Below are 144,179 nucleotides of genomic sequence, written 5' to 3' on the forward strand. Positions count from 1 at the left end.
TCCTAGGGGTGGTTGTCTATATACCATGGCCCCCACATACTCACACCAGCAGGGGGCAGTGTGTCCTCCTTTCACTACTAGGGGTGACTGTCCTCTACCATGGCCCCCACATCCTCACACCAGCAGGGGGCAGTGTCCTCCTATCACCACTAGGGGTGACTGTCCTGTACCATGGCCCCCACATCCTCACACCAGTAGGGGGCAGTGTGTCCTCCTATCACTACTAGGGGTGACTGTCCTATACCATGGCCCCCACATCCTCACACCAGCAGGGGGCAGTGTGTCCTCCTATCACTTCTAGGGGTGACTGTCCTCTACCATGGCCCCCACATCATCACACCAGCAGGGGGCAGTGTGTCCTCCTATCACTACTAGGGGTGACTGTCCTCTACCATGGCCCCCACATCCTCACACCAACAGGGGGCAGTGTCCTCCTATCACTCCTAGGGGTGACTGTCCTAAATCATGGCCCCCATATCCTCATACCAGCAGGGGGCAGTGTCCTCCTATCACTACTAGGGGTGACTGTCCTAAATCATGGCCCTCATATCCTAACACCAGCAGGGGACAGTGTCCTCCTATCACTCCTAGGGGTGGTTGTCTATATACCATGGCCCCCACATACTCACACCAGCAGGGGGCAGTGTGTCCTCCTTTCACTACTAGGGGTGACTGTCCTCTACCATGGCCCCCACATCCTCACACCAGCAGGGGGCAGTGTCCTCCTATCACCACTAGGGGTGACTGTCCTGTACCATGGCCCCCACATCCTCACACCAGTAGGGGGCAGTGTGTCCTCCTATCACTACTAGGGGTGACTGTCCTCTACCATGGCCCCCACATCCTCACACCAGCAGGGGGCAGTGTGTCCTCCTATCACTTCTAGGGGTGACTGTCCTCTACCATGGCCCCCACATCATCACACCAGTAGGGGGCAGTGTGTCCTCCAATCACTCCTAGAGGTGACTGTCCTATACTATGTCCCCCACATCCTCACACCAGCAGGGGGCAGTGTGTCCTCCTATCACTACTATAGGTGACTGTCCTATACCATGGCCCCCACATCATCACACCAGCAGGGGGCAGTGTGTCCTCCTATCACTACTAGGGGTGACTGTCCTATATCATGGCCCCCACATCATCACACCAGCAGGGGGCAGTGTGTCCTCCTATCACTGATAGGGGTAACTGTCCTATATCATGGCCCCCACATCCTCACACCAGCAGGGGACAGTGTGTCCTCCTATAACTGCAAGGGAAGACTGTCCTGTATCAAGGCCCCCACATCCTCACACCAGCAGGGGGCAGTGTGTCCTCCTATCACTGATAGGGGTAACTGTCCTATATCATGGCCCCCACATCATCACACCAGCAGGGGACAGTGTGTCCTCCTATAACTGCAAGGGAAGACTGTCCTGTATCAAGGCCCCCACATCCTCACACCAGCAGGGGGCAGTGTGTCCTCCTATCACTACTATAGGTGACTGTCCTATACCATGGCCCCCACATCATCACACCAGCAGGGGGCAGTGTGTCCTCCTATCACTACTAGGGGTGACTGTCCTATATCATGGCCCCCACATCATCACACCAGCAGGGGGCAGTGTGTCCTCCTATCACTGATAGGGGTGACTGTCCTGTATCAAGGCCCCCACATCCCCACACCAGCAGGGGGCAGTGTGTCCTCCTATCACTGCTAGAGCTGACTGTCCTATACCATGGCCCCCATATCATCACACCAGCAGGGGACAAAGTGTCCTCCTTTGACTTCTAGGGGTGACTGTCCTGTACCATGGCCCCCCACTTCATCACACCAGTAGGGGGCAGTGTGTCCTCCTATTACTACAAGGGGTGACTGTTCTATACCATGGTCCCCATATCATCACACCAGCAGGGGGCAGAGTGTCCTCCTATTACTACCAGGGGTGACTGTTCTATACCATGGTCCCCATATCATCACACCAGCAGGGGGCAGCATGTCCTCCTATCACTGCTAGTGGTCACTGTCATATACCATGGCCTCCACATCATCACACCAGCAGGGGGCAGTGTGTCCTCCTATCACTACCAGGAGTGCCTGTTCTATACCATGGCTGCCCATTTCCTTACACCAGCAGGGGGCAGTGTGTCCTCCTGTCACTCACAGGGGTGCCTGTTCTATACCATGGCCCCCACATCATCACACCAGCAGGGGGCAGTGTGTCCTCCTATCACTACCAGGGGTGCCTGTTCTATACCATGGCTGCCCATTTCCTTACACCAGCAGGGGGCAGTGTGTCCTCCTATCACTACCAGGGGTGCCTGTTCTATACCATGGCCCCCACATCATCACACCAGTAGGGGGCAGTGTGTCCTCCAATCACTCCTAGAGGTGACTGTCCTATACTATGTCCCCCACATCCTCACACCAGCAGGGGGCAGTGTGTCCTCCTATCACTACCAGGGGTGCCTGTTCTATACCATGGCTGCCCATTTCCTTACACCAGCAGGGGGCAGCATGTCCTCCTATCACTGCTAGGGGTCACTGTCATATACCATGGCCTCCACATCATCACACCAGCAGGGGGCAGTGTGTCCTCCTATCACTACCAGGAGTGCCTGTTCTATACCATGGCTGCCCATTTCCTTACACCAGCAGGGGGCAGTGTGTCCTCCTGTCACTCACAGGGGTGCCTGTTCTATACCATGGCCCCCACATCATCACACCAGCAGGGGGCAGTGTGTCCTCCTATCACTACCAGGGGTGCCTGTTCTATACCATGGCTGCCCATTTCCTTACACCAGCAGGGGGCAGTGTGTCCTCCTATCACTACCAGGGGTGCCTGTTCTATACCATGGCCCCCACATCATCACACCAGTAGGGGGCAGTGTGTCCTCCAATCACTCCTAGAGGTGACTGTCCTATACTATGTCCCCCACATCCTCACACCAGCAGGGGGCAGTGTGTCCTCCTATCACTACCAGGGGTGCCTGTTCTATACCATGGCTGCCCATTTCCTTACACCAGCAGGGGGCAGCATGTCCTCCTATCACTGCTAGGGGTCACTGTCATATACCATGGCCTCCACATCATCACACCAGCAGGGGGCAGTGTGTCCTCCTATCACTACCAGGGGTGCCTGTTCTATACCATGGCTGCCCATTTCCTTACACCAGCAGGGGGCAGTGTGTCCTCCTGTCACTCACAGGGGTGCCTGTTCTATACCATGGCCCCCACATCATCACACCAGCAGGGGGCAGTGTGTCCTCCTATCACTACCAGGGGTGCCTGTTCTATACCATGGCTGCCCATTTCCTTACACCAGCAGGGGGCAGTGTGTTAATCCGAAGTCACTTGCTGCCAATGTATCCATAGGCTGGAGGTTACATCATTGAGTCTCTCCTGCAGGTAAGTTGGGGGTCTTTTCAGGATGGTCCCTTCTTTCGGCTTCTGTCCTATTTCTGTGCTATTGAAGGCGAATGTTTATTTCACGTACGAGGACACTACGTAACTTTTCACGGAAGACCGGAGTAAACAAACGTAAGATAATGAGGGAAGTTTGGGTTGGGTCCAACATAAATATCTCCCAAGATGTTTCCTCCACCGCAGTAATGAGGATGTGGGGAGCCGTGGTATCGGCACGTGGTGGAACATCCCTCAACATGTGTCCTGTCTGCTCAATGCCAGAAAGGTGCTGCAGAAAGCCACACGGTGCCTCAATAATGTCCTTATTGGATCCATTAACCCCCCCCCCCCCCCAATTTTATGGAACAGACCACAGTCATGTTAGAACAGCGCTCCCCAAACTGTTCCGACAAACATGGAAGGGGAAACTCTCCACAGAAACATTCAACTAAAGCCAATACACAGGGCGGCCATCAGGAATTTTGGGGGCCCCATTTTGGAAAATTTTGTGGCTGACAATCCCAGGCCCCAGTGCAATTAACCAACCTGCACCATATGACTAGAAGGTTTGGCGGTGACTTTAGTGCTGAGAGATGATGTTTGTCAGGTCCAAAATGTCTCCGCGGAGGACCCTGAGCCGAAACCTGCTCCTCGCAGACGCTTCATCCGACCTCCCGGAGCTCCGGCTCTTCCCCAAGGAAGAACGGGAAGAATCCCAGCCCCTCCATGTAGAGAACTGATAGACACCTGATACCCCGAGCGCCTGCAGCTGTAACCCCCGCCACAGGGGGCGCTGCACACTAATAATCTGAGGGGCCGAATAACATTACACCCTGCACTTCTCAGTTTATTATTTTTTACACAAGATTAAAATATCCAATAAATTTCCTTCCACTTCACAAACGTTTCCACTTGTTGTTGATTCTTCACCCAATTTTAGATCTTTATTTTTGAACCCAGAAATGTGGCAAAAGATAGAAATGATCAGGAAGCCGAATACTTTCCCAAAGCAGCGTCATAGGAATCAAAATGGAATTTTATTAAATTTCATGGGGATTTTTTTTTAGCAATTTGGGGCTTGTTATCTGTGGGAAGAGTGGCAGCACTTCAAGGGGTTATCAGAGATAAATAAATTGCCCCGGGATTTTGGCGCACGCGATCGGATTGTGGCGCATCGGCGCCAGCATGCATGGGGGGGGGGGGTGATGCGGCGGACAACCCGACGGATTCGGACAGCGCAGGATTTAACATGTAAAATTGTGTTGCAAGACAAGCACTTACAAGCACCGGGAAGAAGCAGGTGAACTCCGGCGGACCTCGAGGCAGAAGCGACGGATGCAGGGAATTCGGGTGCACGAGGTTAGCGAATCCTCGTCAAACAACGCACCACGGGATCGAGACAGAACCGGGTAAGTAAATCTGCCCCATGGTGTCAAATGGGAGTTATGGCCACATCAACTGTCCGGAAACTCCGGGAGCAGATCAGGGGAACAGATCAGACGCACCGCAGCGAGGGACATCAGCAGCAACGGAGGAGGGGTACACACGTTTATTTTGTTTAAAAAGCCCCTCAGCCCAGCCTTAAGTTATTAATCTCGGATGGGAGAGGATGGGAAAATTAGGCAGGAAAATGGCCAAATAAGACAGTGGCACAAATATAACATATACACTATGGGGGATATTTATCAGGGCCCCTGCGCCAGGTCAGTGCCATAGAGGCCCTAAAATAATCTCAAATGCTTGTAGCTTATTGCTAGAACCTGCAATTATTTGCTCCAATCCGCCCCCTTCAACTCCGTTCGGGAGTGGCGTGGCACGTTACTGGCGGGGCCTGGCGTCAAATAAACACTGTGCAGCACCCATACATCAAGAGGCTGTGAAAATGCAGCGGCGGAGCTATAATACACCGGCGCACGAGCACCTTGCGGTCACAGAGAGGTCAGAGCACCCATGCTGACCCCTGACCACTACTGGCTATGATAGAAAGGTGTCAGGACACACAGGACATGGCGGCTCGCTGTGTATGGGGGGTGTAGTCACAGAGGGGTCAGAGCGCCCATGCTGACCCCTGACCACTGCTGGCTATGAAAGAAAGGTGTCAGGACACACAGGACATGGCAGCTCGCTGTGTATGGGGGGTGTAGTCACAGAGGGGTCAGAGCGCCCATGCTGACCCCTGACCACTACTGGCTATGATAGAAAGGTGTCAGGACACAGGACATGGCAGCTCGCTGTGTATGGGGGGTGTAGTCACAGAGGGGTCAGAGCGCCCATGCTGACCCCTGACCACTGCTGGCTATGATAGAAAGGTGTCAGGACACACAGGACATGGCAGCTCGCTGTGTATGGGGGGTGTAGTCACAGAGAGGTCAGAGCGCCCATGCTGACCCCTGACCACTGCTGGCTATGATAGAAAGGTGTCAGGACACACAGGACATGGCAGCTCGCTGTGTATGGGGGGTGTAGTCACAGAGAGGTCAGAGTACCCATGCTGACCCCTGACAACTACTGGCTATGATAGAAAGGTGTCAGGACACAGGACATGGCAGCTCGCTGTGTATGGGGGGGTGTAGTCACAGAGGGGTCAGAGCACCCATGCTGACCCCTGACCACTGCTGGCTATGATAGAAAGGTGTCAGGACACAGGACATGGCAGCTCGCTGTGTATGGGGGGGTGTAGTAACAGAGGGGTCAGAGCACCCATGCTGACCCCTGACCACTGCTGGCTATGATAGAAAGGTGTCAGGACACAGGACATGGCAGCTCGCTGTGTATGGGGGTGTAGTCACAGAGGGGTCAGAGCACCCATGCTGACCCCTGACCACTGCTGGCTATGATAGAAAGGTGTCAGGACACACGGGACATGGCAGCTCGCTGTGTATGGGGGGGTGTAGTCACAGAGGGGTCAGAGCACCCATGCTGACCCCTGACCACTGCTGGCTATGATAGAAAGGTGTCAGGACACAGGACATGGCAGCTCGCTGTGTATGGGGGTGTAGTCACAGAGGGGTCAGAGCACCCATGCTGACCCCTGACCACTGCTGGCTATGATAGAAAGGTGTCAGGACACACGGGACATGGCAGCTCGCTGTGTATGGGGGTGTAGTCACAGAGGGGTCAGAGCACCCATGCTGACCCCTGACCACTGCTGGCTATGATAGAAAGGTGTCAGGACACACAGGACATGGCAGCTCGCTGTGTATGGGGGTGTAGTCACAGAGGGGTCAGAGCACCCATGCTGACCCCTGGCCACTGCTGGCTATGATAGAAAGGTGTCAGGACACAGGACATGGCAGCTCTCTGTGTATGGGGGGTGTAGTCACAGAGGGGTCAGAGCGCCCATGCTGACCCCTGACCACTGCTGGCTATGATAGAAAGGTGTCAGGACACACAGGACATGGCAGCTCGCTGTGTATGGGGGTGTAGTCACAGAGGGGTCAGAGCACCCATGCTGACCCCTGGCCACTGCTGGCTATGATAGAAAGGTGTCAGGACACAGGACATGGCAGCTCGCTGTGTATGGGGGGTGTAGTCACAGAGGGGTCAGAGCGCCCATGCTCACCCCTGACCACTGCTGGCTATGATAGAAAGGTGTCAGGACACACAGGACATGGCAGCTCGCTGTGTATGGGGGGTGTAGTCACAGAGGGGTCAGAGCACCCATGCTGACCCCTGACCACTGCTGGCTATGATAGAAAGGTATCAGGACACACTGGACATGGCAGCTCGCTGTGTATGGGGGGTGTAGTCACAGAGGGGTCAGAGCGCCCATGCTGAGCCCTGACCACTGCTGGCTATGATAGAAAGGTGTCAGGACACACAGGACATGGCAGCTCGCTGTGTATGGGGGTGTAGTCACAGAGGGGTCAGAGCGCCCATGCTGACCCATGACCACTGCTGGCTATGATAGAAAGGTATCAGGACACAATGGACATAGCAGCTCGCTGTGTATGGTGGGTGTAGTCACAGAGGGGTAAGAGCGCCCATGCTGACCCCTGACCACTGCTGGCTCTGATAGAAAGGTATCAGGACACACTGGACATGGCAGCTCGCTGTGTATGGTGGGTGTAGTCACAGAGGGGTAAGAGCTCCCATGCTGACCCCTGACCACTGCTGGCTCTGATAGAAAGGTGTCAGGACACACAGGACATGGCAGCTCGCTGTGTATGGGGGGTGTAGTCACAGAGGGGTCAGAGCACCCATGCTGACCCCTGACCACTGCTGGCTATGATAGAAAGGTATCAGGACACACTGGACATGGCAGCTCGCTGTGTATGGTGGGTGTAGTCACAGAGGGGTAAGAGCGCCCATGCTGACCCCTGACCACTGCTGGCTCTGATAGAAAGGTGTCAGGACACACAGGACATGGCAGCTCGCTGTGTATGGGAGGTGTAGTCACAGAGAGGTCAGAGCTCCCATGCTGACCCCTGACCACTGCTGGCTATGATAGAAAGGTGTCAGGACACACAAGACATGGCAGCTCGCTGTATATAAGGGATGTAGTCACAGAGGGGTCAGAGCGCCCATGCTGACCCCTGACCACTGCTGGCTATGATAGATAGGTGTCAGGACACACAGGACATGGCAGCTCGCTGTGTATGGGAGGTGTAGTCACAGAGAGGTCAGAGCTCCCATGCTGACCCCTGACCACTGCTGGCTATGATAGAAAGGTGTCAGGACACACAGGACATGGCAGCTCGCTGTATATAAGGGATGTAGTCACAGAGGGGTCAGAGCGCCCATGCTGACCCCTGACCACTGCTGGCTATGATAGATAGGTGTCAGGACACACAGGACATGGCAGCTCGCTGTGTATGGGGGTGTAGTCACAGAGGGGTCAGAGCGCCCATGCTGACCCCTGACCACTGCTGGCTATGATAAAAAAGGTGTCAGGACACACAGGACATGGCAGCTCGCTGTGTATGGGGGTGTAGTCACAGAGGGGTCAGAGCGCCCATGCTGACCCCTGACCACTGCTGGCTATAATAGAAAGGTGTCAGGACACACAGGACATGGCAGCTCGCTGTGTATGGGGGGTGTAGTCACAGAGGGGTCAGAGCGCCCATGCTGACCCCTGACCACTGCTGGCTATGATAGAAAGGTGTCAGGACACAGGGCATGGCAGCTCGCTGTGTATGGGGGTGTAGTCACAGAGGGGTCAGAGCACCCATGCTGACCCCTGACCACTGCTGGCTATGATAGAAAGGTGTCAGGACACACAGGACATGGCAGCTCTCTGTGTATGGGGGGTGTAGTCACAGAGGGGTCAGAGCGCCCATGCTGACCCCTGACCACTGCTGGCTATGATAGAAAGGTGTCAGGACACACTGGACATGGCACCTCGCTGTGTATGGGGGGTGTAGTCACAGAGGGGTCAGAGCTCCCATGCTGACCCCTGACCACTGCTGGCTATGATTGAAAGGTGTCAGGACACACAGGACATCGCAGCTCGCTGTGTATGGGGGGGTGTAGTCACAGAGGGGTCAGAGCATCCATGCTGACCCCTGACCACTGCTGGCTATGATAGAAAGGTGTCAGGACACACAGGACATGGCAGCTCGCTATGAATGGGGGGTGTAGTCACAGAGGGGTCAGAGCGCCCATGCTGACCCCTGACCACTGCTGGCTATGATAGAAAGGTGTCAGGACACACAGGACATGCAGCTCGCTGTGTATAGGGGTGTAGTCACAGAGAGGTCAGAGCGCCCATGCTGACCCCTGACCACTGCTGGCTATGATAGAAAGGTGTCAGGACACACAGGACATGGCAGCTTGCTGTGTATGGGGGTGTAGTCACAGAGGGGTCAGAGCACCCATGCTGACCCCTGACCACTGCAGGCTATGATAGAAAGGTGTCAGGACACACAGGACATGGCAGCTTGCTGTGTATAAGGGATGTAGTCACAGAGGGGTCAGAGCGCCCATGCTGACCCCTGACCACTACTGGCTATGATAGAAAGGTGTCAGGACACACAGGACATGGCAGCTCGCTGTGTATGGGGGTGTAGTCACAGAGGGGTCAGAGCGCCCATGCTGACTCCTGACCACCGCTGGCTATGATAGAAAGGTGTCAGGACACACAGGACATGGCAGCTCGCTGTGTATGGGGGGTGTAGTCACAGAGGGGTCAGAGCGCCCTTGCTGAGCCCTGACCACTGCTGGCTATGATAGAAAGGTGTCAGGACACAGGACATGGCAGCTCGCTGTGTATGGGGGTGTAGTCACAGAGGGGTCAGAGCTCCCATGCCGACCCCTGACCACTGCTGGCTATGATAGAAAGGTGTCAGGACACACAGGACATGGCAGCTCGCTGTGTATGGGGGGTGTAGTCACAGAGGGGTCAGAGCACCCATGCTGACCCCTGACCACTGCTGGCTATGATAGAAAGGTGTCAGGACACACAGGACATGGCAGCTCGCTGTGTATGGGGGGTGTAGTCACAGAGGGGTCAGAGCGCCCATGCTGACCCCTGACCACTGCTGGCTATGATAGAAAGGTGTCAGGACACACAGGACATGCAGCTCGCTGTGTATGGGGGTGTAGTCACAGAGAGGTCAGAGCGCCCATGCTGACCCCTGACCACTGCTGGCTATGATAGAAAGGTGTCAGGACACACAGGACATGGCAGCTCGCTGTGTATGGGGGTGTAGTCACAGAGGGGTCAGAGCACCCATGCTGACCCCTGACCACTGCTGGCTATGATAGAAAGGTGTCAGGACACACAGGACATGGCAGCTCGCTGTGTATGGGGGTGTAGTCACAGAGGGGTCAGAGCGCCCATGCTGACCCCTGACCACTGCTGGCTATGATAGAAAGGTGTCAGGACACACAGGACATGGCAGCTCGCTGTGTATGGGGGGTGTAGTCACAGAGGGGTCAGAGCGCCCATGCTGAGCCCTGACCACTGCTGGCTATGATAGAAAGGTGTCAGGACACAGGACATGGCAGCTCGCTGTGTATGGGGGTGTAGTCACAGAGGGGTCAGAGCTCCCATGCCGACCCCTGACCACTGCTGGCTATGATAGAAAGGTGTCAGGACACACAGGACATGGCAGCTCGCTGTGTATGGGGGGTTTAGTCACAGAGGGGTCAGAGCGCCCATGCTGACCCCTGACCACTGCTGGCTATGATAGAAAGGTGTCAGGACCCACAGGACATGGCAGCTCGCTGTGTATGGGGGTGTAGTCACAGAGGGGTCAGAGCGCCCATGCTGACCCCTGACCACTGCTGGCTATGATAGAAAGGTGTCAGGACACACAGGACATGGCAGCTCGCTGTGTATGGGGGTGTAGTCACAGAGGGGTCAGAGCGCCCATGCTGACCCCTGACCACTGCTGGCTATGATAGAAAGGTGTCAGGACACACAGGACATGGCAGCTCGCTGTGTATGGGGGTGTAGTCACAGAGGGGTCAGAGCGCCCATGCTGACCCCTGACCACTGCTGGCTATGATAGAAAGGTGTCAGGACACACAGGACATGGCAGCTCGCTGTGTATGGGGGGTGTAGTCACAGAGGGGTCAGAGCACCCATGCTGACCCCTGACCACTGCTGGCTATGATAGAAAGGTGTCAGGACACACAGGACATGGCAGCTCGCTGTGTATGGGGGGTGTAGTCACAGAGGGGTCAGAGCGCCCATGCTGACCCCTGACCACTGCTGCAGAAGATGGCACAACCCTCTTGCTGTAAACGGTAACTGGGAATTTAACTTCATACCATGGCTGAGATTGGTTGCTCTAACCCCATTCTTATTGCGCCCTTGGAGCTCATAGATAATAATAAATAATAATAATTCTTTATTTATATAGCGCACCCAGATTACGCAGCGCTGCACAAGCATGTCAAATTGGTCCCTGTCCCCAAGGGGCTCACAATCTAAACAACCTACCAGTATGTTTTGAAGTGTGGGAGGAAACCGGAGTACCCGGAGGAAACCCACGCAAACACGGAGAGAACATACAAACTCTTTGCAGATGTTGACCTGGGTGGGATTCGAACCCAGGACCCCAGTGCTGCAAGGCAGATGTGCTACTCACTCAGCCACCGTGCCGCCCCATAAATTGTTTTTGGCCATTGGACACTGGTCATGAGTCTCCCTTTTACAGTATTAATTGGATGTTTTAAACTACAATAAAGCAGGACATTGGTCGCAGTATTTCTTTTGGTTGCTTTGTGTCCCCTGGTCCTTGTGAAATTTCCCAATGTTTATTTTCTTCAGAAGACAAAACAGAGATTGTTCTGTAGAACCACAAGGAATTGGGTGGAGACCATTACTGGCCCCTCTCACCATTATACATGTGGCTCAGGGCGCGGTGTAGGTGACTTATAAAAGAGCAGAACCTCATCCCACATCACAGTAAGGAGTCACCATGATCCTGATCCTCGGGGTAATTCTGCTCGGAGCAGCAGCTGCTCAAGGTAACCTCCACCCATACATGGAGACACTATAACCACCACCCATACATGGAGACACTATAACCACCACCCATACATGGAGACACTATAACATCCACCATACATGGAGACACTATAACCACCACCATACATGGAGACACTATAACCACCACCCATACATGGAGACACTATAACCTCCACCATACATGGAGACACTATAACCACCACCCATACATGGAGACACTATAACCTCCACCATACATGGAGACACTATAACCTCCACCCATACATGGAGACACTATAACCTCCACCATACATGGAGACACTATAACCACCACCCATACATGGAGACACTATAACCTCCACCATACATGGAGACACTATAACCTCCACCATACATGGAGACACTATAACCACCACCATACATGGAGACACTATAACCACCACCCATACATGGAGACACTATAACCTCCACCCATACATGGAGACACTATAACCACCACCCATACATGGAGACACTATAACCACCACCATACATGGAGACACTATAACCTCCACCCATACATGGAGACACTATAACCACCACCCATACATGGAGACACTATAACCTCCACCCATACATGGAGACACTATAACCTCCACCCATACATGGAGACACTATAACCTCCACCATACATGGAGACACTATAACCACCACCCATACATGGAGACACTATAACCTCCACCCATACATGGAGACACTATAACCTCCACCATACATGGAGACACTATAACCTCCACCCATACATGGAGACACTATAACCTCCACCATACATGGAGACACTATAACCACCACCCATACATGGAGACACTATAACCTCCACCATACATGGAGACACTATAACCTCCACCATACATGGAGACACTATAACCACCACCTATACATGGAGACACTATAACCTCCACCATACATGGAGACACTATAACCACCACCATACATGGAGACACTATAACCTCCACCCATACATGGAGACACTATAACCTCCACCATACATGGAGACACTATAACCACCACCCATACATGGAGACACTATAACCTCCACCCATACATGGAGACACTATAACCTCCACCATACATGGAGACACTATAACCTCCACCCATACATGGAGACACTATAACCACCACCATACATGGAGACACTATAACCACCACCCATACATGGAGATACTATAACCTCCACCCATACATGGAGACACTATAACCTCCACCATACATGGAGACACTATAACCTCCACCCATACATGGAGACACTATAACCACCACCCATACATGGAGACACTATAACCTCCACCCATACATGGAGACACTATAACCTCCACCATACATGGAGACACTATAACCTTCACCCATACATGGAGACACTATAACCTCCACCATACATGGAGACACTATAACCTCCACCATACATGGAGACACTATAACCTCCACCATACATGGAGACACTATAACCTCCCCCCATACATGGAGACACTATAACCTCCACCATACATGGAGACACTATAACCTCCACCCATACATGGAGACACTATAACCTCCACCCATACATGGAGACACTATAACCTCCCACCATACATGGAGACACTATAACCTCCACCATACATGGAGACACTATAACCTCCACCATACATGGAGACACTATAACCTCCACCATACATGGAGACACTATAACCTCCACCCATACATGGAGACACTATAACCTCCCCCCATACATGGAGACACTATAACCACCACCATACATGGAGACACTATAACCTCCACCATACATGGAGACACTATAACCTCCACCATACATGGAGACACTATAACCTCCACCCATACATGGAGACACTATAACCTCCACCATACATGGAGACACTATAACCTCCACCCATACATGGAGACACTATAACCTCCACCATACATGGAGACACTATAACCTCCACCATACATGGAGACACTATAACCTCCACCATACATGGAGACACTATAACCTCCACCATACATGGAGACACTATAACCTCCACCCATACATGGAGACACTATAACCTCCACCATACATGGAGACACTATAACCTCCACCATACATGGAGACACTATAACCTCCACCCATACATGGAGACACTATAACCTCCACCATACATGGAGACACTATAACCTCCACCCATACATGGAGATACTATAACCACCACCATACATGGAGACACTATAACCTCCACCCATACATGGAGACACTATAACCTCCACCCATACATGGAGACACTATAACCACCACCATACATGGAGACACTATAACCTCCACCATACATGGAGACACTATAACCACCACCATACATGGAGACACTATAACCTCCACCATACATGGAGACACTATAACCACCACCATACATGGAGACACTATAACCTCAACCCATACATGGAGACACTATAACCTCCACCATACATGGAGACACTATAACCTCCACCATACATGGAGACACTATAACCTCCACCATACATGGAGACACTATAACCACCACCATACATGGAGACACTATAACCTCAACCCATACATGGAGACACTATAACCTCCACCATACATGGAGACACTATAACCTCCACCCATACATGGAGACACTATAACCTCCACCCATACATGGAGACACTATAACCTCCACCATACATGGAGACACTATACCCTGCACCCATACATGGAGACACTATAACCTCCACCATACATGGAGACACTATAACCTCCACCATACATGGAGACACTATAACCTCCACCATACATGGAGACACTATAACCACCACCATACATGGAGACACTATAACCACCACCATACATGGAGACACTATAACCTCCACCATACATGGAGACACTATAACCTCCACCATACATGGATACACTATAACCACCACCATACATGGAGACACTATAACCTCCACCATACATGGAGACACTATAACCTCCACCATACATGGAGACACTATAACCACCACCATACATGGAGACACTATAACCTCCACCATACATGGAGACACTATAACCTCCACCCATACATGGAGACACTATAACCACCACCATACATGGAGACACTATAACCTCCACCATACATGGAGACACTATAACCTCCACCATACATGGAGACACTATAACCTCCCCCCATACATGGAGACACTATAACCTCCACCCATACATGGAGACACTATAACCTCCACCCATACATGGAGACACTATAACCTCCACCCATACATGGAGACACTATAACCTCCACCATACATGGAGACACTATAACCACCACCATACATGGAGACACTATAACCTCCACCATACATGGAGACACTATAACCACCACCATACATGGAGACACTATAACCTCCACCATACATGGAGACACTATAACCACCACCATACATGGAGACACTATAACCTCCACCATACATGGAGACACTATAACCTCCACCCATACATGGAGACACTATAACCACCACCATACATGGAGACACTATACCCTCCCCCATACATGGAGACACTATAACCACCACCCATACATGGAGACTCTATAACCTCCACCATACATGGAGACACTATAACCACCACCATACATGGAGACACTATAACCACCACCATACATGGAGACACTATAACCACCACCCATACATGGAGACACTATAACCTCCACCATACATGGAGACACTATAACCACCACCATACATGGAGACACTATAACCACCACCCATACATGGAGAGACTATAACCTCCCCCCATACATGGAGACACTATAACCACCACCATACATGGAGACACTATAACCACCACCCATACATGGAGACACTATAACCACCACCCATACATGGAGACACTATAACCACCACCATACATGGAGACACTATAACCTCCACCCATACATGGAGACACTATAACCTCCACCATACATGGAGACACTATAACCTCCCCCCATACATGGAGACACTATAACCTCCACCATACATGGAGACACTATAACCTCCACCATACATGGAGACACTATAACCACCACCATACATGGAGACACTATAACCTCCACCATACATGGAGACACTATAACCTCCACCATACATGGAGACACTATAACCTCCACCATACATGGAGAGACTATAACCACCACCATACATGGAGACACTATAACCACCACCCATACATGGAGACACTATAACCACCACCCATACATGGAGACACTATAACCACCACCCATACATGGAGACACTATAACCACCACCCATACATGGAGACACTATAACCACCACCCATACATGGAGACACTATAACCTCCACCATACATGGAGACACTATAACCTCCACCCATACATGGAGACACTATAACCACCACCCATACATGGAGACACTATAACCTCCACCCATACATGGAGACACTATAACCACCACCATACATGGAGACACTATAACCTCCACCCATACATGGAGACACTATAACCTCCACCCATACATGGAGACACTATAACCACCACCCATACATGGAGACACTATAACCTCCACCATACATGGAGACACTATAACCTCCACCATACATGGAGACACTATAACCACCACCCATACATGGAGACACTATAACCTCCACCATACATGGAGACACTATAACCTCCACCCATACATGGAGACACTATAACCACCACCCATACATGGAGACACTATAACCACCACCATACATGGAGACACTATAACCTCCACCCATACATGGAGACACTATAACCTCCACCCATACATGGAGACACTATAACCTCCACCATACATGGAGACACTATAACCTCCACCATACATGGAGACACTATAACCTCCACCATACATGGAGACACTATAACCACCACCATACATGGAGACACTATAACCACCACCATACATGGAGACACTATAACCACCACCATACATGGAGACACTATAACCTCCACCCATACATGGAGACACTATAACCTCCACCATACATGGAGACACTATAACCTCCACCACTACATGGAGACACTATAACCTCCACCCATACATGGAGACACTATAACCTCCCCCCATACATGGAGACACTATAACCTCCACCATACATGGAGACACTATAACCTCCACCCATACATGGAGACACTATAACCACCACCATACATGGAGACACTATAACCTCCACCCATACATGGAGACACTATAACCTCCACCATACATGGAGACACTATAACCTCCACCCATACATGGAGACACTATAACCTCCACCCATACATGGAGACACTATAACCTCCACCATACATGGAGACACTATAACCTCCACCATACATGGAGAAACTATAACCACCACCATACATGGAGACACAATAACCTCCACCATACATGGAGACACTATAACCTCCACCATACATGGAGACACTATAACCTCCACCATACATGGAGACACTATAACCTCCACCATACATGGAGACACTATAACCTCCACCATACATGGAGACACTATAACCACCACCCATACATGGAGACACTATAACCACCACCATACATGGAGACACTATAACCACCACCATACATGGAGACACTATAACCACCACCCATACATGGAGACACTATAACCTCCACCCATACATGGAGACACTATAACCACCACCATACATGGAGACACTATAACCACCACCATACATGGAGACACTATAACCACCACCCATACATGGAGACACTATAACCTCCACCCATACATGGAGACACTATAACCTCCACCCATACATGGAGACACTATAACCTCCCCCCATACATGGAGACACTATAACCTCCACCATACATGGAGACACTATAACCTCCACCATACATGGAGACACTATAACCTCCACCATACATGGAGACACTATAACCTCCACCATACATGGAGACACTATAACCTCCACCATACATGGAGACACTATAACCTCCACCATACATGGAGACACTATAACCTCCACCATACATGGAGACACTATAACCTCCACCCATACATGAAGACACTATAACCACCACCCATACATGGAGACACTATAACCACCACCATACATGGAGACACTATAACCACCACCATACATGGAGACACTATAACCACCACCATACATGGAGACACTATAACCTCCACCATACATGGAGACACTATAACCTCCACCATACATGGAGACACTATAACCTCCACCCATACATGGAGACACTATAACCTCCACCATACATGGAGACACTATAACCTCCCCCATACATGGAGACACTATAACCACCCCCCATACATGGAGACACTATAACCTCCACCATACATGGAGACACTATAACCACCACCATACATGGAGACACTATAACCACCACCATACATGGAGACACTATAACCACCACCCATACATGGAGACACTATAACCTCCACCATACATGGAGACACTATAACCACCACCATACATGGAGACACTATAACCACCACCCATACATGGAGAGACTATAACCTCCACCCATACATGGAGACACTATAACCACCACCATACATGGAGAGACTATAACCTCCACCCATACATGGAGACACTATAACCACCACCATACATGGAGACACTATAACCACCACCATACATGGAGACACTATAACCTCCACCCATACATGGAGACACTATAACCTCCACCATACATGGAGACACTATAACCTCCACCACTACATGGAGACACTATAACCTCCACCCATACATGGAGACACTATAACCTCCCCCCATACATGGAGACACTATAACCTCCACCATACATGGAGACACTATAACCTCCACCCATACATGGAGACACTATAACCACCACCATACATGGAGACACTATAACCTTAACCCATACATGGAGACACTATAACCTCCACCATACATGGAGACACTATAACCTCCACCCATACATGGAGACACTATAACCTCCACCCATACATGGAGACACTATAACCTCCACCATACATGGAGACACTATAACCTCCACCATACATGGAGAAACTATAACCACCACCATACATGGAGACACAATAACCTCCACCATACATGGAGACACTATAACCTCCACCCATACATGGAGACACTATAACCACCACCCATACATGGAGACACTATAACCACCACCATACATGGAGACACTATAACCACCACCATACATGGAGACACTATAACCACCACCCATACATGGAGACACTATAACCTCCACCCATACATGGAGACACTATAACCACCACCATACATGGAGACACTATAACCACCACCATACATGGAGACACTATAACCACCACCCATACATGGAGACACTATAACCACCACCCATACATGGAGACACTATAACCTCCACCCATACATGGAGACACTATAACCTCCACCCATACATGGAGACACTATAACCTCCCCCCATACATGGAGACACTATAACCTCCACCATACATGGAGACACTATAACCTCCACCCATACATGGAGACACTATAACCTCCACCATACATGGAGACACTATAACCTCCACCATACATGGAGACACTATAACCACCACCATACATGGAGACACTATAACCACCACCTTACATGGAGACACTATAACCTCCACCCATACATGGAGACACTATAACCTCCACCCATACATGGAGACACTATAACCTCCACCATACATGGAGACACTATAACCTCCACCATACATGGAGACACTATAACCTCCACCATACATGGAGACACTATAACCACCACTATACATGGAGACACTATAACCTCCACCATACATGGAGACACTATAACCTCCTTCATACATGGAGACACTATAACCTCCACCATACATGGAGACACTATAACCTCCACCCATACATGGAGACAATATAACCTCCACCCATACATGGAGACACTATAACCTCCACCATACATGGAGACACTATAACCTCCACCATACATGGAGACACTATAACCACCACCATACATGGAGACACTATAACCTCCACCATACATGGAGACACTATAACCTCCACCCATACATGAAGACACTATAACCACCACCCATACATGGAGACACTATAACCACCACCATACATGGAGACACTATAACCACCACCATACATGGAGACACTATAACCACCACCATACATGGAGACACTATAACCTCCACCATACATGGAGACACTATAACCTCCACCATACATGGAGACACTATAACCTCCACCCATACATGGAGACACTATAACCTCCACCATACATGGAGACACTATAACCTCCCCCATACATGGAGACACTATAACCACCACCCATACATGGAGACACTATAACCTCCACCATACATGGAGACACTATAACCTCCACCATACATGGAGACACTATAACCACCACCATACATGGAGACACTATAACCTCCACCATACATGGAGACACTATAACCTCCACCATACATGGAGACACTATAACCTCCACCCATACATGGAGACACTATAACCACCACTATACATGGAGACACTATAACCACCACTATACATGGAGACACTATAACCTCCACCCATACATGGAGACACTATAACCTCCACCATACATGGAGACACTATAACCACCACCATACATGGAGACACTATAACCACCACCCATACATGGAGACACTATAACCTCCACCATACATGGAGACACTATAACCACCACCATACATGGAGACACTATAACCTCCCACCATACATGGAGACACTATAACCTCCACCATACATGGAGACACTATAACCTCCACCATACATGGAGACACTATAACCTCCACCATACATGGAGACACTATAACCTCCACTATACATGGAGACACTATAACCTCCACCATACATGGAGACACTATAACCACCACCATACATGGAGACACTATAACCTCCACCCATACATGGAGACACTATAACCTCCACCATACATGGAGACACTATAACCTCCACCATACATGGAGACACTATAACCTCCACCCATACATGGAGACACTATAACCTCCACCCATACATGGAGACACTATAACCACCACCCATACATGGAGACACTATAACCTCCACCATACATGGAGACACTATAACCTCCACCATACATGGAGACATTATAACCTCCACCCATACATGGAGACACTATAACCACCACCCATACATGGAGACACTATAACCTCCCCCCATACATGGAGACACTATAACCACCACCCATACATGGAGACACTATAACCTCCACCATACATGGAGACACTATAACCACCACCATACATGGAGACACTATAACCTCCACCCATACATGGAGACACTATAACCACCACCCATACATGGAGACACTATAACCACCACCCATACATGGAGACACTATAACCTCCACCATACATGGAGACACTATAACCTCCACCATACATGGAGACACTATAACCTCCACCATACATGGAGACACTATAACCTCCACCCATACATGGAGACACTATAACCACCACCATACATGGAGACACTATAACCACCACCCATACATGGAGACACTATAACCTCCACCCATACATGGAGACACTATAACCTCCACCCATACATGGAGACACTATAACCTCCACCCATACATGGAGACACTATAACCACCACCCATACATGGAGACACTATAACCTCCACCATACATGGAGACACTATAACCACCACCCATACATGGAGACACTATAACCTCCACCATACATGGAGACACTATAACCACCACCCATACATGGAGACACTATAACCACCACCATACATGGAGACACTATAACCACCACCCATACATGGAGACACTATAACCACCACCCATACATGGAGACACTATAACCTCCACCATACATGGAGACACTATAACCTCCACCCATACATGGAGACACTATAACCACCACCATACATGGAGACACTATAACCTCCACCATACATGGAGACACTATAACCTCCACCATACATGGAGACACTATAACCTATGGTGGTGGACACTATAACCTCCCCCCATACATGGAGACACTATAACCTCCCCCCATACATGGAGACAATATAACCACCACCATACATGGAGACACTATAACCTCCCCCCATACATGGAGACACTATAACCTCCACCATACATGGAGACACTATAACCTCCACCATACATGGAGACACTATAACCACCACCCATACATGGAGACAATATAACCACCACCATACATGGAGACACTATAACCACCACCATACATGGAGACACTATAACCACCACCATACATGGAGACACTATAACCTCCACCATACATGGAGACACTATAACCTCCACCATACATGGAGACACTATAACCTCCACCATACATGGAGACACTATAACCTCCACCATACATGGAGACACTATAACCTCCACCATACATGGAGACACTATAACCTCCACCATACATGGAGACACTATAACCTCCACCATACATGGAGACACTATAACCACCACCATACATGGAGACACTATAACCTCCACCATACATGGAGACACTATAACCTCCACCATACATGGAGACACTATAACCTCCACCATACATGGAGACACTATAACCTCCACCATACATGGAGACACTATAACCTATGGTGGTGGACACTATAACCTCCCCCCATACATGGAGACACTATAACCTCCCCCCATACATGGAGACAATATAACCACCACCATACATGGAGACACTATAACCTCCCCCCATACATGGAGACACTATAACCTCCACCATACATGGAGACACTATAACCTCCACCATACATGGAGACACTATAACCACCACCCATACATGGAGACACTATAACCTCCCCCCATACATGGAGACACTATAACCTCCACCATACATGGAGACACTATAACCTCCACCATACATGGAGACACTATAACCTCCCCCCATACATGGAGACACTATAACCACCACCATACATGGAGACACTATAACCACCACCATACATGGAGACACTATAACCACCACCATACATGGAGACACTATAACCTCCACCATACATGGAGACACTATAACCTCCACCATACATGGAGACACTATAACCTCCACCATACATGGAGACACTATAACCACCACCATACATGGAGACACTATAACCTCCACCCATACATGGAGACACTATAACCTCCACCCATACATGGAGACAGTATAACCACCACCATACATGGAGACACTATAACCTCCACCATACATGGAGACACTATAACCTCCCCCCATACATGGAGACACTATAACCTCCACCATACATGGAGACACTATAACCTCCACCATACATGGAGACACTATAACCTCCACCATACATGGAGACACTATAACCTCCACCATACATGGAGACACTATAACCACCACCCATACATGGAGACACTATAACCACCACCATACATGGAGACACTATAACCACCACCATACATGGAGACACTATAACCACCACCCATACATGGAGACACTATAACCTCCACCATACATGGAGACACTATAACCTCCACCATACATGGAGACACTATAACCTCCACCATACATGGAGACACTATAACCTCCACCATACATGGAGACACTATAACCTCCACCATACATGGAGACACTATAACCTCCACCATACATGGAGACACTATAACCTCCACCATACATGGAGACACTATAACCTCCACCTATACATGGAGACACTATAACCACCACCATACATGGAGACACTATAACCTCCACCCATACATGGAGACACTATAACCTCCACCCATACATGGAGACACTATAACCACCACCATACATGGAGACACTATAACCTCCACCATACATGGAGACACTATAACCTCCACCATACATGGAGACACTATAACCACCACCATACATGGAGACACTATAACCACCACCATACATGGAGACACTATAACCACCACCCATACATGGAGACACTATAACCTCCACCATACATGGAGACACTATAACCTCCCCCCATACATGGAGACACTATAACCTCCACCATACATGGAGACACTATAACCTCCACCATACATGGAGACACTATAACCTCCACCATACATGGAGACACTATAACCTCCACCATACATGGAGACACTATAACCTCCCCCCATACATGGAGACACTATAACCACCACCATACATGGAGACACTATAACCTCCACCATACATGGAGACACTATAACCTCCCCCCATACATGGAGACACTATAACCACCACCATACATGGAGACACTATAACCTCCACCATACATGGAGACACTATAACCTCCCCCCATACATGGAGACACTATAACCACCACCATACATGGAGACACTATAACCTCCACCATACATGGAGACACTATAACCTCCACCCATACATGGAGACACTATAACCTCCACCATACATGGAGACACTATAACCTCCACCATACATGGAGACACTATAACCACCACCATACATGGAGACACTATAACCACCACCATACATGGAGACACTATAACCACCACCCATACATGGAGACACTATAACCTCCACCATACATGGAGACACTATAACCTCCACCCATACATGGAGATACTATAACCTCCACCATACATGGAGACACTATAACCTCCACCATACATGGAGACACTATAACCTCCACCATACATGGAGACACTATAACCACCACCATACATGGAGACACTATAACCTCCACCATACATGGAGACACTATAACCTCCACCATACATGGAGACACTATAACCTCCACCATACATGGAGACACTATAACCTCCACCATACATGGAGACACTATAACCTCCACCCATACATGGAGACACTATAACCACCACCCATACATGGAGACACTATAACCTCCACCATACATGGAGACACTATAACCTCCACCATACATGGAGACACTATAACCTCCACCATACATGGAGACACTATAACCTCCCCCCATACATGGAGACACTATAACCACCACCATACATGGAGACACTATAACCTCCACCCATACATGGAGACACTATAACCTCCACCCATACATGGAGACACTATAACCTCCACCCATACATGGAGACACTATAACCACCACCATACATGGAGACACTATAACCACCACCATACATGGAGACACTATAACCACCACCCATACATGGAGACACTATAACCACCACCATACATGGATACACTATAACCTCCACCATACATGGAGACACTATAACCTCCACCATACATGGAGACACTATAACCTCCACCCATACATGGAGACACTATAACCTCCACCATACATGGAGACACTATAACCACCACCATACATGGAGACACTATAACCTCCACCCATACATGGAGACACTATAACCACCACCATACATGGAGACACTATAACCACCACCCATACATGGAGACACTATAACCTCCACCATACATGGAGACACTATAACCTCCACCATACATGGAGACAATATAACCTCCCCCCATACATGGAGACACTATAACCACCACTATACATGGAGACACTATAACCACCACCCATACATGGAGACACTATAACCACCACCATACATGGAGACACTATAACCTCCACCATACATGGAGACACTATAACCTCCCCCCATACATGGAGACACTATAACCACCACTATACATGGAGACACTATAACCTCCACCATACATGAAGACACTTTAACCTCCACCCATACATGGAGACACTATAACCTCCACCCATACATGGAGACACTATAACCTCCACCATACATGGAGACACTTTAACCTCCACCCATACATGGAGACACTATAACCTCCACCATACATGGAGACACTATAACCACCACCCATACATGGAGACACTATAACCACCACCCATACATGGAGACACTATAACCTCCACCATACATGGAGACACTATAACCTCCACCATACATGGAGACACTATAACCACCACCCATACATGGAGACACTATAACCTCCACCATACATGGAGACACTATAACCACCACCCATACATGGAGACACTATAACCTCCACCCATACATGGAGACACTATAACCTCCACCCATACATGGAGACACTATAACCTCCCCCCATACATGGAGACACTATAACCACCACCCATACATGGAGACACTATAACCACCACCATACATGGAGACACTATAACCTCCACCATACATGGAGACACTATAACCACCACCCATACATGGAGACACTATAACCACCACCATACATGGAGACACTATAACCTCCACCATACATGGAGACACTATAACCACCACCCATACATGGAGACACTATAACCTCCACCATACATGGAGACACTATAACCACCACCATGCATGGAGACACTATAACCTCCACCATACATGGAGACACTATAACCACCACCATACATGGAGACACTATAACCTCCACCATACATGGAGACACTATAACCACCACCCATACATGGAGACACTATAACCTCCACCATACATGGAGACACTATAACCTCCACCATACATGGAGACACTATAACCTCCACCATACATGGAGACACTATAACCACCACCATACATGGAGACACTATAACCTCCACCATACATGGAGACACTATAACCTCCACCATACATGGAGACACTATAACCTCCACCCATACATGGAGACACTATAACCTCCACCATACATGGAGACACTTTAACCTCCACCCATACATGGAGACACTATAACCACCACCCATACATGGAGACACTATAACCACCACCCATACATGGAGACACTATAACCTCCACCCATACATGGAGACACTATAACCTCCACCATACATGGAGACACTATAACCTCCACCATACATGGAGACACTATAACCTCCACCATACATGGAGACACTTTAACCTCCACCCATACATGGAGACACTATAACCTCCACCATACATGGAGACACTATAACCTCCACCATACATGGAGACACTATAACCACCACCCATACATGGAGACACTATAACCTCCACCCATACATGGAGACACTATAACCTCCACCATACATGGAGACACTTTAACCTCCACCCATACATGGAGACACTTTAACCTCCACCCATACATGGAGACACTATAACCACCCCCCATACATGGAGACACTATAACCTCCACCATACATGGAGACACTATAACCTCCACCATACATGGAGACACTATAACCACCACCATACATGGAGACACTATACACTCCACCCATACATGGAGACACTATAACCACCACCATACATGGAGACACTATAACCACCACCATACATGGAGACACTATAACCACCACCCATACATGGAGACACTATAACCACAACCCATACATGGAGACACTATAACCTCCACCATACATGGAGACACTATAACCACCACCCATACATGGAGACACTATAACCACCACCATACATGGAGACACTATAACCTCCACCCATACATGGAGACACTATAACCACAACCCATACATGGAGACACTATAACCACCACCATACATGGAGACACTATAACCTCCACCATACATGGAGAAACTATAACCTCCACAATACATGGAGACACTATAACCACCACCATACATGGAGACACTATAACCTCCACCATACATGGAGACACTATAACCTCCACCATACATGGAGACACTATAACCTCCACCATACATGGAGACACTATAACCTCCACCCATACATGGAGACACTATAACCACCACCCATACATGGAGACACTATAACCTCCACCATACATGGAGACACTATAACCTCCACCATACATGGAGACACTATAACCTCCACCCATACATGGAGACACTATAACCACCACCATATATGGAGACACTATAACCACCACCATACATGGAGACACTATAACCTCCACCATACATGGAGACACTATAACCTCCACCCATACATGGAGACACTATAACCACCACCATATATGGAGACACTATAACCACCACCATACATGGAGACACTATAACCACCACCATACATGGAGACACTATAACCTCCACCATACATGGAGACACTATAACCTCCACCCATACATGGAGACACTATAACCTCCACCCATACATGGAGACACTATAACCTCCACCCATACATGGAGACACTATAACCACCACCATACATGGAGACACTATAACCTCCACCATACATGGAGACACTATAACCACCACCCATACATGGAGACACTATAACCTCCACCATACATGGAGACACTATAACCTCCACCATACATGGAGACACTATAACCTCCACCCATACATGGAGACACTATAACCTCCACCATACATGGAGACACTATAACCTCCACCCATACATGGAGACACTATAACCACCACCATACATGGAGACACTATAACCACCACCCATACATGGAGACACTATAACCTCCACCATACATGGAGACACTATAACTACCACCATACATGGAGACACTATAACCACCACCATACATGGAGACACTATAACCTCCCCCCATACATGGAGACACTATAACCACCACCCATACATGGAGACACTATAACCACCACCATACATGGAGACACTATAACCTCCACCCATACATGGAGACACTATAACCACCACCCATACATGGAGACACTATAACCTCCACCATACATGGAGACACTATAACCTCCACCATACATGGAGACACTATAACCTCCACCATACATGGAGACACTATAACCTCCACCATACATGGAGACACTATAACCACCACCCATACATGGAGACACTATAACCTCCACCATACATGGAGACACTATAACCTCCACCATACATGGAGACAATATAACCTCCCCCCATACATGGAGACACTATAACCACCACTATACATGGAGACACTATAACCACCACCCATACATGGAGACACTATAACCACCACCATACATGGAGACACTATAACCTCCACCATACATGGAGACACTATAACCTCCCCCCATACATGGAGACACTATAACCACCACTATACATGGAGACACTATAACCTCCACCATACATGAAGACACTTTAACCTCCACCCATACATGGAGACACTATAACCTCCACCCATACATGGAGACACTATAACCTCCACCATACATGGAGACACTTTAACCTCCACCCATACATGGAGACACTATAACCTCCACCATACATGGAGACACTATAACCACCACCCATACATGGAGACACTATAACCTCCACCCATACATGGAGACACTATAACCTCCACCATACATGGAGGCACTATAACCTCCACCATACATGGAGACACTATAACCACCACCATACATGGAGACACTATAACCTCCACCATACATGGAGGCACTATAACCTCCACCATACATGGAGACACTATAACCACCACCATACATGGAGACACTATAACCACCACCATACATGGAGACACTATAACCTCCACCATACATGGAGACACTATAACCACCACCATACATGGAGACACTATAACCACCACCATACATGGAGACACTATAACCTCCACCATACATGGAGACACTATAACCACCACCATACATGGAGACACTATAACCTCCACCATACATGGAGACACTATAACCACCACCATACATGGAGACACTATAACCTCCACCATACATGGAGACACTATAACCACCACCATACATGGAGACACTATAACCTCCACCATACATGGAGACACTATAACCTCCACCCATACATGGAGACTCTATACACTCCACCATACATGGAGCCTCTATACACTCCACCATACATGGAGACACTATAACCTCCACCCATTCATGGAGACACTATAACCTCCACCATACATGGAGACACTATAACCACCACCATACATGGAGACACTATAACCTTCACCATACATGGAGACACTATAACCACCACCATACATGGAGACACTATAACCACCACCATACATGGAGACACTATAACCTTCACCATACATGGAGACACTATAACCACCACCATACATGGAGACACTATAACCTCCACCCATACATGGAGACACTATAACCACCACCCATACATGGAGACACTATAACCACCACCCATACATGGAGACACTATAACCTCCACCATACATGGAGACACTATAACCACCACCATACATGGAGACACTATAACCTCCACCATACATGGAGACACTATAACCTCCACCATACATGGAGACACTATAACCTCCACCATACATGGAGACACTATAACCTCCACCATACATGGAGACACTATAACCACCACCATACATGGAGACACTATAACCTCCACCCATACATGGAGACACTATAACCACCACCATACATGGAGACACTATAACCACCACCATACATGGAGACACTATAACCTCCACCATACATGGAGACACTATAACCTCCACCATACATGGAGACACTATAACCTCCACCCATACATGGAGACACTATAACCTCCACCATACATGGAGACACTATAACCTCCACCATACATGGAGACACTATAACCTCCACCATACATGGAGACACTATAACCACCACCATACATGGAGACACTATAACCTCCACCCATACATGGAGACACTATAACCTCCACCATACATGGAGACACTATAACCACCACCCATACATGGAGACACTATAACCTCCACCATACATGGAGACACTATAACCTCCACCATACATGGAGACACTATAACCTCCACCATACATGGAGACACTATAACCTCCACCATACATGGAGACACTATAACCTCCACCCATACATGGAGACACTATAACCTCCACCATACATGGAGACACTATAACCACCACCCATACATGGAGACACTATAACCTCCACCATACATGGAGACACTATAACCACCACCCATACATGGAGACACTATAACCACCACCATACATGGAGACACTATAACCTCCACCATACATGGAGACACTATAACCTCCACCCATACATGGAGACACTATAACCTCCACCATACATGGAGACACTACTTGATCTTTTTGCTCTTTCTACATTTTTTGCTAAATTTTGTGTTTATTTTTCCTGATTTTTGTTTTCTATCTCTAGAATTCCAGTGCACAGTGATTCCCGGGAAGCTGAAGCAGATTTCTGCCGGCTTAGGGATGGTCTATGGGGTAAATGAAAATAACGACGTCTTCTACAGATCGAACAATAAGTGGCTGCAGGTTCCCGGGAAGCTCGTCCTGGTGGCGGCCGGTCCAGCCGGAGTCTGGGGAATTAACCCACAGAACAACATCTACCGGTTACAAGGTAGCAATTGGGTGCAGGTAAAAGGTAAGCGAACGCATCACCATCTAAGGTTAGAGGGCTCCTGCCCAGTTGTATCTAGGAGACGTCTGCATGGACCTCCTTGGACAGTTTTTGGAGAGAATTGTGAGCACATTTCTACACTTTACAGACATGTATACAGCACATGCACATAACATGACGGCTCATACTGCATACACACATCAAATACATATCGAGGGGCATTTATCAGGACTTCTATGCCACAAAAGTGGTGTAGAATCCATAAAATAGGGAAGGGGGCGTGGCCGGTTGGGAAGTGGGCGGGCCCAGGGCGTTCCCCTGACGTTTCTGAAGCTGCGCATCCGGCCACTGGATACATCAAGGGACACAGTTAAACATTTAGGACTTATGTGATTATTTCTCACTTGCATTTCTGTCGGACTGTGCACCATTTTAAGGGATAAAACGACTTGCACAGGAATTTAAGAAGTTTGTGCACCGGGATTGTGTCGCACGCTATCAGTTTTTGGCAATAGAAGTAGTAAAGAGGGGTTAGAAGACAGATGTCTGATGCCAAGGATACAAACCCTTGTAAAATATGTCCCTGTATATGGTGATGGTAGAACATCCTCTCCTCTAGGTGTATAGGATGCCCCCTGTCTATGGTGATGGTAGAACCTCCTCTCCTCTAGGTGTAGAGGATGTCCCCTGTCTATGGTGATGGTAGAACCTCCTATCATCTAGGTGTAGAGGATGTCCCCTGTCTATGGTGATGGTAGAACCTCCTATCATCTAGGTGTAGAGGATGCCCCCTGTCTATGGTGATGGTAGAACCTCCTATCATCTAGGTGTAGAGGATGCCCCCTGTCTATGGTGATGGTAGAACCTCCTCTCCTCTAGGTGTAGAGGATGCCCCCTGTCTATGGTAATGGTAGAACCTCCTCTCCTCTAGGTGTAGAGGATGTCCCCTGTCTATGGTGATGGTAGAACCTCCTCTCCTCTAGGTGTAGAGGATGCCCAGTGTCTATGGTGATGGTAGAACCTCCTCTCCTCTAGGTGTAGAGGATGTCCCCTGTCTATGGTGATGGTAGAACCTCCTCTCCTCTAGGTGTAGAGGATGCCCCTGTCTATGGTGATGGTAGAACCACCTCTCCTCTAGGTGTAGAGGATGCCCAGTGTCTATGGTGATGGTAGAACCTCCTCTCCTCTAGGTGTAGAGGATGCCCCCCTGTCTATGGTGATGGCAGAACCTCTTCTCCTCTAGGTGTAGAAGATGCCCCCTGTCTATGGTGATGGTAGAACCTCCTCTTCTCTAGGTGTAGATGATGCCCCCTGTCTATGGTGATGGTAGAACCTCCTCTCCTCTAGGTGTAGAGGATGTTCCCTGTCTATGGTGATGGTAGAACCTCCTCTCCTCTAGGTGTAGAGGATGCCCCCTGTCTATGGTGATGGTAGAACCTCCTCTCCTCTAGGTGTAGAGGATTCCCCCTGTCTATGGTGATGGTAGAACCTCCTCTTCTCTAGGTGTAGATGATGCCCCCTGTCTATGGTAATGGTAGAACCTCCTCTCCTCTAGGTGTAGAGGATGTTCCCTGTCTATGGTGATGGTAGAACCTCCTCTCCTCTAGGTGTAGAGGATGCCCCCTGTCTATGGTGATGGTAGAACCTCCTCTCCTCTAGGTGTAGAGGATTCCCCCCTGTCTATGGTGATGGTAGAACCTCCTCTCCTCTAGGTGTAGAGGATGCCTCCTGTCTATGGTGATGCTAGAACCTCCTCTCCTCTAGGCGTAGAGGATGCCCCCTGTCTATGGTGATGGTAGAACCTCCTCTCCTCTAGGTGTAGAGGATCCCCCTGTCTATGGTGATGGTAGAACCTCCTCTCCTCCAGGTGTAGTGGACGCCCCCTGTCTATGGTGATGGTGGAACCTCCTCTCCTCTAGGTGTAGAGGATGTCCCCTGTCTATGGTGATGGTAGAACCTCCTCTCCTCTAGGTGTAGAGAATGCCCCCTGTCTATGGTGATGGTAGAACCTCCTCTCCTCTAGGTGTAGAGAATGCCCCCTGTCTATGGTGATGGTAGGACCTCCTCTCCTCTAGGTGTAGAGGATCTCCCTGTCTATGGTGATGGTAGAACCTCCTCTCCTCTAGGTGTAGAGGATGCCCCCTGTCTATGGTGATGGTAGAACCTCCTCTCCTCTAGGTGTAGAGGATGCCCCCTGACTATGGTGATGGTAGAACCTCTTCTCCTCTAGGTGTAGAGGATGTCCCCTGTCTATGGTGATGGTAGAACCACCTCTCCTCTAGGTGTAGAGCAGGGGTAGGGAACCTATGGCTCGGGAGCCATATGTGGCTCTTCTGATGGCTACATCTGGCTCTCAGACAAATCACTGATTAATAGCAATCGCCAGTGTGTACATGTAAGACAAACACAGCGATGATCACTGGATGCAGGCCGGGATGTTACCACTGCCTGCATCCTTAGTGTGACCCAGGCACCATCGCCGCACCGTTGCTTAGGTGACCGCGCCTGTGTCATAGAGTAGAGCAGCATCCACTCCACTGTATGACCCAGGCCCCATTGCCGAAGCAATGATGGCAGCGGCGCCTGGGACATAGAGATGAGCGTTGGAGTGATAAGAAGCCACTGAAAGGAGACAGGTAGGTGAGTATTCCCTTTTTATTTGTTGCGACTACCTATCTACTGGGGGCGGTTATGTGCTGCCACTACCTATCTACTGGGTCCTGGGGGCATGTGATGGGGCTACCTGTCTATTGGGGGATATTTGCTATGACTACCTATCTAACTTGGGCATGTGCTGTGGCTACCTATCTACTGGGAGACATGTGCTCTGGCTACCTATCTAATGGGGTCATGTGTTGTGGCTACCTATCTACTGGGAGGCATGTGCTGTGTCTACCTATACACTGGGGAGCATGTGCTGTGTCTACCTATACACTGGGGAGCATGTGCTGTGTCTACCTTTCTGCTGGGGGGTCATGTGCTGTGACTACCTTTCTACTAAGGGCATTTGCTGGGGCTAACTATCTACTGGGGTCAATGTGCTGTGGCTACCTATCTACTGGGGTCAATGTGCTGTGGCTACCTATCTACTGGGGTCAATGTGCTGTGGCTACCTATCTACTGGGGTCAATGTGCTGTGGCTACCTATCTACTGGGGTCAATGTGCTGTGGCTACCTATCTACTGGGGTCAATGTGCTGTGGCTACCTATCTACTGGGGTCAATGTGCTGTGGCTACCTATCTACTGGGGTCATGTGCTGTGGCTACCTATCTACTGGGATGCATGGGCTGTGGCTACCTATTTACTAGCAGGCATGCAATTCTGCTACCTATCTACTATGGGGCATGTGACATGATTATTAATATACTGGGGGGGCATGTGCTGTGGCTACCTATCTACTGGGAGGCATGTGCTGTGGCTACCTATTTACTAGCAGGCATGCAATGGTGCTACCTATCTACTATGAGGCATGTGCCGTGATTACTAATATACTGGGGGGGCATATGGTGTTGCTACCTATCTATTATGGGTCATGTGCTGGGGCTAGCTGTCTATTTGGGTGCATGTGCTGGGGCTACATATCTACTGGGAACATGTACTGAGGCTACCTATCTACTGGGGTGCATGTGCCGTGGCTACCTATTTACTGGGGGTTATGTGATGTGGCTAGCTATCTACTGGGGGCATGTACTGGGGCTAGCTATCTACTGGGGACATGTACTGGGGCTAGCTATCTACTGGGCGGCATGTGCTGGGCCTACCTAGTTACTGGACCCCATGTGATGTGGCTACCTATCTAGTGAGGGGCAGGTGCTTTGGCTGCCCATTTACTGGAGGCCATGTTCTGCTGTTACCTATCTACTGGGGGGCATGTGCTGTGGCTACCTATCTAATGGTGGGCCATGTACTTGGGCTACCTATCTACTAGAGGGGGAAGTGCTGTGGCTACCTATCTACTGGGGGACATGTGCCGTGGCTACCTATCTACTGGGGAGAATTTGCATATTGTATGGCTCTCACAGAATTACAGTTTAAAATATGTGGTGTTCACGGCTCTCTCAGCCAAAAAGGTTCCTGACCCCTGGTGTAGAGGATGCCCCCTGTCTATGGTGATGGTAGAACCTCCTCTCCTCTAGGTGTAGAGGATGCCCCCTGTCTATGGTGATGGTAGAACCTCCTCTCCTCTAGGTGTAGAGGATGCCCCCTGTCTATGGTGATGGTAGAACGACCTCTCCTCTAGGTGTAGAGGATGCCCCCTGTCTATGGTGATGGTAGAACCTCCTCTCCTCTAGTTGTAGAGGATGCCCCCTGTCTTTGGTGATGGTAGAACCTCCTCTCCTCTAGGTGTATAGGATGCCCCCTGTCTATGGTGATGGTAGAACCTCCTCTCCTCTAGGTGTAGAGGATGACCCCCGTCTATGGTGATGGTAGAACCTCCTCTCCTTTAGGTGTAGAGGATGTCCCCTGTCTATGGTGATGGTAGAACCTCCTCTCCTCTAGGTGTAGAGGATGTCCCCTGTCTATGGTGATGGTAGAACCTCCTCTCCTTTAGGTGTAGAGGATGCCCCTGTCTATGGTGATGGTAGAACCTCCTTTCCTTTAGGTGTAGAGGATGCCTCCTGTCTATGGTGATGGTAGAACCTCCTCTCCCCTAGGTGTAGAGGATGCTTCCTGTCTATGGTGATGGTAGAACCTCCTCTCCTCTAGGTTTAGAGGATGCCCCCTGTCTATGGTGATGGTAGAACCTCCTCTCCTCTAGGTGTAGAGGATGCCCCTGTCTATGGTGATGGTAGAACCTCCTCTCCTCTAGGTGTAGAGGATGCCCCCTGTCTATGGTGATGGTAGAACCTCCTCTCCTCTAGGTGTAGAGGATGCCCCCTGTCTATGGTGATGGTAGAACGACCTCTCCTCTAGGTGTAGAGGATGCCCCCTGTCTATGGTGATGGTAGAACCTCCTCTCCTCTAGTTGTAGAGGATGCCCCCTGTCTTTGGTGATGGTAGAACCTCCTCTCCTCTAGGTGTATAGGATGCCCCCTGTCTATGGTGATGGTAGAACCTCCTCTCCTCTAGGTGTAGAGGATGACCCCCGTCTATGGTGATGGTAGAACCTCCTCTCCTTTAGGTGTAGAGGATGTCCCCTGTCTATGGTGATGGTAGAACCTCCTCTCCTCTAGGTGTAGAGGATGTCCCCTGTCTATGGTGATGGTAGAACCTCCTCTCCTTTAGGTGTAGAGGATGCCCCTGTCTATGGTGATGGTAGAACCTCCTTTCCTTTAGGTGTAGAGGATGCCTCCTGTCTATGGTGATGGTAGAACCTCCTCTCCCCTAGGTGTAGAGGATGCCCCCTGTCTATGGTGATGGTAGAACCTCCTCTCCTCTAGGTTTAGAGGATGCCCCCTGTCTATGGTGATGGTAGAACCTCCTCTCCTCTAGGTGTAGAGGATGCCCCTGTCTATGGTGATGGTAGAACCTCCTCTCCTCTAGGTGTAGAGGATGTCCCCTGTCTATGGTGATGGTAGATCCTCCTCTCCTCTAGGTGTAGAGGATGCCCCCTGTCTATGGTGATGGTAGAACCTCCTCTCCTCTAGGTGTAGAGGATGTCCCTTGTCTATGGTGATGGTAGAACCTCCTCTCCTCTAGGTGTAGAGGATGCCCCCTGTCTATGGTGATGGTAGTACCCCCTCTCCTCTAGGTGAAGAGGATGCCCCCTGTCTATGGTGATGGTAGAACCTCCTCTCCTCTAGGTGTAGAGGATGCCCCCTGTCTATGGTGATGGTAGAACATCCTCTTCTCTATGAGTAGAGGATGCCCCCGTCTATGGTGATGGTAGAACCTCCTCTCCTCTAGGTGTAGAGGATGCCCCCTGTCTATGGTGATGGTAGAGCCTCCTCTCCTCTAGGTGTACAGGATGCCCCCTGTCTATGTTGATGGTAGAGCCTCCTCTCCTCTAGGTGTAGAGGATGCCCCCTGTCTATGGTGATGGTAGAACCTCCTCTCCTCTAGGTGTAGAGGACATCCCCTATCTATGGTGATGGTAGAACCTCCTCTCCTCTAGGTGTAGCGGATGTCCCCTGTCTATGGTGATGGTAGAACCTCCTCTCCTCTAGGTGTAGAGGACATCCCCTATCTATGGTGATGGTAGAACCTCCTCTCCTCTAGGTGTAGAGGACGCCCCCTGTCTATGGTGATGGTAGAACCTCCTCTCCTCTAGGTGTATAGGACATCCCCTATCTATGGTGATGGTAGAACCTCCTCTCCTCTAGGTGTATAGGACATCCCCTAACTATGGTGATGGTAGAACCTCCTCTCCTCTAGGTGTAGAGGATGCCCCCTGTCTATGGTGATGGTAGAACCTCCTCTCCTCTAGGTGTAGAGGATGCCCCCTGTCTATGGTGATGGTAGAACCTCCACTCCTCTAGGTGTAGAGGATGACCCTGTCTATGGTGATGGTAGAACCTCCTCTCCTCTAGGTGTAGAGGATGTCCCCTGTCTATGGTGATGGTAGAACCTCCTCTCCTCTATGTGTAGGGGATGCCCCCTGTCTATGGTGATGGTAGAGCCTCCTCTCCTCTAGGTGTAGAGGATGCCCCCTGTCTATGGTGATGGTAGAAGCTCCTCTCCTCTAGGTGTAGCGGATGTCCCCTGTCTATGGTGATGGTAGAACCTCCTCTCCTCTAGGTGTAGAGGACATCCCCTATCTATGGTGATGGTAGAACCTCCTCTCCTCTAGGTGTAGAGGACGCCCCCTGTCTATGGTGATGGTAGAACCTCCTCTCCTCTAGGTGTATAGGACATCCCCTGTCTATGGTGATGGTAGAAGCTCCTCTCCTTTAGGTGTAGAGGATGCCCCTGTCTATGGTGATGGTAGAACCGCCTCTCCTCTAGGTGTAGAGGATGCCTCCTGTCTATGGTGATGGTAGAACCTCCTCTCCCCTAGGTGTAGAGGATGCCCCCTGTCTATGGTGATGGTAGAACCTCCTCTCCTCTAGGTTTAGAGGATGCCCCCTGTCTATGGTGATGGTAGAACCTCCTCTCCTCTAGGTGTAGAGGATGCCCCTGTCTATGGTGATGGTAGAACCTCCTCTCCTCTAGGTGTAGAGGATGTCCCCTGTCTATGGTGATGGTAGATCCTCCTCTCCTCTAGGTGTAGAGGATGCCCCCTGTCTATGGTGATGGTAGAACCTCCTCTCCTCTAGGTGTAGAGGATGTCCCTTGTCTATGGTGATGGTAGAACCTCCTCTCCTCTAGGTGTAGAGGATGCCCCCTGTCTATGGTGATGGTAGTACCCCCTCTCCTCTAGGTGAAGAGGATGCCCCCTGTCTATGGTGATGGTAGAACCTCCTCTCCTCTAGGTGTAGAGGATGCCCCCTGTCTATGGTGATGGTAGAACATCCTCTTCTCTATGAGTAGAGGATGCCCCCGTCTATGGTGATGGTAGAACCTCCTCTCCTCTAGGTGTAGAGGATGCCCCCTGTCTATGGTGATGGTAGAGCCTCCTCTCCTCTAGGTGTAGAGGATGTCCCCTGTCTATGGTGATGGTAGAACCTCCTCTCCTCTAGGTGTACAGGATGCCCCCTGTCTATGTTGATGGTAGAGCCTCCTCTCCTCTAGGTGTAGAGGATGCCCCCTGTCTATGGTGATGGTAGAACCTCCTCTCCTCTAGGTGTAGAGGACATCCCCTATCTATGGTGATGGTAGAACCTCCTCTCCTCTAGGTGTAGCGGATGTCCCCTGTCTATGGTGATGGTAGAACCTCCTCTCCTCTAGGTGTAGAGGACATCCCCTATCTATGGTGATGGTAGAACCTCCTCTCCTCTAGGTGTAGAGGACGCCCCCTGTCTATGGTGATGGTAGAACCTCCTCTCCTCTAGGTGTATAGGACATCCCCTATCTATGGTGATGGTAGAACCTCCTCTCCTCTAGGTGTATAGGACATCCCCTATCTATGGTGATGGTAGAACCTCCTCTCCTCTAGGTGTAGAGGATGCCCCCTGTCTATGGTGATGGTAGAACCTCCTCTCCTCTAGGTGTAGAGGATGCCCCCTGTCTATGGTGATGGTAGAACCTCCACTCCTCTAGGTGTAGAGGATGACCCTGTCTATGGTGATGGTAGAACCTCCTCTCCTCTAGGTGTAGAGGATGTCCCCTGTCTATGGTGATGGTAGAACCTCCTCTCCTCTATGTGTAGGGGATGCCCCCTGTCTATGGTGATGGTAGAGCCTCCTCTCCTCTAGGTGTAGAGGATGCCCCCTGTCTATGGTGATGGTAGAAGCTCCTCTCCTCTAGGTGTAGCGGATGTCCCCTGTCTATGGTGATGGTAGAACCTCCTCTCCTCTAGGTGTAGAGGACATCCCCTATCTATGGTGATGGTAGAACCTCCTCTCCTCTAGGTGTAGAGGACGCCCCCTGTCTATGGTGATGGTAGAACCTCCTCTCCTCTAGGTGTATAGGACATCCCCTATCTATGGTGATGGTAGAACCTCCTCTCCTCTAGGTGTATAGGACATCCCCTATCTATGGTGATGGTAGAACCTCCTCTCCTCTAGGTGTAGAGGATGCCCCCTGTCTATGGTGATGGTAGAACCTCCTCTCCTCTAGGTGTAGAGGATGCCCCCTGTCTATGGTGATGGTAGAACCTCCACTCCTCTAGGTGTAGAGGATGACCCTGTCTATGGTGATGGTAGAACCTCCTCTCCTCTAGGTGTAGAGGATGTCCCCTGTCTATGGTGATGGTAGAACCTCCTCTCCTCTATGTGTAGGGGATGCCCCCTGTCTATGGTGATGGTAGAACCTCCTCTCCTCTAGGTGTATAGGATGCCCCCTGTCTATGGTGATGGTAGAAGCTCCTCTCCTCTAGGTGTAGAGGATGTCCCCTGTCTATGGTGATGGTAGAAGCTCCTCTCCCCTAGGTGTAGAGGATGCCCCTGTCTATGGTGATGGTAGAACCTCCTCTACTCTAGGTGTAGAGGATGCCCCCTGTCTATGGTGATGGTAGAACCTCCTCTCCTCTAGGTGTAGAGGATGCCCCCTGTCTATGGTGATGGTAGAACCTCCTCTCCTCTAGGTGTAGAGGATGCCCCCTGTCTATGGTGATGGTAGAACCTCCTCTCCTATAGATGTAGAGGATGCCCCCTGTCTATGGTGATGGTAGAACCTCCTCTCCTCTAGGTGTAGAGGATGTCCCTGTCTATGGTGATGGTAGAACCTCCTCTCCTCTAGGTGTAGAGGATGCCCCTGTCTATGGTGATGGTAGAACCTCCTCTCCTCTAGGTGTAGAGGATGTCCCCTGTCTATGGTGATGGTAGAACCTCCTCTCCTCTAGGTGTAGAGGATGCCCCCTGTCTATGGTGATGGTAGAACCTCCTCTCCTATAGATGTAGAGGATGCCCCCTGTCTATGGTGATGGTAGAACCTCCTCTCCTCTAGGTGTAGAGGATGTCCCTGTCTATGGTGATGGTAGAACCTCCTCTCCTCTAGGTGTAGAGGATGCCCCTGTCTATGGTGATGGTAGAACCTCCTCTCCTCTAGGTGTAGAGGATGTCCCCTGTCTATGGTGATGGTAGAACCTCCTCTCCTCTAGGTGTAGAGGATGCCCCCTGTCTATGGTGATGGTAGAACCTCCTCTCCTCTAGGTGTAGAGGATGCCCCTGTCTATGGTGATGGTAGAACCTCCTCTCCTCTAGGTGTAGAGGATGTCCCCTGTCTATGGTAATGGTAGAACCTCCTCTCCTCTAGGTGTAGAGGATGCCCCCTGTCTATGGTGATGGTAGAACCTCCTCTCCTCTAGGTGTAGAGGATGCCCCCTGTCTATGGTGATGGTAGAACCTCCTCTCCTCTAGGTGTAGAGGATGCTCCCTGTCTATGGTGATGGTGGAACCACCTCTCCTCTAGGTGTAGAGGATGCCCCCTGTCTATGGTGATGGTAGAACCTCCTCTCCTCTAGGTGTAGAGGATGCCCCCTGTCTATGGTGATGGTAGAACCTCCTCTCCTCTAGGTGTAGAGGATGCCCCCTGTCTATGGTGATGGTAGAACCTCCTCTCCTCTAGGTGTAGAGGATGCCCCTGTCTATGGTGATGGTAGAACCTCCTCTCCTCTAGGTGTAGAGGATGTCCCCTGTCTATGGTGATGGTAGAACCTCCTCTCCTCACCATGCCTCTCTAAAATCTTATTTTATTAATCCATTCACAGCTGATACCAATTAATCCATTATCCCCCCCTCATCTCCAGAGGTGTCAGCAACTCACTCAATTTCCAGTGAGTCAATATTACCCACCAAACCAACATCAAACCCCCATATAAGCCTAAATTTCCTCCACCTACAATGACAGTTTTTAAACCAAATATACAATTTTTAGGGTCAAATGGAATTGAGATATTGAAGATATTCTGCAATCTCATTAAAATATCCATCCAGTAGCGGTATGTGGACAACGCTACAGCATGTGCAGCAGATCTGCTCCTATCAAAACTCATCTTGGGCATCTCTCAATCCCTCCTTCCCCAAAGTGGAGTTTTACTGCAATACCCTCTATTCCCTATCCAAATTTTAACATTTCGCAGACCCACTGAAATTCCCTATTGAATCGTGAATCAAATCCGAATCTGAACCGATAATTTTGAACAGTTGTGCCGAAACAAAATATTTTTCTTAAAGTTTGGAAGGGCCGGACCCCCTTCATCTAGTGGTGGACATAGTGCCCCCACTTTAATACGTGGTTTCTTCCCCGTCCACAAAAATTCCCTTATTATTATATCAATATTCCTAAAAAAATTTAATGGAAGCAAAACCGGACAATTCTGCAACACAAACAAGACGTGAGGGAGCGTTACCATTTTATCATCACATCCATCGGCAGGTTCATCTTTGCCCACACCCTGAGATTTAACCTTTTCTTATAGATGAAAGGATTTATATTTAAGTCCACGTACTCTCTCGGGTCTCCACTTATTACTCTGCCTAGAGATATGGAGGTAACTGACCCAAAATATATCCAGTACCATCAACTACAGCCACCATCATACAGGACAATTAGACCAGTTAATTTTTAGGCCTAAAAATATGATCATGTTCTTAAATCAGACGAAAGACCATCTCAACCATATATTGGTGCTCATTTACTAAGGGTCTGCGGACCGCACTATCGTCGGAATATGTAACAATTTCCGATGTGCGCCGCATTTAGAAGGGCTTTTTGTCGCATGTAATCGGATTTTGGTGCATCGGCTCCTGCTTTCACGTGACACAAATCGGACAACGCGCAGTATTTAACATTCAGCAAGATCAGCACTTACATGTACCAGGAAGAAGAAGGTGAACTCCAGGGACCTGAGCGGGGAAGCGACACATGCAGGATATCGGGCGCAGGATCTTAGTGACTCCCCGCACAGCGCATTATACACGGACAATGCACTTACATGCACCAGGAAGAAGGAGGTGAACTCCGGGGACCTGAGCGGGGAAGCGACACATGCAGGATATCGGGCACAGGATCTTAGTGACTCCCCGCACAGCGCATTATACACGGACAATGCACTTACATGCACCAGGAAGAAGAAGGTGAACTCCGGGGACCTGAGCGGGGAAGTGACACATGCAGGATATCGGGCGCAGGATCTTAGTGACTCCCCGCACAGCGCATTATACACGGACAATGCACTTACATGCACCAGGAAGAAGAAGGTGAACTCCAGGGACCTGAGCGGGGAAGCGACACATGCAGGATATCGGGCGCAGGATCTTAGTGACTCCCCGCACAGCGCATTATACACGGACAATGCACTTACATGCACCAGGAAGAAGGAGGTGAACTCCGGGGACCTGAGCGGGGAAGCGACACATGCAGGATATCGGGCACAGGATCTTAGTGACTCCCCGCACAGCGCATTATACACGGACAATGCACTTACATGCACCAGGAAGAAGAAGGTGAACTCCGGGGACCTGAGCGGGGAAGTGACACATGCAGGATATCGGGCGCAGGATCTTAGTGACTCCCCGCACAGCGCATTATACACGGACAATGCACTTACATGCACCAGGAAGAAGGAAGTGAACTCCAGGGACCTGAGCGGGGAAGTGACACATGCAGGATATCAGCTGCAGGATCCTAGTGACTCCCCGCACAGTGCATTATACACGGACAATGCACTTACATGCACCAGGAAGAAGAAGGTGAACTCCTAGGACCTGAGCGGGGAAGCGACAGGATATCGGGCGCAGGATCTTAGTGACTCCCCGCACAGTGTATTATACACGGACAATGCTCTTACATGCACCAGGAAGAAGAAGGTGAACTCCTAGGACCTGAGCAGGGAAGCGACAGGATATCGGACGCAGGATCTTAGTGACTCCCCGCACAGCGCATTATACACAGACAATGCACTTACATGCACCAGAAAGAAGAAGGTGAACTCCGTGGACCTGAGCGGGGAAGCGACACATGCAGGATATCAGGCACAGGATCTTAGTGACTCCCCGCACAGCGCATTATACATGGACAATGCACTTACATGCACCAGGAAGAAGAAGGTGAACTCCTGGGACCTGAGCGGGGAAGTGACACATGCAGGATATCGGGTGCAGGATCTTAGTGACTCCCCGCACAGCACATTATACATGGACAATGCACTTACATGCACCAGGAAGAAGAAGGTGAACTCCGGGGACCTGAGCGGGGAAGCGACACATGCAGGATATCGGGCGCAGGATCTTAGTGACTCCCCGCACAGCGCATTATACACGGACAATGCACTTACATGCACCAGGAAGAGGAAGATGAACTCCGGGGACCTGAGCGGGGAAGTGACACATGCAGGATATGGGGCGCAGGATCTTAGTGACTCCCCGCATAGCGCATTATACACGGACAATGCACTTACATGTACCAGGAAGAGGAAGATGAACTCCGGGGACCTGAGCGGGGAAGTGACACATGCAGGATATCGGGAGCACGATCTTAGTGACTCCCCGCACAGCGCAGTATACACGGACAATGCACTTACATGCACCAGGGAGAAGAAGGTGAACTCCGGGGACCTGAGTGGGGAAGTGACACATGCAGGATATCGGGCACAGGATCTTAGTGACTCCCCGCACAGCGCATTATACACGGACAATGCACTTACATGCACCGGGAAGAAGGTGAACTCCGGGGACCTGAGCGGGGAAGCGACACATGCAGGATATCAGGCGCAGGCTCTTAGTGACTCCCCGCACAGCGCATTATACACGGACAATGCACTTACATGCACCAGGAAGAAGAAGGTGAACTCCGGGGACCTGAGCGGGGAAGCGACACATGCAGGATATCGGGCGCAGGATCTTAGTGACTCCCCGCATAGCGCATTATACACGGACAATGCACTTACATGCACCAGGAAGAAGAAGGTGAACTCCAGGGACCTGAGCGGGGAAGCGACACATGCAGGATATCGGGCGCAGGATCTTAGTGACTCCCCACACAGTGCATTATACACGGACAATGCACTTACATGTACCAGGAAGAGGAAGATGAACTCCGGGGACCTGAGCGGGGAAGTGACACATGCAGGATATCGGGAGCACGATCTTAGTGACTCCCCGCACAGCGCATTATACACGGACAATGCACTTACATGCACCAGGAAGAAGAAGGTGAACTCCGGGGACCTGAGCGGGGAAGTGACACATGCAGGATATCGGGTGCAGGATCTTAGTGACTCCCCGCACAGCGCATTATACACGAACAATGCACTTACATGCACCGGGAAGAAGGTGAACTCCGGGGACCTGAGCGGGGAAGCGACACATGCAGGATATCGGGCACAGGATCTTAGTGACTCCCCGCACAGCGCATTATACACAGACAATGCACTTACATGCACCAGGAAGAAGAAGGTGAACTCCGGGGACCTGAGCGGGGAAGCGACACATGCAGGATATCGGGCGCAGGATCTTAGTGACTCCCCGCACAGCGCATTATACACGGACAATGCACTTACATGCACCAGGAAGAAGAAGGTGAACTCCAGGGACCTTAGCGGGGAAGTGACACATGCAGGATATCGGGCACAGGATCTTAGTGACTCCCCGCACAGCGCATTATACACGGACAATGCACTTACATGTACCAGGAAGAAGAAGGTTAACTCCTGGGACCTGAGCAGGGAAGCGGCACATGCAGAAAATTGGACGCACGATCTTAGTGAATCGCGGCAGCTCCGAATCCTCGTCGGACAACGCACCTCGGGGATCGCGACGGGACAGATAAGTAAATGTGCCCCAATGTGTCAAATCAAGAGAGAGAAGCCAATCATCCGCATATTACATTACTTTATCAACTCTGGGCCCCCGGAGCCGACCACATGATCCGAGAGCCCAAGCCAATGGTTCCAGGACCAGAGCACATAATAAAGGGGAGATGGGGTGTCCCCCCATTAACGCTTACTCTAGCAGGACATCAGCTAGAGTAACTTGAAATTTTGAGTTTCTGCATCCCCGGAACTAGAAATTTTGCCTCATTTCCCAAGAACTTGATCTGAAATATCTGGATCTGCAATTCAGAATGAAATGTGGGACATAGGCAAGGTCCGATTGGGGTACCTGCGGCCCACCAAGAACTACATAGAAATATTCAGAGACTAACTGTAGCTCCCAGCGCTGCCCGGGATTGGAAATAACTGCTCTTAGCTATAAGAAAATAGAATGGGTTAACAAAAGATATTGCATATGTATCTATCTCTCTGACTGTCTCTCTTTCTTTGACTCTCTATGGGGCAGATTTATCAAGCTGTCTGAAAGTCACAATATTTCTATTTCCCCACAGCAACCAATCACAGTTCGGCTTTCATTTTACCAGTGCTCATAAATATTTTGATGGGGAGCTGTGATTGGTTGCCATAGGAAACTAGAAATATTCTGACTTTCAGACAGCTTGATAAATCTGTGGCTATGAGTCTCTCTGGTTCTGACTGTCTCTGTCTCTGACCATCTCTTTTAGTGACTGTGGTGTCTGTAGTGTGTGTAGTGTCTGTAGTGTGTGTAGTGTCTGTAGTGTGTGTAGTGTCTGTAGTGTGTGTAGTGTGTGTAGTGTCTGTAGTGTGTGTAGTGTGTGTAGTGTGTGTAGTGTGTGTAGTGTGTGTAGTGTGTGTAGTGTGTGTAGTGTCTGTAGTGTGTGTAGTGTGTGTAGTGTCTGTAGTGTCTGTAGTGTCTGTAGTGTCTGTAGTGTCTGTAGTGTGTGTAGTGTCTGTAGTGTGTGTAGTGTCTGTAGTGTGTGTAGTGTCTGTAGTGTGTGTAGTGTCTGTAGTGTGTGTAGTGTGTGTAGTGTCTGTGGTGTCTGTGGTGTCCGTGGTGTCCGTAGTGTGTGTAGTGTGTGTAGTGTCTGTAGTGTCTGTAGTGTGTGTAGTGTGTGTAGTGTGTGTGGTGTCTGTAGTGTGTGTAGTGTGTGTAGTGTGTGTAGTGTGTGTAGTGTGTGTAGTGTGTGCAGTGTCTGCAGTGTCTGTAGTGTCTGTAGTGTCTGCAGTGTCTGTAGTGTGTGCAGTGTCTGCAGTGTGTGTAGTGTCTGTAGTGTCTGCAGTGTGTGTAGTGTGTGTAGTATCTGTATAGTCTGTAGTGTCTGTAGTGTCTGTAGTGTGTGTTGTGTCTGTAGTGTCTGCAGTGTCTGTAGTGTGTGTAGTGTCTGTAGTGTGTGTAGTGTCTGCAGTGTCTGTAGTGTCTGCAGTGTCTGCAGTCAGTAGTGTCTGCAGTCAGTAGTGTCTGCAGTCAGTAGTGTCTGCAGTGTCTGTAGTGTCTGTAGTATCTGTAATGTCTGTAGTGTCTTTAGTGTCTGCAGTGTGTGTAGTGTCTGTAGTGTCTGCAGTCTGTAGGTTGTGTAGTGTCTGTAGTGTCTGCAGTGTCTGTAGTGTGTGTAGTGTCTGTAGTGTGTGTAGTGTCTGCAGTATCTGTAGTGTCTGCAGTGTCAGCAGTCAGTAGTGTGTGCAGTGTCTGTAGTGTCTGTAGTATCTGTAATGTCTGTAGTGTCTGCAGTGTCTGCAGTGTGTGTAGTGTCTGTAGTGTCTGCAGTGTGTAGTGTGTGCAGTGTCCGCAGTATGTGTAGTGTCTGTAGTGTCTGCAGTCTGTAGTGTGTGTAGTGTCTGTAGTGTCTGCAGTCTGTAGTGTCTGTAGTGTCTGTATTGTGTGTAGTGTCTGTAGTGTGTGTAGTGTGTGTAGTGTGTCTAGTGTCTGCAGTCTGTAGTGTGTGCAGTGTGTGTAGTGTGTGTAGTATCTGTGGTGTGTGTAGTGTCTGTAGTGTGTATAGTGTCTGTAGTGTGTCTAGTGTCTGTAGTGTCTACAGTGTCCACAGTGTGTGTAGTGTCTGTAGTGTCTGTGGTGTCTGTAGTGTCTGTAGTGTCTGTAGTGTCTGTAGTGTCTGCAGTGTCTGCAGTGTGTGTAGTGTCTGTAGTGTCTGTAGTGTCTGCAGTGTGTAGTGTGTGCAGTGTCCGCAGTATGTGTAGTGTCTGTAGTGTCTGCAGTCTGTAGTGTCTGTAGTGTCTGTATTGTGTGTAGTGTCTGTAGTGTGTGTAGTGTGTGTAGTGTGTCTAGTGTCTGCAGTCTGTAGTGTGTGCAGTGTGTGTAGTGTGTGTAGTGTCTGTGGTGTGTATAGTGTCTGTGGTGTGTATAGTGTCTGTAGTGTGTATAGTGTCTGTAGTGTGTATAGTGTCTGTAGTGTGTATAGTGTCTGTAGTGTGTATAGTGTCTGTAGTGTGTATAGTGTCTGTAGTGTGTATAGTGTCTGTAGTGTGTATAGTGTCTGTAGTGTGTATAGTGTCTGTAGTGTCTACAGTGTCCACAGTGTGTGTAGTGTCTGTAGTGTCTGTAGTGTCTGTAGTGTCTGTAGTGTCTGTAGTGTCTGTAGTGTCTGTAGTGTCTGTAGTGTCTGCAGTGTCTGCAGTGTGTGTAGTGTGTGTAGAGTGTGTAGTGTCTGTAGTGCGTGTAGTGTCTGTAGTGTCTGTAGTATGTGTAATCTCTGTAGTGTCTGTAGTGTCTGTAGTGTGTGTAGTGTCTGCAGTCTGTAGTGTGTGTAGTGTGTGTAGTGTCTGCAGTGTCCGCAGTGTCTGTAGTGTGTGTAGTGTCTGCAGTGTCTGTAGTGTGTGTAGTGTCTGTAGTGTCTGCAGTGTCTGTAGTGTGTATAGTGTCTGTGGTGTCTGCAGTGTCTGTAGTGTCTGTAGTGTCTGCAGTCTGTAGTGTGTGTAGTGTCTGCAGTCTGTAGTGTGTGTAGTGTGTGTAGTGTGTGTAGTGTCTGCAGTGTCCGCAGTGTCTGTAGTGTGTGTAGTGTCTGCAGTGTCTGTAGTGTGTGTAGTGTCTGTAGTGTCTGCAGTGTCTGTAGTGTGTATAGTGTCTGTGGTGTCTGCAGTGTCTGTAGTGTCTGTAGTGTCTGCAGTCTGTAGTGTGTGTAGTGTCTGCAGTCTGTAGTGTGTGTAGTGTGTGTAGTGTGTGTAGTGTTTGCAGTGTCCGCAGTGTCTGTAGTGTCTGTAGTGTGTGTAGTGTGTGTAGTGTGTGTAGTGTCTGTAGTGTCTGCAGTGTCTGTAGTGTCTGCAGTGTCTGTGGTGTCTGCAGTGTCTGTAGTGTCTGTATGGTCTGTTGTGTGTGTAGTGTGTGTAGATCTTCTGTGTCTTTGACCGTCTCTGAGTGACAGTCTCTGACTGTCTCTTTAAGTGGCTGTGACTGATCGTCTCAGTGAACATCTCTTTTAGTGTCTGTGGTGTCTGCAGTGTCTGTAGTGTGTGTAGTACGTACACACACACATACACACACACATGCATACATACACATACACACTTACATATACACATGCATACATACACATACACACACACATGCATACATACACACATACATACACACAGATACATAAACATACATACACACATAAATAAATACAAAAAATCCAAGGCAAGGAAGCAGCACTACGTGAAAAAAACAGTGGGGCAGAGTTACTTTCCCGCTGATTCGGGTTCTGCCGGGATTCACTAAGGTTATGCGCCCGATGTGCACTAGGTGTCGCTGCTGCGGTGAAGTCCGACGTAATTTTTTTTAAAAATTCCGTGCTTTTTCCGAATCTGTCGGGCTTTCCGACGACCACGCCCCCAATTTCTGTTGCGTGAAAGCCGGCGCCGATGCGCCACAATCCGATCACCTGCACCAAAATCCCAGGCCAATTCGGTGCAAATTGGAAAAAGTCGGGAAACCCGGCGGAAAGAACGCGATTTGGACCCTTAGTAAATGAGCCCCAGTGTTTTTTTTTTTTATGCTTGAAAATGGCTGCATTGAGACTGCTGAAACATTGCATCTGCCACTGGTGACATATAAGACACTGGTTTTGTCACGGAGTGCTGCTTCCTTGGATATTTTGCTGTCAGAGGGATCTTGAGTCGGACCGCTTGAAGCCTGCATCCACCACTGATCTTAATCCGTTTTTTGCATTATGCCACTCTACCTTCCTTCTTTGCATTGCATAAATAAATACACACATACATACACACACACATACATACACACACATATACATACACACATATACATACATACACACACATATACATACATACACACATACATAAATACATACATACACACACATGCACACATACACAAATACATACATACATACACACACATACATACACAAATACATACATACACACACACACATACATACACACACATATACATACATACACACATACACAAATACATACATACATACACACATACATACATACACACACATATACATACATACACACATACATAAATACATACACACACAAATACATACATACACACACATATACATACATACATACACACACATACATACATACATACACATACACTCAGCTTTTTATTATTATATTATATGTACATTATTAGATACATATGTACCGTACATGTTAAAGCGCATCCTGGGAATTTCATGGACCTTACAGGCTTCCATAGATAGGACATGTACAGATACAAAGAACACCGGAAATAATGTACATAGCACATGTTATAGCATCACATACACATACATACATACACTCACATACATATACATGTACACATACATATACATACATAAATATACATATACACATACATACACACATACATACATATACATATAAACATACATATACACATACATACACACATACATACATACATTAAAACATATATACACACACATACATGCACACATACATACATATACACACACCAACATACATACATATACATATACATACATATACACATACATACATATACATACACACATACATACATATACACACATACACACACACACATACATACATACACACACATACACACGCACACATACACACACACATACACACACATGCACACATACATACACACACATATACATACTGTGGGGTATTGCTCAGGTATAAGCTAGGTAGCGGTCGCAGACAGAGGGAAAGAGACAGTTCTCAGTTCAGTTCAGTGTTTATTCACACCACAAAACAAATGGAACAAAAATCCAGCATTGTCTTCATGCTTGTTTAAAACATAAACATACAGACCAGGCTTGGCCTTCTCACCCAGTAGCAGGGTCTTCACAAATAGTCCAAATTATTGGTGTATGTTCACACCTTGCAGAAACTGCTGCATAGCACTTAGTCCATTTAAAGTCCAAAACAGCCAACCTGTCCTCCATAGACAGGACACGTGTTTGCTCTTGGAACAAGCTTCTCCCTCTGAGACTAGGGCTCACTCCACTCTCTTGTGCACACTTCCAGCTCAGCTTTGTTAGCTGGAACACCCTGAAAACCCGGTTTGGACCGGTGCTTGAAGTTTGGTCCGGTGCTTGATTTCAGCTTGCTGCATTACTCTGAGCAACACAAGCTGAGAGGATAATACCTCCCATCCAGCAACAAACCCCTGACTGTGTCACATACCCCCTCCCTTTGTTCAACCTTGAGGGGATGAACACTCGCCAGACAGTGCACCCGGGACAGGGCATCTGCATTCCCCTGTAGTCGGCCTGCTCTGTGTTCCACTGTGAATTTGAAGTTCTGTAGAGACAAGAACCATCTGGTGACCCGAGCATTCCTCTCCTTGGCCTGGCTCATCCACTTGAGAGGTGAATGGTCAGTCACCAGTCGGAACTTCCTCCCCAACAGATAATAGCGGAGAGACTCGAGTGCCCACTTGATGGCTAGGCACTCCCTCTCCACTATACTGTACCTGGTTTCGGCTGGGGTGAGCTTGCGACTCAGGAACCCAACAGGATGCTCTTCCCCATTAATTTCCTGAGATAGTACAGCACCGAGGCCCACTTCAGAGGCATCGGTCTGTACTACAAACTCCCTCTTGAAGTCGGGTGTCACCAGGACTGGTGACCCGCACAAGGCCGACTTCAAAGCGGAAAAAGCCTTCTCCGCTTGGTCATTCCAGCGAACCATCACTGTCTTACGTCCCTTCAGGAGCCCTGTCAATGGAGCCGCTACAGTAGCAAAATGGGGAATAAATCTCATATAATACCCCACCATCCCCAGGAATGACTTTATTTGCCTGGTGGTGACAGGTCGTGGCCAACTCCGTATTGCCTCTACCTTATTCATCTGGGGTTTGATGACTCCACGCCCAATGATATAGCCTAAGTACCGTGCCTCCTCTAGCCCTATGGCACATTTCTTTGGGTTAGCAGTTAGCCCGGCCCTACGGAGGGAGTCTACTACAGCCTGCACTTTTGCCAGATGACTCTCCCAGTCAGCACTGAAAATGACAATATCATCGAGGTACGCTGACGCGTAACGCCGATGTGGACGAAGCACAATGTCCATTAAACGCTGGAACGTGGCCGGGGCGCCATGCAGGCCAAAGGGTAACACTTTATACTGAAATAGTCCCTCAGGTGTGATAAAGGCAGTTTTCTCCTTGGCAGCCTCCGTCAAGGGCACTTGCCAGTACCCTTTAGTGAGGTCCAAGGTAGAAAAATACCTGGCCTGTCCTAAGCGCTCAATTAGCTCGTCCACCCGGGGCATGGGATAAGCATCAAATTTGGACACTTCGTTCAGTTTACGAAAATCGTTACAGAAACGTAGCGTCCCATCTGGTTTGGGTATCAAAACTATTGGGCTTGCCCACTCACTTCTTGACTTCAATTACGTCCAGCCGCAGCATCAACTGTACTTCCTCCGTGATGGCTTGTCGCCGAGCTTCGGGCACCCGGTACGGCTTTAGCCGGACTTTTGCCTGGGGCTCCGTGACAATGTCATGTTGGATTACGGAAGTACGTCCAGGGAGGTCAGAGAACACGTCCGTGTTCCGACTAATGAACTCCTTGGCCTCTTGAGCCTGTTTAGGGGAAAGGGTGTCAGCAATGCGCACTGTGGCAGCCGCTTCCCCGGGAACAGTTGGAGGTACTGGTTTCCCTTCCCCTAAACATACCGGCTGCGGGGTGCTCCCAACGCAGGTCTCCCTATCTCTCCAAGGCTTTAGCAAATTGACATGGTAGACCTGCTCTGGCTTCCGCCGCCCTGGCTGATGTACCTTGTAATTTACATTGCTTACTTTTTCCAGAATTTCGTAAGGGCCTTGCCACCTTGCGAGGAACTTACTGTCTACCGTTGGAACTAAAACCAAGACTCTGTCTCCTGGGTTAAAGCTCCGTACCTTAGCTACTCTATTGTAGACCTGACTCTGGGCTCGCTGAGCCGCCTCCATATGTTCCCTGACAAGGGGCAACACTGTCTCCATCCGCTCCTGCATCTTAGTGACATATTCAATGACACTCTTATGCGGAGTGGGCTGTTGCTCCCATGCTTCTTTGGCCACGTCCAGCAAACCTCGGGGATGTCTGCCATATAGTAATTCAAAGGGCGAGAACCCAGTAGAGGCCTGGGGCACCTCTCGCACTGCGAACATAAGATAGGGCAGAAGCAGATCCCAGTCCCTTCCATCCTTGGACACTGCTCTTTTCAGCATATTTTTCAAAGTTTGATTAAATCTCTCCACCAGGCCGTCTGTTTGGGGGTGGTAAACTGAAGTCCTTAACTGTTTAATCCCCAGCAACTTGCAGAGTTCCTTCATGACCTTCGACATGAAGGGAGTCCCCTGGTCTGTCAGAATCTCCTTAGGTATCCCAACCCTTGAAAACATCTCCATTAACTCCTTAGCTATAAGTTTGGCAGAGGTATGACGCAGTGGCACTGCTTCTGGATACCGGGTTGCGTAGTCAAGGACAACTAAAATATGTTGGTGACCCCTAGCAGATTTAGGTACTGGACCCACAAGGTCCATGGCAATTCTCTCAAAAGGTACCTCGATAATTGGGAGGGGTACTAGGGGACTGCGGAAGTGCTGCTGGGGGCTAGTTATTTGACAGGTCGGACAGGACTTACAAAACTCTTCCACCTCTTTGAACACACTGGGCCAGTAAAATCGCTGCAGTATACGGTCCTGGGTTTTCTGCGGCCCAAGGTGTCCACCTAAAACATGTTGGTGAGCAAGATCCAGTACCATCCTACGATATGCCTGAGGCACTATTAATTGTTCAACATTCTCACCCCGTAGTTGGGTGACCCGATACAGTAAATTATGGTGAACCACAAAACGAGGAAAAACTGCCTCAGCTCCTGGTTGTTGTGGCTCACCTTCAACCATTAACACATTCCCCCAGGCTCGGGACAGAGTCTGGTCCCGGAGTTGCGCCGTACCAAAATTGTCACCAGAGACGTTTAAGTCTGACAATTCAGGGCCTGGCGGCAAGTCCTCTACTTCCCCAACCATTACATTCATTGGTAGTGTCTCCCCATCATCCACCGAAGTGGTGGTCACCCCTACCGCTGGCCCTTCCGCCTCGGGTTCCCAAGGTTCTGGTTCTAGGTCTGGAACATGACCTTCAGCTATTGCTCTCCCTGACCCCTGGGGACTGACATGCAGTAACGATGGCCATAGTGCAGAGAATAATGGAAAGTCTCTTCCTATAATTAGGTCATAGGGCAGATTTGATGCTACTGCCACCTCGTGGACTTTCCTCCCAGCAGGTGTTTTTATGACCACCAGTGCGGTTGGATAATCTTTTAAGTCTCCATGAATACACAATACTCGAACCTTGCGACTAGTGAACTGAGAGGGTAGCGCCAGGGTATCCCGTACTATGGTCACTAGGCTCCCTGAGTCAAGTAGTGCATTAGCCCTGCACCCATCAACGGACACTGGGCACATGGGAGGTGCCCTATCTGCATCCAGGACGTCAGCGGTACATACAGGCCGTGCATAGAAGGAAGTACGGCGAGCGTACCCACAGTCCATAGGTTCGGAGGCCAAGGGGCAATTTGCAGCCACATGTCCCAGGACATGACAGCGCCAACAGCGGAGTGTGGGGACCTCACGAATCTTTGTGGAACGTTGTTTGGACATCGTTGGGGAGCTACTCCCAGCAGAAGGTCGGGGCTTTTCCTCAGTCACTGCAAGTGGGGGTGAGGGACGGGGTGGCTTACGTGTAGGGGTACAGTCCCGCACAAAGTCCTGGGTGGCTATGTAACGTTCCACCAGACCAACCAGCTGGTCTAAATTACCTGGGTCACCTTGACCTACCCAGCGCTGAATGGCAACCGGCAGAGTGCGCACAAAACGGTCTACCACCACCCTCTCCACTATTTGGGCTGGGGTTAAAGTCTCAGGCTGAAGCCACCTTTTTACCAGGTGCAGTAGGTCATAAGCTTGAGACCTGGCAGCTCGGGATTCCACAAACCCCCACTGATATACACGTTGGGCCCGCACATAAACATTGACCCCCATGCGTGCCAGGATCTCACCTTTCAACTTCTTGTAGTCCAGGGCATCCTCCTGAGTGAGGTCAAAATATGCCTTTAACGCATCGCCAGTCAGGAACGGGGCCACCACTTCAGCCCACTGGTCAGGCTGCAGCCCCTCACGCTCTGCCGTTCTCTCGAACACCGCCAGGAAGGCCTCTACGTCATCCTCCGCTGTCAGCTTTCTCAGCGCAGTTCGGACTCTCTCTCTGGCCGCAGGCTGTAGCTGGGTCACCACTGTTGGAGTCTCACGCAGCGCCTTTATTTGTTGTAGCAGTAAGTCGTTAGTCTGTTGCTGGGCCTGCATAGCCTCAGAGTGTGCCATCTGCTGTTGAACATTAGCTTGCACAAGTTGTTTAATCAGCTCCTCCATCTTGTCCGGTGATGCTAGCTGAAACTTTGCAGGTTTAATCCACGACATGCAATGGTGCCCAGAAAAAAAAAAGAACTCCGGTTTTGCACCACCCTCACTGCGTTTTGCCCGCTCCAAGCCACCAATTGTGGGGTATTGCTCAGGTATAAGCTAGGTAGCGGTCGCAGACAGAGGGAAAGAGACAGTTCTCAGTTCAGTTCAGTGTTTATTCACACCACAAAACAAATGGAACAAAAATCCAGCATTGTCTTCATGCTTGTTTAAAACATAAACATACAGACCAGGCTTGGCCTTCTCACCCAGTAGCAGGGTCTTCACAAATAGTCCAAATTGTTGGTGTATGTTCACACCTTGCAGAAACTGCTGCATAGCACTTAGTCCATTTAAAGTCCAAAACAGCCAACCTGTCCTCCATAGACAGGACACGTGTTTGCTCTTGGAACAAGCTTCTCCCTCTGAGACTAGGGCTCACTCCACTCTCTTGTGCACACTTCCAGCTCAGCTTTGTTAGCTGGAACACCCTGAAAACCCGGTTTGGACCGGTGCTTGAAGTTTGGTCCGGTGCTTGATTTCAGCTTGCTGCATTACTCTGAGCAACACAAGCTGAGAGGATAATACCTCCCATCCAGCAACAAACCCCTGACTGTGTCACATACCCCCTCCCTTTGTTCAACCTTGAGGGGATGAACACTCGCCAGACAGTGCACCCGGGACAGGGCATCTGCATTCCCCTGTAGCCGGCCTGCTCTGTGTTCCACTGTGAATTTGAAGTTCTGTAGAGACAAGAACCATCTGGTGACCCGAGCATTCCTCTCCTTGGCCTGGCTCATCCACTTGAGAGGTGAATGGTCAGTCACCAGTCGGAACTTCCTCCCCAACAGATAATAGCGGAGAGACTCGAGTGCCCACTTGATGGCTAGGCACTCCCTCTCCACTATACTGTACCTGGTTTCGGCTGGGGTGAGCTTGCGACTCAGGAACCCAACAGGATGCTCTTCCCCATTAATTTCCTGAGATAGTACAGCACCGAGGCCCACTTCAGAGGCATCGGTCTGTACTACAAACTCCCTCTTGAAGTCGGGTGTCACCAGGACTGGTGACCCGCACAAGGCCGACTTCAAAGCGGAAAAAGCCTTCTCCGCTTGGTCATTCCAGCGAACCATCACTGTCTTACGTCCCTTCAGGAGCCCTGTCAATGGAGCCGCTACAGTAGCAAAATGGGGAATAAATCTCATATAATACCCCACCATCCCCAGGAATGACTTTATTTGCCTGGTGGTGACAGGTCGTGGCCAACTCCGTATTGCCTCTACCTTATTCATCTGGGGTTTGATGACTCCACGCCCAATGATATAGCCTAAGTACCGTGCCTCCTCTAGCCCTATGGCACATTTCTTTGGGTTAGCAGTTAGCCCGGCCCTACGGAGGGAGTCTACTACAGCCTGCACTTTTGCCAGATGACTCTCCCAGTCAGCACTGAAAATGACAATATCATCGAGGTACGCTGACGCGTAACGCCGATGTGGACGAAGCACAATGTCCATTAAACGCTGGAACGTGGCCGGGGCGCCATGCAGGCCAAAGGGTAACACTTTATACTGAAATAGTCCCTCAGGTGTGATAAAGGCAGTTTTCTCCTTGGCAGCCTCCGTCAAGGGCACTTGCCAGTACCCTTTAGTGAGGTCCAAGGTAGAAAAATACCTGGCCCGTCCTAAGCGCTCAATTAGCTCGTCCACCCGGGGCATGGGATAAGCATCAAATTTGGACACTTCGTTCAGTTTACGAAAATCGTTACAGAAACGTAGCGTCCCATCTGGTTTGGGTATCAAAACTATTGGGCTTGCCCACTCACTTCTTGACTTCAATTACGTCCAGCCGCAGCATCAACTGTACTTCCTCCGTGATGGCTTGTCGCCGAGCTTCGGGCACCCGGTACGGCTTTAGCCGGACTTTTGCCTGGGGCTCCGTGACAATGTCATGTTGGATTACGGAAGTACGTCCAGGGAGGTCAGAGAACACGTCCGTGTTCCGACTAATGAACTCCTTGGCCTCTTGAGCCTGTTTAGGGGAAAGGGTGTCAGCAATGCGCACTGTGGCAGCCGCTTCCCCGGGAACAGTTGGAGGTACTGGTTTCCCTTCCCCTAAACATACCGGCTGCGGGGTGCTCCCAACGCAGGTCTCCCTATCTCTCCAAGGCTTTAGCAAATTGACATGGTAGACCTGCTCTGGCTTCCGCCGCCCTGGCTGATGTACCTTGTAATTTACATTGCTTACTTTTTCCAGAATTTCGTAAGGGCCTTGCCACCTTGCGAGGAACTTACTGTCTACCGTTGGAACTAAAACCAAGACTCTGTCTCCTGGGTTAAAGCTCCGTACCTTAGCTACTCTATTGTAGACCTGACTCTGGGCTCGCTGAGCCGCCTCCATATGTTCCCTGACAAGGGGCAACACTGTCTCCATCCGCTCCTGCATCTTAGTGACATATTCAATGACACTCTTATGCGGAGTGGGCTGTTGCTCCCATGCTTCTTTGGCCACGTCCAGCAAACCTCGGGGATGTCTGCCATATAGTAATTCAAAGGGCGAGAACCCAGTAGAGGCCTGGGGCACCTCTCGCACTGCGAACATAAGATAGGGCAGAAGCAGATCCCAGTCCCTTCCATCCTTGGACACTGCTCTTTTCAGCATATTTTTCAAAGTTTGATTAAATCTCTCCACCAGGCCGTCTGTTTGGGGGTGGTAAACTGAAGTCCTTAACTGTTTAATCCCCAGCAACTTGCAGAGTTCCTTCATGACCTTCGACATGAAGGGAGTCCCCTGGTCTGTCAGAATCTCCTTAGGTATCCCAACCCTTGAAAACATCTCCATTAACTCCTTAGCTATAAGTTTGGCAGAGGTATGACGCAGTGGCACTGCTTCTGGATACCGGGTTGCGTAGTCAAGGACAACTAAAATATGTTGGTGACCCCTAGCAGATTTAGGTACTGGACCCACAAGGTCCATGGCAATTCTCTCAAAAGGTACCTCGATAATTGGGAGGGGTACTAGGGGACTGCGGAAGTGCTGCTGGGGGCTAGTTATTTGACAGGTCGGACAGGACTTACAAAACTCTTCCACCTCTTTGAACACACTGGGCCAGTAAAATCGCTGCAGTATACGGTCCTGGGTTTTCTGCGGCCCAAGGTGTCCACCTAAAACATGTTGGTGAGCAAGATCCAGTACCATCCTACGATATGCCTGAGGCACTATTAATTGTTCAACATTCTCACCCCGTAGTTGGGTGACCCGATACAGTAAATTATGGTGAACCACAAAACGAGGAAAAACTGCCTCAGCTCCTGGTTGTTGTGGCTCACCTTCAACCATTAACACATTCCCCCAGGCTCGGGACAGAGTCTGGTCCCGGAGTTGCGCCGTACCAAAATTGTCACCAGAGACGTTTAAGTCTGACAATTCAGGGCCTGGCGGCAAGTCGTCTACTTCCCCAACCATTACATTCATTGGTAGTGTCTCCCCATCATCCACCGAAGTGGTGGTCACCCCTACCGCTGGCCCTTCCGCCTCGGGTTCCCAAGGTTCTGGTTCTAGGTCTGGAACATGACCTTCAGCTATTGCTCTCCCTGACCCCTGGGGACTGACATGCAGTAACGATGGCCATAGTGCAGAGAATAATGGAAAGTCTCTTCCTATAATTAGGTCATAGGGCAGATTTGATGCTACTGCCACCTCGTGGACTTTCCTCCCAGCAGGTGTTTTTATGACCACCAGTGCGGTTGGATAATCTTTTAAGTCTCCATGAATACACAATACTCGAACCTTGCGACTAGTGAACTGAGAGGGTAGCGCCAGGGTATCCCGTACTATGGTCACTAGGCTCCCTGAGTCAAGTAGTGCATTAGCCCTGCACCCATCAACGGACACTGGGCACATGGGAGGTGCCCTATCTGCATCCAGGACGTCAGCGGTACATACAGGCCGTGCATAGAAGGAAGTACGGCGAGCGTACCCACAGTCCATAGGTTCGGAGGCCAAGGGGCAATTTGCAGCCACATGTCCCAGGACATGACAGCGCCAACAGCGGAGTGTGGGGACCTCACGAATCTTTGTGGAACGTTGTTTGGACATCGTTGGGGAGCTACTCCCAGCAGAAGGTCGGGGCTTTTCCTCAGTCACTGCAAGTGGGGGTGAGGGACGGGGTGGCTTACGTGTAGGGGTACAGTCCCGCACAAAGTCCTGGGTGGCTATGTAACGTTCCACCAGACCAACCAGCTGGTCTAAATTACCTGGGTCACCTTGACCTACCCAGCGCTGAATGGCAACCGGCAGAGTGCGCACAAAACGGTCTACCACCACCCTCTCCACTATTTGGGCTGGGGTTAAAGTCTCAGGCTGAAGCCACCTTTTTACCAGGTGCAGTAGGTCATAAGCTTGAGACCTGGCAGCTCGGGATTCCACAAACCCCCACTGATATACACGTTGGGCCCGCACATAAACATTGACCCCCATGCGTGCCAGGATCTCACCTTTCAACTTCTTGTAGTCCAGGGCATCCTCCTGAGTGAGGTCAAAATATGCCTTTAACGCATCGCCAGTCAGGAACGGGGCCACCACTTCAGCCCACTGGTCAGGCTGCAGCCCCTCACGCTCTGCCGTTCTCTCGAACACCGCCAGGAAGGCCTCTACGTCATCCTCCGCTGTCAGCTTTCTCAGCGCAGTTCGGACTCTCTCTCTGGCCGCAGGCTGTAGCTGGGTCACCACTGTTGGAGTCTCACGCAGCGCCTTTATTTGTTGTAGCAGTAAGTCGTTAGTCTGTTGCTGGGCCTGCATAGCCTCAGAGTGTGCCATCTGCTGCTGAACATTAGCTTGCACAAGTTGTTTAATCAGCTCCTCCATCTTGTCCGGTGATGCTAGCTGAAACTTTGCAGGTTTAATCCACGACATGCAATGGTGCCCAGGAAAAAAAAAAAAAAAAAAAAAAAAGAACTCCGGTTTTGCACCACCCTCACTGCGTTTTGCCCGCTCCAAGCCACCACCAATTGTGGGGTATTGCTCAGGTATAAGCTAGGTAGCGGTCGCAGACAGAGGGAAAGAGACAGTTCTCAGTTCAGTTCAGTGTTTATTCACACCACAAAACAAATGGAACAAAAATCCAGCATTGTCTTCATGCTTGTTTAAAACATAAACATACAGACCAGGCTTGGCCTTCTCACCCAGTAGCAGGGTCTTCACAAATAGTCCAAATTGTTGGTGTATGTTCACACCTTGCAGAAACTGCTGCATAGCACTTAGTCCATTTAAAGTCCAAAACAGCCAACCTGTCCTCCTAGACAGGACACGTGTTTGCTCTTGGAACAAGCTTCTCCCTCTGAGACTAGAGCTCACTCCACTCTCTTGTGCACACTTCCAGCTCAGCTTTGTTAGCTGGAACACCCTGAAAACCCGGTTTGGACCGGTGCTTGAAGTTTGGTCCGGTGCTTGATTTCAGCTTGCTGCATTACTCTGAGCAACACAAGCTGAGAGGATAATACCTCCCATCCAGCAACAAACCCCTGACTGTGTCACAATACATACATACATACATACACACACATACATGCACACACACATACATACACACACATACATACACACATACATACATATACACACATACATACACACATACATACATGCACACACACATACATACACACACACATACACACACACATACATACACACATACACACATACATACACACATACATACACACATACACACATACACACATACATACATATACACACGTTACAGCATCCACCAGACTAGAATATTTGCATCATCTCATGTAGATCTCTGATTCTGCTCCCGTAGGTTCCCTGGTGCAGATAGATGCTGGAGGGAAGGAATATGTGGCCGGAGTCACCAAGGAGAATAAGACGTATTGCCTCAACCAGGCGGACGCCCTCTCCGGATCCTCAGACGTCACCCTCATACCTGTAGGCACAACCTTCACGTATGTCGCCTGCGGACGCTACGGCTGCTGGGGGATAGACCAGAACAAGGTCACACACTTCATCACCGGAGTCCAACCCAATCGGTGCCAAGGAACCGGGTCCCAGCAAGTGGGAGGACAGAACCTCTACATGCTGAAGGTGGGGGAGGATGGAGCAGTGTACGGCCTGTCCCCCGATGGAGGAGTATATCACAGGTACAGGATAAGGGGACACAGGGTATCACCCCAAACACAGGAGGTAACCAGCGGAATCCAAAATATATCAATATATAGCAACATAATATCATCAAGATTACAAATAGGAAACTAATGCAATACATGATCAAAGCCTCACAATTATACACCACCACTAGGGGGAGCTCACTACATACAGATTATACATCACCACTAGGGATAGCTCACTACATACAGATTATACACCACCACTAGGGGGAGCTCACTACATACAGATTATACATCACCACTAGGGGGAGCTCACTACATACAGATTATACACCACCACTAGGGGGAGGTCACTACATACACATTATACACCACAACTAGGGAGAGATCACTACATACACATTATACACCACCACTAGGGGGAGATCACTACATACACATTATACACCACCACTAGGGGGAGCTCACTACATACACATTATACACCACCACGAGGAGCAGATCACTACATACACATTATACACCACCACTAGGGGGAGATCACTACATACACATTATACACCACCACTAGGGGGAGCTCACTACATACACATTATACACCACCACTAGGGGGAGATCACTACATACAGATTATACACCACCACTAGGAGATCACTACATACAGATTATACACCACCACTAGGAGGCGCTCACTACATACAGATTATACATCACCACTAGGAGGAGATCACTACATACACATTATACACCACCACTAGGGGGAGATCACTACATACACATTATACACCACCACTAGGGGGAGATCACTACATACACATTATACACCACCACTAGGGGGAGATCACTACATACAGATTATACACCACCATTAGGAGATCACTACATACAGATTATACACCACCACTAGGAGGAGATCACTACATACACATTATACACCACCACTAGGGGGAGATCACTACATACAGATTATACACCACCACTAGGGGGAGATCACTACATACACATTATACACCACCACTAGGGGGAGCTCACTACATACAGATTATACACCACCACTAGGGGGAGATCACTACATGCAGATTATACACCACCACTAGGAGGAGATCACTACATACAGATTATACACCACCACTAGGGGGAGATCACTACATACACATTATACACCACCACTAGGGGGGAGATCACTACATACACATTATACACCAACACTAGGAGGAGATCACTACATACAGATTATACACCACCACTAGGGGGAGCTCACTACATACAGATTATACACCACCACTAGGGGGAGATCACTACATACAGATTATACACCACCACTAGGGGGAGCTCACTACATACAGATTATACACCACCACTAGGGGGAGCTCACTACATACAGATTATACACCACCACTAGGGGGAGATCACTACATACAGATTATACACCACCACTAGGGGGAGCTCACTACATACAGATTATACACCACCACTAGGGGGAGCTCACTACATACAGATTATACACCACCACTAGGGGGAGATCACTACATACAGATTATACACCACCACTAGGGGGAGATCACTACATACAGATTATACACCACCACTAGGGGGAGCTCACTACATACAGATTATACACCACCACTAGGGGGAGATCACTACATACAGATTATACACCACCACTAGGGGGAGCTCACTACATACAGATTATACACCACCACTAGGGGGAGCTCACTACATACAGATTATACACCACCACTAGGGGGAGCTCACTACATACAGATTATACACCACCACTAGGGGGAGATCACTACATACAGATTATACACCACCACTAGGGGGAGCTCACTACATACAGATTATACACCACCACTAGGGGGAGCTCACTACATACAGATTATACACCACCACTAGGGGGAGATCACTACATACAGATTATACACCACCACTAGGGGGAGATCACTACATACAGATTATACACCACCACTAGGGGGAGATCACTACATACACATTATACACCACCACTAGGGGGAGATCACTACATACACATTATACACCACCACTAGGGGGAGATCACTACATACACATTATACACCACCACTAGGGGGAGATCACTACATACAGATTATACACCACCACTAGGGGGAGATCACTACATACAGATTATACACCACCACTAGGGGGAGATCTCTACATACAGATTATACACCACCACTAGGGGGAGATCGCTACATACAGATTATACACCACCACTAGGGGGAGATCACTACATACAGATTATACACCACCACTAGGAGGAGATCACTACATACAGATTATACACCACCACTAGGAGGAGCTCACTACATACAGATTATACACCACCACTAGGAGGAGATCACTACATACAGATTATACACCACCTCTAGAGGGAGATCACTACATACACATTATACACCACCACTAGGGGGAGATCACTACATACACATTATACACCACCACTAGGGGGAGATCACTACATACAGATTATACACCACCACTAGGGGGAGCTCACTATATACACATTATACACCACCACTAGGGGGAGATCACTACATACACATTATACACCACCACTAGGGGGGGATCACTACATACACAGTATACACCACCACTAGGGGGGGATCACTACATACACATTATACACCACCACTAGGAGGAGATCACTACATACACATTATACACCACCACTAGGAGGAGATCACTACATACAGATTATACACCACCACTAGGGGGAGATCACTACATACAGATTATACATCACCACTAGGAGGAGATCACTACATACAGATTATACACCACCACTAGGGGGAGATCACTACATACACATTATACACCACCACTAGGGGGAGATCACTACATACAGATTATACACCACCACTAGGGGGAGATCACTACATACAGATTATACACCACCACTAGGGGGAGATCACTACATACACATTATACACCACCACTAGGGGGAGATCACTACATACAGATTATACACCACCACTAGGGGGAGATCACTACATACAGATTATACACCACCACTAGGGGAAGCTCACTACATACAGATTATACACCACCACTAGGAGGAGATCACTACATACAGATTATACACCACCACTAGGGGGAGCTCACTACATACAGATTATACACCACCACTAGGGGGAGATCACTATATACAGATTATACACCATCACTAGGAGGAGATCACTACATACACAATATACACCACCACTTGGGGGAGATCACTACATACACATTATACACCACCACTAGGGGGAGATCACTACATACACATTATACACCACCACTAGGAGGAGATCACTACATACAGATTATACACCACCACTAGGGGGAGATCACTACATACACATTATACACCACCACTAGGGGGAGATCACTGCATACAGATTATACACCATTACTACATACAGATTATACACCACCACTAGGGGGAGATCACTACATACACATTATACACCACCACTAGGGGGAGCTCACTACATACACATTATACACGACCCCTAGAGGGAGATCACTACATACAGATTATACACCACCACTAGGGGGAGCTCATTACATACAGATTATACACCATCACTAGGGGGAGATCACTACATACACATTATACAACACCACTAGGAGGAAATCACTACATACAGATTATACACCACCGCTAGGGGAAGCTCACTACATACAGATTATAGACCATCACTAGGGGAAGATCACTACATACAGATTATACACCACTACTAGGAGGAGATCACTACATACACATTATACACCACCACTAGGGGGAGCTCACTACATACAGATTATACACCATCACTAGGGGGAGATCACTACATACAGATTATACATCACCACTAGGAGGAGATCACTACATACAGATTATACACCACCACTAGGAGGAGATCACTACATACAGATTATACACCACCACTAGGAGGAGATCACTACATACAGATTATACACCACCACTAGGGGGAGCTCACTACATACAGATTATACACCACCACTAGGAGGAGATCACTACATACAGATTATACACCACCACTAGGGGGAGATCACTACATACAGATTATACACCACCACTAGGGGGAGATCACTACATACAGATTATACACCACCACTAGGGGGAGATCACTACATACAGATTATACACCACCACTAGGGGGAGATCACTACATACAGATTATACACCACCACTAGGGGGAGATCACTACATACAGATTTTACATCACCACTAGGGGGAGATCACTACATACAGATTATACACCACCACTAGGGGGAGATCACTACATACAGATTATACCCCACCACTAGGGGGAGATCACTACATACAGATTATACACCACCACAAGGAGGAGATCACTACATACAGATTATACACCACCACTAGGAGGAGATCACTACATACAGATTATACACCACCACTAGGGGGAGATCACTACATACAGATTATACACCACCATTAGGGGGAGATCACTACATACAGATTATACACCACCACTAGGGGAAGCTCACTACATACACATTATACACCAGCACTAGGGGGAGATCACTACATACAGATTATACATCACCACTAGGAGGAGATCACTACATACATATTATACACCACCACTAGGAGGAGATCACTACATACAGATTATACATCACCACTAGGAGGAGATCACTACATACAGATTATACACCACCACTAGGGGGAGATCACTACATACAGATTATACACCACCACTAGGGGGAGATCACTACATACACATTATACACCAGCACTAGGAGGAGATCACTACATACAGATTATACATCACCACTAGGAGGAGATCACTACATACAAATTATACACCACCACTAGGGGGAGATCACTACATACAGATTATACACCACCACTAGGAGGAGATCACTACATACAGATTATACACCACCACTAGGGGGAGATCACTACATACACATTATACACCACCACTAGGAGGAGATCACTACATACAGATTATACATCACCACTAGGAGGAGATCACTACATACAGATTATACACCACCACTAGGGGGAGATCACTACATACAGATTATACACCACCACTAGGGGGAGATCACTACATACAGATTATACACCACCACTAGGAGGAGATCACTACATACAGATTATACACCACCACTAGGGGGAGATCACTACATACAGATTATACACCACCACTAGGGGGAGATCACTACATACAGATTATACATCACCACTAGGAGGAGATCACTACATACATATTATACACCACCACTAGGAGGAGATCACTACATACAGATTATATACCACCACTAGGAGGAGATCACTACATACAGATTATACATCACCACTAGGAGGAGATCACTACATACTTATTATACACCACCACTAGGGGGAGATCACTACATACAGGTTATACACCACTACTAGGGGGAGATCACTACATACACATTATACACCACCACATACAGATTATACACCACCACTAGGAGGAGATCACTACATACAGATTATACACCACCACTAGGGGGAGATCACTACATACAGATTATACACCACCACTAGGAGGAGATCACTACATACAGATTATACACCACCACTAGGGGGAGATCACTACATACAGATTATACACCACCACTAGGGGGAGATCACTACATACAGATTGTACACCACCACTAGGGGGAGATCACTACATACAGATTATACACCACCACTAGGGGGAGCTCACTACATACAGATTATACACCACCACTAGGGGGAGATCACTACATACAGATTGTACACCACCACTAGGGGGAGATCACTACATACAGATTATACACCACCACTAGGGGGAGCTCACTACATACAGATTATACATCACCACTAGGGGGAGATCACTATATACAGATTATACACCATCACTAGGAGGAGATCACTACATACACATTATACACCACCACTAGGAGGAGATCACTACATACAGATTATACACCACCACTAGGGGGAGATCACTACATACACATTATACACCACCACTAGGGGGAGCTCACTACATACACATTATACACCACCACTAGGGGGAGATCACTGCATACAGATTATACACCATCACTACATACAGATTATACACCACCACTAGGGGGAGATCACTACATACACATTATACACCACCACTAGTGGGAGCTCACTACATACACATTATACACGACCCCTAGAGGGAGATCACTACATATAGATTATACACCACCACTAGGGGGAGCTCACTACATACAGATTATACACCATCACTAGGGGGAGATCACTACATACACATTATACACCACCACTAGGAGGAAATCACTACATACAGATTATACACCACCGCTAGGGGAAGCTCACTACATACAGATTATACACCATCACTAGGGGAAGATCACTACATACAGATTATACACCATCACTAGGGGGAGATCACTACATACAGATTATACATCACCACTAGGAGGAGATCACTACATACACATTATACACCACCACTAGGAGGAGATCACTACATACAGATTATACACCACCACTAGGAGGAGATCACTACATACAGATTATACACCACCACTAGGGGGAGCTCACTACATACAGATTATACACCACCACTAGGAGGAGATCACTACATACAGATTATACACCACCACTAGGGGGAGATCACTACATACAGATTATACACCACCACTAGGGGGAGATCACTACATACAGATTATACAACTCCACTAGGGGGAGATCACTACATACAGATTATACACCACCACTAGGGGGAGATCACTACATACAGATTATACACCACCACTAGGGGGAGATCACTACATACAAATTATACACCACCACAAGGAGGAGATCACTACATACAGATTATACACCACCACTAGGAGGAGATCACTACATACAGATTATACACCACCACTAGGGGGAGATCACTACATACAGATTATACACCACCACTAGGGGGAGACCACTACATACAGATTATACACCACCACTAGGGGGAGATCACTACATACATATTATACACCACCACTAGGGGGAGATCACTACATACAGGTTATACACCACTACTAGGGGGAGATCACTACATAAACATTATACACCACCACATACAGATTATACACCACCACTAGGAGGAGATCACTACATACAGATTATACATCACCACTAGGAGGAGATCACTACATACAGATTATACACCACCACTAGGGGGAGATCACTACATACAGATTATACACCACCACTAGGAGGAGATCACTACATACAGATTATACACCACCACTAGGAGGAGATCACTACATACAGATTATACACCACCACTAGGGGGAGATCACTACATACACATTATACACCACCACTAGGGGGGAGATCACTACATACACATTATACACCAACACTAGGAGGAGATCACTACATACAGATTATACACCACCACTAGGGGGAGCTCACTACATACAGATTATACACCACCACTAGGGGGAGATCACTACATACAGATTATACACCACCACTAGGGGGAGATCACTACATACAGATTATACACCACCACTAGGGGGAGCTCACTACATACAGATTATACACCACCACTAGGGGGAGCTCACTACATACAGATTATACACCACCACTAGGGGGAGATCACTACATACAGATTATACACCACCACTAGGGGGAGATCACTACATACAGATTATACACCACCACTAGGGGGAGCTCACTACATACAGATTATACACCACCACTAGGGGGAGATCACTACATACAGATTATACACCACCACTAGGGGGAGCTCACTACATACAGATTATACACCACCACTAGGGGGAGCTCACTACATACAGATTATACACCACCACTAGGGGGAGCTCACTACATACAGATTATACACCACCACTAGGGGGAGATCACTACATACAGATTATACACCACCACTAGGGGGAGCTCACTACATACAGATTATACACCACCACTAGGGGGAGCTCACTACATACAGATTATACACCACCACTAGGGGGAGATCACTACATACAGATTATACACCACCACTAGGGGGAGATCACTGCATACAGATTATACACCACCACTAGGGGGAGATCACTACATACACATTATACACCACCACTAGGGGGAGATCACTACATACACATTATACACCACCACTAGGGGGAGATCACTACATACACATTATACACCACCACTAGGGGGAGATCACTACATACAGATTATACACCACCACTAGGGGGAGATCACTACATACAGATTATACACCACCACTAGGGGGAGATCGCTACATACAGATTATACACCACCACTAGGGGGAGATCGCTACATACAGATTATACACCACCACTAGGGGGAGATCACTACATACAGATTATACACCACCACTAGGAGGAGATCACTACATACAGATTATACACCACCACTAGGGGGAGATCACTACATACAGATTATACACCACCACTAGGGGGAGCTCACTACATACACATTATACACCACCACTAGGGGGAGATCACTGCATACAGATTATACACCATTACTACATACAGATTATACACCACCACTAGGGGGAGATCACTACATACACATTATACACCACCACTAGGGGGAGCTCACTACATACACATTATACACGACCCCTAGAGGGAGATCACTACATACAGATTATACACCACCACTAGGGGGAGCTCACTACATACAGATTATACACCATCACTAGGGGGAGATCACTACATACACATTATACACCACCACTAGGAGGAAATCACTACATACAGATAATACACCACCGCTAGGGGAAGCTCACTACATACAGATTATACACCATCACTAGGGGAAGATCACTACATACAGATTATACACCACTACTAGGAGGAGATCACTACATACACATTATACACCACCACTAGGGGGAGCTCACTACATACAGATTATACACCATCACTAGGGGGAGATCACTACATACAGATTATACATCACCACTAGGAGGAGATCACTACATACAGATTATACACCACCACTAGGAGGAGATCACTACATACAGATTATACACCACCACTAGGAGGAGATCACTACATACAGATTATACACCACCACTAGGGGGAGCTCACTACATACAGATTATACACCACCACTAGGAGGAGATCACTACATACAGATTATACACCACCACTAGGGGGAGATCACTACATACAGATTATACACCACCACTAGGGGGAGATCACTACATACAGATTATACACCACCACTAGGGGGAGATCACTACATACAGATTATACACCACCACTAGGGGGAGATCACTACATACAGATTATACACCACCACTAGGGGGAGATCACTACATACAGATTTTACATCACCACTAGGGGGAGATCACTACATACAGATTATACACCACCACTAGGGGGAGATCACTACATACAGATTATACCCCACCACTAGGGGGAGATCACTACATACAGATTATACACCACCACAAGGAGGAGATCACTACATACAGATTATACACCACCACTAGGAGGAGATCACTACATACAGATTATACACCACCACTAGGGGGAGATCACTACATACAGATTATACACCACCATTAGGGGGAGATCACTACATACAGATTATACACCACCACTAGGGGAAGCTCACTACATACACATTATACACCAGCACTAGGGGGAGATCACTACATACAGATTATACATCACCACTAGGAGGAGATCACTACATACATATTATACACCACCACTAGGAGGAGATCACTACATACAGATTATACATCACCACTAGGAGGAGATCACTACATACAGATTATACACCACCACTAGGGGGAGATCACTACATACAGATTATACACCACCACTAGGGGGAGATCACTACATACACATTATACACCAGCACTAGGAGGAGATCACTACATACAGATTATACATCACCACTAGGAGGAGATCACTACATACAGATTATACACCACCACTAGGGGGAGATCACTACATACAGATTATACACCACCACTAGGAGGAGATCACTACATACAGATTATACACCACCACTAGGGGGAGATCACTACATACACATTATACACCACCACTAGGAGGAGATCACTACATACAGATTATACATCACCACTAGGAGGAGATCACTACATACAGATTATACACCACCACTAGGGGGAGATCACTACATACAGATTATACACCACCACTAGGGGGAGATCACTACATACAGATTATACACCACCACTAGGAGGAGATCACTACATACAGATTATACACCACCACTAGGGGGAGATCACTACATACAGATTATACACCACCACTAGGGGGAGATCACTACATACAGATTATACATCACCACTAGGAGGAGATCACTACATACATATTATACACCACCACTAGGAGGAGATCACTACATACAGATTATATACCACCACTAGGAGGAGATCACTACATACAGATTATACATCACCACTAGGAGGAGATCACTACATACTTATTATACACCACCACTAGGGGGAGATCACTACATACAGGTTATACACCACTACTAGGGGGAGATCACTACATACACATTATACACCACCACATACAGATTATACACCACCACTAGGAGGAGATCACTACATACAGATTATACACCACCACTAGGGGGAGATCACTACATACAGATTATACACCACCACTAGGAGGAGATCACTACATACAGATTATACACCACCACTAGGGGGAGATCACTACATACAGATTATACACCACCACTAGGGGGAGATCACTACATACAGATTGTACACCACCACTAGGGGGAGATCACTACATACAGATTATACACCACCACTAGGGGGAGCTCACTACATACAGATTATACACCACCACTAGGGGGAGATCACTACATACAGATTGTACACCACCACTAGGGGGAGATCACTACATACAGATTATACACCACCACTAGGGGGAGCTCACTACATACAGATTATACACCACCACTAGGGGGAGATCACTATATACAGATTATACACCATCACTAGGAGGAGATCACTACATACACATTATACACCACCACTAGGAGGAGATCACTACATACAGATTATACACCACCACTAGGGGGAGATCACTACATACACATTATACACCACCACTAGGGGGAGCTCACTACATACACATTATACACCACCACTAGGGGGAGATCACTGCATACAGATTATACACCATCACTACATACAGATTATACACCACCACTAGGGGGAGATCACTACATACACATTATACACCACCACTAGTGGGAGCTCACTACATACACATTATACACGACCCCTAGAGGGAGATCACTACATATAGATTATACACCACCACTAGGGGGAGCTCACTACATACAGATTATACACCATCACTAGGGGGAGATCACTACATACACATTATACACCACCACTAGGAGGAAATCACTACATACAGATTATACACCACCGCTAGGGGAAGCTCACTACATACAGATTATACACCATCACTAGGGGAAGATCACTACATACAGATTATACACCATCACTAGGGGGAGATCACTACATACAGATTATACATCACCACTAGGAGGAGATCACTACATACACATTATACACCACCACTAGGAGGAGATCACTACATACAGATTATACACCACCACTAGGAGGAGATCACTACATACAGATTATACACCACCACTAGGGGGAGCTCACTACATACAGATTATACACCACCACTAGGAGGAGATCACTACATACAGATTATACACCACCACTAGGGGGAGATCACTACATACAGATTATACACCACCACTAGGGGGAGATCACTACATACAGATTATACAACTCCACTAGGGGGAGATCACTACATACAGATTATACACCACCACTAGGGGGAGATCACTACATACAGATTATACACCACCACTAGGGGGAGATCACTACATACAAATTATACACCACCACAAGGAGGAGATCACTACATACAGATTATACACCACCACTAGGAGGAGATCACTACATACAGATTATACACCACCACTAGGGGGAGATCACTACATACAGATTATACACCACCACTAGGGGGAGACCACTACATACAGATTATACACCACCACTAGGGGGAGATCACTACATACATATTATACACCACCACTAGGGGGAGATCACTACATACAGGTTATACACCACTACTAGGGGGAGATCACTACATAAACATTATACACCACCACATACAGATTATACACCACCACTAGGAGGAGATCACTACATACAGATTATACATCACCACTAGGAGGAGATCACTACATACAGATTATACACCACCACTAGGGGGAGATCACTACATACAGATTATACACCACCACTAGGAGGAGATCACTACATACAGATTATACACCACCACTAGGGGGAGATCACTACATACAGATTATACACCACCACTAGGGGGAGATCACTACATACAGATTATACACCACCACTAGGGGGAGATCACTACATACAGATTATACACCACCACTAGGGGGAGCTCACTACATACAGATTATACACCACCACTAGGGGGAGATCACTATATACAGATTATACACCATCACTAGGAGGAGATCACTACATACACAATATACACCACCACTTGGGGGAGATCACTACATACACATTATACACCACCACTAGGGGGAGATCACTGCATACAGATTATACACCATCACTACATACAGATTATGCACCACCACTAGGGGGAGATCACTACATACACATTATACACCACCACTAGGGGGAGCTCACTACATACACATTATACACGACCCCTAGTGGGAGATCACTACATACAGATTATACACCATCACTAGGGGGAGATCACTACATACAGATTATACACCACCACTAGGAGGAAATCACTACATACAGATTATACACCACCGCTAGGGGAAGCTCACTACATACAGATTATACACCATCACTAGGGGGAGATCACTACATACAGATTATACATCACCACTAGGAGGAGATCACTACATACAGATTACACACCACCACTAGGAGGAGATCACTACATACAGATTATACACCACCACTAGGAGGAGATCACTACATACAGATTATACACCACCACTAGGGGGAGCTCACTACATACAGATTATACACCACCACTAGGGGGAGATCACTACATACACATTATACACCACCACTAGGGGGAGATCACTACATACAAATTATACACCACCACAAGGAGGAGATCACTACATACAGATTATACACCACCACTAGGAGGAGATCACTACATACAGATTATACACCACCACTAGGGGGAGATCACTACATACAGATTATACACCACCACTAGGGGGAGATCACTACATACAGATTATACACCACCACTAGGGGGAGATCACTACATACAGATTATACACCACCACTAGGGGGAGATCACTACATACAGATTATACATCACCACTAGGGGGAGATCACTACATACAGATTATACACCACCACTAGGGGGAGATCACTACATACAGATTATACCCCACCACTAGGGGGAGATCACTACATACACATTATACACCACCACTAGGGGGAGCTCACTACATACAGATTATACACCACCACAAGGAGGAGATCACTACATACAGATTATACACCACCACTAGGAGGAGATCACTACATACAGATTATACACCACCACTAGGGGGAGATCACTACATACAGATTATACACCACCATAAGGGGGAGATCACTACATACAGATTTTACACCACCACTAGGGGAAGCTCACTACATACACATTATACACCACCACTAGGGGGAGATCACTACATACACATTATACACCACCACTAGGGGGAGATCACTACATACAGATTATACATCACCACTAGGAGGAGATCACTACATACATATTATACACCACCACTAGGAGGAGATCACTACATACAGATTATATACCACCACTAGGAGGAGATCACTACATACAGATTATACATCACCACTAGGAGGAGATCACTACATACATATTATACTCCACCACTAGGGGGAGATCACTACATGCACATTATACACCACCACTAGGAGGAGATCCCTACATACAGATTATACACCACCACTAGGAGGAGATCACTACATACAGATTATACACCACTACTAGGGGGAGATCACTACATACAGATTATACACCACCACTAGGGGGAGATCACTACATACAGATTATACATCACCACTAGGAGGAGATCACTACATACATATTATACACCACCACAAGGAGGAGATCACTACATACAGATTATATACCACCACTAGGAGGAGATCACTACATACAGATTATACATCACCACTAGGAGGAGATCACTACATACATATTATACACCACCACTAGGGGGAGATCACTACATACAGATTATACACCACTACTAGGGGGAGATCACTACATACACATTATACACCACCACATACAGATTATACACCACCACTAGGAGGAGATCACTACATACAGATTATACATCACCACTAGGAGGAGATCACTACATACATATTATACACCACCACTAGGGGGAGATCACTACATACAGATTATACACCACCACTAGGAGGAGATCACTACATACAGATTATACACCACCACTAGGAGGAGATCACTACATACAGATTATACACCACCACTAGGAGGAGATCACTACATACAGATTATACACCACCACTAGGGGGAGATCACTACATACAGATTATACACCACCACTAGGGGGAGATCACTACATACAGATTATACACCACCACTAGGGGGGGATCACTACATACAGATTATACACCACCACTAGGAGGAGATCACTACATACAGATTATACACCACCACTAGGGGGAGATCACTACATACAGATTATACACCACCACTAGGGGGAGATCACTACATACAGATTATACACCACCACTAGGGGGAGATCACTACATACAGATTATACACCACCACTAGGGGGGGATCACTACATACAGATTATACACCACCACTAGGAGGAGATCACTACATACAGATTATAGACCACCACTAGGGGGAGATCACTACATACAGATTATACACCACCACTAGGGGAGATCACTACATACAGATTATACACCACCACTAGGGGGAGATCACTACATACAGATTATACACCACCACTAGGGGGGGATCACTACATACAGATTATACACCACCACTAGGAGGAGATCACTACATACAGATTATACACCACCACTAGGGGGAGATCACTACATACAGATTATACACCACCACTAGGGGGAGATCACTACATACAGATTATACACCACCACTAGGAGGAGATCACTACATACAGATTATACACCACCACTAGGGGGAGATCACTACATACAGATTATACACCACCACTAGGGGGAGATCACTACATACAGATTATACACCACCACTAGGGGGGGATCACTACATACAGATTATACACCACCACTAGGGGGAGATCACTACATACACATTATACACCACCACTAGGAGGAGATCACTACATACAGATTATACACCACCACTAGGAGGAGATCACTACATACAGATTATACACCACCACTAGGAGGAGATCACTACATACAGATTATACACCACCACTAGGGGGAGATCACTACATACAGATTATACACCACCACTAGGAGGAGATCACTACATACAGATTATACACCACCACTAGGAGGAGATCACTACATACACATTATACACCACCACTAGGAGGAGATCACTACATACAGATTATACACCACCACTAGGGGGAGATCACTACATACACATTATACACCACCACTAGGGGGAGATCACTACATACAGATTATACACCACCACTAGGAGGAGATCACTATATACAGATTATACACCACCACTAGGAGGAGATCACTACATACAGATTATACACCACCACTAGGGGGAGATCACTACATACAGATTATACACCACCACTAGGGGGAGATCACTATATACAGATTATACACCACCACTAGGGGGAGATCACTAGATACAGATTATACAACACCACTAGGAGGAGCTCACTACATACAGATTATACACCACCACTAGGGGGAGATCACTACATACAGATTATACACCACCACTAGGAGGAGATCACTACATACACATTATACACCACCACTAGGAGGAGATCACTACATACAGATTATACACCACCACTAGGGGGAGATCACTACATACACATTATACACCACCACTAGGGGGAGATCACTACATACACATTATACACCACCACTAGGAGGAGATCACTACATACAGATTATACATCACCACTAGGGGGAGATCACTACATACAGATTATACACCACCACTAGGGGGAGATCACTACATACAGATTATACACCACCACTAGGAGGAGATCACTACATACAGATTATACACCACCACTAGGAGGAGATCACTACATACACATTATACACCACCACTAGGAGGAGATCACTACATACAGATTATACACCACCACTAGGGGGAGATCACTACATACACATTATACACCACCACTAGGAGGAGATCACTACATACAGATTATACACCACCACTAGGGGGAGATCACTACATACAGATTATACACCACCACTAGGGGGAGATCACTACATACACATTATACACCACCACTAGGGGGAGATCACTACATACACATTATACACCACCACTAGGGGGAGATCACTACATACAGATTATACACCACCACTAGGAGGAGATCACTACATACACATTATACACCACCACTAGGGGAGCTGACTTGATCTTCTTAAAATTATATATGTACTACATTTATTATCCAGTTAACCTATATTCTAGTTCTCAGTATCTTGTTCTCTGTATTTTAGGGAAGGTGTCACGGCATCAGCTCCAATTGGAACCTCTTGGAGACGGCTGAATGTTGGCTGCAGCACTTTCAAGCATCTCTCTTACGATCAGGGATACCTATGGCTCATATATACGAATGGCGACATCTACAGGTGCAGAGTCCCAGGTCTCTTTCCCTGTGCATAAGTCCTTGTCATATAAAGGACGCATCTTACATTTTATATATTACTACAAACTTGCTTGGATGTTCTTGGTTTAAAGGATTATAGATTAAAAATATATGTACAAACCTTCAATAAAGGAATAATAAATTTACTGCACTTTAATTTTTGTTGAATTTTTTCTTTTTCAAATAGAAGGTGACTGTATAATCTGTATGTAGTGATCTCCCCCTAGTGGTGGTGTATAATCTGTATGTAGTGATCTCCCCCTAGTGGTGGTGTATAATCTGTATGTAGTGATCTCCCCCTAGTGGTGGTGTATAATGTGTATGTAGTGATCTCCTCCTAGTGGTGGTGTATAATGTGCATGTAGTGATCTCCCCCTAGTGGTGGTGTATAATGTGCATGTAGTGATCTCCCCCTAGTGGTGGTGTATAATCTGTATGTAGTGATCTCCTCCTAGTGGTGGTGTATAATCTGTATGTAGTGATCTCCCCCTAGTGGTGGTGTATAATCTGTATGTAGTGATCTCCCCCTAGTGGTGGTGTATAATGTGTATGTAGTGATCTCCTCCTAGTGGTGGTGTATAATGTGTATGTAGTGATCTCCTCCTAGTGGTGGTGTATAATGTGTATGTAGTGATCTCCTCCTAGTGGTGGTGTATAATGTGTATGTAGTGATCTCCTCCTAGTGGTGGTGTATAATGTGCATGTAGTGATCTCCTCCTAGTGGTGGTGTATAATGTGTATGTAGTGATCTCCCCCTAGTGGTGGTGTATAATGTGTATGTAGTGATCTCCTCCTAGTGGTGGTGTATAATCTGTATGTAGTGATCTCCTCCTAGTGGTGGTGTATAATGTGTATGTAGTGATCTCCTCCTAGTGGTGGTGTATAATGTGTATGTAGTGATCTCCTCCTAGTGGTGGTGTATAATCTGTATGTAGTGATCTCCCCCTAGTGGTGGTGTATAATCTGTATGTAGTGATCTCCTCCTAGTGGTGGTGTATAATGTGTATGTAGTGATCTCCCCCTAGTGGTGATGTATAATCTGTATGTAGTGATCTCCTCCTAGTGGTGGTGTATAATCTGTATGTAGTGATCTCCCCCTAGTGGTGGTGTATAATCTGTATGTAGTGATCTCCCCCTAGTGGTGGTGTATAATGTGTATGTAGTGATCTCCTCCTAGTGGTGGTGTATAATCTGTATGTAGTGATCTCCTCCTAGTGGTGTTGTATAATCTGTATGTAGTGATCTCCCCCTAGTGGTGGTGTATAATCTGTATGTAGTGATCTCCCCCTAGTGGTGGTGTATAATGTGTATGTAGTGATCTCCCCCTAGTGGTGGTGTATAATCTGTATGTAGTGATCTCCCCCTAGTGGTGGTGTATAATCTGTATGTAGTGATCTCCCCCTACTGGTGGTGTATAATCTGTATGTAGTGATCTCCTCCTAGTGGTGGTGTATAATGTGTATGTAGTGATCTCCTCCTAGTGGTGGTGTATAATGTGTATGTAGTGATCTCCTCCTAGTGGTAGTGTATAATCTGTATGTAGTGATCTCCTCCTAGTGGTGGTGTATAATGTGTATGTAGTGATCTCCTCCTAGTGGTGGTGTATAATGTGTATGTAGTGATCTCCCCCTAGTGGTGGTGTATAATGTGTATGTAGTGATCTCCCCCTAGTGGTGGTGTATAATGTGTATGTAGTGATCTCCCCCTAGTGGTGGTGTATAATCTGTATGTAGTAAACTCTCCCTAGTGGTGGTGTATAATTTGTATGTAGTGATCTCCTCCTAGTGGTGATGTATAATGTGTATGTAGTGATCTCCTCCTAGTGGTGGTGTATAATGTGTATGTAATGATCTCCCCCTAGTGGTGGTGTATAATGTGTATGTAGTGATCTCCTCCTAGTGGTGGTGTATAATCTGTATGTAGTGATCTCCCCCTAGTGGTGGTGTATAATGTGTATGTAGTGATCTCCTCCTAGTGGTGGTGTATAATGTGTATGTAGTGATCTCCCCCTAGTGGTGGTGTATAATGTGTATGTAGTGATCTCCTCCTAGTGGTGGTGTATAATGTGTATGTAGTGATCTCCCCCTAGTGGTGGTGTATAATGTATATGTAGTGATCTCCCCCTAGTGGTGGTGTATAATGTGTATGTAGTGATCTCCACCTAGTGCTGGTGTATAATGTGTATGTAGTGATCTCCTCCTAGTGGTGGTGTATAATCTGTATGTAGTGATCTCCCCCTAGTGGTGGTGTATAATGTGTATGTAGTGATCTCCCCCTAGTGGTGGTGTATAATGTGTATGTAGTGATCTCCCCCTAGTGGTGGTGTATAATGTGTATGTAGTGATCTCCCCCTAGTGGTGGTGTATAATGTAAAGATACAAATTATCCTGCTCACAATCCACTATGCTTGCAGCAATACATCCACATACAGCCGCCTCAACCCCCAGTAATACACCCACATACAGCCGCCTAGTAATAAAGCTCCCTCACCCCCCAGTAACACAGCCACATACAGCCGCCTCACCCCCCAGTAACACAGCCACATACAGCCGACTCACCCCCCAGTAACACAGCCGACTCACCCCCCAGTAACACAGCCGACTCACCCCCCAGTAACACAGCCGACTCACCCCCCAGTAACACAGCCGACTCACCCCCCAGTAACACAGCCGACTCACCCCCCAGTAACACAGCCGACTCACCCCACAGAAACACAGCCGACTTACCCCCCAGTAACACAGCCGACTCACCCCCCAGTAACACAGCCGACTCACCCCCCAGTAACACAGCCGACTCACCCCCCAGTAACACAGCCGACTCACCCCCCAGTAACACAGCCGACTCACCCCCCAGTAACACAGCCGACTCACCCCCAGTAACACAGCCGACTCACCCCCCAGTAACACAGCCACATACAGCCGACTCACCCCCCAGTAACACAGCCACATACAGCCGCCTCACCCCCCAGTAACTCAGCCACATACAGCCGCCTCACCCCCCAGTAACACAGCCACATACAGCCGCCTCACCCCCCAGTAACACAGCCACATACAGCCGCCTCACCCTCCAGTAACACAGCCACATACAGCCGCCTCACCCCCCAGTAACACAGCCACATACAGCCGCCTCACCCTCCAGTAACACAGCCACATACAGCCACCTCGCCCCCTGCAGTACATCTATATACAGTCTCCTCGCCCCCTGCAGTACATCTATATACAGTCTCCTCGCCCCCTGCAGAGTATCTATATACAGTCTCCTCGCCCCCTGCAGTACATCTATATACAGTCTCCTCGCCCCCTGCAGTACATCTATATACAGTCTCCTCACCCCCTGCAGTACATCTATATACAGTCTCCTCGCCCTCTGCAGTACATCTATATACAGTCTCCTCGCCCCCTGCAGTACATCTATATACAGTTTCCTCGCCCCCTGCAGTACATCTATATACAGTCTCCTCACCCCCTGCAGTACATCTATATACAGTCACCCCCCCATAGCTAGAGACCCCCAGCCCAGGTTAGATGACCCCCCCTTTTCTTTCACAGACAAAGAACACCCCCCCCCCCCGCTAGCCCCGGGAGCCCCGCCTATAATCCGGCTCTGATAATGTGTATGTAGTGACCTCCCCCTAGTGGTTGTGTATAATCTGTATGTAGTGACCTCCCCCTAGTGGTGGTGTATAATCTGTATGTAGTGACCTCCCCCTAGTGGTGGTGTATAATGTGTATGTAGTGATCTCCTCCTAGTGGTGGTGTATAATCTGTATGTAGTGATCTCCCCCTAGTGGTAGTGTATAATCTGTATGTAGTGATCTCCTCTTAGTGGTGGTGTATAATGTGTATGTAGTGAGCTCCCCCTAGTGGTGGTGTATAATCTGTATGTAGTGATCTCCTCCTAGTGGTGGTGTATAATGTGTATGTAGTGATCTCCTCCTAGTGGTGGTGTATAATCTGTATGTAGTGAGCTCCCCCTAGTGGTGGTGTATAATGTGTATGTAGTGATCTCCTCCTAGTGGTGGTGTATAATCTGTATGTAGTGATCTCCTCCTAGTGGTGGTGTATAATCTGTATGTAGTGATCTCCCCCTAGTGGTGGTGTATAATCTGTATGTAGTGATCTCCCCCTAGTGGTGGTGTATAATGTGTATGTAGTGACCTCCCCCTAGTGGTGGTATATAATCTGTATGTAGTGATTTCCCCCTAGTGGTGGTGTATAATCTGTATGTAGTGAGCTCCTCCTAGTGGTGGTGTATAATGTGTATGTAGTGAGCTCCCCCTAGTGGTGGTGTATAATCTGTATGTAGTGATCTCCCCCTAGTGGTGGTGTATAATATGTATGTAGGGATCTCCCCCTAGTGGTGGTGTATAATCTGTATGTAGTGATCTCCTCCTAGTGGTGGTGTATAATGTGTATGTAGTGATCTCCTCCTAGTGGTGGTGTATAATGTGTATGTAGTGAGCTCCCCCTAGTGGTGGTGTATAATCTGTATGCAGTGATCTCCCCCTAGTGGTGATGTATAATCTGTATGTATTGATCTCCCCCTAGTGGTGGTGTATAATCTGTATGTAGTGAGCTCCTCCTAGTGGTGGTGTATAATCTGTATGTAGTGAGCGCCTCTTAGTAGTGGTGTATAATCTGTATGTAGTGATCTCCCCCTAGTGGTGGTGTATAATCTGTATGTAGTGATCCCCTCCTAGTGGTGATGTATAATCTGTATGTAGTGAGCTCCCCCTAGTGGTGGTGTATAATCTGTATGTAGTGAGCTCCCTCTAGTGGTGGTGTATAATCTGTATGTAGTGATCTCCCCCTAGTGGTGGTGTATAATATGTATGTAGTGATCTCCCCCTAGTGGTGGTGTAAAATCTGTATGTAGTGATCCCCTCCTTGTGGTGGTGTATTATCTGTATGTAGTGATCTCCCCCTTGTGATGGTGTATAATCTGTAAGTAGTGATCCCCTCCTAGTGGTGGTGTATTATCTGTATGTAGTGATCTCCTTATAGTGGTGGTATATAATCTTTATGTAGTGATCTCCTCCTAGTTGTGGTGCATAATCTGCAAGTAGTGATCTCCCCCTAGTGGTGGTGTATAATCTGTATGTAGTGATCTCCCCCTAGTGGTGGTGTATAATCTGTATGTAGTGATCCCCTCCTAGTGGTGGTGTATTATCTGTATGTAGTGATCTCCCCCTAGTGGTGGTGTATAATCTGTATGTAGTGATCTCCTCATAGTGGTGGTGTATAATCTGTATGTAGTGACCTCCCCCTAGTGGTGGTGTATAATCTGTATGTAGTGATCTCCCCCTAGTGGTGGTGTATAATCTGTATGTAGTGACCTCCCCCTAGTGGTGGTGTATAATCAGTATGTAGTGATCTCCCCCTAGTGGTGGTGTATAATCTGTATGTAGTGACCTCCCCCTAGTGGTGGTGTATAATCTGTATGTAGTGACCTCCCCCTTGTGGTGGTGTATAATCTGTATGTAGTGACCTCCCCCTAGTGGTGGTGTATAATGTGTATGTAGTGATCTCCTCCTAGAGGTGGTGTATAATCTGTATGTAGTGATCTCCTCCTAGTGGTGATGTATAATCTGTATGTAGTGATCTCCCCCTAGTGGTGGTGTATAATCTGTATGTAGTGATCTCCTCTTAGTGGTGGTGTATAATCTGTATGTAGTGATCTCCCCCTAGTGGTAGTGTATAATCTGTATGTAGTGATCTCCCCCTAGTGGTGGTGTATAATCTGTATGTAGTGATCTCCCCCTAGTGGTAGTGTATAATCTGTATGTAGTGATCTCCTCCTAGTGGTTGTGTATAATCTGTATGTAGTGACCTCCCCCTAGTGGTGGTGTATAATCTGTATGTAGTGACCTCCCCCTTGTGGTGGTGTATAATCTGTATGTAGTGATCTCCCCCTAGTGGTGGTGTATAATCTGTATGTAGTGATCTCCCCCTAGTGGTGGTGTATAATCTGTATGTAGTGAACTCCTCCTAGTGGTGATGTATAATCTGTATGTAGTGATCTCCCCCTAGTGGTGGTGTATAATCTGTATGTAGTGATCTCCCCCTAGTGGTGGTGTATAATCTGTATGTAGTGATCTCCTCCTAGTGGTGGTGTATAATCTGTATGTAGTGATCTCCTCCTAGTGGTGGTGTATAATGTGTATGTAGTGATCTCCCCCTAGTGGTGGTGTATAATCTGTATGTAGTGATCTCCTCCTAGTGGTGGTGTACAATGTGTATGTAGTGATCTCCTCCTAGTGGTGGTGTATAATCTGTATGTAGTGATCTCCTCCTAGTGGTGGTGTATAATCTAGATGTAGTGATCTCCTCCTAGTTGTGGTGTATAATCTGTATGTAGTGATCTCCCCCTAGTGGTGGTGTATAATCTGTATGTGGTGATCTCCCCCTATTGGTGGTGTATAATCTGTATGTAGTGATCTCCTCCTAGTGGTGATGTTTAATCTGTATGTAGTGATCTCCCCCTAGTGGTGGTGTATAATCTGTATGTAGTGATCTCCCCCTAGTGGTGGTGTATAATTTGTATGTAGTGATCCCCTCCTAGTGGTGGTGTATAATCTGTATGTAGTGATCCCCCCTAGTGGTGGTGTATAATCTGTATGTATTGATCTCCCCATAGTGGTGGTGTATAATCTGTATGTAGTGATCTCCTCCTAGTGGTGGTGTATAATCTGTATGTAGTGATCTCCTCCTAGTGGTGGTGTATAATCTGTATGTAGTGATCTCCTCCTAGTGGTGGTGTATAATGTGTATGTAGTGATCTCCTCCTAGTGGTAGTGTATAATCTGTATGTTGTGAGATCCCCCTAGTGGTGGTGTATAATGTGTATGTAGTGATCTCCTCCTAGTGGTGGTGTATAATGTGTATGTTGTGAGCTCCCCCTAGTGGTGGTGTATAATGTGTATGTAGTGATCTCCTCCTAGTGGTGGTGTATAATGTGTATGTAGTGATCTCCTCCTAGTGGTGGTGTATAATCTGTATGTAGTGATCTCCCCCTATTGGTGGTGTATAATCTGTATGTAGTGATCTCCCCCTAGTGGTGGTGTATAATCAGTATGTAGTGATCTCCTCCTAGTGGTGGTGTATAATCTGTATGTAGTGATCTCCCCCTAGTGGTAATGTATAATCTGTATGTAGTGATCTCTCCCTAGTGGAGGTGTATAATCTGTATGTAGTGATCTCCCCCTAGTGGTGGTGTATAATCTGTATGTAGTGATCTCCCCCTAGTGGTGATGTATAATCTGTATGTAGTGATCTCCTCCTAGTGGTGAAGTATAATCTGTATGTAGTGATCTCCCCCTAGTGGTGCTGTATAATGTGTATGTAGTGATCTCCTCCTAGTGGTGGTGTATAATGTGTATGTAGTGATCTCCCCCTAGTAGTGGTGTATAATCTGTATGTAGTGATCTCCTCCTAGTGGTGGTGTGTAATCTGTATGTAGTGATCTCCTCCTAGTGGTGATGTATAATGTGTATGTAGTGAGCTCCCCCTAGTGGTGGTGTATAATCTGTATGTAGTGATCTTCTCCTAGTGGTGATGTATAATCTGTATGTAGTGATCTCCCCCTAGTGGTGGTGTATAATCTGTATGTAGTGATCTCCCCCTAGTGGTGGTGTATAATCTGTATGTAGTGATCTCCTCCTAGTGGTGGTGTATAATCTGTATGTAGTGATCTCCTCCTAGTGGTGGTGTATAATCTGTATGTAGTGATCTCCTCCTAGTGGTGGTGTATAATGTTTATGTAGTGATCTCCTCCTAGTGGTGGTGTATAATCTGTATGTAGTGATCTCCTCCTAGTGGTGGTGTATAATCTGTATGTAGTGATCTCCTCCTAGTGGTGGTGTATAATGTGTATGTAGTGATCTCCTCCTAGTGGTGGTGTATAATCTGTATGTTGTGAGCTCCCCCTAGTGGTGGTGTATAATGTGTATGTAGTGATCTCCTCCTAGTGGTGGTGTATAATGTGTATGTTGTGAGCTCCCCCTAGTGGTGGTGTATAATGTGTATGTAGTGATCTCCTCCTAGTGGTGGTGTATAATGTATATGTAGTGATCTCCTCCTAGTGGTGGTGTATAATCTGTATGTAGTGATCTCCCCCTAGTGGTGGTGTATAATCAGTATGTAGTGATCTCCTCCTAGTGGTGGTGTATAATCTGTATGTAGTGATCTCCCCCTAGTGGTAATGTATAATCTGTATGTAGTGATCTCTCCCTAGTGGTGGTGTATAATCTGTATGTAGTGATCTCCCCCTAGTGGTGGTGTATAATCTGTATGTAGTGATCTCCTCCTAGTGGTGGTGTATAATCTGTATGTAGTGATCTCCCCCTAGTGGTGGTGTATAATGTGTATGTAGTGATCTCCTCCTAGTGGTGGTGTATAATCTGTATGTAGTGAGCTCCCCCTAGTGGTGGTGTATAATGTGTATGTAGTGATCTCCCCCTAGTGGTGGTGTATAATGTGTATGTAGTGATCTCCTCCTAGTGGTGGTGTATAATCTGTTTGTAGTGATCTCCTCCTACTGGTGGTGTATAATCTGTATGTAGTGATCTCCTCCTAGTTGTGGTGTATAATCTGTATGTAGTGATCTCCCCTAGTGGTGGTGTATAATCTGTATGTGGTGATCTCCCCCTAGTGGTGGTGTATAATCTGTATATAGTGATCTCCTCCTAGTGGTGATGTTTAATCTGTATGTAGTGATCTCCCCCTAGTGGTGGTGTATAATCTGTATGTGGTGATCTCCCCCTAGTGGTGGTGTATAATCTGTATGTAGTGATCTCCTCCTAGTGGTGATGTTTAATCTGTATGTAGTGATCTCCCCCTAGTGGTGGTGTATAATCTGTATGTAGTGATCCCCCCTAGTGGTGGTGTATAATCTGTATGTAGTGATCTCCGCATAGTGGTGGTGTATAATCTGTATGTAGTGATCTCCTCCTAGTGGTGGTGTATAATCTGTATGTAGTGATCTCCTCCTAGTGGTGGTGTATAATCTGTATGTAGTGATCTCCTCCTAGTGGTGGTGTATAATGTGTATGTAGTGATCTCCTCCTAATGGTGGTGAATAATCTGTATGTTGTGAGCTCCCCCTAGTGGTGGTGTATAATGTGTATGTAGTGATCTCCTCCTAGTGGTGGTGTATAATGTGAATGTTGTGAGCTCCCCCTAGTGGTGGTGTATAATGTGTTTGTAGTGATCTCCTCCTAGTGGTGGTGTATAATGTGTATGTAGTGATCTCCTCCTAGTGGTGGTGTATAATCTGTATGTAGTGATCTCCTCCTAGTGGTGGTGTATAATCTGTATGTAGTGATCTCCCCCTAGTGGTGGTGTATAATCAGTATGTAGTGATCTCCTCCTAGTTGTGGTGTATAATCTGTATGTAGTGATCTCCCCCTAGTGGTGGTGTATAATCTGTATGTAGTGATCTCCTCCTAGTGGTGGTGTATAATCTGTATGTAGTGATCTCCCCCTAGTGGTGGTGTATAATCTGTATGTAGTGATCTCCCCCTAGTGGTGATGTATAATCTGTATGTAGTGATCTCCTCCTAGTGGTGAAGTATAATCTGTATGTAGTGATCTCCCCCTTTTGGTGGTGTATAATGTGTATGTAGTGATCTCCTCCTAGTGGTGGTGTATAATGTGTATGTAGTGATCTCCCCCTAGTAGTGGTGTATAATCTGTATGTAGTGATCTCCCCCTAGTGGTGGTGTATAATCTGTATGTAGTGATCTCCCCCTAGTGGTGGTGTATAATCAGTATGTAGTGATCTCCTCCTAGTTGTGGTGTATAATGTGTATGTAGTGAACTCCCCCTAGTGGTGGTGTATAATGTGTATGTAGTGAACTCCCCCTAGTGGTGGTGTATAATGTGTATGTAGTGATCTCCTCCTAGTGGTGGTGTATAATCTGTATGTAGTGATCTCCCCCTAGTGGTGGTGTATAATCTGTATGTAGTGATCTCCTCCTAGTGGTGATGTATAATCTGTATGTAGTGATCTCCCCCTAGTGGTGGTGTATAATCTGTATGTAGTGATCTCCCCCTAGTGGTGATGTATAATCTGTATGTAGTGATCTCCTCCTAGTGGTGAAGTATAATCTGTATGTAGTGATCTCCCCCTAGTGGTGGTGTATAATGTGTATGTAGTGATCTCCTCCTAGTGGTGGTGTATAATGTGTATGTAGTGATCTCCCCCTAGTAGTGGTGTATAATCTGTATGTAGTGATCTCCCCCTAGTGGTGGTGTATAATCTGTATGTAGTGATCTCCCCCTAGTGGTGGTGTATAATCTGTATGTAGTGATCTCCTTATAGTGGTGGTGTATAATCTGTATGTAGTGATATCCTCCTAGTGGTGGTGTATAATCTGTATGTAGTGATCTCCCCCTAGTGGTGGTGTATAATCTGTATGTAGTGATCTCCCCCTAGTGGTGGTGTATAATCTGTATGTAGTGATCTCCCCCTAGTGGTGGTGTATAATGTGTATGTAGTGATCTCCTCCTAGTGGTGGTGTATAATGTGTATGTAGTGATCTCCCCCTAGTGGTGGTGTATAATCTGTATGTAGTGATCTCCTTCTAGTGGTGGTGTATAATCTGTATGTAGTGATATCCTCCTAGTGGTGGTGTATAATCTGTATGTAGTGATCTCCCCCTAGTGGTGGTGTATAATCTGTATGTAGTGATCTCCCCCTAGTGGTGGTGTATAATCTGTATGTAGTGATCTCCCCCTAGTGGTGGTGTATAATGTGTATGTAGTGATCTCCCCCTAGTGGTGGTGTATAATGTGTATGTAGTGATCTCCCCCTAGTGGTGGTGTATAACATGTATGTAGTGATCTCCCCCTAGTGGTGGTGTATAATGTGTATGTAGTGATCTCCCCCTAGTGGTGGTGTATAACCTGTATGTAGTGATCTCCTCCTAGTGGTGGTGTATAATGTGTATGTAGTGATCTCCCCCTAGTGATGGTGTATAATGTGTATGTAGTGATCTCCTCCTAGTGGTGGTGTATAATCTGTATGTAGTGAGCTCCCCCTAGTGGTGGTGTATAATCTGTATGTAGTGAGCTCCCCCTAGTGGTGGTGTATAATGTGTATGTAGTGATCTCCCCCTAGTGGTGGTGTATAATGTGTATGTAGTGATCTCCCCCTAGTGGTGGTGTATAACCTGTATGTAGTGATCTCCCCCTAGTGGTGATGTATAATCTGTATGTAGTGATCCCCCCCTAGTGTTGGTGTATAATGTGTATGTAGTGATCTCCCCCTAGTGGTGGTGTATAACCTGTATGTAGTGATCTCCTCCTAGTGGTGGTGTATAATATGTATGTAGTGAGCTCCCCCTAGTGGTGGTGTATAATGTGTATGTAGTGATCTCCTCCTAGTGGTGGTGTATAATCTGTATGTAGTGAGCTCCCCCTAGCGGTGATGTATAATCTGTATGTAGTGAGCTCCCCCTAGTGGTGGTGTATAATCTGTATGTAGTGAGTTCTCCCTAGTGGTGGTGTATAATCTGTATATAGTGAGCTCCCCCTAGTGGTGGTGTATAATCTGTATGTAGTGATCTCCCCCTAGTGGTGGTGTATAATGTGTATGTAGTGAATTCTCCCTAGTGGTGGTGTATAATCTGTATGTAGTGAGCTCCCCCTAGTGGTGGTGTATAATCTGTATATACTAATATCCTCCTAGTGGTGGTGTATAATGTGTATGTAGTGATCTCCCCCTAGTGGTGGTGTATAATGTGTATGTAGTGATCTCCTCCTAGTGGTGATTTATAGTCTGTATGTAGTGATCTCCCCCTAGTGGTGGTGTATAATGTGTATGTAGTGATCTCCCCCTAGTGGTGGTGTATAATGTGTATGTAGTGATCTCCTCCTAGTGGTGATGTATAATCTGTATGTAGTGAGCTCCCCCTAGTAGTGGTGTATAATGTGTATGTAGTGATCTCCTCCTAGTGGTGATGTATAATCTGTATGTAGTGATCTCCCCCTAGTGGTGGTGTATAATGTGTATGTAGTGAGCTCCCCCTAGTGGTGGTGTATAATCTGTATGTAGTGATCTCCCCCTAGTGGTGGTGTATAATCTGTATGTAGTGATCTCCCCCTAGTGGTGGTGTATAATGTGTATGTAGTGATCTCCCCCTAGTGGTGGTGTATAATGTGTATGTAGTGAACTCCCCCTAGTGGTGGTGTATAATGTGTATGTAGTGATCTCCCCCTAGTGGTGGTGTATAATGTGTATGTAGTGATCTCCCCCTAGTGGTGGTGTATAATGTGTATGTAGTGATCTCCCCCTAGTGGTGGTGTATAATGTGTATGTAGTGATCTCCCCCTAGTGGTGGTGTATAATCTGTATGTAGTGATCTCCTCCTAGTGGTGGTGTATAATATGTATGTAGTGATCTCCCCCTAGTGGTGGTGTATAATCTGTATGTAGTGATCTCCTCCTAGTGGTGGTGTATAATCTGTATGTAGTGATCTCCCCCTAGTGGTGGTGTATAATCTGTATGAAGTGATCTCCTCCTAGTGGTGGTGTATAATATGTATGTAGTGATCTCCTCCTAGTAGTGGTGTATAATCTGTATGTAGTGATCTCCCCCTAGTGGTGGTGTATAATGTGTATGTAGTGATCTCCCCCTAGTGGTGGTGTATAATGTGTATGTAGTGATCTCCTGCTAGTGGTGGTGTATAATGTGTATGTAGTGATCTCCTCCTAGTGGTGGTGTATAATCTGTATGTAGTGAGCTCCCCCTAGTGGTGGTGTATAATCTGTATGTAGTGACCTCCCCCTAGTGGTGGTGTTTAATGTGTATGTAGTGATCTCCTCCTAGTGGTGCTGTATAATGTGTATGTAGTGATCTCCCCCTAGTGGTGGTGTATAATGTGTATGTAGTGATCTCCTCCTAGTGGTTGTGTATAATCTGTATGTAGTGATCTCCCCCTAGTGGTGGTGTATAATGTGTATGTAGTGATCTCTCCCTAGTGGTGGTGTATAATCTGTATGTAGTGAGCTCCCCCTAGTGGTGGTGTATAATCTGTATGTAGTGATCTCCTCCTAGTGGTGGTGTATAATGTGTATGTAGTGATCTCCCCTTAGTGGTGGTGTATAATCTGTATGTAGTGATCTCCCCCTAGTGGTGGTGTATAATCTGTATGTAGTGATCTCCCCCTAGTGGTGGTGTATAATCTGTATGTAGTGATCTCCCCCTAGTGGTGGTGTATAATCTGTATATAGTGATCTCCCCCTAGTGGTGGTGTTTAATGTGTATGTAGTGATCTCCTCCTAGTGGTGCTGTATAATGTGTATGTAGTGATCTCCCCCTAGTGGTGGTGTATAATGTGTATGTAGTGATCTCCCCCTAGTGGTGGTGTATAATGTGTATGTAGTGATCTCCTCCTAGTGGTGGTGTATAATCTGTATTCAGTGATCTCCCCCTAGTGGTGGTGTATAATGTGTATGTAGTGATCTCCCCTTAGTGATGGTGTATAATCTGTATGTAGTGAGCTCCCCCTAGTGGTGGTGTATAATCTGTATGTAGTGAGCTCCCCCTAGTGGTGGTGTATAATCTGTATGTAGTGATCTCCCCCTAGTGGTGGTGTATAATCTGTATGTAGTGATCTCCCCCTAGTGGTGGTGTATAATGTGTATGTAGTGATCTCCCCCTAGTGGTGGTGTATAACCTGTATGTAGTGATCTCCCCCTAGTGGTGGTGTATAATGTGTATGTAGTGATCTCCCCCTAGTGGTGGTGTATAATCTGTATGTAGTGAGCTCCCCCTAGTGGTGGTGTATAATCTGTATGTAGTGATCTCCCCCTAGTGGTGGTGTATAATCTGTATGTAGTGATCTCCCCCTAGTGGTGGTGTATAATGTGTATGTAGTGATCTCCCCCTAGTGGTGGTGTATAATGTGTATGTAGTGAGCTCCCCATAGTGGTGGTGTATAATGTGTATGTAGTGATCTCCCCCTAGTGGTGGTGTATAATGTGTATGTAGTGATCTCCCCCTAGTGGTGGTGTATAATCTGTATGTAGTGATCTCCTCCTAGTGGTGGTGTATAATGTGTATGTAGTGATCTCCCCCTAGTGGTGGTGTATAATCTGTATGTAGTGATCTCCCCCTAGTGGTGGTGTATAATCTGTATGTAGTGAGCTCCCCCTAGTGGTGGTGTATAATCTGTATGTAGTGATCTCCCCCTAGTGGTGGTGTATAATCTGTATGTAGTGAGCTCCCCCTAGTGGTGGTGTATAATCTGTGTGTTGTGAGCTCTCCCTGTAGTGATGGGTCTGCAATCTCCTTCTATGATAGTAGTATTATTGCTTCTTGAGGCATAGAACATATACATTTTGCAATAACTTTCCCCTTCCTGCGACTGAGCTTCTATGGGGGTCACTGTGACTTAATTACTATGTGGGCAACAATTTGGTTATTGGGAGCCCTATGACTATATTCACTACTGTGGAGGCGCTGTTATTTGAGTGTCTGCTATGGGGGCACTATGTTGGTCACTTCGGGAGCTCTGTTACTATATTGACTATTCTGGTGAAACTCCTACTACTTTGGCTTCTTTGGGGGTATTGATTTATGATTTAGTGTGGGGGCTCCATTACTATGTTGGCTACTGCGGGGGCACCATTACTATATTTCATTATGTGGGAGCTCTATGACTATGTTGGCTGCTGAGGGGAAACTATGACTATATTTCATTATAGGGAGGCATCCTTACTTTATTACATTCTGTGGGGGCACCATTACTATATTACATTCTGTTGGGGCACCATTACTATGTTGGCTACTGCGGGGGCACCATTGCTATATTACATTCTGTTGGGGCACCATTACTATGTTGGCTACTGCGGGGGCACCATTGCTATATTACATTCTGTTGGGGCACCATTACTATGTTGGCTACTGCGGGGGCACCATTGCTATATTACATTCTGTTGGGGCACCATTACTATGTTGGCTACTGCGGGGTCACCATTGCTATATTACATTCTGTGGGGGCACCATTACTATGTTGGCTGCTACGGGGGCATAATAAGTATCTCTATGGGAACAGTAGAACAGTATTAAGTTTGCATTGAAAACCTGCAAAAAGTTTTGTGTTGCAAAATCTGCAGAAAAGAGTCATAGCTGGGAGAAGCTGACATTGCCTCCATGTAGAAGAGGAGAAGAAGTCCTCCGATCAAAGACTTCCTCTGTCAGTCAAATATTTCTGTCTTTACCCATGGGCCACAATTATCCAGCATCAGACACTGGCGGAGATTTATTACAAGTGTCTGAGTGCAGAACTTTTTTGTTTGCTTCTGGAAACCAATCGGAGCTCAGCTTTAATTTTATAAACAGCTGTGGGAAAATGAAAGCTGAGATTTAATTGGTTGCCTCGGGCTCTTCATGTAGTATGCTTTCTACTAGTGCTGGTTTTATGATCCTGCATCTGTGTAGTAAGCTTGGTTCCAGTGTTTCTATGTAGTAATCCTAATAATGATATAGGGGAACATTTACTTACCCGTCCTGAGGCATTCCCCGAAAGTGCATTGTCCGTGTATAATGAGCTGTGCGGGGAATGACTAAGATCCTGCGCCTGATATCCTGCATGTGTGGCTTCCCTGCTCAGGTCCCAGGAGTTCACCTTCTTCTTCCTGGTGCATGTAAGTGAATTGTCCGTGTATAATGCGCTGTGCGGGGAGTCACTAAGATCCTGCGCCCGATATCCTGCATGTGTCACTTCCCCGCTCAGGTCCCCGGAGTTCTCCTTCTTCTTCCTGGTGCATGTAAGTGCATTGTCCGTGTATAACGCGCTGTGCAGTGAGTCACTAAGATCCTGCGCCCGATATCCTGCATGTGTAGCTTCCCCGCTCAGGTCCCCGGAGTTCACCTTCTTCTTCCTGGTGCATGTAAGTGCATTGTCCGTGTATAATGCGCTGTGCAGGGAGTCACTAAGATCCTGCGCCTGATATCCTGCAAGTGTCACTTCCCCGCTCAGGTCCCCGGAGTTCATCTTCTTCTTCACGGTGCATGTAAGTGCATTGTCCGTGTATAATGCGCTGTGCGGGGAGTCACTAAGATCCTGCACCCGATATCCTGCATGTGTCGCTTTCCCGCTCAGGTCCCTGGAGTTCACCTTCTTCTTCCTGGTGCATGTAAGTGCATTGTCCGTGTATAATGCGCTGTGCAGGGAGTCACTAAGATCCTGCACCCGATATCCGGCATGTGTCGCTTCCCCGCTCAGGTCCCCGGAGTTCACCTTCTTCTTCCTGGTGCATGTAAGTGCATTGTCCGTGTATAATGCGCTGTGCGGGGAGTCACTAAGATCCTGCGCCTGATATCCTGCATGTGTCACTTCTCCGCTCAGGTCCCTGGTGTTCTCCTTCTTCTTCCTGGTGCATGTAAGTGCATTGTCCGTGTATAATGCGCTGTGCGAGGAGTCACTAAGATCCTGCGCCCGATATCCTGTATGTGTCGCTTCCCCGCTCAGGTCCCCGGAGTTCACCTTCTTCTTCCTGGTGCATGTAAGTGCATTGTCCGTGTATAATGTGCTGTGCGGGGAGTCACTAAGATCCTGCACCCGATATCCTGCATGTGTCGTTTCCCCGCTCAGGTCCCCGGAGTTCACCTCCTTCTTCCTGGTGCATGTAAGTGCATTGTCCGTGTATAATGCGCTGTGCGGGGAGTCACTAAGATCGTGCCCCAATATCCTGCATGTGTCACTTCCCCGCTCAGGTCCCCGGAGTTCACCTTCTTCTTCCTGGTGCATGTAAGTGCATTGTCTGTGTATAATGTGCTGTGCGGGGAGTCACTAAGATCCTGCGCCCGATATCCTGCATGTGTCGCTTCCCCGCTCAGGTCCCTGGAGTTCACCTTCTTCTTCCTGGTGCATGTAAGTGCATTGTCTGTGTATAATGCGCTGTGCGGGGAGTCACTAAGATCCTGCGCCCGATATCCTGCATGTATCGCTTCCCCGCTCAGGTCCCCGGAGTTCACCTTCTTCTTCCTGGTGCATGTAAGTGCATTGTCCGTGTATAATGCGCTGTGCGGGGAGTCACTAAGATCCTGCACCCTATATCCTGCATGTGTGGCTTCCCCGCTCAGGTCCCCGGAGTTCACCTTCTTCTTCCTGGTGCATGTAAGTGCATTGTCCGTGTATAATGCGCTGTGCGGGGAGTCACTACGATTGTGCGCCCGATATCCTGCATGTGTCGCTTCCCCGCTCAGGTCCCCGGAGTTCACCTTCTTCTTCCTGGTGCATGTAAGTGCATTGTCCGGGTATAATGCGCCATGTAGGGAGTCACTAAGATCGTGCGCCCGATATCCTGCATGTGTCGCTTTCCCGCTCAGGTCCCTGGAGTTCACCTTCTTCTTCCTGGTGCATGTAAGTGCATTGTCCGTGTATAATGCGCTGTGCGGGGAGTCACTAAGAGCCTGCGCCTGATATCCTGCATGTGTCGCTTCCCTGCTCAGGTCCCCGGAGTTCACCTTCTTCTTCCTGGTGCATGTAAGTGCATTGTCCGTGTATAATGTGCTGTGCGGGGAGTCACTAAGATCCTGCGCCCGATATCCTGCATGTGTCACTTCCCCGCTCAGGTCCCCGGAGTTCACCTTCTTCTTCCTGGTGCATGTAAGTGCATTGTCCGTGTATAATGCGCTGTGCGGGGAGTCACTAAGTTTCTGCGCCCGATATCCTGCATGTGTCACTTCCCCGTTCAGGTCCCTGGAGTTCACCTTCTTCTTCCTGATGCATGTAAGTGCATTGTTCGTGTATAATGCCCTGTGCGGGGAGTCACTAAGATCCTGCGCCCGATATCCTGCATGTGTCGCTTCCCCGCTCAGGTCCCCGGAGTTCACCTTCTTCTTCCTGGTGCATGTAAGTGCATTGTCCGTGTATAATGTGCTGTGCGGGGAGTCACTAAGATCGTGCGCCCGATATCCTGCATGTGTCGCTTCCCCGCTCAGGTCCCCGGAGTTCACCTTCTTCTTCCTGGTGCATGTAAGTGCATTGTCCGTGTATAATGTGCGGGGAGTCACTAAGATCCTGCACCTGATATCCTGCATGTGTCACTTCCCCGCTCAGGTCCCCGGAGTTCACCTTCTTCTTCCTGGTGCATGTAAGTGCATTGTCTGTGTATAATGTGCTGTGCGGGGAGTCACTAAGATCCTGCGCCCGATATCCTGCATGTGTCGCTTCCCCGCTCAGGTCCCCGGAGTTCACCTTCTTCTTCCTGGTGCATGTAAGTTCATTGTCCGTGTATAATGTGCTGTGCGGGGAGTCACTAAGATCCTGCCCCCGATATCCTGCATGTGTCGCTTCCCCGCTCAGGTCCCCGGAGTTCACCTTCTTCTTCCTGGTGCATGTAAGTGCATTGTCCGTGTATAACGCGCTGTGCGGGGAGTCACTAAGATCGTGCCCCAAAATCCTGCATGTGTCGCTTCCCCGCTCAGGTCCCCGGAGTTCACCTTCTTCTTCCTGGTGCATGTAAGTGCATTGTCTGTGTATAATGCGCTGTGCGGGGAGTCACTAAGATCCTGCGCCCGATATCCTGCATGTGTCACTTCCCCGCTCAGGTCCCTGGAGTTCATCTTCTTCTTTCTGGTGCATGTAAGTGCATTGTCTGTGTATAATGTGCTGTGCGGGGAGTCACTAAGATCCTGTGCCCGATATCCTGCATGTGTCGCTTCCCCGCTCAGGTCCCCGGAGTTCACCTCCTTCTTCCTGGTACATGTAAGTGCATTGTCTGTGTATAATGCGCTGTGCGGGGAGTCACTAAGTTCCTGCGCCCGATATCCTGCATGTGTCGCTTCCCCGCTCAGGTCCCTGGAGTTCATCTTCTTCTTTCTGGTGCATGTAAGTGCATTGTCCGTGTATAATGCGCTGTGCGGGGAGTCACTAAGATCCTGCGCCCAATATCCTGCATGTGTCGCTTCCCCGCTCAGGTCCCCGGAGTTCACCTTCTTCTTCCTGGTGCATGTAAGTGCATTGTCCGTGTATAATGTGCTGTGCGGGGAGTCACTAAGATCCTGCGCCTGATATCCTGCATGTGTTGCTTCCCCGCTCAGGTCCCTGGAGTTTACCTTCTTCTTCCTGGTGCATGTAAGTGCATTGTCCGTGTATAATGTGCTGTGCGGGGAGTCACTAAGATCCTGCGCCCGATATCCTGCATGTGTCACTTCCCCGCTCAGGTCCCCGGAGTTTACCTTCTTCTTCCTGGTGCATGTAAGTGCATTGTCCGTGTATAATGCGCTGTGCGGGGAGTCACTAAGATCCTGCGCCCGATATCCTGCATGTGTCGCTTCCCCGCTCAGGTCCCCGGAGTTCACCTTCTTCTTCCTGGTGCATGTAAGTTCATTGTCCGTGTATAATGTGCTGTGCGGGGAGTCACTAAGATCCTGCGCCCGATATCCTGCATGTGTCACTTCCCCGCTCAGGTCCCCGGAGTTTACCTTCTTCTTCCTGGTGCATGTAAGTGCATTGTCCGTGTATAATGCGCTGTGCGGGGAGTCACTAAGATCCTGCACCCGATATCCTGCATGTGTCGCTTCCCCGCTCAGGTCCCCGGAGTTCACCTTCTTCTTCCTGGTGCATGTAAGTGCATTGTCCGTGTATAATGCGCTGTGCGGGGAGTCACTAAGATCCTGCGCCCGATATCCTGCATGTGTCACTTCCCCGCTCAGGTCCCTGGAGTTCACCTTCTTCTTCCTGGTGCATGTAAGTGCATTGTCTGTGTATAATGCGCTGTGCGGGGAGTCACTAAGATCCTGCGCCCGATATCCTGCATGTGTCACTTCCCCGCTCAGGTCCCTGGAGTTCATCTTCTTCTTTCTGGTGCATGTAAGTGCATTGTCCGTGTATAATGCGCTGTGCGGGGAGTCACTAAGATTGTGCGCCCGATATCCTGCATGTGTCGCTTCCCCGCTCAGGTCCCCGGAGTTCACCTTCTTCTTCCTGGTGCATGTAAGTGCATTGTCCGTGTATAATGCGCCATGTAGGGAGTCACTAAGATCGTGCGCCCGATATCCTGCATGTGTCGCTTCCCCGCTCAGGTCCCTGGAGTTCACCTTCTTCTTCCTGGTGCATGTAAGTGCATTGTCCGTGTATAATGCGCTGTGCGGGGAGTCACTAAGTTTCTGCGCCCGATATCCTGCATGTGTCGCTTCCCCGCTCAGGTCCCCGGAGTTCACCTTCTTCTTCCTGGTGCATGTAAGTGCATTGTCCGTGTATAATGCGCTGTGCGGGGAGTCACTAAGTTCCTGCGCCCGATATCCTGCATGTGTCACTTCCCCGCTCAGGTCCCTGGAGTTCACCTTCTTCTTCCTGGTGCATGTAAGTGCATTGTCCGTGTATAATGCGCTGTGCGGGGAGTCACTAAGATCCTGCACCCGATATCCTGCATGTGTCGCTTCCCCGTTCAGGTCCCTGGAGTTCACCTTCTTCTTCCTGGTGCATGTAAGTGCATTGTTCGTGTATAATGCACTGTGCGGGGAGTCACTAAGATCCTGCGCCCGATATCCTGCATGTGTCGCTTCCCCGCACAGGTCCCTGGAGTTCACCTTCTTCTTCCTGGTGCATGCAAGTGCATTGTCCGTGTATAATGCGCTGTGCAGGGAGTCCCTAAGATCCTGCGCCCGATATCCTGCATGTGTCGCTTCCCCGCTCAGGTCCCCGGAGTTCACCTTCTTCTTCCTGGTGCATGTAAGTGCATTGTCCGTGTATAATGCGCTGTGCGGGGAGTCACTAAGATCCTGCGCCTGATATCCTGCATGTGTCACTTCCCCTCTCAGGTCCCTGGAGTTCACCTTCTTCTTCCTGGTGCATGTAAGTGCATTGTCCGTGTATAATGTGCTGTGCGGGGAGTCACTAAGATCCTGCGCCCGATATCCTGCATGTGTCGCTTCCCCGCTCAGGTCCCTGGAGTTCACCTTCTTCTTCCTGGTGCATGTAAGTGCATTGTCCGTGTATAATGCGCTGTGCGGGGAATCACTAAGATCGTGCGCCCGATATCCTGCATGTGTCGCTTCCCCGCTCAGGTCCCAGGAGTTCACCTTCTTCTTCCTGGTGCATGTAAGTGCATTGTCTGTGTATAATGCGCTGTGCGGGGAGTCACTAAGATCCTGCGCCCGATATCCTGCATGTGTCACTTCCCCGCTCAGGTCCCTGGAGTTCACCTTCTTCTTCCTGGTGCATGTAAGTGCATTGTCCGTGTATAATGCGCTGTGCGGGGAGTCACTAAGATCCTGCGGCCGATATCCTGCATGTGTCGCTCCCCGCTCAGGTCCCTGGAGTTCACCTTCTTCTTCCTGGTGCATGTAAGTGCATTGTCTGTGTATGATGCGCTGTGCGGTGAGTCACTAAGATCCTGCACCCGATATCCTGCATGTGTCGCTTCCCCGCTCAGGTCCCTGGAGTTCACCTTCTTCTTCTTTATGGTGCATGTAAGTGCATTGTCTGTGTATAATGAGCTGTGCGGGGAGTCACTAAGATCCTGCGGCCGATATCCTGCATGTGTCACTTCCCCGCTCAGGTCCCTGGAGTTCACCTTCTTCTTCCTGGTGCATGTAAGTGCATTGTCCGTGTATAATGCGATGTGCGGGGAGTCACTAAGATCGTGCGCCCTATATCCTGCATGTGTCGCTTCCCCGCTCAGGTCCCTGGAGTTCACCTTCTTCTTCCTGGTGCATGTAAGTGCATTGTCTGTGTATGATGCGCTGTGCGGTGAGTCACTAAGATCCTGCGGCCGATATCCTGCATGTGTCGCTCCCCGCTCAGGTCCCTGGAGTTCACCTTCTTCTTCCTGGTGCATGTAAGTGCATTGTCTGTGTATAATGCGCTGTGCGGTGAGTCACTAAGATCCTGCACCCGATATCCTGCATGTGTCGCTTCCCCGCACCGGTCCCCAGAGTTCACCTTCTTCATCCTGGTGCATGTAAGTGCATTGTCTGTGTATAATGCGCTGTGCGGTGAGTCACTAAGATCCTGCACCCGATATCCTGCATGTGTCGCTTCCCCGCTCAGGTCCCTGGAGTTCACCTTCTTCTTCCTGGTGCATGTAAGTGCATTGTCCGTGTATAATGCGCTGTGCGGGGAGTCACTAAGATCCTGCACCCGATATCCTGCATGTGTCGCTTCCCCGCTCAGGTCCCCGGGGTTCACCTTCTTTTTCCTGGTGCATGTAAGTGCTTGGGCTTATGACACAATTTGAAAGTTATATCCTGCACTCAGTCCAAATTAGTCGGACCGCCCAATGGCACGTCCCCCGATTTGTGTTGCATGGAAGCAGCACAGCTGCGCCACAAAACGGTTGCGTGCACCAATATCTCAGTGCAGACACTTCTTATATACCTGTGCAAGACATTTTGGATCCTAAAAAGGTGCATAGTCCGACAAAACTGCAACCCACAGCCCTTAGTAAATGAGCCCCAAAGTGTACAAAGAGAAGACTGTGGCACCTGATAGGGCCCAAAAAGACACAGCCCCTCCCCTACATGTCCCCTCCCCAAACTGCTGTCACATAGCAAAAAGTTTTTTATAAATGCAAACATGTGTTCGGCAATAGGTGGCTAAACATACAAAGACACCTGAGCCCAACAATACATCTGAGAATCGGATAAAAATATGGTACGAGTTTGGACTCTCGTACAGAGCGCACAGAGCACGTGTGCTACCCGAAAATCCCAAAAAATAGAAAGAGACAATAACAGGGATAGGAAAACCTGCTCCCAGCACCTGCGGGGATAAGTACAGCCAACAGTAACGCGCAGAGGGGGGGCCTCCCCCGCCGCGCTGCCCAACACAGCGTGACATATATAAGACACTGGGGGTCATTTATTAAGGGCCCGATTCGCGTTTTCCCGACGTGTTACCCGAATATTTCCGTTTTGCGCCGCTTGTACTTAAATTGCCCCGGGATTTTGGCGCACGCGATCGGATTGTGGCGCATCGGCGCTGGCATGCGCGCGACGGAAATCGGGGGGCGTGGCCGAACGAAAACCCGACGTATTCGGAAAAACCGCCGCATTTAAAAACCGAAAATGTGTCGCATAAGGACCGCTTACCTTCACCTGGTCCAGCTCGGTGCATTCCGGCGCGATGAGTTTACTTTCAGCGCAGCAGCGCCACCTGGTGGACGGCGGAAGAACTACCTTATTAAATCCCGGCCGGACCCGAATCCAGAGCGGAGAAGCCGCCGCTGGAACGCGAATGGACCGGGTAAGTAAATTTGCCCCACTATGTGATACAGCGGTTTGGGGAGGGGCTGTGACTTTTGGGGCATCAGGTGTCACATTTGAACACTTTGTGGCACTTTTTCTATCTATTTATATATTAAAGACAATCAATCAAGCTGAATTGTTTTCTGCTTCATGTTCTTCTTACCACTGGATTTTTCCATGTCTCTAGCTAGAAGAGTTATTTGAGTTACATAAGAGCACCCCCCCCCCCCCCCCTCTTATATTCAGAAAGTATCGCCTTGCTGTAAGTAACAATAACAACATTATACAATACAACACAATAGACAGAGGCCAAAGTAATGAGGGAAGTTTGGGCTTTGTCCAACATAAACATTTCAAGTGACACTTCCTTTTCCTTATTTAATGAGATGGCAAAGATGATCTTTAGCACACGTGTACAAAATCACAGAGGGGTCAGAGCGCCCATGCTGACCCCTGACCACTGCTGGCTATGATAGAAAGGTGTCAGGACACACAGGACATGGCAGCTCGCTGTGTATGGGGGGTGTAGTCACAGAGGGGTCAGAGCACCCATGCTGACCCCTGACCACTGCTGGCTATGATAGAAATGTGTCAGGACACACAGGACATGGCAGCTCGCTGTGTATGGGGGGTGTAGTCACAGAGGGGTCAGAGCCCCCATGCTGACCCCTGACCACTGCTGGCTATGATAGAGAGGTGTCAGGACACACAGGACATGGCAGCTCGCTGTGTATGGGGGGTGTAGTCACAGAGGGGTCAGAGCGCCCATGCTGACCCCTGACCACTGCTGGCTATGATAGAAAGGTGTCAGGACACACAGGACATGGCAGCTCGCTGTGTATGAGGGGTGTAGTCACAGAGGGGTCAGAGCGCCCAGGCTGACCCCTGACCACTGCTGGCTATGATAGAAAGGTGTCAGGACACACAGGACATGGCAGCTCGCTGTGTATGGGGGGTGTAGTCACAGAGGGGTCAGAGCGCCCATGCTGACCCCTGACCACTGCTGGCTATGATAGAAAGGTGTCAGGACACACAGGACATGGCAGCTCGCTGTGTATGGGGGGTGTAGTCACAGAGGGGTCAGAGCGCCCATGCTGACCCCTGACCACTGCTGGCTATGATAGAAAGGTGTCAGGACACACAGGACATGGCAGCTCGCTGTGTATGGGGGTGTAGTCACAGAGGGGTCAGAGCACCCATGCTGACCCCTGACCACTGCTGGCTATGATAGAAAGGTGTCAGGACACACAGGACATGGCAGCTCGCTGTGTATAGGGGGTGTAGTCACAGAGGGGTCAGAGCACCCATGCTGACCCCTGACCACTGCTGGCTATGATAGAAAGGTGTCAGGACACACAGGACATGGCAGCTCCCTGTGTATGGGGGGTGTAGTCACAGAGGGGTCAGAGCGCCCATGCTGACCCCTGACCACTGCTGGCTATCATAGAAAGGTGTCAGGACACACAGGACATGGCAGCTCCCTGTGTATGGGGGGTGTAGTCACAGAGGGGTCAGAGCGCCCATGCTGACCCCTGACCACTGCTGGCTATGATAGAAAGGTGTCAGGACACAGGACATGGCAGTTCGCTGTGTATGGGGGGTGTAGTCACAGAGGGGTCAGAGCACCCATGCTTACCCCTGACCACTGCTGGCTATGATAGAAAGGTGTCAGGACACAGGACATGGCAGCTCGCTGTGTATGGGGGGGTGTAGTCACAGAGAGGTCAGAGCGCCCATGCTGACCCCTGACCACTGCTGGCTATGATAGAAAGGTGTCAGGACACACAGGACATGGCAGCTCGCTGTGTATGGGGGGTGTAGTCACAGAGGGGTCAGAGCGCCCATGCTGACCCCTGACCACTGCTGGCTATGATAGAAAGGTGTCAGGACACAGGACATGGCAGCTCACTGTGTATGGGGGTGTAGTCACAGAGAGGTCAGAGCGCCCATGCTGACCCCTGACCACTGCTGGCTATGATAGAAAGGTGTCAGGACACACAGGACATGGCAGCTCGCTGTGTATGGGGGATGTAGTCACAGAGAGGTCAGAGCGCCCATGCTGACCCCTGACCACTGCTGGCTATGATAGAAAGGTGTCAGGACACACAGGACATGGCAGCTCGCTGTGTATGGGGGGTGTAGTCACAGAGGGGTCAGAGCGCCCATGCTGACCCCTGACCACTGCTGGCTATGACAGAAAGGTGTCAGGACACACAGGACATGGCAGCTCGCTGTGTATGGGGGGTGTAGTCACAAAGGGGTCAGACCGCCCATGCTGACCCCTGACCACTGCTGGCTATGATAGAAAGGTGTCAGGACACAGGACATGGCAGCTCGCTGTGTATGGGGGTGTAGTCACAGAGAGGTCAGAGCGCCCATGCTGACCCCTGACCACTGATGGCTATGATAGAAAGGTGTCAGGACACACAGGACATGGCAGCTCGCTGTGTATGGCGGGTGTAGTCACAGAGGGGTCAGAGTGCCCATGCTGACCCCTGACCACTGCTGGCTATAATAGAAAGGTGTCAGGAAACACAGGACATGGCAGCTCGCTGTGTATGGGGGGTGTAGTCACAGAGGGGTCAGAGCGCCCATGCTGACCCCTGACCACTGCTGGCTATGATAGAAAGGTGTCAGGACACACAGGACATGGCAGCTCGCTGTGTATGGGGGGTGTAGTCACAGAGGGGTCAGAGCACCCATGCTGACCCCTGACCACTGCTGGCTATGATAGAAAGGTGTCAGGACACAGGACATGGAAGCTCGCTGTGTATGGGGGTGTAGTCACAGAGGGGTCAGAGCGCCCATGCTGACCCCTGACCACTGCTGGCTATGATAGAAAGGTGTCAGGACACACAGGACATGGCAGCTCGCTGTGTATGGGTGTGTAGTCACAGAGAGGTCAGAGCGCCCATGCTGACCCCTGACCACTGCTGGCTATGATAGAAAGGTGTCAGGACACACAGGACATGGCAGCTCGCTGTGTATAAGGGATGTAGTCACAGAGAGGTCAGAGCCCCCATGCTGACCCCTGACCACTGCTGGCTATGATAGAAAGGTGTCAGGACACACAGGGCATGGCAGCTCGCTGTGTATGGGGGGTGTGGTCACAGAGGGGTCAGAGCGCCCATGCTGACCCCTGACCACTGCTGGCTATGATAGAAAGGTGTCAGGACACACAGGACATGGCAGCTCGCTGTGTATAGGGGGTGTAGTCACAGAGGGGTCAGAGCACCCATGCTGACCCCTGACCACTGCTGGCTATGATAGAAAGGTGTCAGGACACACAGGACATGGCAGCTCCCTGTGTATGGGGGGTGTAGTCACAGAGGGGTCAGAGCGCCCATGCTGACCCCTGACCACTGCTGGCTATCATAGAAAGGTGTCAGGACACACAGGACATGGCAGCTCCCTGTGTATGGGGGGTGTAGTCACAGAGGGGTCAGAGCGCCCATGCTGACCCCTGACCACTGCTGGCTATGATAGAAAGGTGTCAGGACACAGGACATGGCAGTTCGCTGTGTATGGGGGGTGTAGTCACAGAGGGGTCAGAGCACCCATGCTTACCCCTGACCACTGCTGGCTATGATAGAAAGGTGTCAGGACACAGGACATGGCAGCTCGCTGTGTATGGGGGGGTGTAGTCACAGAGAGGTCAGAGCGCCCATGCTGACCCCTGACCACTGCTGGCTATGATAGAAAGGTGTCAGGACACACAGGACATGGCAGCTCGCTGTGTATGGGGGGTGTAGTCACAGAGAGGTCAGAGCACCCATGCTGACCCCTGACCACTGCTGGCTATGATAGAAAGGTGTCAGGACAAAGGACATGGCAGCTCGCTGTGTATGGGGGGTGTAGTCACAGAGGGGTCAGAGCGCCCATGCTGACCCCTGACCACTGCTGGCTATGATAGAAAGGTGTCAGGACACACAGGACATGGCAGCTCGCTGTGTATGGGGGGTGTAGTCACAGAGGGGTCAGAGCACCCATGCTGACCCCTGACCACTGCTGGCTATGATAGAATGGTGTCAGGACACACAGGACATGGCAGCTCGCTGTGTATGGGGGGTGTAGTCACAGAGGGGTCAGAGCACCCATGCTGACCCCTGACCACTGCTGGCTATGATAGAAAGGTGTCAGGACACACAGGACATGGCAGCTCACTGTGTATGGGGGTGTAGTCACAGAGGGGTCAGAGCGCCCATGCTGACCCCTGACCACTGCTGGCTATGATAGAAAGGTGTCAGGACAGAGGACATGGCAGCTTGCTGTGTATAGGGGTGTAGTCATAGAGGGGTCAGAGCACCCATGCTGACCCCTGACCACTGCTGGCTATGATAGAAAGGTGTCAGGACACACAGGACACGGCAGCTCGCTGTGTATGGGGGGAGTAGTAACAGAGGGGTCAGAGCACCCATGCTGACCCCTGACCACTGCTGGCTATGATAGAAAGGTGTCAGGACACACAGGACATGGCAGCTCCCTGTGTATGGGGGGTGCAGTCACAGAGAGGTCAGAGCGCCCATGCTGACCCCTGACCACTGCTGGCTATGATAGAGAGGTGTCAGGACACACAGGACATGGCAGCTCGCTGTGTATTGGGGGGTGTAGTCACAGAGGGGTCAGAGCACCCATGCTGACCCCTGACCACTGCTGGCTATGATAGAAAGGTGTCAGGACACACAGGACATGGCAGCTCGCTGTGTATTGGGGGGTGTAGTCACAGAGGGGTCAGAGCTCCCATGCTGACCCTTGACCACTGCTGGCTATGATAGAAAGGTGTCAGGATACACAGGACATGGCAGCTCGCTGTGTATAGGAATGTAGTCACAGACAGGTCAGAGCACCCATGCTGACTCCTGACCACTGCTGGCTATGATAGAAAGGTGTCAGGACAGAGGACATGGCAGCTCGCTGTGTATAGGGGGGTGTAGTCACAGAGGGGTCAGAGCACCCATGCTGACCCCTGACCACTGCTGGCTATGATAGAAAGGTGTCAGGACACACAGGACATGGCAGCTCGCTGTGTATGGGGGGTGTAGTCACAGAGGGGTCAGAGCTCCCATGCTGACCCCTGACCACTGCTGGCTATGATAGAAAGGTGTCAGGACACAGGACATGGCAGCTCGGAGTGTATGGGGGGTGTAGTCACAGAGGGGTCAGAGCGCCCATGCTGACCCCTGACCACTGCTGGCTATGATAGAAAGGTGTCAGGACACACAGGACATGGCAGCACGCTGTGTATGGAGGGTGTAGTCACAGAGGGGTCAGAGCACCCATGCTGACCCCTGACCACTGCTGGCTATGATAGAAAGGTGTCAGGACACACAGGACATGGCAGCTCGCTGTGTATGGGGGGTGTAGTCACAGAGGGGTCAGAGCTCCCATGCTGACCCCTGACCACTGCTGGCTATGATAGAAAGGTGTCAGGACACAGGACATGGCAGCTCGGAGTGTATGGGGGGTGTAGTCACAGAGGGGTCAGAGCGCCCATGCTGACCCCTGACCACTGCTGGCTATGATAGAAAGGTGTCAGGACACACAGGAGAAGGCAGCTCGCTGTGTATGGGGTTGTGTAGTCACAGAGGTGTCAGAGCACCCATGCTGACCCCTGACCACTGCTGGCTATGATAGATAGGTGTCAGGACACATAGGACATGGCAGCTCGCTGTGTATAGGGGGTGCAGTCACAGAGGGGTCAGAGCACCCATGCTGACCCCTGACCACTGCTGGCTATGATAGAAAGGTGTCAGGACACAGGACATGGCAGCTCGCTGTGTATGGGGGGTGTAGTCACAGAGAGGTCAGAGCACCCATGCTGACCCCTGACCACTGCTGGCTATGATAGAGAGGTGTCAGGACACACAGGACATGGCAGCTCGCTGTGTATGGGGGGTGTAGTCACAGAGGGGTCAGAGCGCCCATGCTGACCCCTTACCACTGCTGGCTATGATAGAAAGGTGTCAGGACACACAGGACATGGCAGCTCGCTGTGTATGGGGGGTGTAGTCACAGAGGGGTCAGAGCTCCCATGCTGACCCCTAACCACTGCTGGCTATGATAGAAAGGTATCAGGACACAGGACATGGCAGCTCGGAGTGTATGGGGGGTGTAGTCACAGAGGGGTCAGAGCGCCCATGCTGACCCCTGACCACTGCTGGCTATGATAGAAAGGTGTCAGGACACACAGGACATGGCAGCTCGCTGTGTATGGAGGGTGTAGTCACAGAGGGGTCAGAGCACCCATGCTGACCCCTGACCACTGCTGGCTATGATAGATAGGTGTCACGACACATAGGACATGGCAGCTCGCTGTGTATGGGGGGGGGTGTAGTCACAGAGGGGTCAGAGCTCTCATGCTGACCCCTTACCACTGCTGGCTATGATAGATAGGTGTCAGGACACATAGGACATGGCAGCTCGCTGTGTATAGGGGGTGCAGTCACAGAGGGGTCAGAGCACCCATGCTGACCCCTGACCACTGCTGGCTATGATAGAAAGGTGTCAGGACACACAGGACATGGCAGCTCGCTGTGTATGGAGGGTGTAGTCACAGAGGGGTCAGAGCGTCCATGCTGACCCCTGACCACTGCTGGCTATGATAGAAAGGTGTCAGGACACACAGGACATGGCAGCTCGCTGTGTATGGGGGGTGTAGTCACAGAGGGGTCAGAGCGCCCATGCTGACCTCTGACCACAGCTGGCTATGATAGAAAGGTGTCAGGACACACAGGACATGGCAGCTCGCTGTGTATGGGGGGTGTAGTCACAGAGGGGTCAGAGCACCCATGCTGACCCCTGACCACTGCTGGCTATGATAGAAAGGTCTCAGGACACACAGGACATGGCAGCTCGCTGTGTATGGGGGGTGTAGTCACAGAGGGGTCAGAGCTCCCATGCTGACCCCTGACCACTGCTGGCTATGATAGAAAGGTGTCAGGACACATAGGACATGGCAGCTCGCTGTGTATAGGGGGTGCAGTCACAGAGGGGTCAGAGCACCCATGCTGACCCCTGACCACTGCTGGCTATGATAGAAAGGTGTCAGGACACACAGGACATGGCAGCTTGCTGTGTATGGGGGGTGTAGTCACAGAGGGGTCAGAGCGTCCATGCTGACCCCTGACCACTGCTGGCTATGATAGAAAGGTGTCAGGACACACAGGACATGGCAGCTCGCTGTGTATGGGGGGGTGTAGTCACAGAGGGGTCAGAGCGCCCATGCTGACCCCTGACCACTGCTGGCTATGATAGAAAGGTGTCAGGACACAGGACATGGCAGCTCGCTGTATATGGTGGTGTAGTCACAGAGAGGTCAGAGCGCCCATGCTGACCCCTGACCACTGCTGGCTATGATAGAAAGGTGTCAGGACACACAGGACATGGCAGCTCGCTGTGTATGGGGGGTGTAGTCACAGAGGGGTCAGAGCGCCCATGCTGACCCATGACCACTGCTGGCTATGATAGAAAGGTGTCAGGACACAGGACATGGCAGCTCGCTGTGTATGGGGGGGTGTAGTGACAGAGGGGTCAGAGCGCCCATGCTGACCCCTGACCACTGCTGGCTATGATAGAAAGTTGTCAGGACACACAGGACATGGCAGCTTGCTGTGTATGGGGGATGTAGTCACAGAGAGGTCAGAGCGCCCATGCTAACCCCTGACCACTGCTGGCTATGATAGAAAGGTGTCAGGACACACAGGACATGGCAGCTCGCTGTGTATGGGGGGTGTAGTCACAGAGGGGTCAGAGCGCCCATGCTGACCCCTGACCACTGCTGGCTATGATAGAAAGGTGTCAGGAAACACAGGACATGGCAGCTCGCTGTGTATGGGGGGTGTAGTCACAGAGGGGTCAGAGCGCCCATGCTGACCCCTGACCATTGCTGGATATGATAGAAAGGTGTCAGGACACAGGACATGGCAGCTCGCTGTGTATGGGGGTGTAGTCACAGAGGGGTCAGAGCGCCCATGCTGACCCCTGACCACTGCTGGCTATGATAGAAAGGTGTCAGGACACACAGGACATGGCAGCTCGCTGTGTATGGGGGTGTAGTCACAGAGGGGTCAGAGCACCCATGCTGACCCCTGACCACTGCTGGCTATGATAGAAAGGTGTCAGGACACACAGGACATGGCAGCTCGCTGTGTATGTTGGGTGTAGTCACAGAGGGGTCAGAGCGCCCATGCTGACCCCTGACCACTGCTGGCTATGATAGAAAGGTGTCAGGACACACAGGACATGGCAGCTCGCTGTGTATGGGGGGTGTAGTCACAGAGGGGTCAGAGCGCCCATGCTGACCCCTGACCACTGCTGGCTATGATAGAAAGGTGTCAGGACACACAGGACATGGCAGCTCGCTGTGTATGGGGAGGTGTAGTCACAGAGGGGTCAGAGCACCCATGCTGACCCCTGACCACTGCTGGCTATGATAGAAAGGTGTCAGGACACACAGGACATGGCAGCTCGCTGTGTATGGGGGGTGTAGTCACAGAGGGGTCAGAGCGCCCATGCTGACCCCTGACCACTGCTGGCTATGATAGAAAGGTGTCAGGACACAGGACATGGCAGCTCGCTGTGTATGGGGGGGTGTAGTCACAGAGGTGTCAGAGCACCCTTGCTGACCCCTAACCACTGCTGGCTATGATAGAAAGGTGTCAGGACACACAGGACATGGCAGCTTGCTGTGTATGGGGGGTGTAGTCACAGAGGGGTGAGAGCACCCATGCTGACCCCTGACCACTGCTGGCTATGATAGAAAGATGTCAGGACACACAGGACATGGCAGCTCGCTGTGTATGGGGGGTGTAGTCATAGAGGGGTCAGAGCACCCATGCTGACCCCTGACCACTGCTGGCTATGATAGAAAGATGTCAGGACACACAGGACATGGCAGCTCGCTGTGTATAGGGGGGTGTAGTCACAGAGGGGTCAGAGCGCCCATGCTGACCCCTGACCACTGCTGGCTATGATAGAAAGGTGTCAGGACACAGGACATGGCAGCTCGCTGTGTATGGGGGGTGTAGTCACAGAGGGGTCAGAGCACCCATGCTGACCCCTGACCACTGCTGGCTATGATAGAAAGGTGTCAGGACACAGGACATGGCAGCTCGCTGTGTATGGGGGGGTGTATTTGCAGTTTGCTATTATTATTTCTTAGTATTGATGTTTTGCAGACCCTCTGTGCCCCTTCTTTCTATGTCTCCTTGTGCTTCGTCCTGGTGACTTTATGATCAGAGGACACTTTAGTAGAAGAGACATCCAGTGTCCTGCATCGCTCAGCACGTCCTGTGGGTGGAGACCATTACTAGTCCCTCCTCTAGTTATTCATGTGACGGGGGCAGGGTCCAGGTGACTTATAAAAGAGCAGATCCTCCTCCCAGATCACAGAGAGGAGTCACCATGATGCTGATCCTGGGGGTGTTTTTGCTGTTCGTCTCTGGAGATGCTCAGGGTAACCTGCCCCTTGTACACGCAGACTCTGCCTTATGGGATCTTGTACATTTCTTTGCTCAGGTTTTAAGTTTTCATGTGATTTTCTTTTCATTTCTTCTCTTTTTTTAAGATCTAACACCTGATTGTACGGTGATCCCCGGGAAGCTGAGGCAGATTTCCTGTGGCTTCGGGCAGGTCTATGGGGTAAATAATGCGAACAACGTCTTCTACAGAATGAACAATAAGTGGGAGCAGGTTCCTGGGCAGCTCCTCTCTGTGGCCACCGGTCCAGGCGGAACCTGGGGTATTAACCCGAAGTACAACATCTACCGGTTACAAGGTAGCACTTGGATGCAGGTAACAGGTAAGTGGATGCATCACCGTCTGAGGGTAGAGGGCTCCTGCTGTGACCTCCAGTATTACCCCCATGACAGTCCTGGGGGTCCCAGAAGCTGAGATTTGGGGCGTTCTCTTGGGTCTTCACACTGCGTCATTAGCGATTGTTAACCCTTCTCTGTCTGGCTGTGAAACTGTAAATAGCAAATCTGGTTAAAGAAAATGTATCTTACTTCTTGACTACTAAAGGCAAAAATTCGATCTTTGCTGCCTCCTCCTCCAATCCTTTAGGGGGACATTGATTGCAGTTTTTTTAGACTGTTTCTATCGCTTTTTTGCGTAATAATCTGCCGCAGTTTGTTGAAATTGCACATTTATGCGCCATTTTCCGGCGCACGGCACAGTCCGGCACTTAGTGGCTCGGAGTCCCTGCATCTGACATAGTGAGCAGCTGCTATACAGAGGTTTGTGCGGCATCTATTGCTAATTTGTGCCTAAAAAGTAGCAAAAATTCCCCAACTCTGAGCGGCTGCACTGGAAATAAATCTCACTTTTCATTACTAAAAACAAAGGTTTTCAATTCCCAAATGAAAAATTCCCTCTGTGCAACATGGAAAATCCTTCAGCTCAGTCTTAGGGGGGACATTAATCATAGTGGGGTCTCAGGTTCGCCTGTTTTTGCGGCTGGTTTGGTCTTCTTTTTGGCTCCTGATCTATGATGGATCTAGTTCTGGCTTAGTAAATGCGTTTTGGAATTTGCGCCAAATTTGTCTCAGATTGTTAGATCTCATTTGTGAGCAATAATGAAAGGAGACTGAGAGAATGTGACGGAACGTTCCGGGCGTCATCTCTCATACTATCATTGTGATGTAACTGCAGGGGCTAAAAGTTACAGAGATGGAAAAAAATAAAAAAAAATTCTCTCAGATGAGTCTTTGCCTTTTTTATTATAATGTACAGTAAATGGAGACTGATAATATCCTCACATCTGTACAATAAGACAATAATCACTCCCAGAGATGATCCCATAGACAATGGAGAAGTCGTTACTGGGGAAATGTTACATTATAAAACTGCTCCGAAGTATTTTCCATGTTGCATGGAGGGAATTCTTCATTTTGGAACCTAAAATTTATGTTTTTAGTAATGTAAAGTGATTTTTTATTTTGGAAGTGCAGCTGCTCAGAGGAGGGGCATTTTCTGCGACCTATTTTGCACCTTTTTAGGCGCAAATTAGTGATAGATCCCGTGCAAACATCTGTATAGGACGCACTCACTGGGGCACATTTACTAAGGGCCCATTCGCGTTTTCCCGACGTGTTACCCGAATATTTCCGATTTGCGCCGATTCTCCCTGAATTGCCCCGGGATTTTGGCGCACGCGATCGGAAGTGTCGCGGAGCTTGCACTTACCTTCATCCAGGATAGGCCGGTGTATTTGAGTGCGTTCTGATGCTCTTCAGCGCAGCAGTGCCACCTGGTGGACGTCAGAGGAACTGCCTTAGTGAATCCTGGCTGGACCCGAATCCAGCGCAGAGAACGCGCCGCTGGAAAATTTCCCCAGTAACGCCTCCATCCTTGTCAATGGGATCTTCTCTGTGAGTGATTATTGTCTTATTGTACAGATGTGAGAATATTATCAGACGCCATTTACTGGACATTATAATAAATAAGGCAAAGACTCATCGGAGCAAGAATTTTTTCATTTTTTTTTTCTTTATCTGTAACTTATAGGAGGGGATGTATTAACGCACTAGTGCCACAATTCTGGTAGTTTTGCGCCTAAAACATTGGGGGTCATTTACTAAGGGCCCGATTCGTGTTTTCCCGACGTGTTACCCGAATATTTCCGATTTGCGCAGATTTCCCCTGAATTGCCCCGGGATTTTGGCGCACAGGATCGGATTGTGGCGCTGGCATGCACGCGACGGAAATTGGGGGGCGTGGCCGAACGAAAACCCGACGGATTCGGAAAAAAACGCTGAATTTTTTTTAAAAAAATGTGTCGCGGAGCTTGCAGTTACCTTCACTCAGCCCGGCTCGGTGTATTCCAGTGCGTTCCGGGGAACTTCAGCGCCTGGTGGACGTCGGAGGAACTGCCTTAATAAATCCCGGCCGGACCCGAATCCACCGCAGAGAACGTGCCGCTGGATCGCAAATGGACCGGGTAAGTAAATCTGCCCCAATGTCTAAAATGCCTTGCACCACATTTATCAAGCGTTTTAGACCTTTTTTTTGGCACTTTCCTGACTTGTCCAAATAAGGTAGTGCACCCGATGTCCACCAGGTGTCGCTGCCGCGCTGAAGGCATTCACTGGAGTCCACGATCCTATCCTGGGTGCAGGTAAGTGCGTGACAATTGGAGTTTTAAAATTTTTTGCTGTAATGGGACCGAGGATCATCCATAAAGCTTCATTACAGACACCTGACAGCTGATCCCTGGAGCCTGGGACTATAGTAACATCCAGAGGTCACAGGGGGCAGAGGGGTTGTCTGTAACTAGGGGTTGTCTGTAAGTCGGGTGTCCGCTTGTATATGTTTTACTTGATACTATTAGATGACTATTATAGACCCGTCCATAGCACTGCAGGGGGGCTGAGTATCCGCCTCATTTCATTCTTTAGGTTCCCTGCTCCAGTTAGATTCGGGAGGGTTCCAGTTCCTGGCCGGGGTCACTCTAGATAATAAGGCCGTGTGTCTCAACCAGGACGACACACTTTCTGGAAAGTCAGAAGTCACCTTCATAACTTATAACCTGGACCTCAAGTACATCGCCTGCACTCAGTCTGTCTGCTGGGGAGTGAACAGCACAAATGACGTCCTTCTCATCACCGGTGTCCAGCCCTATAGGTGCCAAGGCAGCGGCTCCCAGGTGGTGCCGGGGCAGAAGCTCTACGTGATTACTGTCTCATATGATGGATCTGTGTTCGGCCTGTCCCCTGGCGGACTGATCTATAGAAGGTAAACGCTCGGGAAACATTGCACAATGTGATAGTCCTCAGGAGTGCGCGATCCCAACCTGTGCACGAGCGCTGTAATAAATGTGCCGCGTGCTCCAACTCTGCACCGGACGCCCCCTTAGGTGCAGGACATGGTGCGGTCATCAGAGAGCGCAGAGAAAACTGGCGCAAACACTGTGCCCCATAGTGTATCACCCCAATATATAGGGATGGGGTCACATGGTCTAATAGAATCCAAAATTATCAAATAGATTCATGAGGTTAATCACAGGCTCAAATATTACAGGAAAAAATAATCACAATTTATCCAAACTACAACGGAAAGTAATATTCTACAATAACATCTGTAAACTAAAGGACACAATTATTCACCTCATAAACATAAATAATCACATAGACCACTAGGGGGAGATCACTACATACAGATTATACACCACCACTAGGGGGAGATCACTACATACAGATTATACACCACCACTAGGAGGAGATCACTACATACACATTATACACCACCACTAGGAGGAGATCACTACATACACATTATACACCACCACTAGGGGGAGATCACTACATACACATTATACACCACCACTAGGAGGAGATCACTACATACAGATTATACACCACCACTAGGAGGAGATCACTGCATACTGATTATACATCACCACTAGGAGGAGATCACTACATACACATTATACACCACCACTAGGAGGAGATCACTACATACACATTATACACCACCACTAGGAGGAGATCACTACATACACATTATACATCACCACTAGGGGGAGATCACTACATACACATTATACACCATCACTAGGGGGAGATCACTACATACAGATTATACACCACCACTAGGGGGAGATCACTACATACACATTATACACCACCACTAGGAGGAGATCACTACATAGAGATTATACACCACCACTAGGGGGAGCTCACTACATACACATTATACACCACCACTAGAGGGAGATCACTACATTCAGATTATACACCACCACTAGGAGGAGATCACTACATACAGATTATACACCACCACTAGGGGGAGATCACTTCATACACATTATACACCACCACTAGGAGGAGATCACTACATACACATTATACACCAGCACTAGGGGGAGATCACTACATACAGATTATACACCACCACTAGGGGGAGATCACTACATACAGATTATACACCACCACTAGGGGGAGATCACTACATACAGATTATACACCACCACTAGGGGGAGATCACTACATACACATTATACACCACCACTAGGGGGAGATCACTACATACAGATTATACACCACCACTAGGGGGAGATCACTACATACAGATTATACACCACCACTAGGGGGAGATCACTACATACAGATTATACACCACCACTAGGGGGAGATCACTGCATACACATTATACACCACCACTAGGAGGAGATCACTACATACACATTATACACCACCACTAGGGGGAGATCACTACATACACATCATACACCACCACTAGGAGGAGATCACTACATACACATTATACACCACCACTAAGAGGAGATCACTACATACAGATTATACACCACCACTAGGGGGAGATCAGTACATACACATTATACACCACCACTAGGGGGAGATCACTACATACACATTATACACCACCACTAGGAGGAGATCACTACATACAGATTATACACCACCACTAGGAGGAGATCACTACATACACATTATACACCACCACTAGGGGGAGATCACTACATACAGATTATACACCACCACTAGGGGGAGATCAGTACATACAGATTATACACCACCACTAGGGGGAGATCAGTACATACAGATCATACACCACCACTGGGGGGAGATCACTACATACAGATCATACACCACCACTAGGAGGAGATCACTACATACAGATCATACACCACCACTAGGGGGAGATCACTACATACAGATCATACACCACCACTAGGGGGAGATCACTACATACAGATCATACACCACCACTAGGGGGAGATCACTACATAAACATTATACACCACCACTAGGGGGAGATCACTACATACAGATTATACACCACCACTAGGGGGAGATCACTACATACAGATCATACACCACCACTAGGGGGAGATCACTACATACAGATCATACACCACCACTAGGAGGAGATCACTACATACAGATTATACACCACCACTAGGAGGAGCTCACTACATACAGATTATACACCACCACTAGGGGGAGCTCACTACATACAGATTATACACCACCACTAGGGGGAGCTCACTACATACAGATTATACACCACCACTAGGGGGAGCTCACTACATACAGATTATACACCACCACTAGGGGGAGATCACTACATACAGATTATACACCACCGCTAGGAAGAGCTCACTACATACAGATTATACACCACCGCTAGGGGGAGATCACTACATACAGATTATACATCACCACTAGGGGGAAATCACTACATACAGATTATACACCACCACTAGGGGGAGCTCACTACATACACATTATACACCACCACTAGGAGGAGCTCACTACATACAGATTATACACCATCACTAGGGGGAGATCACTACATACAGATTATACACCACCACTAGGAGGAGATCACTACATACAGATTATACACCACCACTAGGAGGAGATCACTACATACAGATTATACACTACCACTAGGGGGAGATCACTACATACAGATTATACACCACCACTAGGGGGAGCTCACTACATACAGATTATACACTAGCACTAGGGGGAGATCACTACATACAGATTATACATCACCACTATGGGGAGATCACTACATACAGATTATACACCACCACTAGGAGAAGATCACTACATACAGATTATACACCACCACTAGGAGGAGATCACTACATACAGATTATACACCACCACTAGGAGGAGATCACTACATACAGATCATACACCACCACTAGGAGGAGATCACTACATACAGATCATACACCACCACTAGGAGAAGATCACTACATACAGATTATACACCACCACTAGGGGGAGATCACTACATACAGATTATACACCACCACTAGGGGGAGATCACTACATACACATTATACACCACCACTAGGGGGAGATCACTACATACACATTATACACCACCACTAGGAGGAGATCACTACATACAGATTATACATCACCACTAGGGGGAGATCACTACATACACATTATACACCACCACTAGGAGGAGATCACTACATACAGATTATACACCACCACTAGGAGGAGATCACTACATACACATTATACACCACCACTAGGAGGAGATCACTACATACACATTATACACCACCACTAGGGGGAGATCACTACATACAGATTATACACCACCACTAGGAGGAGATCACTACATACACATTATACACCACCACTAGGGGGAGATCACTACATACACATTATACACCACCACTAGGGGGAGCTCACTACATACAGATTATACACCACCACTAGGAAGAGATCACTACATACAGATTATACACCACCACTAGGGGGAGATCACTACATACACATTATACACCACCACTAGGAGGAGATCACTACATACACATTATACACCACCACTAGGGGGAGATCACTGCATACAGATTATACACCACCACTAGGGGGAGATCACTACATACAGATTATACACCACCACTAGGGGGAGATCACTACATACACATTATACACCACCACTAGGGGGAGATCACTACATACAGATTATACACCACCACTAGGGGAAGATCACTACATACACATTATACACCACCACTAGGAGGAGATCACTACATACAGATTATACACCACCACTAGGAGGAGATCACTACATACACATTATACACCACCACTAGGGGGAGATCATTACATACAGATTATACCCCACCACTAGGGGGAGCTCACTACATACAAATTATACACCACCACTAGGGGTAGATCACTACATATACATTATACACCACCACTAGGGGGAGATCACTACATACAGATTATACACCACCACTAGGGGGAGATCACTACATACAGATTATACACCACCACTAGGAGGGGCTCACTACATACAGATTATACACCACCACTAGGAGGAGATCACTACATACACATTATACATCACCACTAGGGGGAGATCACTACATACATATTATACACCACCACTAGGGGGAGATCACTACATACAGATTATACACCACCACTAGGGGGAGATCACTACATACAGATTATACACCACCACTAGGAGGAGATCAATACATACAGATTATACACCACCACTAGGAGGAGATCACTACATACAGATTATACACCACCACTAGGAGGAGCTCACTACATTCAGATTATACACCACCACTAGGGGGATATCACTACATACAGATTATACACCACCACTAGGAGGAGATCACTACATACAGATTATACACCACCACTAGGGAGAGATCCCTGCATACAGATTATACACCACCACTAGCGGGAGATCACTACATACATATTATACACCACCACTAGGGGGAGATCACTACATACAGATTATACACCACCACTAGGGGGAGATCACTACATACAGATTATACACCACCACTAGGAGGAGATCAATACATACAGATTATACACCACCACTAGGAGGAGATCACTACATACAGATTATACACCACCACTAGGAGGAGATCACTACATACAGATTATACACCACCACTAGGGAGAGATCACTGCATACAGATTATACACCACCACTAGCGGGAGATCACTACATACAGATTATACACCACCACTAGGGAGAGATCACTACATACAGATTATACACCACCACTAGGAGGAGATCACTACATACAGAATATACACCACCACTAGGGGGAGATCACTACATACAGATTATACACCACCACTAGGGGGAGATCACTACATACAGATTATACACCACCACTAGGGGGAGATCACTACATACAGATTATACACCACCACTAGGGGGAGATCACTACATACAGATTATACACCACCACTAGGGGGAGCTCACTACATACAGATTATACACCACCACTAGGAGGAGCTCACTACATACAGATTATACACCACCACTAGGAGGAGCTCACTACATACAGATTATACACCACCACTAGGAGGAGCTCACTACATACAGATTATACACCACCACTAGGGGGAGCTCACTACATACAGATTATACACCACCACTAGGAGGAGATCACTACATACAGATTATACACCACCACTAGGGGGAGATCACTACATACAGATTATACACCACCACTAGGGGGAGCTGACTACATACACATTATACACCACCACTAGGAGGAGATCACTACATACAGATTATACCCCACCACTAGGGGGAGCTCACAACATACAGATTATACACCACCACTAGGGGGAGCTCACTACATACAGATTATACACCACCACTAGGGGGAGATCACTACATACAGATTATACACCACCACTAGGAGGAGATCACTACATACAGATTATAGACCACCACTAGGAGGAGATCACTACATACAGATTATACACCACCAATAGGAGAAGCTCACTACATTCAGATTATACACCAACACAAGGGCGATATCACTACATACAGATTATACACCACCACTAGGGGGAGATCACTACATACAGATTATACACCACCACTAGGAGGAGATCACTACATACAGATTATACACCACCACTAGCGGGAGATCACTACATACATATTATACACCACCACTAGGGGGAGATCACTACATACAGATTATATACCACCACTAGGAGGAGATCACTACATACAGATTATACACCACCACTAGGAGGAGATCACTCCATACAGATTATACACCACCACTAGGAGGAGATCACTACATACAGATTATACACCACCACTAGGGGGATATCACTACATACAGATTATACACCACCACTAGGGGGAGCTCACTACATACAGATTATACACCACCACTAGGGGATGATCACTACATACAGATTATACACCATCACTAGGGGGAGATCACTACATACAGATTATACACCACCACTAGGGGGAGATCACTACATACACATTATACACCACCACTAGGAGGAGATCACTACATACAGATTATACACCACCACTAGGGGGAGATCACTACATACAGATTATACACCACCACTAGGGGGAGATCACTACATACACATTATACACCACCACTAGGAGGAGATCACTACATACAGATTATACACCACCACTAGGGGGAGATCACTACATACAGATTATACACCACCACTAGGGGGAGATCACTACATACAGATTATACACCACCACTAGGGGGAGATCACTACATACACATTATACACCACCACTAGGAGGAGATCACTACATACAGATTATACCTCACCACTAGGAGGAGATCAATACATACAGATTATACACCACCACTAGGAGGAGCTCACTACATTCAGATTATACACCAACACAAGGGCGATATCACTACATACAGATTATACACCACCACTAGGGGGAGATCACTACATACAGATTATACACCACCACTAGGAGGAGATCACTACATACAGATTATACACCACCACTAGCGGGAGATCACTACATACATATTATACACCACCACTAGGGGGAGATCACTACATACAGATTATATACCACCACTAGGAGGAGATCACTACATACAGATTATACACCACCACTAGGAGGAGATCACTACATACAGATTATACACCACCACTAGGAGGAGATCACGAAATACAGATTATACACCACCACTAGGAGGAGATCACTACATACAGATTATACACCACCACTAGGAGGAGATCACTACATACACATTATACACCACCACTAGGAGGAGATCACGAAATACAGATTATACACCACCACTAGGGGGAGATCACTACATACAGATTATACACCACCACTAGGAGGAGATCACTACATACACATTATACACCACCACTAGTGGGAGATCACTACATACAGATTATACACCACCACTAGGAGGAGCTCACTAGATACAGATTATACACCACCACTAGGGGGAGATCACTACATACAGATTATACAGCACCACTACATACAGATTATACACCACCACTAGGAGGAGCTCACTACATACACATTATACATCACCACTAGAGGGAGATCACTACATACAGATTATACACCACCACTAGGAGGAGATCATGAAATACAGATTATACACCACCACTAGGGGGATATCACTACATACAGATTATACACCACCACTAGGGGGAGATCACTACATTCAGATTATACACCACCACTAGGAGGAGCTCACTAGATACAGATTATACACCACCACTAGGGGGAGATCACTTCATACAGATTATACACCACCACTAGGGGGAGATCACTACATACACATTATACACCACCACTAGGGGGAGATCACTACATACAGATTATACACCACCACTAGGGGGAGATCACTACATACACATTATACACCACCACTAGGGGGAGATCACTACATACAGATTATACACCACCACTAGGGGAAGATCACTACATACACATTATACACCACCACTAGGAGGAGATCACTACATACAGATTATACACCACCACTAGGAGGAGATCACTACATACACATTATACACCACCACTAGGGGGAGATCATTACATACAGATTATACCCCACCACTAGGGGGAGCTCACTACATACAAATTATACACCACCACTAGGGGTAGATCACTACATATACATTATACACCACCACTAGGGGGAGATCACTACATACAGATTATACACCACCACTAGGGGGAGATCACTACATACAGATTATACACCACCACTAGGAGGGGCTCACTACATACAGATTATACACCACCACTAGGAGGAGATCACTACATACACATTATACATCACCACTAGGGGGAGATCACTACATACATATTATACACCACCACTAGGGGGAGATCACTACATACAGATTATACACCACCACTAGGGGGAGATCACTACATACAGATTATACACCACCACTAGGAGGAGATCAATACATACAGATTATACACCACCACTAGGAGGAGATCACTACATACAGATTATACACCACCACTAGGAGGAGCTCACTACATTCAGATTATACACCACCACTAGGGGGATATCACTACATACAGATTATACACCACCACTAGGGAGAGATCACTGCATACAGATTATACACCACCACTAGCGGGAGATCACTACATACACATTATACACCACCACTAGGAGGAGCTCACTACATTCAGATTATACACCACCACTAGGGGGATATCACTACATACAGATTATACACCACCACTAGGAGGAGATCACTACATACAGATTATACACCACCACTAGGGAGAGATCACTGCATACAGATTATACACCACCACTAGCGGGAGATCACTACATACACATTATACACCACCACTAGGGGGAGATCACTACATACAGATTATACACCACCACTAGGAGGAGATCACTACATACAGATTATACACCACCACTAGGAGGAGATCACTACATACAGAATATACACCACCACTAGGGGGAGATCACTACATACAGATTATACACCACCACTAGGGGGAGATCACTACATACAGATTATACACCACCACTAGGGGGAGATCACTACATACAGATTATACACCACCACTAGGGGGAGATCACTACATACAGATTATACACCACCACTAGGGGGAGCTCACTACATACAGATTATACACCACCACTAGGAGGAGCTCTTTACATACAGATTATACACCACCACTAGGAGGAGCTCACTACATACAGATTATACACCACCACTAGGAGGAGCTCACTACATACAGATTATACACCACCACTAGGGGGAGCTGACTACATACACATTATACACCACCACTAGGAGGAGATCACTACATACAGATTATACACCACCACTAGGGGGAGCTCACAACATACAGATTATACACCACCACTAGGGGGAGCTCACTACATACAGATTATACACCACCACTAGGGGGAGATCACTACATACAGATTATACACCACCACTAGGAGGAGATCACTACATACAGATTATAGACCACCACTAGGAGGAGATCACTACATACAGATTATACATCACCACTAGGAGGAGATCAATACATACAGATTATACACCACCAATAGGAGGAGCTCACTACATTCAGATTATACACCAACACAAGGGCGATATCACTACATACAGATTATACACCACCACTAGGGGGAGATCACTACATACAGATTATACACCACCACTAGGAGGAGATCACTACATACAGATTATACACCACCACTAGCGGGAGATCACTACATACATATTATACACCACCACTAGGGGGAGATCACTACATACAGATTATATACCACCACTAGGAGGAGATCACTACATACAGATTATACACCACCACTAGGAGGAGATCACTACATACAGATTATACACCACCACTAGGAGGAGATCACTACATACAGATTATACACCACCACTAGGGGGATAACACTACATACAGATTATACACCACCACTAGGGGGAGCTCACTACATACAGATTATACACCACCACTAGAGGGTGATCACTACATACAGATTATACACCATCACTAGGGGGAGATCACTACATACAGATTATACACCACCACTAGGGGGAGATCACTACATACAGATCATACACCACCACTAGGGGGAGATCACTACATACAGATTATACACCACCACTAGGGGGAGATCACTACATACACATTATACACCACCACTAGGAGGAGATCACTACATACAGATTATACACCACCACTAGGGGGAGATCACTACATACACATTATACACCACCACTAGGGGGAGATCACTACATACACATTATACACCACCACTAGGGGGAGCTCACAACATACAGATTAAACACCACCACTAGGGGGAGATCACTACATACACATTATACACCACCACTAGGGGGAGATCACTACATACACATTATAGACCACCACTAGGAGGAGATCACTACATACAGATTATACCTCACCACTAGGAGGAGATCAATACATACAGATTATACACCACCACTAGGAGGAGCTCACTACATTCAGATTATACATTAACACAAGGGCGATATCACTACATACAGATTATACACCACCACTAGGGGGAGATCACTACATACAGATTATATACCACCACTAGGAGGAGATCACTACATACACATTATACACCACCACTAGGAGGAGATCACTACATACAGATTATACACCACCACTAGGGGGAGATCACTACATACAGATTATACACCACCACTAGGGGGAGATCACTACATACAGATTATACACCACCACTAGGGGGAGATCACTACATACAGATTATACACCACCATTAGGAGGAGCTCAATAGATACAGATTATACACCACCACTAGGGGGAGATCACTACATACAGATTATACACCACCACTAGGAGGAGATCACTAGATACAGATTATACACCACCACTAGAGGGAGATCACTACATACAGATTATACACCACCACTAGGAGGAGATCACTACATACACATTATACACCACCACTAGGAGGAGATCACGAAATACAGATTATACACCACCACTAGGGGGATATCACTACATACAGATTGTACACCACCACTAGGGGGAGATCACTACATACAGATTATACACCACCACTAGGAGGAGCTCAATAGATACAGATTATACACCACCACTAGGGGGAGATCACTACATACAGATTATACACCACCACTAGGGGGAGTTCACTACATACAGATTATACACCACCACTAGGAGGAGATCACTAGATACAGATTATACAGCACCACTACATACAGATTATACACCACCACTAGGAGGATATCACTAGATACAGATTATACACCACCACTAGAGGGAGATCACTACATACAGATTATACACCACCACTAGGAGGAGATCACTACATACACATTATACACCACCACTAGGAGGAGATCACGAAATACAGATCATACACCACCACTAGGGGGATATCACTACATACAGATTGTACACCACCACTAGGGGGAGATCACTACATACAGATTATACACCACCACTAGGAGGAGCTCAATAGATACAGATTATACACCACCACTAGGGGGAGATCACTACATACAGATTATACACCACCACTAGGAGGAGCTCACTAGATACAGATTATACACCACCACTAGGGGGAGATCACTACATACAGATTATACAGCACCACTACATACAGATTATACACCACCACTAGGAGGAGCTCACTACATACACATTATACACCACCACTAGGAGGATATCACTACATACAGATTATACACCACCACTAGGGGGATATCACTACATACAGATTATACACCACCACTAGGGGGAGATCACTACATACAGATTATACACCACCACTAGGAGGAGCTCACTAGATACAGATTATACACCACCACTAGGGGGGATCACTACATACAGATTATACACCACAACTAGGGGGAGATCACTACATACAGATTATACACCACTACTAGGAGGAGATCACTAGATACAGATTATACACCACCACTAGAGGGAGATCACTATATACAGATTATACACCACCACTAGGGGGAGATCACTACATACAGATTATACACCACCACTAGGGGGAGCTCACTACATACAGATTATACACCACCACTAGGAGGAGATCACTAGATACAGATTATACACCACCACTAGGGGGAGATCACTACATACACATTATACACCACCACTAGGGGGAGATCACTACATACAGATTATACACCACCACTAGGGGGAGATCACTAGATACAGATTATACACCACCACTAGAGGGAGATCACTATATACAGATTATACACCACCACTAGGGGGAGATCACTACATACAGATTATACACCACCACTAGGGGGAGCTCACTACATACAGATTATACATCACCACTAGGAGGAGATCACTAGATACAGATTATACACCACCACTAGGGGGAGATCACTACATACACATTATACACCACCACTAGGGGGAGATCACTACATACAGATTATACACCACCACTAGGAGGAGATCACTACATACACATTATACACCACCACTAGGAGGAGATCACTACATACAGATTATACACCACCACTAGGAGGAGATCACTACATACACATTATACACCACCACTAGGGGGAGATCACAACATACAGACTATACACCACCACTAGGGGGATATCACTACATACAGATTATACACCACCACTAGGAGGAGATCACTACATACAGATTATACACCACCACTAGGAGGAGATCACTACATACAGATTATACACCACCACTAGGAGGAGATCACTACATACAGATTATACACCACCACTAGGAGGAGATCACTACATACAGATTATACACCACCACTAGGAGGAGATCACTACATACACATTATACACCACCACTAGGGGGAGATCACTACATACAGATTATACACCACCACTAGGGGGAGATCACTACATACATACTATACACCACCACTAGGGGGAGATCACTATATACACATTATACACCACCACTAGGGGGAGATCACTACATACAGATTATACACCACCACTAGGAGGAGATCACTACATACAGATTATACACCACCACTAGGAGGAGATCACTACATACAGATTATACACCACCACTAGGAGGAGATCACTACATACAGATTATACACCACCACTAGGAGGAGATCACTACATACAGATTATACACCACCACTAGGGGGAGATCACTACATACAGATTATACACCACCACTAGGAGGAGATCGCTACATACACATTATACACCACCACTAGGGGGAGCTCACTACATAAAGATTATACACCACCACTAGGAGGAGCTCACTACATACATATTATACACCACCACTAGGAGGAGCTCACTACATACAGATTATACACCACCACTAGGAGGAGCTCACTACATACAGATTATACACCACCACTAGGGGGAGCTCACTACATACATATTATACACCACCACTAGGAGGAGCTCACTACATACAGATTATACACCACCACTAGGGGGAGCTCACTACATACAGATTATACACCACCACTAGGGGGAGATCAATACATACAGATTATACACCACCACTAGGAGGAGATCACTACATACAGATTATAGACCACCACTAGGAGGAGATCACTACATACAGATTATACACCACCACTAGGGGGAGATCACTACATACAGATTATACACCACCACTAGGGGGAGATCACTACATACACATTATACACCACCACTAGGAGGAGATCACTACATACAGATTATACACCACCACTAGGGGGAGATCACTACATACAGATTATATACCACCACTAGGAGGAGATCACTACATACACATTATACACCACCACTAGGAGGAGATCACTACATACAGATTATACACCACCACTAGGGGGAGATCACTACATACAGATTATACACCACCACTAGGAGGAGATCACGAAATACAGATTATACACCACCACTAGGGGGAGATCTCTACATACAGATTATACACCACCATTAGGAGGAGCTCAATAGATACAGATTATACACCACCACTAGGGGGAGATCACTACATACAGATTATACACCACCACTAGGAGGAGATCACTAGATACAGATTATACACCACCACTAGAGGGAGATCACTACATACAGATTATACACCACCACTAGGAGGAGATCACTACATACACATTATACACCACCACTAGGAGGAGATCACGAAATACAGATTATACACCACCACTAGGGGGATATCACTACATACAGATTGTACACCACCACTAGGGGGAGATCACTACATACAGATTATACACCACCACTAGGAGGAGCTCAATAGATACAGATTATACACCACCACTAGGGGGAGATCACTACATACAGATTATACACCACCACTAGGGGGAGTTCACTACATACAGATTATACACCACCACTAGGAGGAGATCACTAGATACAGATTATACACCACCACTAGAGGGAGATCACTACATACAGATTATACACCACCACTAGGAGGAGATCACTACATACACATTATACACCACCACTAGGAGGATATCACTACATACAGATTATACACCACCACTAGGAGGAGATCACTACATACAGATTATACACCACCACTAGGAGGAGCTCACTAGATACAGATTATACACCACCACTAGGGGGGGATCACTACATACAGATTATACACCACAACTAGGGGGAGATCACTACATACAGATTATACACCACTACTAGGAGGAGATCACTAGATACAGATTATACACCACCACTAGAGGGAGATCACTATATACAGATTATACACCACCACTAGGGGGAGCTCACTACATACAGATTATACACCACCACTAGGAGGAGATCACTAGATACAGATTATACACCACCACTAGGGGGAGATCACTGCATACACATTATACACCACCACTAGGGGGAGATCACTACATACAGATTATACACCACCACTAGGGGGAGCTCACTATATACACATTATACACCACCACTAGGGGGAGATCACTATATACAGATTATACAACACCACTAGGGGGAGATCACTACATACAGATTATACACCACCACTAGGAGGAGATCACTACATACACATTATACACCACCATTAGGGTGAGATCACTACATACAGATTATACACCACCACTAGGGGGAGATCACTACATACACAGTATACACCACCAATAGGGAGAGATCACTACATACACATTATACACCACCACTAAGGGGAGCTCACTACATACAGATTATACACCACCACTAGGGGGAGATCACTACATACAGATTATACACCACCACTAGGGGGAGATCACTACATACACATTATACACCACCACTAGGAGGAGATCACTACATACACATTATACACCACCACTAGGAGGAGATCACTACATACAGATTATACACCACCACTAGGAGGAGATCACTACATACACATTATACACCACCACTAGGGGGAGATCACTACATACAGACTATACACCACCACTAGGGGGATATCACTACATACAGATTATACACCACCTTTAGGAGGAGATCACTACATACAGATTATACACCACCACTAGGAGGAGATCACTACATACAGATTATACACCACCACTAGGAGGAGATCACTACATACAGATTATACACCACCACTAGGAGGAGATCACTACATACACATTATACACCACCACTAGGTGGTGATCACGAAATACAGATTATACACCACCACTAGGGGGAGCTCACTACATACAGATTATACACCACCACTAGGAGGAGATCACTACATACACATTATACACCACCACTAGGAGGAGATCACGAAATACAGATTATACACCACCACTAGGGGGAGATCACTTCATACAGATTATATACCACCACTAGGGGGAGATCACTACATACAGATTATACACCACCACTAGGAGGAGATCACTACATACACATTATACACCACCACTAGGAGGAGATCACGAAATACAGATTATACACCACCACTAGGGGGAGATCACTTCATACAGATTATACACCACCACTAGTGGGAGATCACTACATACAGATTATACACCACCACTAGGAGGAGCTCACTAGATACAGATTTTACACCACCACTAGGGGGAGATCACTACATACAGATTATACAGCACCACTACATACAGATTATACACCACCACTAGGAGGAGCTCACTACATACACATTATACACCACCACTAAAGGGAGATCACTACATACAGATTATACACCACCACTAGGAGGAGATCACTACATACACATTATACACCAACACTAGGAGGAGATCATGAAATACAGATTATACACCACCACTAGGGGGATATCACTACATACAGATTATACACCATCACTAGGGGGAGATCACTACATTCAGATTATACACCACCACTAGGAGGAGCTCACTAGATACAGATTATACACCACCACTAGGGGGAGATCACTACATACAGATTATACACCACCACTAGGGGGAGATCACTACATACACATTATACACCACCACTAGGGGGAGATCACTACATACAGATTATACACCACCACTAGGGGGAGATCACTACATACACATTATACACCACCACTAGGGGGAGATCACTACATACAGATTATACACCACCACTAGGGGAAGATCACTACATACACATTATACACCACCACTAGGAGGAGATCACTACATACAGATTATACACCACCACTAGGAGGAGATCACTACATACACATTATACACCACCACTAGGGGGAGATCATTACATACAGATTATACCCCACCACTAGGGGGAGCTCACTACATACAAATTATACACCACCACTAGGGGTAGATCACTACATATACATTATACACCACCACTAGGGGGAGATCACTACATACAGATTATACACCACCACTAGGGGGAGATCACTACATACAGATTATACACCACCACTAGGAGGGGCTCACTACATACAGATTATACACCACCACTAGGAGGAGATCACTACATACACATTATACATCACCACTAGGGGGAGATCACTACATACATATTATACACCACCACTAGGGGGAGATCACTACATACAGATTATACACCACCACTAGGGGGAGATCACTACATACAGATTATACACCACCACTAGGAGGAGATCAATACATACAGATTATACACCACCACTAGGAGGAGATCACTACATACAGATTATACACCACCACTAGGAGGAGCTCACTACATTCAGATTATACACCACCACTAGGGGGATATCACTACATACAGATTATACACCACCACTAGGAGGAGATCACTACATACAGATTATACACCACCACTAGGGAGAGATCACTGCATACAGATTATACACCACCACTAGCGGGAGATCACTACATACATATTATACACCACCACTAGGGGGAGATCACTACATACAGATTATACACCACCACTAGGGGGAGATCACTACATACAGATTATACACCACCACTAGGAGGAGATCAATACATACAGATTATACACCACCACTAGGAGGAGATCACTACATACAGATTATACACCACCACTAGGAGGAGCTCACTACATTCAGATTATACACCACCACTAGGGGGATATCACTACATACAGATTATACACCACCACTAGGAGGAGATCACTACATACAGATTATACACCACCACTAGGGAGAGATCACTGCATACAGATTATACACCACCACTAGCGGGAGATCACTACATACACATTATACACCACCACTAGGGGGAGATCACTACATACAGATTATACACCACCACTAGGAGGAGATCACTACATACAGATTATACACCACCACTAGGAGGAGATCACTACATACAGAATATACACCACCACTAGGGGGAGATCACTACATACAGATTATACACCACCACTAGGGGGAGATCACTACATACAGATTATACACCACCACTAGGGGGAGATCACTACATACAGATTATACACCACCACTAGGGGGAGCTCACTACATACAGATTATACACCACCACTAGGAGGAGCTCACTACATACAGATTATACACCACCACTAGGAGGAGCTCACTACATACAGATTATACACCACCACTAGGAGGAGCTCACTACATACAGATTATACACCACCACTAGGGGGAGCTCACTACATACAGATTATACACCACCACTAGGAGATCACTACATACAGATTATACACCACTACTAGGGGGAGATCACTACATACAGATTATACACCACCACTAGGGGGAGCTGACTACATACACATTATACACCACCACTAGGAGGAGATCACTACATACAGATTATACACCACCACTAGGGGGAGCTCACAACATACAGATTATACACCACCACTAGGGGGAGCTCACTACATACAGATTATACACCACCACTAGGGGGAGATCACTACATACAGATTATACACCACCACTAGGAGGAGATCACTACATACAGATTATAGACCACCACTAGGAGGAGATCACTACATACAGATTATACATCACCACTAGGAGGAGATCAATACATACAGATTATACACCACCAATAGGAGGAGCTCACTACATTCAGATTATACACCAACACAAGGGCGATATCACTACATACAGATTATACACCACCACTAGGGGGAGATCACTACATACAGATTATACACCACCACTAGGAGGAGATCACTACATACAGATTATACACCACCACTAGCGGGAGATCACTACATACATATTATACACCACCACTAGGGGGAGATCACTACATACAGATTATATACCACCACTAGGAGGAGATCACTACATACAGATTATACACCACCACTAGGAGGAGATCACTACATACAGATTATACACCACCACTAGGAGGAGATCACTACATACAGATTATACACCACCACTAGGGGGATATCACTACATACAGATTATACACCACCACTAGGGGGAGCTCACTACATACAGATTATACACCACCACTAGAGGGTGATCACTACATACAGATTATACACCATCACTAGGGGGAGATCACTACATACAGATTATACACCACCACTAGGGGGAGATCACTACATACACATTATACACCAACACTAGGAGGAGATCACTACATACAGATTATACACCACCACTAGGGGGAGATCACTACATACACATTATACACCACCACTAGGGGGAGATCACTACATACACATTATACACCACCACTAGGAGGAGATCACTACATACAGATTATACACCACCACTAGGGGGAGATCACTACATACACATTATACACCACCACTAGGGGGAGATCACTACATACACATTATACACCACCACTAGGTGGAGATCACTACATACAGATTATACCTCACCACTAGGAGGAGATCAATACATACAGATTATACACCACCACTAGGAGGAGCTCACTACATTCAGATTATACACCAACACAAGGGCGATATCACTACATACAGATTATACACCGCCACTAGGGGGAGATCACTACATACAGATTATACACCACCACTAGGAGGAGATCACTACATACATATTATACACCACCACTAGGGGGAGATCACTACATACAGATTATATACCACCACTAGGAGGAGATCACTACATACAGATTATACACCACCACTAGGAGGAGATCACGAAATACAGATTATACACCACCACTAGGAGGAGATCACGAAATACAGATTATACACCACCACTAGGGGGAGATCACTACATACAGATTATACACCACCACTAGGAGGAGATCACTACATACACATTATACACCACCACTAGGAGCAGATCACGAAATACAGATTATACACCACCACTAGGGGGAGATCACTACATACAGATTATACACCACCACTAGGAGGAGATCACTACATACACATTATACACCACCACTAGGAGGAGATCACTACATACAGATTATACACCACCACTAGGGGGAGATCACTACATACAGATTATACACCACCACTAGTGGGAGATCACTACATACAGATTATACACCACCACTAGGAGGAGCTCACTAGATACAGATTATACACCAACACTAGGGGGAGATCACTACATACAGATTATACAGCACCACTACAAACAGATTATACACCACCACTAGGAGGAGCTCACTACATACACATTATACACCACCACTAGAGGGAGATCACTACATACAGATTATACACCACCACTAGGAGGAGATCACTACATACACATTATACACCAACACTAGGAGCAGATCATGAAATACAGATTATACACCACCACTAGGGGGATATCACTACATACAGATTATACACCACCACTAGGGGGAGATCACTACATTCAGATTATACACCACCACTAGGAGGAGCTCACTAGATACAGATTATACACCACCACTAGGAGGAGATCACTACATACAGATTATACACCACCACTAGGGGGAGATCACTACATACAGATTATACACCACCACTAGGAGGAGATCACTAGATACAGATTATACACCACCACTAGAGGGAGATCACTATGTACAGATTATACACCACCAATAGGGGGAGATCACTACATACAGATTATACATCACCACTAGGGGGAGATCACTACATACAGATTATACATCACCACTAGGGGGAGCTCACTATATACAGATTATACACCACCACTAGGAGGAGATCACTACATACAGATTATACACCACCACTAGGGGGAGATCACTATATACAGATTATACACCACCACTAGGAGGAGATCACTACATACACATTATACACCACCACTAGGGGGAGATCACTATATACAGATTATACACCACCACTAGGAGGAGATCACTACATACAGATTATACACCACCACTAGGCAGAGATCACTACATACAGATTGTACACCACCACTAGGAGGAGATCACTACATACACATTATACACCACCACTAGGGGGAGATCACTACATACAGATTATACACCACCACTAGGAGATCACTACATACAGATTATACACCACCACTAGGGGGAGATCACTACATACACATTATACACCACTACTAGGAGGAGATCACTACATACAGATTATACACCTCCATTAGGGGGGGGTCACAAGATACAGATTATACACCACCACTAGGGGGAGATCACTACATACAGATTATACACCACCACTAGGGGGAGATCACTACATACAGATTATACACCACCACTAGGGGGAGATCACTACATACAGATTATACACCACCACTAGGAGGAGATCACTACATACAGATTATACACCACCACTAGGAGGAGATCACTACATACAGATTATACACCACCACTAGGAGGAGCTCACTACATACACATTATACACCACCACTAGAGGGAGATCACTACATACAGATTATACACCACCACTAGGAGGAGATCACTACATACACATTATACACCAACACTAGGAGGAGATCATGAAATACAGATTATACACCACCACTAGGGGGATATCACTACATACAGATTATACACCACCACTAGGGGGAGATCACTACATTCAGATTATACACCACCACTAGGAGGAGCTCACTAGATACAGATTATACACCACCACTAGGGGGAGATCACTACATACAGATTATACACCACCACTAGGGGGAGATCACTACATACAGATTATACACCACCACTAGGAGGAGATCACTAGATACAGATTATACACCACCACTAGAGGGAGATCACTATGTACAGATTATACACCACCACTAGGGGGAGATCACTACATACAGATTATACATCACCACTAGGGGGAGATCACTACATACAGATTATACATCACCACTAGGGGGAGCTCACTATATACACATTATACACCACCACTAGGGGGAGATCACTATATACAGATTATACACCACCACTAGGAGGAGATCACTACATACAGATTATACACCACCACTAGGGGGAGATCACTACATACAGATTATACACCACCACTAGGAGGAGATCACTACATACACATTATGCACCACCACTAGGGGGAGATCACTACATACAGATTATACACCACCACTAGGAGATCACTACATACAGATTATACACCACCACTAGGGGGAGATCACTACATACACATTATACACCACTACTAGGAGGAGATCACTACATACAGATTATACACCTCCATTAGGGGGAGATCACTAGATACAGATTATACACCACCACTAGGGGGAGATCACTACATACAGATTATACACCACCACTAGGGGGAGATCACTACATACAGATTATACACCACCACTAGGGGGAGATCACTACATACAGATTATACACCACCACTAGGAGGAGATCACTACATACAGATTATACACCACCACTAGGAGGAGATCACTACATACAGATTATACACCACCACTAGGAGGAGCTCACTACATACACATTATACACCACCACTAGGGGGAGATCACTACATACAGATTATACACCACCACTAGGGGGAGATCACTACATACAGATTATACACCACCACTAGGGGGAGCTCAATACATACAGATTATACACCACCACTAGGGGGAGATCACTACATATACATTATACACCACCACTAGGGGGAGATCACTACATACAGATTATACACCACCACTAGGGGGAGATCACTACATACAGATTATACACCACCACTAGGGGGGGCTCACTACATACACATTATACACCACCACTAGGAGGAGATCACTACATACAGATTATACACCACCACTAGGGGGAGCTCACAACATACAGATTATACACCACCACTAGGGGGAGCTCACTACATACAGATTATACACCACCACTAGGGGGAGATCACTACATTCAGATTATACACCACCACTAGGAGGAGATCACTACATACAGATTATAGACCACCACTAGGAGGAGATCACTACATACAGATTATACACCACCACTAGGGGGAGATCACTACATACAGATTATACACCACCACTAGGGGGAGATCACTACATACACATTATACACCACCACTAGGAGGAGATCACTACATACACATTATACACCACCACTAGCGGGAGATCACTACATACAGATTATATACCACCACTAGGAGGAGATCACTACATACACATTATACACCACCACTAGGAGGAGATCACTACATACAGATTATACACCACCACTAGGGGGAGATCACTACATACAGATTATACACCACCACTAGGGGGAGATCACTACATACAGATTATACACCACCACTAGGGGGAGATCACTACATACAGATTATACACCACCATTAGGAGGAGCTCAATAGATACAGATTATACACCACCACTAGGGGGAGATCACTACATACAGATTATACACCACCACTAGGAGGAGATCACTAGATACAGATTATACACCACCACTAGAGGGAGATCACTACATACAGATTATACACCACCACTAGGAGGAGATCACTACATACACATTATACACCACCACTAGGAGGAGATCACGAAATACAGATTATACACCACCACTAGGGGGATATCACTACATACAGATTGTACACCACCACTAGGGGGAGATCACTACATACAGATTATACACCACCACTAGGAGGAGCTCAATAGATACAGATTATACACCACCACTAGGGGGAGATCACTACATACAGATTATACACCACCACTAGGGGGAGTTCACTACATACATATTATACACCACCACTAGGAGGAGATCACTAGATACAGATTATACACCACCACTAGAGGGAGATCACTACATACAGATTATACACCACCACTAGGAGGAGATCACTACATACACATTATACACCACTACTAGGAGGATATCACTACATACAGATTATACACCACCACTAGGGGGATATCACTACATACAGATTATACACCACAACTAGGGGGAAATCACTACATACAGATTATACACCACTACTAGGAGGAGATCACTAGATACAGATTATACACCACCACTAGAGGGAGATCACTATATACAGATTATACACCACCACTAGGGGGAGATCACTACATACAGATTATACACCACCACTAGGGGGAGCTCACTACATACAGATTATACACCACCACTAGGAGGAGATCACTAGATACAGATTATACACCACCACTAGGGGGAGATCACTACATACACATTATACACCACCACTAGGGGGAGATCACTACATACAGATTATACACCACCACTAGGGGGAGCTCACTATATACACATTATACACCACCACTAGGGGGAGATCACTATATACAGATTATACAACACCACTAGGGGGAGATCACTACATACAGATTATACACCACCACTAGGAGGAGATCACTACATACACATTATACACCACCACTAGGAGGAGATCACTACATACAGATTATACACCACCACTAGGAGGAGATCACTACATACACATTATACACCACCACTAGGGGGAGATCACTACATACAGACTATACACCACCACTAGGGGGATATCACTACATACAGATTATACACCACCACTAGGAGGAGATCACTACATACAGATTATACACCACCACTAGGAGGAGATCACTACATACAGATTATACACCACCACTAGGAGGAGATCACTACATACAGATTATACACCACCACTAGGAGGAGATCACTACATACAGATTATACACCACCACTAGGAGGAGATCACTACATACACATTATACACCAGCACTAGGGGGAGATCACTACATACACATTATACACCACCACTAGGGGGAGATCACTACATACATACTATACACCACCACTAGGGGGAGATCACTATATACACATTATACACCACCACTAGGGGGAGATCACTACATACAGATTATACACCACCACTAGGAGGAGATCACTACATACAGATTATACACCACCACTAGGAGGAGATCACTACATACAGATTATACACCACCACTAGGAGGAGATCACTACATACAGATTATACACCACCACTAGGAGGAGATCACTACATACAGATTATACACCACCACTAGGAGGAGCTCACTACATACACATTATACACCACCACTAGGGGGAGATCACTACATACAGATTATACACCACCACTAGGGGGAGATCACTACATACAGATTATACACCACCACTAGGGGGAGCTCAATACATACAGATTATACACCACCACTAGGGGGAGATCACTACATATACATTATACACCACCACTAGGGGGAGATCACTACATACAGATTATACACCACCACTAGGGGGAGATCACTACATACAGATTATACACCACCACTAGGGGGAGCTCACTACATACACATTATACACCACCACTAGGAGGAGATCACTACATACAGATTATACACCACCACTAGGGGGAGCTCACAACATACAGATTATACACCACCACTAGGGGGAGCTCACTACATACAGATTATACACCACCACTAGGAGGAGATCACTACATACAGATTATACACCACCACTAGGGGGAGCTCACAACATACAGATTATACACCACCACTAGGGGGAGCTCACTACATACAGATTATACACCACCACTAGGGGGAGATCACTACATACAGATTATACACCACCACTAGGAGGAGATCACTACATACAGATTATAGACCACCACTAGGAGGAGATCACTACATACAGATTATACACCACCACTAGGGGGAGATCACTACATACAGATTATACACCACCACTAGGGGGAGATCACTACATACACATTATACACCACCACTAGGAGGAGATCACTACATACAGATTATACACCACCACTAGGGGGAGATCACTACATACAGATTATATACCACCACTAGGAGGAGATCACTACATACACATTATACACCACCACTAGGAGGAGATCACTACATACAGATTATACACCACCACTAGGGGGAGATCACTACATACAGATTATACACCACCACTAGGGGGAGATCACTACATACAGATTATACACCACCACTAGGGGGAGATCACTACATACAGATTATACACCACCATTAGGAGGAGCTCAATAGATACAGATTATACACCACCACTAGGGGGAGATCACTACATACAGATTATACACCACCACTAGGAGGAGATCACTAGATACAGATTATACACCACCACTAGAGGGAGATCACTACATACAGATTATACACCACCACTAGGAGGAGATCACTACATACACATTATACACCACCACTAGGAGGATATCACTACATACAGATTATACACCACCACTAGGGGGATATCACTACATACAGATTATACACCACAACTAGGGGGAGATCACTACGTACAGATTATACACCACTACTAGGAGGAGATCACTAGATACAGATTATACACCACCACTAGAGGGAGATCACTATATACAGATTATACACCACCACTAGGGGGAGATCACTACATACAGATTATACACCACCACTAGGGGGAGCTCACTACATACAGATTATACACCACCACTAGGAGGAGATCACTAGATACAGATTATACACCACCACTAGGGGGAGATCACTACATACACATTATACACCACCACTAGGGGGAGATCACTACATACAGATTATACACCACCACTAGGGGGAGCTCACTATATACACATTATACACCACCACTAGGGGGAGATCACTATATACAGATTATACAACACCACTAGGGGGAGATCACTACATACAGATTATACACCACCACTAGGAGGAGATCACTACATACAGATTATACACCACCACTAGGAGGAGATCACTACATACACATTATACACCACCACTCGGGGGAGATCACTACATACAGACTATACACCACCACTAGGGGGATATCACTACATACAGATTATACACCACCACTAGGAGGAGATCACTACATACAGATTATACACCACCACTAGGAGGAGATCACTACATACAGATTATACACCACCACTAGGAGGAGATCACTACATACAGATTATACACCACCACTAGGAGGAGATCACTACATACAGATTATACACCACCACTAGGAGGAGATCACTACATACACATTATACACCACCACTAGGGGGAGATCACTACATACAGATTATACACCACCACTAGGGGGAGATCACTACATACATACTATACACCACCACTAGGGGGAGATCACTATATACACATTATACACCACCACTAGGGGGAGATCACTACATACAGATTATACACCACCACTAGGAGGAGATCACTACATACACATTATACACCACCACTAGGAGGAGATCACTACATACAGATTATACACCACCACTAGGAGGAGATCACTACATACAGATTATACACCACCACTAGGAGGAGATCACTACATACAGATTATACACCACCACTAGGGGGAGATCACTACATACATATTATACACCACCACTAGGAGGAGCTCACTACATACAGATTATACACCACCACTAGGGTGAGCTCACTACATACAGATTATACACCACCACTAGGGGGAGATCACTACATACAGATTATACACCACCACTAGGAGGAGATCACTACATACAGATTATAGACCACCTCTAGGAGGAGATCACTACATACAGATTATACACCACCACTAGGGGGAGATCACTACATACAGATTATACACCACCACTAGGGGGAGATCACTACATACACATTATACACCACCACTAGGAGGAGATCACTACATACAGATTATACACCACCACTAGGGGGAGATCACTACATACAGATTATATACCACCACTAGGAGGAGATCACTACATACACATTATACACCACCACTAGGAGGAGATCACTACATACAGATTATACACCACCACTAGGGGGAGATCACTACATACAGATTATACACCACCACTAGGAGGAGCTCAATAGATACAGATTATACACCACCACTAGGGGGAGATCACTACATACAGATTATACACCACCACTAGGAGGAGATCACTAGATACAGATTATACACCACCACTAGAGGGAGATCACTACATACAGATTATACACCACCACTAGGAGGAGATCACTACATACACATTATACACCACCACTAGGAGGAGATCACTACATACAGATTATACACCACCACTAGGGGGATATCACTACATACAGATTGTACACAACCACTAGGGGGAGATCACTACATACAGATTATACACCACCACTAGGAGGATATCACTACATACATATTATACACCACCACTAGGGGGATATCACTACATACAGATTATACACCACCACTAGGGGGAGATCACTACATACAGATTATACACCACCACTAGGAGGAGCTCACTAGATACAGATTATACACCACCACTAGGGGGGGGTCACTACATACAGATTATACACCACCACTAGGGGGAGATCACTACATACAGATTATACACCACTACTAGGAGGAGATCACTAGATACAGATTATACACCACCACTAGAGGGAGATCACTATATACAGATAATACACCACCAATAGGGGGAGATCACTACATACAGATTATACACCACCACTAGGGGGAGCTCACTACATACAGATTATACACCACCACTAGGAGGAGATCACTAGATACAGATTATACACCACCACTAGGGGGAGATCACTACATACACATTATACACCACCACTAGGGGGAGATCACTACATACAGATTATACACCACCACTAGGGGGAGCTCACTATATACACATTATACACCACCACTAGGGGGAGATCACTATATACAGATTATACAACACCACTAGGGGGAGATCACTACATACAGATTATACACCACCACTAGGAGGAGATCACTACATACACATTATACACCACCACTAGGAGGAGATCACTACATACAGATTATACACCACCACTAGGAGGAGATCACTACATACACATTATACACCACCACTAGGGGGAGATCACTACATATAGACTATACACCACCACTAGGGGGATATCACTACATACAGATTATACACCACCACTAGGAGGAGATTACTACATACACATTATACACCACCACTAGGAGGAGATCACTACATACAGATTATACACCACCACTAGGAGGAGATCACTACATACAGATTATACACCACCACTAGGAGGAGATCACTACATACAGATTATACACCACCACTAGGAGGAGATCACTACATACACATTATACACCACCACTAGGGGGAGATCACTACATACAGATTATACACCACCACTAGGGGGAGATCACTACATACATACTATACACCACCACTAGGGGGAGATCACTATATACACATTATACACCACCACTAGGGGGAGATCACTACATACAGATTATACACCACCACTAGGAGGAGATCACTACATACAGATTATACACCACCACTAGGAGGAGATCACTACATACAGATTATACACCACCACTAGGAGGAGATCACTACATACAGATTATACACCACCACTAGGAGGAGATCACTACATACAGATTATACACCACCACTAGGGGGAGATCACTACATACAGATTATACACCACCACTAGGAGGAGATCGCTACATACACATTATACACCACCACTATGGGGAGCTCACTACATAAAGATTATACACCACCACTAGGAGGAGCTGACTACATACATATTATACACCACCACTAGGAGGAGCTCACTACATACAGATTATACACCACCACTAGGAGGAGCTCACTACATACAGATTATACACCACCACTAGGAGGAGATCACTACATACAGATTATACACCACCACTAGGGGGAGAACACTACATACAGATTGTACACCACCACTAGGGGGAGATCACTACATACACATTATACACCACCACTAGGAGGAGCTCACTACATACACATTATACACCACCACTAGGAGGAGCTCACTAGATACAGATTATACACCACCACTAGGGGGAGATCACTACATACACATTATACACCACCACTAGGGGGAGATCACTACATACAGACTATACACCACCACTAGGGGGATATCACTACATACAGATTATACACCACCACTAGGAGGAGATCACTACATACAGATTATACACCACCACTAGGAGGAGATCACTACATACAGATTATACACCACCACTAGGAGGAGATCACTACATACAGATTATACACCACCACTAGGAGGAGATCACTAGATACAGATTATACACCACCACTAGAGGGAGATCACTATGTACAGATTATACACCACCACTAGGGGGAGATCACTACATACAGATTATACATCACCACTAGGGGGAGATCACTACATACAGATTATACATCACCACTAGGGGGAGCTCACTATATACAGATTATACACCACCACTAGGAGGAGATCACTACATACAGATTATACACCACCACTAGGGGGAGATCACTATATACAGATTATACACCACCACTAGGAGGAGATCACTACATACACATTATACACCACCACTAGGGGGAGATCACTATATACAGATTATACACCACCACTAGGAGGAGATCACTACATACAGATTATACACCACCACTAGGCAGAGATCACTACATACAGATTGTACACCACCACTAGGAGGAGATCACTACATACACATTATACACCACCACTAGGGGGAGATCACTACATACAGATTATACACCACCACTAGGAGATCACTACATACAGATTATACACCACCACTAGGGGGAGATCACTACATACACATTATACACCACTACTAGGAGGAGATCACTACATACAGATTATACACCTCCATTAGGGGGGGGTCACAAGATAC

The 144,179-nt window shown here is 47.5% G+C and overlaps 2 protein-coding genes across 2 annotated transcripts; both read left to right on the forward strand.

Annotated features, from left to right (window-relative positions):
• Positions 1-11,686: 11,686 nt before the first annotated feature.
• LOC140108379 (fish-egg lectin-like) lies at positions 11,687-78,313 on the forward strand. The gene is made up of 4 exons (XM_072131696.1): positions 11,687-11,803; positions 30,707-30,934; positions 60,927-61,263; positions 78,042-78,313. The coding sequence occupies exons 1-4, from the start codon at positions 11,755-11,757 to the stop codon at positions 78,205-78,207; spliced, it is 780 nt and encodes a 259-aa protein (XP_071987797.1). The 5' UTR covers positions 11,687-11,754; the 3' UTR covers positions 78,208-78,313.
• A 32,455-nt stretch (positions 78,314-110,768) lies between these two features.
• LOC140108381 (fish-egg lectin-like) lies at positions 110,769-114,128 on the forward strand. The gene is made up of 3 exons (XM_072131698.1): positions 110,769-110,846; positions 110,958-111,191; positions 113,788-114,128. The coding sequence occupies exons 1-3, from the start codon at positions 110,795-110,797 to the stop codon at positions 114,126-114,128; spliced, it is 627 nt and encodes a 208-aa protein (XP_071987799.1). The 5' UTR covers positions 110,769-110,794.
• The last annotated feature ends 30,051 nt before the right edge of the window (positions 114,129-144,179 follow it).

The sequence above is a fragment of the Engystomops pustulosus genome, unplaced genomic scaffold (assembly GCF_040894005.1).
Source record: "Engystomops pustulosus unplaced genomic scaffold, aEngPut4.maternal MAT_SCAFFOLD_122, whole genome shotgun sequence".
In the NCBI taxonomy this organism is placed as follows: Eukaryota; Metazoa; Chordata; class Amphibia; order Anura; family Leptodactylidae; genus Engystomops; species Engystomops pustulosus.

What these genes read in the sequence shown, in the direction of transcription:
- LOC140108381 (XM_072131698.1), top strand. Translation starts at nt 110,795, where the DNA reads ATGATGCTGATCCTGGGGGTGTTTTTGCTGTTCGTCTCTGGAGATGCT. An exon ending in CGTCTCTGGAGATGCTCAGG is followed by an intron (nt 110,847 to 110,957) that starts GTAACCTGCCCC and finishes TCTTTTTTTAAG; the next exon opens with ATCTAACACCTGATTGTACG. An exon ending in CACTTGGATGCAGGTAACAG is followed by an intron (nt 111,192 to 113,787) that starts GTAAGTGGATGC and finishes TTCATTCTTTAG; the next exon opens with GTTCCCTGCTCCAGTTAGAT.
- LOC140108379 (XM_072131696.1), top strand. Translation starts at nt 11,755, where the DNA reads ATGATCCTGATCCTCGGGGTAATTCTGCTCGGAGCAGCAGCTGCTCAA. An exon ending in CAATTGGGTGCAGGTAAAAG is followed by an intron (nt 30,935 to 60,926) that starts GTAAGCGAACGC and finishes CTGCTCCCGTAG; the next exon opens with GTTCCCTGGTGCAGATAGAT. An exon ending in GATGGAGGAGTATATCACAG is followed by an intron (nt 61,264 to 78,041) that starts GTACAGGATAAG and finishes TCTGTATTTTAG; the next exon opens with GGAAGGTGTCACGGCATCAG.